Source organism: Falco peregrinus, chromosome 4 (genome assembly GCF_023634155.1).
Source record: "Falco peregrinus isolate bFalPer1 chromosome 4, bFalPer1.pri, whole genome shotgun sequence".
Lineage (NCBI taxonomy): Eukaryota > Metazoa > Chordata > Aves > Falconiformes > Falconidae > Falco > Falco peregrinus.
The window spans coordinates 42,421,891-42,550,229 of record NC_073724.1 but is presented as its reverse complement, the minus strand read 5'-3'; the positions used below and the strand labels follow the sequence as shown (position 1 = coordinate 42,550,229).

Here is a 128,339-nt window from a genome sequence, read left to right as displayed (position 1 = left end):
TCGCAGTCGAGTGACGTACAGGCAAAACTTCTTGGGAGATGTGCGTTTCTTCTGAATCTTCTGCTAAACACAGTGATGTTTTTTCTACTGCAGAGGAGGGAGTATTGTATTTGAGTCTGAGTCACCCAATTTCACCACAGGCCATGTAAGACTTCAGCTTAATAAGTACAGAAGGTTCTGAAACTATTCCTAAATCGCTCTGGTCATCTGGTAGGAAACAGCTGTGTGTTGTGTCTTTTGGTGGCAGAATCTGCAGGTTTGGTTTTATACCGACAGGTGTGAAAACGGGGTTCGATTTAGCCATCCCTGTTAGAAGTCTTTATAAAGCTCCCTCTCCCTTTTCCGCTGCCTGCAGCTTTGCAGTGACGTGTAAGGAAGAATGCATGTTAACAAAGAACAGAAGAGGTCACAAAAATGTATCAAAAGCATATCCTCTCTCCCAAATAGAAGGAGCTGAAATGGTATGCAGGGTCACCCGTGCTGGAGAGACCATCAACCCATCCACGCGTGCATGCATTCAGCTCAGTGCCAGCTCTTTACTTTCCTTTTGGCCACATTAGGGGTTTGGAAGTGAGAACGCTTGCTCACTTGCTTGGCACTGAGGGAAATCCTCTTCCATGGCAGGTCTGCATGTCTGCTGGCAAAACAGTGCCATTGCTGAAAGCAGAGGGAAGGAGAAGCTTTATGGTTTCCTTGCTCTGATTCTTACATCAGCAGTTCTCAAACCAGCCCAGACAGGCAGAACCGGGCTGACTGGCAGATCTGGAGTGCAGGTGGAAGCCTGAGAATGTGCGTTTCAGCACAGATACGTGTATTAGAGCTCCGTTAGGCTGACTAACTTCCCATGTGCTTCACTGTCAGGCAAATCGTGAGACTCTAAACTTACCCCAGACTTCAGCAAATCTTTTTTTTTTTTTTTTTTTGAGGAGGATGAAATCCCGCTCCAGCAAAGCACCTAGAAATGGTGAATGGATGAAATCACCTGAACATCTGAAACAGAACTAACATATTTAGTTCTCAGAACGGTTCTCACTATCATTTGAAATGAGACCTCTTGGTAGAAAGGTTACGGATGATGTAAGTCATACAGTAACCGGGAAAACAAAGCTCCTATATTTGCCAGCTTGAAATCCTCTAATGAAATAATGCATCTGCCAAAGCAGCATCTAAATGTCATTTGTGTGTCATCAGACAGGAAATGTTATTCCTAACTGCAGACTGGTTCCTATACACGATGTTTTCAGCCTTCCCAGACCCATAAAAACAGTTAAAATGGGTGATCTGGTACATTCACCTTATGCATCCCTGTAAACATCAGGATCTGCCTTCTATGTTTTTTTGCTGTCTCTGTTTTTCACACAAAGTTGAAATTGTTCACATAAATGGGTTCTGCTGAGAGCAGCAAACAAACCTCCAATAAACTGTCTTGCTAGCCTTATTTTTTGGGCCAAAAAATGGATCTAGTAAGCACTTGGGTGCTGCGTGACTTTCCAGCAAGTATAGTATTCTGTGGCATGAGTCTGTTTTCAGGCACGTTTGTCCAAGCAATTACTTGTGAATGACAGTTTGACTAACCTAGAATGAAATCCTGGATTGTTTCGGAGTGTGTGGCCTTTGCTGAGCTCTGCCCATACAGGTATCTGGGCTGTCTGTAGCAGCTAATGCTCCAGGGGGACGCGCTGGCTGATGGAGGCTCAGCCAGGATGCCAAGGGCAGGATGTTTTCACAAAGTGATCCACAATCACATCATCGCTTTTGATGCAATCGCATCAAAAGAAACATGGAGCAGATGCACCTAGAGAACAGTAGCGGCAGCACTGGGGAGAAGCTGGACTCCAAAGGCATGAAAAGAGTGTGTGGCTCCTCTCAGGTAGTGGTGGGATATATTAATCTTGTCGGAGGTTTGGGTATCCTCATGGAGGACTCCATGGAAGTTCCTACAAATAATATTCAGTAATGCAGGAGCAGCTAGTAATGGTGATGTTTCGCTTATAGTGACGTGATGCTCTAGCACACTAGCAATATTTAATTCATGGTAGCCACCACACATGTTGGGGTGGGGTGGGCATGTTCATAATGCATGCTACACCTTAAAGATCTGTGGACACTCACACATATGTGTTTGTGCACACAGGCGTGCGCACGTGGCCCAGGCACACCTCCGAACAGCGGCTCTTCAGCTGCAGGCGCAGTTCTTGAAATGAAACTCCAGTCTCAGTCACTCACTCTGGGAACATGGTGTGACTGGTTACAGAAGGGGAGAGGGATGTGTAGGAGACAAATAGACCAAAAGCACTATTAAGAGAAGCAAAGCGATGCGTTGCCTTTGGCCTTCTCCCTAGCAAGCGTGAGGGCCAAGCACTCATACGCTCCAAAGCAAGCAGGGTGCAGCGTCTCTACAGGAATCCTGTTCTGTTGGTGATTCTGGCTCTTGGCTTTCCTGCTGGTTGTGGGCGCCATTCCTTGGGCAGAGGGAAAGTGGAGAGCTGGTTGCACTGCTGGCAGGAGAGCTGGATGGCAAACGGCAGGGAGACCGTGTCCCTCAGATGAAATGGGGCAAGGGGAAGAGTGTGGAGCCCCTTCAGCTGTGGCAGGTGAAGACACTGGAGCAAATAGCAGGGAGTAGAGCACTGGTCAGAGGAGGTCATGATGGAAGAGCAGCAGGAGACACGAAAAAAAAAAATAGTATAAAAGTGCAGGGAAAAGAGAAGAGCTGGGCACAACATTGTACTTTTTTTAGTGGAGGGCTGCTGGGCTTTTACTTTATTTCTGTATGTTCTTGATCTTCTCAGTTTCTTGTCTGAAAACTTTTGCTGCCTACAGAAAGGTTTTAGACAGTAGCTAAGACCCAACAGTCCATCTTCATGAAATGCTTGGGCAGAGGGACAGATCCAAGGAGGGGAAAACCTTTATGTCCAGGTTGTGTGAAAGCAGCTGAAGGTAGGAGGATCAGGGTTTTAAACCAAAAAACTAAATGCAAGTGAATCCGGTGAAATCAATTTGAAGAAGGAAAAAGAAGGAAGAAAGGAGGAAGAGGAGGGTGAAAGACTAGGAAGGAGAGATGGCTTTAGCTGTGCTGGGCTGTGACAGGGTAGGATCTGGCCACTAATAAAGCTCCTCTGGAAGAAGCTTCTTGCTAAAAGCCGGCTGGGACCCCATGGGGACAGCCATGAGCGTTGTCCCTGGTGGTGGTCCCTGAGCTCTCTCCTCAGTTTTGAGGTTAAATACATGCTATAGAGCTAGTCTCAACATGGTGATGTTGGGTCCTTCCCTGTGCAGGACCTAAGAAGGGGATCACTGGATTGGGCTTGTTTTCTTTACCTCTTGGTAAAGATACCTCCAAGTATCTTGGACTTTAATGTTCACATCTCAAAACCAATGTTGCTGGTCTCAGGGCTCACCTGGGGCCACCTCTGAGGAAGGGAGGGGAGGTATAGCCTGTGGCCCAGCACCATGGTGAAAGCTTGGGCTGTGCAGGGCAGAAGCAAATGGAGGATGGAAAAAGAGTAGTTGAAAATATTTACAAAAAGAATTAAAAAATCAGCTTTTGTGCGAAGCACTCTGTCCCTTCCAAAGCTACTTCCATTTTGTTGTCTGTAATACTTCAGTACTGCCATTTCTCCTGACCACACTATTAATTCATGAAATTTACTGTTTGCGTGGGGAGTGGAATAGTCTTGGTGCATGAAAATCTCAGTTCAACTTTGTTCCTTAGTGAAAGTTTCTGGCTTTCAAAGTCATAGAGGAAAGCTCACGTACATGACCTGGATGGGAAGTCAGGTTCAGAAAATAGGAGACAAGTAAAAAGAGCCACAAATATGTTACTTGAAAGCAGACACTAATGATTTCTCATCCAGTCTTTTGAGTTTCTTTGGTCATGACCTATGATTTTTAGAAATGGTGATAACTGTAATGGAGAGGTGTGTGATGGGTGATTGTCTGGGTAACGCTCCTGGAGAAAAGCATCACTCAACATAGTTTTAGAAACTGTAAGAATTGTTAAAAATTTCCCCATTTCATGCAGCCTTCAGTGTTCTGGTGGAGCAGATCAGGCACTTTCAGTGCTACCTGAGGCTTTTGTCATCCTTTTCACACCGAGTCTGTGATCCTGTTCTGGCTTCTCACCCTAAAAGCTGAGACTCTCTAATCTCTTTTATTGAGAAAATGTGGTTCTGCCCGTTAATGGGAACAGCACTGAGTCATCTGTGCAAACAGAATAAATATGCGAAAATACATACATTATAGAAAAATGTTATATATTGGAGAAATTATCTAGCTATTTATGAAGATCAGTATTTTAAAAATCATGTTAAAATTGAAGGTCTGATTTTTTTATGTACTGCAAAGAACTGTGCAAAGTCCCTTTATTCTGACACACACCTCCAGGAATTCACATAGCTAGCTCTGATTTTTATGGGACTCAGGTGTGATGCAGTTGAGGTACAGTCTCCCACCCAGGGTCTGAACTTTGCCACTGCACCTAGCTTGCTGAAAAGCAGCCCCAAGTAGTGAAACATTTGTAGCTGTTCCTGCTGATGTGATGGGTGGCTTGGTGGTGTAAGGAGGGGGTGATGGTCAGGACGCATGCAGACAAGGAGGCACCCAGGGATGAATCACAGATGCAGCAGTGATTGCCTCCTGCCCTGCCCATGTCAGGTCTTTAGCCCAGACACAAAAGCACAGGGACACCCTGTCCCCTAGGCCCCACTTCTCCTGAACAAGTGATGTGTGCTAGACTGGCACAGCTATTAGCACCCCTTCATTAATCTTTGGGTTGCCAAGACTTTAGGGTGTTTGAGGTCCGCTTGTCAGGAAGATGGAAATAGCTGATTTACAGTGAGTCACTGAGCAGCTCGGAGCTGCTCAGATGGCAGTCTCCCAAAACAGGCATCTGAAGTAACTTCACTTTCCTGCACCACATAAAATGCCAGGCAGTTTTCTTCAAGTTGAGCCATATATTGCTTCCCCCCCGCCCCCTGGTTTGGGAGCATGGGCTGCAGCCCCCGCTCAGGCTTTCCTGCCAAAAGCACGAGCCAGCCTTGTCCAGTAGAGGGAATTGACTTTTCCACTTCTTGGCTATCATCCCTCTGAATGATCTAGCGGGTGACTCCAGCCACAGTTAGTTTCATTTATTTTTTTCTCATCAGCTCTTGAAAGTTCCAGTTGGGTCTGCTAATTTCTTCCATAAGCTTAGGAAAACAGAGCTTTTACAGCTGGGCTTTCCCAGAAGCTCTGTGCTAGGGATCCGGCAGGCTGACTGCATGCATTGTTAGCAGCTAGTTAGGGTCCATATGTACAGGGCTGTATGGCATGCTTCACGTCATGTACAGCAGTGCCTAGGGTGAGGCTGCAGGGCACTCGGGTGCTCTTGGCTCCATCCTGATACTTTAAATGAAGGCCTAGGAACAGGTAGCTGGATTGAGGAGGGGAGGGGCGTGAGAAATGAAGGGAACGGGTGGAAAATGGAAAGCAGAGAGGCAAGGGAGCCTGAAAATCAAGCAGAGAGGCTGCAATGGAAGAGAGTGCAGCTAAGGCGCTCTGTAGGCAGCTGGCAGCACACCACCGTGTGGCATGGCAATGCCTGAGGTCCTGCTCGCTCCTGGCAGGGAGAAGGGGTCACCTGAGGAGGTGATGCAAAGTGCTTTTAGCAAAATCAGCATGTAGGGTTGTCTGCCACTGCGTTGCAAGGCCTCTGCTAAGGACCTGATATTAGCATTGCAATGAAAAGAAACACTTGTGGGGGCTGGGCTTCCTCCATGCCCAGCAGGGAAAAGTAATGGGTTTCACCACTGGGACACCTTCACGAAATCAACCTGGGGTCCTGCCAGGCATTGTGAGTGCTTTACAAAACAGATTATTAAACAAATAGCTAATATAGAGCTGGAGAAAAATGGTTTTTTCCTCAACAGACAGAAGAGGAAAGCCAAGAAACAGCAGATGCTGTAATGGATACAGGCTTTCATGAAGCGGTAGGATTGCCCATGGCTTCAGGCTGCTCTTCTTCTCCAAGCCAGTACTGCGCAGATGGACAGGTATTTGTGTTAACAGCGTTTGCTGCTTTCACTTTCCCAAGATTTGAGCCTATTAACTGGTACGTGTGAGTGTTGAGAGACAAGCAAGAACTACTGGTCTCAGAAATTTAATAACAATTGTAAACAGAATAAAGGCAGTATATCACCGAGGTGGCCAGCATTGTTGGATCAAAGAGCAAGAGTGGTTCCTGAGTGAGTAATACTATGTCTCCAGTCCGCAAGGCTCTATATCTGCACCCTACTGCCCTGGACCAGCCATGCCAGGAGATGCCGCAGCTCCCTTCCAGCCCACGTTCCTGGGGGTTTGCCATGGAAACAGGGATGTGGGTGATTACAGCTGCACTGCATGGATTGGGGACGGGCTGGGGTGAGCAGCAGACCCAGAAATGGGGCTGGAGCCAAGAGAAAGGTGGAGAGCTGTGCCACTGCTTGGTGAAGAGCCAAACGCGAACTTTCAGGGCTCGTATAGACAAATTGTCTGAAGGTCCCAGGATTAGTAATCAGTCATTCTGTAATTAGCATTAAATATGATTATTTCCAGGTTTGGTCCTGTGGAAATCTGGCAGTGTATAAAAGAAATATGTAGAGAAGTGAGCTAAAATTTCCATATACAGTAAGCCATAGGCTTTCCATAAGCTTATGGAAAGGAGCGAGAGCTGGACTGGAAAGGTTAGTTATACCCTGCCACAGGTGTGACGGAGGAGCGTACACTGGCAAAGCCAGTTAACAGCGTAATCGCCATGAAAAGTTAATTCCTGCATACCCTCGACCCTGACTCAAGGGTTTGTGGGGGAGAAAAATCTAGAAGCAAGAGTGGCAAAACACCAGAGATGGTGAAAGGAGGGAGAGAAGACTGAGCAAAGTAGGAAGGGGAAGAGGAGCCGGGGGAGCAAAGGGGAAAGCTTCCCGGCTCCGGGGGTAATCAGGCATTTCAGTAGGTTTGAGGGAAATGGCGTGGAGAGGTAAAGCAGTAAGAGGAAGCCCTGTGGGAACGTGGAAACAGGCAGACACGTGCAAGAGACCTACAGCTGAAGGAGGGGACCTGCAAGAGAAGGGGTTAGTGGGCAGAGGAAGCAGCTGGGAGTAGGTAAGAAAAAAGGTTGATTTTTAAAAATTATTATTCTCTGCTTTTTCTTCTAGGCAAACTGTCTTCAAAATGTATCACTGTCCTTAAAATACTTGTCTTGAGTCGTGCTCCAGGTGTGCATTAGGCGATTCTCAGGCCAGGCTGCACCTTCCAGTCCCAGTGGCCCAGGGGGCATCTCCAAATACAACCTTAGACCCTAACCACCCCCTCCAGGGGCACATTGGTACTTTCTGTGCTTTGCAGAAACCCCAAGGTTTTCCCTTGCCACCTCAACCACGGGCACCTCCCCCTGCCCTTCAGGTGGGGTGACCTGTTTGGTGTGGGGTCCGGCCCCAGCAACCTCCCCGGGGGTGCAGGGCAGAGGCAGGCACCCTGGCAGGGCATGGAGAGGTCTTTCTCCATCACGGTGGGCAAGGAGAGCCAAAGAGCAGCAGGGAGAGAGGGTTCAGCAATGGCATGTGAAAATGCGTTTCTCTGAGGAAAACTGAACAGGAAATCTTCCACTGAAAGGATTAACTTATCTGGCTTTTTTTTTCCCCATCTAAATCCCTTTGGAGATTACCACCCTGCACTCCCCTGGTTTGGATGTGCAGCTACCCACAGCAGGTTGCAAAGGGTAGTTTATTACTTGAGTGCTGCAGGAAAACCTAGGTTTTAGAGAGGCTGGGGGTCGTGCTGTGGTGGGCGCCATGGTGTGAGCACAGTGACTTCAGGACGGGGGAAGTGAGCCCTGGAAACCCTGTCCCATGGGTGTCTGTAGGTGACTGGCATTGATGGGGGTGCTTGGGAGAAGCTATAGATTTTGGGAAACTATTTCAAAAGGATGTTGTTACCTCAAGACATGTCTGATGGGCAGATCCTTGGGGGGACCACGCAGGCTGGCAGTCTGCAGTGCTGCCCTCACCTTACCCTCAATGGCTCACCACCTCGGTCCCATATGCGTAGACATAACTGGAGGCAGGGGGACAGAGGGGACAGTGCCAGTCCACCCCAGGCCTGCATGAAAAGTGGTTTGGGCAGTGCTTTTCATCCCTAAAGCTTTCCAGCCACCCTTTAGACAGGGTTTGCAACAGGGGAGCAGATCTCAACAAAGACAGCATGGATGTTTTGTGTCTCAACAGCAGTGATGAGTCCAAGTGCGAACCGTGTGTGATCTGAATATCCTCCAGTTACACCTTGGAAATGCTAATAAAGCTACATCTGAACCGTGTACATGGAGCAGATGCCAGGATCGGGAGACAGAAGCACCTTTTTTACTCCTTGGGAGCACCCACTGGGCTAAGTGACATCTGGCTGGGGTGCTACCAGATCGTTGGGCCAAAGGCTCAACCCCCGCACATCTACTTTTAAGGGTTGTGTGTACAAAGTGGTGTGTGTTAACTTCAGTAAACAGCTTAGCAGAAAAGGCAAAGCAGAGCTGTGCAACACTTGATGTGCCACCTGTGGTTTGGGGGTAATAGCCTAGTGCTGCCCTTAGCTGGTCAAAATGCTCCTTCAAGGCAAACAACGGAGAAACGTCATCTGGAGCTGTGTTGCCAGGATTTGGCCCAGCTAATGAACTGTTGAAGGGTTTGGGAAGATAGAATAATTCTTCTAAGTAATTTTTGCCCCATGTTGCACAGTGTAGAATAAAATAAGGAGATTCAGGAGGGTTAAACCAGCTAAAGGAAGGCAGCAATCTCATGGAGCTGCACATCCTCTTTAAATACCATCTGTTGTCAACTTTCAGTCATGGGCCTGTGCTGTGCCTTAGATTGCATCAGGTTTTTCCCATAATTTCTGAGAGGTCAGCTTTTGTAGATTCACTTCTACATGAAAAGTTCTTGAAAAGTGCAGTAGTCAGCAATTTTACAGCAAAGCTGTAAAAAAATTATTTTTTTCCAACAAGAATTAATGTAATTAAGGGGGAGTGGGATGCGTGCTGGAGCTTAAGAAACACAATTTAAATCCACAGGGACAATGGGTATGTAAGAGGGTGAAGAGGCAGGAACAGGTTCATTGCCTGGATTTTGGAGCCTGTCTTTTTGCTGGCTGGAGAAGCTGGTCACTTTTTTAAATAGAAATCAAAAGGTGAATGCTCACCGGTGTGAGATTTGGGTCATTAGATGTCTCAACGATGTGCAATCAAATCCCTCAATGCACCAGTGACCTTGTCTGACCACTTCTGGGGCAGGTTGTCACGGGGGAAGATCTCAGCTTCCTCCTCTACAAAACCAAACACCCCATGCACATCTCCCAGTGTGAGTGCTCTTGGTGCCTCTTTCCAAATGACTGCAGTTTTGTTGCCATGGCCATCTTCCTCAGATACCTGCCATTTGTCAGTGGGGTTAAGGCAATGCTTAGCAGAGCGGGGTATGAGATGATCAGTCACAGAAGCCCTAACTGATGTACAGAAGCAGTGGGGATGATGTGGCAGGGCTGTTGCAGTGGGAGAGGCTGCTCCCACCTCAGAATAGCCATGGACATAGCCTATGGGAGAGCCTCAGGGATTAGCCTCCAGCATAGCTCACAGGATAGCCTATGGGATAGACTGCAAAATAGCCTAGAAGATAGCCTAGGGGCTGGGCTCCAGGGCAGTTTACAGGATAGACTGTAAGACAGCCTAGAGGACAGCCCACAGGATAGCCCTACAGTGGCAAGGACTCTCTCCTGGAGCATTTCAAGTGCCTGCTCCAAACTGTTAGAGAGGAAAGATTTGAAGCAGAGGCTTGCACCTCCCCGAAGAGTCGCCTTGCTGCTGGCTCTGAGGGCATTAGGAGTACCACTGGCTTTGGTCTGAAAGGCCAGCCTGGCTCTAGCTCCCAGGCTGGCTCCAAGACCTGCTCAGCCCTGCCAGCTCTTACGAATCCACTTCGCACAGCGAACAAGCCCTGCCCGTGTGTTGCAGGGGGCAGCTGAGGCTGCGCATTGAGCCGTAGCCCGCAGGGCCACATTGGCTTCCTCTGCAAGTCAGTTGCATCTCTCTCAAGTTGCAGCAAGGCCCTGGGGGTGGGCAGGGAAGGCAGCACTAACGCTGCTGCTGCAACTCCAGCTGTCCCAGACTGCAGCGCAAAAGAGGCCAGGCAATGTTTTTGCAGCTCCTCCATCAGAAGCCTCAGAAAACACCAAGAACTAACACTCACAGGACGAGCTGTTTCCAGCCACTGCATGCTTGCAGCCCATCAGCCAGCCTCTCCCCCGTGAAGGCAGAGGAGCCGCTGCCTCCAAAGCTCTCTCCCCTCCATGACCAGCATCACCCTTCTCCGCCACTGCTCCAGCTCCTCACAGGCGCAGGCACTGCAGCACAGCACAGACACAAAGCAGATGGCATTTGGCATCCGCTCAGGGAATCGACTGTCGAATGCTCGTCTCCCTCCTGGTTTTTGGCTGTGACTTCCCACGGGAGATGCCTTTGCCAGGACACTTCACATTCCCTTAAATAACAAATTCCTTCACTCCAGGTGTGGCACGGGTGGTGCTGGGTGAGAGTGTGGGCTTTACACTTTCTTCGTGCTTCTGGAGCTTACAGGGTGAAAAAAGCTACTGCTTTTTCTTTCCATCCTTGTAATGATAAGAGGAGGGATGCGGCAATTAAGCTGCTGAGTTTGGGCTGAGACAGCTGGAGCCCTGGCCAGCTCAGAGCACAGCTGGGAGCCTGTCACACGACCCACAGGGTGCAGGTAGCTCACCAAAACGGTCGGCACTAATTAATAACTACGGTCCTATTTCAGCATAAAAACGAATGACATCTCTCACCACCCTGATGAAGGAGGGTTTTTTCCCCCCTCCCTAGCCCCCCCGGGGGATAAGTGCCACTTGGTCTGGTGCATACCAGGAGCTGGTCAGCCCCAGGGTCAGAGCTGCAATGTGGATGCCCAGCAGCTCTCAGCCCTAAAGCCGAGAGGGGTTGTTGCTATGGGAATTGAGAGGGCACTTGCAGACAGCATCTGGAGCCTGTGTCTTTCCCTGTCTGAGGCAGCTGGATTTGGAGGGAAGCAAAACTAAAAGGAGGTGGCAGAGAGAGACAGAGGCACAGCAAAATGCATGCATGTTAGAGGAGGGACCTTCCCAGAATGAGAGTACAGTGGGATACAGAAGAGCGGGGACACCAAACTGGCAGGCAGCGGTGGCTCAGCTTGGTAGGATAAACCTTATTTTCTGCTCTGTTTGACACTGGAAAAAAGTCTAGTGAAAGCCCAACTGTAGCAAGATGGGATCTGCCTCTTCAACTTACCGGCCCAAGTGTATTTATTTGGATATTGATGGAAGAATTCAAAAGGTACTTTTGCTGTTTTTCACAAAGTAGCATCTCCAGACGTAGCAGCAACTGCGGGCTGTTTGCTGCACGACCTATTTCTGTAACGCAAGTTAGATGCATGTTTGCATTCAGCGCAGTTGCACGCTTCAAATCTCTTTTTAAGGGGAAGGGGGGGATCTCGAGCGCCTTCTGCTTTGTACATGGATGTTTGTTTAAAGGGGAAAGGGGAAGCTGGCAGCAGGGGAGGGCTGGGTGCTGCCAGCTTTTGCTGCTGGTGTGGGGATCCTTGGTTTAGCAGCTGTGCAGGCTGCCTCTCCCAGAGTAGCGTCGCAATGTGTTTACAAAGTTTTGCCTGGGGAGAGGTTCTCACCAAGCAGTGGGAGCCAGAAAGCACGGCGTGCCGAGTTATGTGGAGATTTTCTGCCAGGGGTTTAGGCAATGGGCATTTTGCTACTGCCAAGCTGAACGGCAGGCAGGTGCCTGACTGCTGTGCGATGGGGTGTGCCGCTGCATCGCCAGGGGGCTGGGAGGTCCCCACCACCTTTGCTAAGTTGTTCATAAATGATGATAAATGTTAATTAAAAGTTTCAGTTCCATTAGCCTGCCTTGTTTGCTGAACCACGGTTCACAGCACAGGGAAAACTGCAGGAGAAATATATTCTGGCTGAAGGGAGAGCTCGCATGCTGTTGAGCTGACAGCTTTTAAACAGAAACAATGCCGCTGCATTTTTGTAATTTTTTTTTCTTTTTGTCAGCAATTCTTTGGCTACAAACCAAGTGCCTTTTTTGTAATTAAGAATTGCTGCAAGGCTCAAGAGCAAGTAAACTCTGACTTGCAAAATACAAATCTCTCTTGTCTTCTTGCTCTAAATTTTCATTTCACCTAGCCTCACCTTTTGTTTCTCCTTTAAAAAGAAACAGCAAAGAAACCCTTTCCCTTCCCTCCCCTTTGCTGTATGAGTGACTGCAGTAACGAGGTAAAGGGAGAGCTGATACAGTCCCGTCCCACCACGCATGCCTCTGTTGCCTGCTGTCCCCTCTGCCACTGCCCTGGAGACCCACCGTGACCGTCAAAGTCATATCCTCGGGAACAAGACCTTGGAGAATCCAAATCTGCACCAGGAGCAGGCTGCTCCTCTTCATCCATCTCAGGGCTTACATGTGACAAAGGTCCCTCCGCTGCCGCGGGCTCCTCTGTACTGGTGGGAGGGAGCGTGCTGGCTCTGCCGAGCTGAAGGTGCCGCTTCTCTTTTGCCAGGGCTTAATGAGTTAGTTGCCTGATGGCCCCCAGAAGCAAGGCTTGTACAGAGCTCCTCGGCATCTTTGCAGTTCAGTATGAAAATGTTTTGGTATTTTGAAAGGGTGGTGAGTGTTTCCATAGATGTTGGGAAAGCACATTGTCTGTCATCTGTGCTGGTTTAAAAAAGAAAAAAAAAGCGTTTCTCAGAACCAGTCTCTGGAGAGTACTTTTGACACTAAGAACGCAGAAGAGGCACAATCGCAGACCAAGCAAACGCAAACTCAGGCGGATTAAGGGGGGGTTTGTTCTCTAAATGTTATCTGTTTCTTTTTGTCAGATGTGAAATTCCATCTGTGCAATGTTTGGAAGGATTCCATTCCTGCAGTAAAAATGCCATGTAAATGGGGTTCATCCAGGGGTAAGCAGGGCATATCTCAGATTCTCATGCCTCCTCAGTAACAACGTCATTACAAAGAAAAAAAAAAAGCCACCCTCACAACCCTTAATCTTCTAAGGAATGCAGTACTGGAGGCTTCTACAGTGAATTCATTAAATCAATGCTAAGCTACTCATCAACCCAGTAACGAGGTAGGAGCTTCATTATAACAGCACTTGTTTGAAAGGGCTCAGCTCCAACTTGCAACTGGCTTGCTGGACATGCCAGCGCTGTGCAATAGAACCGGGCATCCTCTGGTAGTGCTAGCTGTGATAGCAACTATTCATAGGTAATTTTGGGTTTCCACGGCCTCATCCTGAATTTTTACCGGTGCAGCTGTAGGGCATGCTACTGACTTTGGGAGAAGTTGTTTCACCTCAGCACTGGGGTAAATGAAGGGACAAAGCAGGCTCAGAGAGCTGCATGCCACCTCCCCTGGGAGCCTGCACATTGCAGATGAGCACTTGACAGGAGTGTTGAATTAAGCTAAGTAGGTTTGTGTGTTGGCAGGTCCAGAGGGGCACAGCGAGGGAGGCCATCACTGAAGGAAAATTTGCTGGCTTGGAAACCCTTCACAATAGTCACTGAAATAATGGAGGCACCATCAGCAGGGGTTGAATGAACGTCTAAACCCAAGGCCAGCAGGTCCCAGAGGAAAGGCTGAAGTCCATACCTGCAAGGCTGGTGCCATGAACAACCAAAAGTCCCATAGCCTCCTGTGAGAGGGCAGTGGGAGGCTGGGAGCTGAGGGGAGCCCAGCCCAGTGCAGCTGTACATTGCTCCAACGTGATGCTGGGGAAGCCTCGCCCTCGCCTCCATAAATTACTCAGCTCCTGCCCTTTCTCCTCATCCCCATCCTGCCTGCAGCCTCAAAAGCTTCTGGTCGTTTGTCACAGTTTGATAAACTGACCTTTCGTAGACATGGGCAGGCACAAAACTATCTTCACCAAAGCTGACTGAGCATCTCCCTATGCTGGGACACAAGATGACCCACCCCAGCCCAGCACACACCAACCACGGTACCTCCACAGGCACCTGAGCTCAGGATCACCAAAGGGTGGGTTTTGTGTCCACCAGGGGAAGGCTTTGGGTTGCTGGTAGCTGTGTCCCAACCAAGGGCAGGGGATGGGGGTGTCCCATGGGGTGGCCGCCTGCTGAGCTGGTGGAGGTAGAGCTGAACACAAAGCAGGAGATGGAGGGGATGGCTGTGCTGGGGCGGCAGCAGAGGGAGGATCAAAGGCTCTGCAGTGTTCCAGCCGTGCACCAAACCATGACTCTGCACAAACTAGCTTCAAAGAGGTCACTTGTTCTTGGAGCTGACTGAAAAATGAAATTACAGCATAACACACTTCCTATCCAGTGCCTGTGCAAAGGGGATGCACATGCAGGGGAAACAAGAGCTGCTCTGTTTGTTCATTTTTAAAGGATCCTTTCACCCAGAGACACGCAGCAGTTCATTTCCCACTTGCCTGGACACATGCCTCCCTCTGCACTTCGGCTTAGCACACCTGTGAAACACAGCCGTGTCCCACCCCTGCCACAGCTTGCTCTGCTGCCAGGCAAAGGAGAAAAAGGTGCGATGGGGGAAGCCGTGGCCCCGTTTGATGTAGGAGAAGGGGATCTTGCAGTGCCACTGTGGACAGGGATTTCTCATTGTTCCTGGAGTGCCACTAGATGGGACCAAGCACCCAAAACCCCCAACCTGCCGGCAGGAAGGGAGGTTTGCTCTGCCAAACCTGAGCTGGATCTGGAGTCTTATTTTCCTTCTTAATATTATTAACCCTTTGGCTGCATTTTTAAGAAAAAATCCTACTGAGTCTGTTTCAAATTAAAAATCCACCAGCAAGAAAATATTCCCCAGCTTGTGCCTGATCTTTTTCCATGAAGAAACTACTGGGGAACATTTTCTTTTGACCTTTGAGATTTAAATGGTAGCAAAACCAAACCAGCCAGTGGCCCTATTCCCAGGTGGGTGGCTTCATGGCTCTCATTTCCAAATGTCACAGGGTAGTGGCTTTGAGAGTTCCTCTGAGAAAAATACTTAATTCAAGAGGATTTCTGTTTCCAGTGTCTTAATCAACATCATATTTGTAACATGGATGGAAAGTCAGAGGGGTATAGGACCTCAACTAACTGGAAAAAAAGAAAAGGACCGCCACCTTTGTCAAGAAGTCTATGAAATCATTCAGGGTGGTATTTTCTTCCTCTTCAGAAAGCAACTAAAGAGTTTTGGAGTAATTTTGCTGGTTTTCTGAGTCATTCTGGATGCCAAACAGATAAATGACCTTCGTTATTTTCTCAAAGAAATGTATTGAGTTCAACCTTTCTGACTGCTGTACTGACCTGTGGAGCAGGACACTGAGCCATCCATAGCCACTGTTCCTCTTGGTCCAAGGTCCGCAATGAACAGAACAACATTAAGATTGCATTTTGGTGCTGTGGTTATTGCACTGAAACGTCAGCGCACCGGAATAATTTCTGTCATGTGAACTTCTCTTTTTAATTAGAACAACAGCAACTGTGGTATAAATGCCTAGACTCTAGCAAAACCAACAGATTTTTCCAGAGCGCATCGTGCTATTTTTAACACACCAAACTGGATTCAGTTTACAAAACACAGCAGAAAAATAATGGCATGATGATTGGTTCAAGGCGATTAGATGTTTTTGCATGCCGGTAACTCTTGGCACAGCAGGGCAAGCATGCTCTGCGGTGCTTATGGACCCCATCCCCTGTCTGTTTGGAATGAGGATTTAGGACAACACCCTTTCAGCTGCCAAGTGTCAGAGGGGTGTGCAGAGTGGGTGCTCATGGGCTGTGGGGGCATGGACACCTCTGGGGGCTGCTCTGCCTGGCTGGCGTTCACAGGTTCTTCCCATGCATGCACAAGCTGATGCCAAAACCCATTTTAGCACTGTGAGGTGTAAGTATGTTTTTGTGGGATCAAGGCCATTTTCTTACCGCTGGCAGATCTCTGTGGGTGAGGGAGGGTGCAAGGTCACACAGCCTGAGTCTGGCCGCTGGTCTTAGCTAACCCTGGCTTTCCAATTTTAGCTGGCCCCAGTGAATTCAAGGCAGCTGCTAGATGTTCTTGTAAAGCAGCAAGAAATGAACAGCAGGTTCCTAAAACTCCATCACATTACAGCACATAAACATTTTAAAGAGTCAAAATGGCTTAAAACCATGGTTTTAAAAAAATGAAAGAAAGTGTCATATCAGAGGTCTCTCTCTCTCTCCTACTCCCCCTTCTCTTTCGTCCCCAGTGAGGGCTCCTCAGAGCATTTAGGGGACCAACCCATAGCCCCAGTACAGCTCTGTAATTCCAGCATAGCTCCATAATTCTTCTATGCCCCTCATCCAGAAAGGCTTGTTTGCTGCTGTTTATCATTCTGAAGTCACATGCAGTCTATTACAGTTGTTAGAGTTGCTGCTCACGTTAGCCAAGACAAAGTGTAACAGTCTCCTGCTAGCATTACCTATGAATGTGGACAAGCCAAACACAGCAACTCACGCGACTCATATACAATTCTTCTGGTTTACTACAAACAAGACAAAGCCATCTTGGTTTCAGCACCTTTCTAGCAAACTTATTTCTACAGCTTCAAATCAGCCTTTCACTGACCCCTCACCATACCTGCATTTCCTTACACCATTAACTAAGATTACCCTTCTAACAGTCCTATATTATCAAGCATGTTGTAATGTCAGACATTAACTGTGTGAGTAGTTTTGAAACAAGCAGCCTAGCTTCACTTGCATTTAGTGAGGACATTTGGTGCTAAAGCTTCCTTATTATTCAGTTTACAAAACATTTCAAGCCTAATGCATTAATGTGCTACAGGGTTAATTGTACTTAGCACTCCATTAGCAGCAAACATGTGCCCTTTTTGTGTTAAGAAAAGCCAGAGTATAGACATTTGTGTTATTGCTCAAAGGCTGAAATGTCTACTGCAGGAAACAATAAACTTTCAGCTCAGCCTCTCACAAACAGCCTTGGTTTATAACCTGGTTCCTGGTTATATTCCACCATTAATCATTAGTACTGAAAGACTGAATATTAGCAATATGTCCCTTAGTATAGTCAATAGGTTGCACAAGGCTCTCTTTAATGCAACCTCACTTCTTCTATGAGCCCAAAGGACTCTAAAAAGTAATGAGATCCTTCCTCGCTCATAGTGAAAGAGCCAGCCTCTGCCATGCTGTCTCTCTGAATGGATGTCCAAAACTGCCCTGGGGATCACACATATGAGTGAATCACAGATGTTTTATCTTTCCCAAAAAGAGAAAAATCTCTTTTCCTATAGCTTTCTGTTCAGGGATGTTATAGGGGTGGGAATTGCGACTTACCATATAGTGACGTGTCTCGCGATCTTGATACTTCAGCTCTGTCTGCAGCTCCTGTTTCTTATTTTAGGATAACATATATAATTAGGAAACTATAAGGATTCACCCCACTTAACCATTAACCGTAGCCATCTAAAAGTTAGTGATGAGTGCTCCAAGCTAGTCATGCAGTTTCCCCTGTAGTCAGTGGGGAGGTGGGTGCTATCTCCAGAGGATGATTCATCCCATCTTAAACTGGGTTTTGGAGACATGTGGGCTGATATATACCCTTTGGAAGTTGTCCTCTTTCTCTGCTGGCAAGAGAGGGAGTCTAGCAGAATGACATGCATGAGATGTTGAACTTGGAGATGGTTAAAGTTACTTCAGACAAATCCCACCTGTATATTTCACTTAGGTGTCCTGTTAAAATAAATGTTGTCACATCACTGCCCGAAGGTAAGTGTGGATCAGCAGGACCGCAGAGCTCCAGCTGCTGGAAGTAAAACATCGACCGCACTCCTCATCCTCTAACAGAAGAGATATTTAAAGAGTTTGGGGGAGCTTTCATTTTTGCTTGGACTCTCAGCTGAGGGCTTTCATGTTTTCTTCCCCACACATGCACATGCACACATGCACACATGCACACATGCACACATGCACACATGCATTTATTTCCTGTTCTTCTCTTAGGGAAGCCCCTACTACATCATGCAGTTGGCAAATCTAGCATACTATTTTTAATACAACCTAACATTCGAAGCTCAGATAAATGGGGTGGTTTTCAAAATATCAACTGTTAATTAGTGCAAGAAATAAAAAATAGATAGTTGGGATATAGTTGTGCTTATGCTATGCTTGTACCTGAATTCAAAGTATAAGAAACCTGGAAGATGTTTAGATATGGGATTTTAGGTAAGGCTGCTGTTAGATATTGGGATCTATGATAGTTCGTTTATTGCTGTTTTTTAAGGAAGACTTATTTGCTTACACGTCTAGAAATATAAATTCTTTCCAGTGATTTCTACACAGTGGTATCTGAAAGTCCTGGATCTTGCTTCATACTAATATGGACAACAAAGACCACTGGAGAAACAGGGAAAATCACAATGAAAAAGTTCACATCAGCCTTCTGCCACAGCAATTCAGGAATCCTCCATGAAAGCTGCTCGTACAGAAGCAGCAACAATATTCACAGTCCATGCAAGATACATAACCGAGTTTTACCAGACTCTCTTCTGACACACTCTCTTCCAATCTCATTAGGAGCGATTATCATTTTAGGTTGTTTCCACTCCAGTTTCAGCCCTGACTGGACATTGATCACTGAGTTGAATGAAAGACATCACCAAGTGCTAGAAGTCTTGAACACAGCAGGTTGAGACGAGCAAAAGAAAGCAGGACTGGAAACTGAGGGTACACTGGCTTTGAAAATATTTTTGTATTATTTATTTAGGAATTTTACTAGGGTAAAAAAACCCCACAAATGTGAGTTAAATTCTTGGAAGAAAACCCAATTACCAACAGCAGATCAGAACAGGATAACATTCTGGATAGGGTTTGCAGTTTACAGAGAGGATTAACTGTTCTGAGGATCAAATATAGAACAGAAATTGAATTTGTAAGCTGTGTTTTTTACCCACCCTATCTGAAAGCAAAACATGATGTGACTAGTTGGAAACTGGTAGGTTGCGGAGTATGTGCTCAGTGGTCCCTTAGTAATACCTCCATCACAGTCCTTAATACTGAACTGTTCCTCTGAGTGGGGAAGCCAGTCAGAGTACCAGAGCTCCTAATCCCTACTCTTTCTGAGGGGTTTTGGAATCCTTGTCCTGGGCCAGGGGTAGACACTATGGATTAAGAGACAATGCCTCCTTATTTCAGAGGAAGATGTTTCAAAAAACTGCAGAACTGTCTCCAGGAAAGAAATCAGTCTCACAGAACCGATCTCTGGGCCAGGAACCAGCCATCCCCGTCAACTCATGCTGTCCTGCTTCACAGTCACTGAATGTTTCATCACAATATTATTTCCACTCCAAAAAGCTTCAGTTATTATTCATTCTGCTTTCCCCCGCTTTGTTTCATGTTATTTTCCAAGGCAGACAGAACCATTCCTCACTTAAATCAAATGGCTGCTTCTTGGTCTTGATGAAGACTCACTGAAACAATCAAGCAAAGCATTCAGAGAAGACTAGTTTTCCTGTCCTTTTTTTTTTCTACACATGGTAGAAGTTTGTTAACAGTGACAAAGACAGAAATATGAAATAATGTTAGTTCTCAAACAAGGGAAATTAATTGTTTGAAGATGCTGCATCACTTTTGAGGAATATATTATTTTTCTTCTGGCAAAAATCCAAGGGAAATGCAATTAACAGGATTTATATGTGGCTGATTTTCTTTGTGGCATTTAATTATCAGTCTGCAAGCTGAAGCAGAGGCCTCTGTTTCCCATGCAGTGCATCCCTACTGTAACTCTGCTTACATGTGATTTTGGCTCTGCCTTTGCTTTCAGAAATGACCCTGGCAACTGAGTGTCTTGTGTTGACCAACCTTGCAGGAAACTCTTCTACCATGAGACAATGTTGGAGTCCCTGTGTCCACTTTTTCTTGCAGGAGGTGTGTCAGAAGCTGAATCCCTGGCTTTTTTGGGCTGTGCTGACCTAGGTGATGAACTTTTTTGACACATATTATTGGGAAACCTGTCTGTGCCCTACACACACGTGATCTTAGCCCACTACAACAGCTGTAGAAACTGCTGTGGTCTCCTGTCTTTGGCCTCTATTATGCTCCATAGCAAGGTCTCAGTTCTTTCCTAAGCAGTGGTATCTTCCAGTGCCAGGTATTAATGCAGGGAGTGAAGTGTTGTGGGACACATCGCAGCCACGGCTTGCCACCCAGGTGTAGGAACAGGGACCTAAGCAAGAGGATGACTGTGGGTCAGAGACAGCTGAAACAGGTTTGAAGGGAGATGAAGTCCCTCAGTGCTGTCTGTGGGTCTGGATCAGATCCACAAACAGTACCAGAAAAGTATCATCATGGAGACCACGCTGAACAGCAATGGTTTCAGGAGATCTGCCCAAGCAAGGACATCTTCACAGGGCTGGGTAAGATACGTGCTTCTGCAACTAGTGCCAACAGGGTTGCCTATCCTCAAAGCTGCAGGTCAACCATCTTCCCTGATCATCGGAGAAACCATGTGTCCCAGATGGTTGAACTATGGCTGCAAGCCAAGTGTCACTATATGGCCTTCAAGTTGCTAATGTCCCTGCAATGACAATGGACTTTAGGCAAATCGGATTCCTATACTGTGCTGGAGCCATCAATAGTATGCAGTACTGTCCTCCCATCTCTCCAAAATACATTCCAATTGTATTCCATCGGCAAAACTGACATCAACTTTATTGGGAATGTAAACCTGTGGACAGTAACAGGAACAATTGCATATTGCTGGGTAATGTCTGAAGCTAGCTGCTTTGGTTTGGAACAGAAGGAAGTTGGTCAGAAGAGCTCAGCAGGTCGCAATAGAAGAAAATTGTAGTAGCTTATGTGCTTTGATTAAAAAAATACAAACAGCTGAGGACAACCACCCTAAGTTGAGTATCAAAGTGCGGTGGGTGATTCACAAATCCACTTCTAGCAAACCTAAGTAAAAATGCCAAGTGTGGAAAGCTAAAAAGCATGTATGGAGATAACTCATGATCTAGCATCCACAGTCTTTATTTTGCTTCCCACTCTTGCACTATTACGTGGAGTAAAAAGCATTAAAATTCATCCTCAATGCATTGAAAGATCCTGCTGCTTTCTATGAGTCAGGCTGGCTTTCTTACCTTTAATGGTTTTTAATTTTATGGGTTTTTTATCTTTTCCTCTTTTATCTGTCCTGGTCAATCATAATTGATTTCCAGAATAAGAAACCTCAATACCTGAAATAGCACTCCTGGCACATCACAAGCCTTTACCTTCTGTTCAGCCACAATTAACATAATCTGCTCAGTTACTGTGTGCACCAGTTGTTGTACCCTCCAATGCCTGTCAGCCAATTTTAGCACTTATCACTCAGGTAGGACTCTGTGTTCTGCTAGGAGTGGGTTTTCAGTCCTATCTGTACTCAATCAACTATGTTTTATTGCTTTGATTGCTGCTGTATTTTAATAACCAAGGGCCAATCACTGGATAAAACAGGTTTTTAAGACCCACTTGGGTATTAATCCCACCCATTTCCCCAGTAACAATCACTACCTCAGTAATCAAGTGCCTTGATTGCCTGGTGTAATCTCATCCAGGTCAGAAAACAGCGAAGGTGAGTGTAAGCACACCTATCGGTCACAGCCACCTCTTGAGGTGACCAGTATCATTCTCTTCTCTACCACGAAACCCATGACATTCCACTCAAGAGTAAGAGGGCTTTGCTTCAGCATCAACTGGAGCTTCGGTGCATCTCACTCCAGGCACAAGGGGACTCAACCAGGCTGGTCAGGTCTTGCACATGCTGTCCCAAATCTCCTGATGCTTCAGGCTCGTGGTGACCTGAGCTGTGAGCAGGCATTAGCAACTCCTCACTGGCACAATGTCCTGCAGGCTGTCCCATGGCTTCCCCATCGCCAGCAGCAGAGGTCTGGGTTGGCGTCACATGACACCTCTGGGTGAGGAATTTCCCCTGGTGTCTGAAAGGCATCTCAGAAAAGGCACGTGTGTTACAGCAATGCTATTATGATTTAGGAACTCAAGCACTCAAAGGCCAAAGCTGCTGGAGTGAGGCTGCGGGCTTAATTAACTCCTGGCACCGACACTTTTGGAAGCATCTTTAATTAGATGATAAAATGTTATTTTTTCAAGTGTGGTCCTCATCTCGCTGAACACATGGGGCCTGCTTTGACCCGGCAAGGGTGGCAGCAGCCCCCACTGCCTGCAGCCCCCGCTGCCTGCAGCCCCTGCCTCCTCCTGGCAGCATGAGGCAAGACAGTGAAAACAAACCAGTGGAAGGCCACCCTGGGTGACACGTTCCTCATTTTCTGGGTCACCAGCCTTGAGGCTGATCTGTGGGCACGCACAAAACTCCTCTGTCCACAACAGGCTATACTTGAGAATATGGGATGCTAAGGGTGGTTGTGGGGGTTAGAAAATAGAGTTTCCAGCAAGGTACTTGAAAGGAGAGGAGACTTTTGACTTTGATCTCCCTGTGCCTCAGACCTTATCTGCAAAATACCTCTTTCTTGCTCCTCCTGAGTTCTAGCCATTAGGTCTCCACAAGTCCCTTTGGGCTGCCGAATCCTGAACCCAGAGGCTCTATGGCTATTTCTTGTGGTGTGCGAGGGAGCTGTGCTCCAGCACTGGCCAGGGAAACTGCCCCTCTCCACACCACCACCTCCCCCCATTCACCACAGTAAGCTGTCCCCCACAGCCAACAGCCACCCTGTTGACACCAGCAGCCCCCAGACAAATCAGACCCACTGCTCGCTATTGTTCCTGCCTTTGAGAAGATGAGCTAGACCTGACTGCAGTGAGGTATTTTATTTCCATGGCAGGTTCAAAGCTTCCACCCACAGTCAATCAAAGGCACACAGAGAGGTTTTCTGCCCTCCACTGTGGCTGCAGAAGAGCTTCTCAACCAGGGAGCACCATCACCCACACGTCCTGATGGACATAGGAGTCTTGAGGAAAATCACGGCATGGGATGGCAGCATTGAAGGCTGTATCACAGTGGGATCAAGGGGATATTGCGTTCCCAGATCCACTGCTCAGACAGTCTTCTCTGCATAGGAGAAGGCATGTGTGGAAAGGCAGTGGGTTGAAAAGCTGTTTGGGGGCCTGGGAAGGTAACTGGCAAATTTTGTAATTTTTCAAGCTCCAGGTTGTGACCTAACAATGGGAACCACACAGCCTGACAGCCTGCAGAAAATTTGGCCCAACCTGTGGGGCAAAAAACCCCTCTGTTCAGTTTGAAGCTGACTTAAGTCCAAAAAGTAGTGCCCTTTTATACCATCCAAGGACCTCCCCAAATCTGGGCTGTTTTCTTCCTAAATCCGGGCTCTTACATCCTTAAATCTGCAGTTGTTATCATCCTGCAGCAATAAGGCATTGTAAGAAACCTTTTGCTGTCAGTTCACATACATTATTGCTCTACTTCTGAGCAGTACAATTAGGTCTCCAGAGCTTGCTTTCTTTATCAAAAAATACACAGGTATTAAACAGGAGTAGAGAAATATTCCAGCTCAAAAGTCAAATCAGATAATTGAAATGGCCTTAAAATTAGCCTAGTTCATGCCTGAATAGAGTTCATATCTCACTGGGAACTAACTGTCCTTTTTCTTCTTTGTCTTTATTTTTCTCCCCCTTCTGCTGTTCGGTTTGGAAGGTGATCTTCAGCAAATACTGCAACTCCAAAGATATTATGGACCTCTTCTGCATTGCAACAGGGTTACCAAGGTAGGTCTCTTTTAATTTGTGACATTCGTTTCACTTTTGTTTCTTTACTTCTGGGGGAAATTTAAAGACAAGCCCCAAAAGACTAACTTAGCTGCTATTCAAGCTTTTCTCTCATTCCAGTCTACTGGAAGAAGAAATTGGGGCAATCCAGATAATACCAGCTGGAAAAGTGCATGAAGCTCTGTCAGGCATTGAGCCACCTCAGTGGCAGCTGTGCCTGAGGAACAGAGAGGAATAGGGTAGAACAGAAAAGAGATAGTCCAAAAAATACAAGCAAGTGCAGAAGACCAGCACTGAGTGCAGAAGGGTTGTGTACCAGTTATACATCAGCACTACATTTTTGCCCAGATCGAGTGAAACACAACCATATGTTTAGAACCTGTTTTTTAGGGAAAAATTTGGCCCAATGATTTGCCATTGGCATTGGTGAAAGGCCATTTGGCATTGGTGAAAGGCTTTCTATTTAGATACAGTACGATCTAATCCCAGGTATAGGGTAGTTAAACATAAAATACCCCATTTTATGGAACATAAATATCCCCAAATCCATTGCCCAGGCCAAGTATTTTCTAATTTATGTTGCCTTGCAAAGTCCATGCATCTCTCCTGCTGCAATTTCCTGTAGGGTTTGTTTCTCTTACCTTCAACCCAGAAAGCAGCATCCAACTTAAATCTCTGTGTTGAGAGGGATCCAGGATCAGGTGTAGTTGTGTGCTGAGGTGGGAGAGGCTGGTGAATGGTGGAGGGTGGCATGGTGTAGCACCCAGCCACTTCTGCACCACCTGTCCAGGGCAATGGCATGCAGGGAGGGAAGCTCTGTCTAAAAGGGGCCATCTCCTCTCTGAATAGGAGCTCGGGCAACGCAGGCCAGATGCACAGCAGCATGCAATAAGCTATAGTCTTTACCTGTGTAAAAATAGGTTTACAATAAGAAAAATCATAGGAAAAAATAAGCCAGTCCTTTGATTATGGGTTTATTGCATGACTCTAGCTCTGGGGATTGAATGATAAAAATGTCTATATTGACTCAGAATTTGCATAAGCTGCTGGACAGAATTAATGTCCTTTGCTGTTTAACCTAGCTATTTCTTCCCATTTGACATTAGAGAGGTTAATAACTCTCATTTGCTTATGATGTGAAATACTTCCACTCTATCACTGAGGAAACCTTGTTGAGCAGTTTTAATGACTCATGATTAGGGTGTTCACCGCATATTTGGCTTTTTTTTTTTTTTTTTTTTTTTTTTTCATCAGAAGACTTTCAAAGAACAATGCATTTCAACCAGGATTCTGGAGCCAAAGTAAACCTCCAAGGTTTAGATCTGAGCCTATGAGATCACACTTCTCACAATACTAAAAAAAAAAAGGCCCCATATTCAGCAAGACATTTTGTTTTGTTTGTTCTGGTAAAAGAGTAACTGAGTAAGTTCAAGACAGTCATATTACCAGTAGTTATTTGTGTAGTGGGAGTCAATACATAGCTGCTGAGTCAATGTATCATAAAACATAGCTTTTTAACAGAAATGATGAGTTGATGAGTCAACTGAATTCAGGGAGCAAAGTCTGCTCAGAGATCAAGGATGATCACACTTAATTTTTCCAGAAACATCTCTGGTAACTGAAGTGGGCGAACCATCAAGCTTCACCCTGTCCCGTGCTTTGACCCTTTCTGCACCCAGGTAAAAAGGATCTGAGACAATGTCAGGCCAGGCCAAGAGTGCTGCAGGAGATAAGATGGCTATGTACTGTGTGCACAGAATTTCAGCCAGCATTTCCAGGTCAAATAAACATCTTTGAAACATGCTTTTCAGGAACACAACAATCTCCCTTTTGACAGCAGACAATTGTATGGTATCCATTGACCCGACAATGCCTGCAAACTCAGAGAGGTAAGCTTTGCTGCAACCTGCTCTTTAAAAATAGGGTCAAGCCCAAGGGAAGGGGTGATGGTTGTGTGCAGATGCATTTCGTACGCAGTGGGAGGTGAGCAGCTCCCTGGAGGGAGGGAGATGACAGTAAGAATTGCTTGCTGGCTTATAACACTAATGCCTGCTGGTTTTGAAGATTTTAACTTGTTATTAAGGTAGAAGTAATTGTCTGAGGAAAAAATACTGCTTTTAGGTATTGAATGTAGAACATCTGTTCCCATCCCACCATGTTTGCTGTCAAGGCTCCCGGCTCCTTTGCTCCCTTACTCCTTTATTGCTCTGCTAGGACACAACCATGACATTACTTGCAAAGAGAAGTCAAAGGTTTTGATGAGGGTAGGTCTCTTCCATGCTAGCTTTGGCCCTTCTCACCTCCAAATGCCTTTTTCTTTCTCTCCTTAGTTTCCTGTTGCTTTTCCAACCTGGGACTTTTAGTTTCACTCTGACTGCTTGTACTTACTCCTGCTGGTGTCATTTTCTTAATTGCATATTTCATCATTACTTATCACTGGCATTACTCTCATTGGCACCTGTGATGGAGCCCCAGCAGTTGGGAGGAACCTACTGCACAGGATGATGTGTCAACACAGGCCAAAAGATGATCCCCACCACTGGAGCTCCCTTCTGACCTACAAAATTTCCTCACCATCTCAGTCCACAAGCTATCAAGGCTTGCCAGGCAGGAGGCATTTTTACCATGTTTGTTGCATGACCATACAGCACAAGAAAGATCTCTCTGTCTCTAGCTCAGTAGTAAACTGGAGAGATGTGTGTTCATAAGAAGTACTCATTGCATATTTAAACTCACAGGTTTTAAGAGTGGTTAGAATATATTCAGATACTTATTCCAAATTCTCGGGGAGTTTAGATATGAAATACAAACTGCTTTCTGAGTGTTGCTAACATCAACCCTCTCTGACTCTTCCAGGTCGCCATACAAAGTGATACCTGTTGCCACTGGGCAACTCTCAGGTAAAACAACCCTTTTGAACTGAATTTGCTAAAGCTAAATTTGTGAACATTTGCACATGGAAATTATATGGCTATGATGCAAGGAAGAATGATGATAGTGTCATGATTGTAGCCACAGCAGAATAAGAAGTATTTGATCATAGTGTTCTGGAGGAAAGTTGAAGAAAAATCCCCAAAGTATTTGAGAATGAGGTGGAATGGCTGGGGTCCAGGGGACTTTCCCAGTGCTTAGCTGTGGTCTGACACAGCACCACTGATGTCCTGGGGAAAGCCCTAGATGGAGCAGTGTGATTTTTTCAGGCAATGTAGACAAAGTTTGAAAGACTGTCCTGCAGTGTTTTGTTTAACTTGTTCATCTCTCAGCAAAGCTCCACTGGAAAACTGAGCACAACATTTGAATTCCATGTTAGTTCCAAATGGCTGAGGAGAGAGCATAATTTCCGTTGTGGGCATGGTAGCTCTAAGTGTAATAAATATTTAAATATACCTGACAAGATTAAAGAAGGCTTGGATGGAAGAGCACATCTGGAACATGTTTCCCAGAACACAGCTGTTCTCCACAGAACACTGTTGTACTCCACAGGCAAGACTAAGCGGCACTTCTACCATTTCTCTTTGCCTGCCAGTGTCACAGTCAGGCCAGTAGTTCTCAGACACTGGAGAAGAGCATTTGCCTGGGGCAGGTCCTGTAGAGCATCTGGCTCACGGTCTCTCTCATCTGTGCAACCGTGTTATCGCCTGCTATTCTCTCCAAGGCAGACTGAGCAAGAGCCCTAGACTGTACGCTGTGGAGCTGTAGCGAAAGGCTGGCCACTGAGGCAAGGGCTGCAGGAGGATAGGGAATGTCAGCTGGGGACACAGTTTGGAGCACTAAAATGAGAAGATAGGTGAGACAAGGGGCAAGAGGTTAAGATTATCCTGGGAACAGAAAGAACAGGAGGGAGCCAGAAAGTCTGGGGCAGGAATAGAGGCTCTTGTGACAGGGGCAAGGCAGTTTTGCTGGTCCCACTGGTTTGTCTTCTTGCTAATGCTGATTGCAGGTCCCACCTCTTCTTATTGCTCAGGCTCCTGTATTACACAACAAAACATAGTGTCTCACAGCACTGCCTTTTTTTAGATGGGGAGACACAGGGAACCAAAGCTGCTCTCTGAGGCACCCACGACTGCTGCAGCAGAAACATCTGTAGGAACAGGGCACAGCAAGGCAGCGTAGGAGAATGATGGGGGGTGGGGGGCTGGGGGGGGCATGGAAAGGCTGCAGTGGGGAGCTTGTGCATGCAGAGAGCAAAGGCAAACAGAGCAAAAAGAACAAAGAAGCTAGGAAATGGGGAAGTGCTTTATCACAGTAAGATTTGTTACAAGCCATAAACAGGTCCTAGATCGGTGATTGCCACTGTTGCTGGAAGGAGGTAGTCAAAGCCAACTGCTAAGGGAAAAGAAGCTGCCTCCTAAACTATTTCCTTTTTGTAACAAACTCTGCTGGAACAGCATCACTGTTGTGCTCCAGAAGTACGCTATTTGCATTATCAGGTCAGAAAAGGTGGGGTCTTACCTGCTGCATGTGTCTCGGTGTACCAGCTACATGGGTAATCAATAGCCATTTGCCCCAAGATGGAGGAACAGGGCGAACAGGGCCAGCAAGGATCTGCTGGGCAAAGCCACTGTGTTATACCAGCTGGGAAGCCAATCAAAAGGCTTGCTAGAACATCTACCCTTTTTTTTACCTAACATGAAACTAACTGTATATTTTTATAAGACCATGTATGACTTTTCACACTTTCCCAGGGCCCTCGTTTTTCACCCCAGCTGACAGCACATGGCTTTTCTTTCTTCAGAGTGCAGCTCACGGTGTCAGCAAGGTCTCTCTTCCCTCCTTGAATTTTATGAAACAAGGATTTCCAAAGATCTAAGCTGAAAAGGGCAAGAAAAATTCTGGCTGTTAGTTGCCAAAGCAGAAGAGAGTCTGCTATGGAAAGAGGAGGGAAGTTGAATTGAGTGTGATGGAACTAATGTTCCTTGGTATCTGTTTCTCTTTTGCATGGGTTGTCATTAATCTTAAGCATTCCTGACATTTTGCTGAGAGTAGGAAGAATAAACAGAGTGGGAAATTGTTCCTCTTCATTAAAAGAAAAAAATCCACCTCTGTTCTACTCCTCACTTCTTAAGCAACTCTGCCTGCGTGGTTCTGCTTCCCAAAGCAACTTGTCCAAATACATGCCAAAAAAGGGGTCACCCTAATTTTCACAGCAGTGGGAGGTAATGCACCTCTTTTCAGCAGTCTCCCAGGCAGCTGGAAAAGAATGACGCATGTTTCAGTGGAACAAAGACTGTAAAAGGTGGGACTGGAAAATATGATCCTTTGGGAGGAAAATATAAGCAGTGGCTTTTATCCAGCAGAGGAGATATCCACTGGAGTTCTACTAAGAAGTCATTCTTTATTTCCTGGCCATAGTCATGGGAGAGGGCTGGAATTACAAAAATTATTATTCCAGTGAGCATCCGTTAGATGCAGCAGTGACTACCGTATCACCATGGGGTCAGCTGTCTGCAAGGCAAAGCAAGGGCTGAGCTGGCCAGCTCTGAGCCTGTGTGGCCATTGCATCACGTGCTGTCCCTCCTTCTGTGGCCCCAGAGTAGAAGGTACGTGGCTATCTGAGCAGAGCATCAAACCCCTGGTGCCAAACCCTTCCTTCTTTCTGGGGTGTTTAAACTCCCAAGGCTATCTTCTCCCTCCCAACAGCAGGAAGGCTCTGGTCTGCATCCTTGTGGTAGAACAGGTTCAAAACTCACAAATGGATGGCTGTGTTGTGGGTATAATTAGTAGGGTTCAAGCACTCTGCAATATTGCTGGAGATGCCAATTAAATGAACAAATCCTACTAGCAGCACACACTTGAGAAATAAAACTGAAGTCTGATAGTGCACAGAGTGGAGCTATCGTGGAGCTCAAGTGAGCCTGATCCACCACAGTCCTAAACAGGGCTGGAAACGTGCAGGGACTGTCCTACCGCTTCAGAGTTAGAGCAACAAAGCACACAGGTGGCTGAACGAGCCCTTAAAAATCTCACCAGGGATGTGACCTGAAACAACATAAGATGTGCTGAGCTTAGTCCCAGTTTTCGCCACATCTCTGTCTCCAGTTTGTTCTGGTGGATCCTTCAACACAAGCATCCCCTCATCCCTGTAGAAATGGGCAAGGAAACCCGAAGACAGCAGTGCCCTGTTGGGATGGAGGCCAGCACGTGGAGAGACCTCACCACTTACCACTCCTTGCTCAGCAGCCTCAGCAGTGGGGAACCCTGCCAGCATGCATCGGAGCGTGCATCGGAGCGGCTTGGCCAGCCTAAGGCTATACGCAGCATCTTCACCTCCCACTTCACTTGCTATTCAATTGTTTGCCTTTTCAGCTAACAACCCATCTAGCACTTGCATGGAGGAAAGCCCAGGGTCTCTCCCCATGGATATCGGCTTGTAGCAGGAAAGCTAGCTCAACCAACACCTGTGTAGCTGCCTGCTAGGAGGCTCACATCTGAACAGTGCTAACTGCGCCTTGCCCACCACTGAGCCCACCAATGACTGCACCAGCGAACTGTGGAGACAGCTTTCCCCCCCCCGAGTGATTAAATACACAAGATCTTGTGCAGATTGCTCTTAGTAAAGTGACAGAAGCTTGTCACTGTGTCTAAATCTTCTTATTCTGGGATATCTCTCCTCTCCTTTTGGAGGCATATTCACGCTTGCAGATCAAGCAAGTGTGAAGAGGCAGAGACTGTGAGAGAAAAAGCCCCCTCCCTCCTGCTGCTCCTTACATGCATCCCACATGGATGCATGCATCCGGACAGGGCCAACAGCTTCAGGATTACTCACCTGAGCAGGGGTTTGCATGCAACAGCCCGAATTAACCTGAGCTGTCAAGTGAATTTGGTGTTCGATATGACATGATTCACAGACGTGGGCTTGGGCTGGAAAACACACCCCTTCCTCAGGCTTTTGTCCACCTGGCTGTTTGGTTTTTTTTAATTCCTCTGACTGTCCTGATCCAAACAAACCACAGAGTGCAAAATACAGATAGAGGCCTGAGCCAGAGGCACAAGAACACGTGAGAAGGAGACCGTATGGCAGGAGTTCACCAGCCTGATGCTGGCAGGCAAAGGCAGATGCCCACATCCTCCCAGCCTTGATGGTCACAGCAGAAAAGATAGGGGGAAAACCATCCCACACTCACAACCCCATGCACTCTCTGCCTGCACCCTGCCAACGCTGGCAGGATGGCAAGGGGAGCCAGGGAGGGCGAGAGGGTGTAGGTGGCTCCCTGGCTGTGATTCTGGTGGGTAGGACAGGAGAGGAATAGTCACTGCTGAGCAGGGCGGTGTGAAGCAGAGGGTGCATGCCAGCAGCTTATAAGCCATCTGTGTCAGCGCACAGGTGACCTGAGCTGCCCCAGCATGTACCTAGTCTCTGTCTGGCAGGGAAGGTGTGTACACGCTCGCTGCCAGCCCTCTGATCCGGCCACAGTGGGAGTCACAGGAAAAAGTGCTGCTGCCATATTCCCCTGCACCTGCTTTCTGCCCAGCCCTGCTAGAGACAGGACTGCTGACAGGGACAGCAAAATGGCTCCTTGCTCTGTGATGCCCCAGCCAAGTTCCCTGCTGAACTTGGCAGGGGCCAGCAGGCAAGGAGCTGAAGTCCCTGTGCCCACAGTGAGCACAGGAATGAGCCAAGGGAAGCCTGGGGAGGCCTGAGCTGCTCTGTCCTCTGCCCAGCATTACACTATTGCAGCATCTTCTGGAGGGAGTTTTTCTAATTTTCATTTGTCAGCTTCAAAATATCTTGCATATTGTGCAAAAACCTGTCTTGCTGAACACGTGCATTTGCAAACATTGCACATTCATGGTGCTGGCAGAGGGTGAGCTGAGAAGAGGGTTGCTGCTGGCTTTTGGGGTGCTGCAGGAAGGAGCTGGTGACCCTCAGCAACGTTCACAGATTGCAGCTGCCCATGCTACATGCACTAGGATTTCCTTTTCATAGAGGGAATTGCAGCAAAACAAATGAAGCAACTGAGGGAAAAGGTAGCTGCATGCACCTGGGGTATCAGCCCTGCCCAGAGGTATAAAAAAAAGCAGATAGACGGTAACGGAGTAAAAGAACACCTAGCCCTCCTGTTACACAAATGAGTGGATAAGTGAGACTAAATGATGTTGGAGTGTTATCTCATTTTCTTCAGAATCACGGGTTAGCAGTGGTCTCCCCCTTGGAAAGGAACAGGACGAAGAAATGGATCTTTGTCTCTTTAAGATGAGACGAACTGCCACTCTTAGTCATATATCTTTACTGCACCCTAGGGTTATAAAAACATACATCTTCATTTTGAAAGTCTTTTATTACATCCATAAACATCAGATTGCAGCTGACTGTTCCCTGGATGAGAACGTCCTAGTACTCCAAGTGAGTTTTGACAGGGGGAGGGAATGAAAATAAGATATTTTTTTTAATTCTTTTTTTACTGGAACAGTTTTTATAGGGAACTTGTCAGTCTCTGGCATGCTACAGCCACTGTCAGAGAGCTGAGCAGCACTGAAGTGAGAGGACACGGGTTTCTCTGCTTATTTTCACTGTTGGACTCAGGTACCATCCCAGGTGCTGTGCACGGTAAGCTTTCCTCCTGTCTTAAATAGGACGCAGCATTTGCTTTGTTTCAGCGCTTGGATTTTCGAATGGGATTTGTGAGAAAACTGAAAAATGGGTCTCTGTGAAAAGAACTAATTTCTTCATTTGCTCTGCTAGCCTCTCTGCTGGGAGTTGGATCACAGAAAAAAAAAATGAAGAGGGAAATAGATCTGAGACTTTCAGAGCACAGAGTGCTTGTTCCAGTTTAAAGACACAGGGGTAACAGCCAAATTGTTTCGATCAGCAAAGTGAAAGCACTTGACAAGTATTTCTGACATCTTTAATACCTGAGGAATTGCAAATCTTTTCAACAGGTACAAGAGCTATTATTTAGAATTACTCTGTAAATGCCGGGCTGTATTTCTGTGTGATGTGTTTTGCCTGGGTGATTGCACTCGTGAGACATTGTGCTCCCTCAGGCAAGTGCAAAAAGTAGCTTCAGAAATGCCATTGGGGTATTTCTACATAGCATATAAATGGGTGTTCCATAATGTGCGGCATGTATATAAGAGTATGCAACATTTCTACTTCTGGAGCATGAGTAACCAAGAGTGCAACCACATTGCAAGCACAGTGCAGTTTAAATTAACTGGTGAGACAAAGTGGGAACAATCTCAAAACAGCAGCTCGCAGCTCAGCAAAGGTGATTTATGCTTCCCATCTGTGTGAATACAGTGTGGACTGACTGAAAGATGGGAAAATATTGTTATTATACTTCTTCCTTCCTAAAGTGTACTGTCCCTCAAAATCTAGGTTCTTGTTTTAAGGATGCGTTTGCTTTTCCCTGTGTTAGTTATTGCAATCCTGTGATGGTCTTGGAAGGGGTTGGTGCTTCACCAGGCTGACTTTCCTGAGCTGGCTGAAGCACCCGAGCACTGGAGTTGGCAGCAGGAGGCAGGGAGCTACTGGAGTGAGCGCTCCCAGTGCAGCCACTGCCACAGCGTCTCAGACATTGATGGGATCCTGACGGGATCCCTATGGTGGCTCTGTCCAAGTTATGTTCTCAAGGGAAGGGGGCTGGGAAGCTTATGCACTGCTGTGTCCATCCTGTGAACCAGGAAGGACTCATTCTGCAAGGACAGTCACTTTGAAATCTCACATTTGCCTGAAGTTTATGCATAGCAGTACAATCCTTATGAATTTGCACAAAAAAAAAATTGGTCTCCAGGATAATGTCCCAGTATACATCTGAAAAGAAAACTGGGTTATCTTGTGTTCATAAGCTGTTGCACTGCTCATAGGCACTCCGGCAGTGTGCTGACGGTGTAGAGGCAGTCCTTGTGAGCCAGATGTTTCAAAAGTGGATGGTGATTCTGGGAGTCCTACCCAAGAAATGTGAAAGGGGTCATCTTTTCAGAGAGTGCTGCCTTGAAACAAGTACCTCTCAGAGACCTCACCAGCCCCCCTCTAAAAAAAATTTCTGAGAAACCTTGACTGTAATCTGCAGGCAGAGAAAGGCAGGTGATATGAGAAGTCATTCCTAAACACTATCACTGTTCAAAGGACCAGAACTACTTTTTGGCTAAATGCCTCGGCGACAGAGCTGGAAGTCTGGGGATGCCGCTTTGCAGGGAGGCTGAGGATGTCTTTTTTGCTCTGTCATTTTCTGTTATGTCCCCCTCCTATTTTCTCAGAGAAAGAAGAATTGTTCCAGAATTTATTGGGACAGATTGCTGAGCAGTTCTCAAGGTAAGAAGCTGAACATCATTGTTAATTTAAAATGCTATTTCTTTTATCACCCTAAAGTAATATTTTCACAGGAGGCAGAGGGGCATTTAAGATCTTCAAATCCCACTCTTCCTGACAAATTTACGCCTGGTACACAGCTTATTTCCTGCTGACAGCAATATGGTGGCTTGAACTAAATGTGATTTCAGTGATTATGTTTGATCTAAAAAGGAGATCAAGTTGTAAATATAAATGTTCTTATTGTGCTTCTGCCCTCTTAGGAAGCAAAAGAAATGTTTCTACATTGAGCAGTCAAATCATCCGGTTTGTTTCATTTTTCCCTTTATCACTCAAACATGTCTCTCCCCTGAGAGGATTTATCAACATCTGTATAGCTGCTTATTTTATTCCAGCTGGTTTCAATAAGACAGATCAATCCCACCACAGCTTAGCAAATCACCAGCATAACTCTAAAGGAAGGGGGGCTTCAGAGTGTGCAGACACCAAGATGCTGCTGTTAGGCAAAGCATTATCAATTTAACTTTGCTTCCCTTGGGGGGTACAATAACAAGCCATTGCCAAGAGAGGGGGTGACGAAGTGTTGCAGAGCCACAGTACATTCCCAGGGTCACAACAAAATCATTAGTTGTTATTTTTTCTGAAAATTAAACGCGGGTGTATTTTCTGCCCAAATTTTAACATTTCCACAGGAAAATTTCTTTTCCTTATGGCAACCATGGTTGGACAGATCAATCCTTTGAAAAATATAGACGTTTCTAGCAAAAGTCCTTTGTACCAAATGGCAGGTACAGCACTAAATGTATAACATTAATACATGAGGGTTTTCTTTTCAGGGTTTTTAAAATCAATGAGCTGAAAACGGAAGTAGCTAATCACTTGGCAATGCTGGAGAAAAAGGTTGAATGTGAGTGTCCCTTTATTCCTATTGCAGTGGGAACCGGTGTCTCAGAAATTCCCCACCTTCTTGCCCTCATTGAACCCCTCTCTGTCCCACTCCTCACAGCCCCTCTGCTTTCTCTGATTGCTAGCAATGTGGCCAGCCTTGAGCCTGAGAGGCCACAGTCCGTCCCAGGGTGAGGCACGGGAAAGGTGGGAGCCTGTGGTGGCACCCACCGGCGGGTTGAGGCCGCGGAGGGACGCTCTGTGTTGCAGACACCCAGAGCTCCTCCCGGCCTCCCCGCTGAGGGGTCATCGAGCCCTCCGCTGAGCTTCGGGCCCAGGGCCACATCCTCCTGCTACCATGTCCCCACAGAAGAGGGTCTCCACCACACAGCTCCCTATCGCCCACCTCCAAGCCCCTCAGCCTGCCCTCCCATGCCCCCCGACCCATCCCCTGCCCCTCCTCAGCTCCCCTGCACCCAGCAGTGTCCCCCATGCCTCTGCACAGGCATTCCCCGCAAGACGCTGCCCTGGAGCACGCCCGGGGCCTAGCGCTCGCTGTTGCACTTTGTAGTTAATATCAGGAGGGTAACACAGCTGCCTTCATCCTACTTTAAGTCAGATACTTGCACAGGTCAAACATGTTGCCTTGCAGAGAGGCTTTCTCCTTTCAGAAATGCATTTACTGTATGTTAAGCAGTCAGGTCAGTCCTCGTTGCTGACAGAGGCCCAGCACCAGCACTGGGACCTGACTGTGTTTCTTCTGCTCAACGCCATGTTGCCTGCCTCCCCCTGCTGGGAAAGGGCCGGGGGCCGGGGAAAGGCCTGTCCCCACAGCACATGTGGTGCCACGTGTGCGCTACCCATGGGACACTAACACGGCACCAAAACGTCCATAAACGGGCGGTGTAACGTGTGCCATGAGGCAGCTGGAGGGTACATCTTGTGGTCTCGCGAGGGGGTGATTGCTGGGCTGCGAACACGGGGCTTCACCCCTCTCTGGCCATATTGCCTGGCAGAGTTCTAGGCAGCATCGATTGCCTTGTTCAGTGTGTTAACAGCAATGCAACCATGTTCAGCTACTGTGCAACAGCAAAGTTAAGTTCATCTGGTCAAAAGCTCCTTTTCCATTGGGGGGGGCGGGGGGGCGGAAATTTTTTTCCCCATGCAGCACCTGACTTGTTTTGTTGCTTTTCAGTATATGAGGCAGAACACAGGTCCCAGAAAGGCAGGGAAGGGGAATGAACAGGGCACTGTCACCCAGCCCTGTTTTGACACCAAAGGTCACATCCTTGCTGATACGCAACATTTAAGTCAGGAGCACGCAGAGTCTTCCCCAGCACTACAGCTGCAGAAACCACTTTCTCACTAGAGCTGGCTGGAAAAAAAAAAGTTTCTGGTTCATGGAAGAATTTTTGTTGAAACTTCCCCTGACCAGAAGCTGCCTTGACCCTGCAGCTTCTCAATGAGACTGATGCCATTGTCAGCAGGGAGAGGAAAAATATCCTTATTCAAAGAGCAGCTGCAGGGGACCTTTTCTGTGAGGCCACCCCAGCCACAGGCTCCCAGTGCAGTGGGAGCCCTTTGGTCACACTCATGGAGGGGGCAACCTGCAGCGCACATACTCACAGCACAGATCTCTGCAAGGAGCCCAGGTAGCAATTCCTCCCTGTCTGCTTTTCCCAAGGCTCCGCTGATTTATGCTATGGACCAAAAGAAAAAAAAAAAAAGGAAAGAAAGAAAAAAAGAAAAATTAGCTCAGTCATTCTGCCTTTTCTGTGAAACTTCTGACCAACTCCAGTCCTCAGGGCTAAGTGCCATGGACTAGAGCAAATGAGGCAAGCATTCCTGTGAGTCTTCCTATCCCCTTGGCAGCCCAGGCAAGCAGCTCTCCCAGCCAGCTAGGGGCTTCTTTTGGCCACCGACTCCCCTGATGACCCCTTGGGACCCCTGGCTGCACCCTGCATGCACACTGCCTTTCAGCACCAGCAGCCCTTGGCAGCGGAGGGAGATAATGAAGATTTGCACACCACTGCAGGAGAGGAATAGTTGTGCGCTTGCACTCTCCAGCACTTTATTGCTGCTTTAGGGAAGGCAGCCTACACAGAGGTGCTGTGCCGTGCAGGTGAACTGAATTCACTGGTCCCCAGACAAGGCTTCTTTCAGTAAGTGGGTCTCACCGCTGATGGAAATAGCAGCTGATGTAGCAATCTGCTGCTATTCTGCCTGAGCGCTTACGATCCCATCTCCAGCAGCCTCAGCCTGTGGGAAGGAGCTCCCTGGGTTGCCTGTCTCCAAGTGCACCCATCTGCTCAGAAATGGACTTCCAGAATTTGCAACAGAGCCAAATCTGCAACATTTTGAAATAATCCCACGCTTTCATGTTTAAAAAGCAAAACTGTGAGAGAAAGGGAGTGTCCAACCTTCCTACTCAAGCTGGACTCCCAGAGGTTGCTTTAAGAGCCATGTTTCAGTGCTGGATTCAGCCCAAGGATTTCTTTAGACAGCACAGGGTCTTTGCAGAAGGTATTTCTTGCTGCAGAATAATATAATGGGCTCTTAATCAGTGCACATGACAAGGCCATTTATCATTTGTGAGCCAAATGCGAAAAGAATTGTGCTTTTGTTTTGCCTTTTCTCCCACCTTCTTCGGAGATCCCTTTTCCACCACTTTGACATGCGATCTCCAGGATTTCTTCCCCAGAAGGGACGTGTGTGGGGATAAGTGCTCATGACAGCACTACATCTGCACCTCACATAAAATGTTCTCAGCTTCCTTCCCATTACTGTCTAGAGACTTCATCACAAAGATGTGTTTTCGAGGAGCCAAATCTTGTAACTGATTTTTAAATCCCATCTAAAGCTTGTGACTTCCCCTTGGAAAATGCATCTATGCAGGGCAAGCACTGGGAATGCTTTGTCCCATAGCTTGACTTACTCTGCTCGTGTTTTTACAGCAGCCCACATATCAATAAGGAAGCTGGCAAAAACCCTTTGCAATTTGTAAGCACCTCACATCTACCTTAAGAAAATAATTATGTAAATGCTGTGCTCCCCAGAGAGGTTTTGGAAGAAAACTAAAGAGATGCAATACAGAAAAATGCTCAGGGCTGCCATTTTGCACCAGAACTTCTCTTCTCTCTGCAGTTGCCTGCCCCACTACCACATCCATCTGATAACTCCGCTTGGCTCCCACTGCTTCAAATAGGCACCAGCCACCATTTAGATAGCCTGGCGAATGGGTTACCCATGAACTTCTCCTGGATGAATGCACTGGGGTGGTATATAGCAGCATGAGGCTTGCAGGTCAGCTGCAGCTGGTGAGTGGCAGTTGAATGGAGTACCCCAAAAAAGTGCAGCCAGATACCCAAAATGAAGATATTGAGCAAGCAAGACAGCATCTTGCCTGTATCATCACATTGTGATCACCCAAAGAAATTGCTTGTAGCAATGCTAGACAAAAAAACACTAATCTGGAAACAGGATATTTAAGTGAAGGGTATCCCTGTAATCAAGCATAAATCAAAAGCTTTTCCCTTTCCTCTCCTAATATATGGCATTTTGGACTCAGTTCATATATCTCTCTTTTTTCCCCCTTTCCCAGATCCAACAGCAATTTTTGTTTTTACGAGCATAAAGAAAGCAAAACTGAGGTCTCTGCTTATTTACAGAGTTGTGCCCTCCAAGGCAGTTTTTTGTCACTTACATGCTACTACCCTCCAGATAAGTGTGATTTTGACTATTATTTTCTAAGAAAGTGACCGAATACTGATTGTATGATTGCACATTCCCTTGAGTTTCCTGAACCACAGCTTGTCCATGCAAACAATGAGTTCAGTAAACAAATGAGCTGTGAAATGATTGCATATGAATGACATGTACTTAACAAATGCTGCTGTATTATGTCCTTGAGCATGCTGGTAGTTCAACAAGAGGGAAAGAAAAGGGAGAATTTTCTCATACTTGCACTGCATTAGGTTCTCATAGCTACATGGAATGAAGTGCATTGCTGCATAAACAGGCAATCAAACTTTTTGCCTTGTGGGTCTCATAATTATGTACAGAAGGGAAATAAAGGATTTTTGTGCTGCATGCAGAAATAACCTTTGATTACAAAACTGATTGGCAAAAAGAAGTGACAGATATTCAATACCTAAAAAAAACCCCAAATCAATTGCGAGAGCAAAACTTTCAACATCTCTCTCCCTCTCCTGCATTCTCACTTTGGTTTTTCTGTACTTAACAATGACTCTCAGAGCTCCTTAATGCTCTGCATGAACTTAAAAATTAAAACCTTTTATCTTAATGGGAATTCTAATCCTACTGGGACACGTTTGCCTAGCTACGCTTATCATCCCATCGTGGGAGGGTTTTTTCACTCAGGATTTCCTTTGATTTGTGTTCTACAGCAAAGAAGTGAAGGCACCAGAACAGCTGACTGCTGCTAACAATCGTGGAAAAGCTGAGACGTTATAGCCATTTTGTGAATTAAAATCCTGTAGCTATTATCTAAAATTGGCAACAGAGAATTCCTATGGGTTTTCAAGATATATTGCTTTGGCAGCACCTGCATATGTGAGAACCAGGGCAGAATGTAAGAGCTTGCTGGCTCACTGGATAACCCCACTGTTAAAGCCCTTTGAAATTTTGCACAATTGTGAAACAAGATCCTTCGACTTTTGCCATGGTAACCCTCCTGTTGTTTTCCTTTGTTGACAGTGGAAGGCCTGAAAGTCGTGGAGATTGAGAAATGCAAGAGCGACATTAAAAAGATGAGGGAGGAAATGGCAGCAAGAAGCAGCAGGTAAGTTCTGCTTTGGACCTAACCAAAGAAATAAGCATCTGGTTTCAAACCCTAATGCAACATTTCTGCAGAATTGTGTTACCTTCTGGGCTTAGAAGTAAAGGAGGAAGAAACTAATAACCATTAAGGACAGTGACTTTAATTTAACATTTGAAGATCTACAGCAATTCATCAGTTAAAATAGCTCAGGCCATGGGAATAGAGAAAAAGGTCTTGCAACAGAGAGCTATTTTTCACCATAAAGAATGGGAATTCTTCATCCAGATTTACTGGGAGAGAGGGAATGGGAGAAGAACTTCTGCATAGAAGTTCTGCACAGTGTAGTGTTTTTTAGGAGCAAGTTATCACTCAAATCAGCTCCAATATATTCTGGGAAAATATAAAATAAATATGTAGCAGCTCTTCTAATTATGATCTCATGCTATTAAAAAAACATTCATTTCAAATTCAACAAGAAACTGGGAATTTACTTTCTAATTCAAGGGCTCACTGTGATTGTGAAGCTTGGTTTTGCTGTAATTAAAACACAGGAAAAAAATTGCATTTGGTATGGTATGCAGCCTAGGCTTGAAAGTCTGCCTCCTGTGTCACTGAAATACCCCATTAGTACAAACAAATCATCACTGTGAGATTATGAATACTTCTGGGAAGGTTGCTGAAGGATATACAGCGTTGCTTAAAGTGCGGGTGAAGGGGATTTTTCTCAGCAAATGTAACTATGCTATCTTGACAGCCTCTCTCATTTTCTTCATTTGGGGTCAAATTCTCTGTCCTCTAATCAAAGCAATTACCTATTGAGGGCAGTGGGAGATTTGCTAAAAGAATTAGACTTTATAATAATTTGCTGTTATGAATTTTGCTACCCAGATATATCAGGTAGCTCAGCATTAATACATTCCTGTTAAGTCTAAGGCCAAACTCAGCTGTCATACCAGCATAAATGCAGAGTAACATTTTTAAACTCAGATCTGCTCCAGCTTTCTAGATTTATAACAGTAAAATGGATTGCAGTCTGCCCTGTGACTTGCAGCATTTCTTGTTCAGGTGTGTGAGGAAACCTTATGTGAGGAGCTCAGACTGGCAGCACATGTGTGCTGATTTGTGCTGAGTGTGATGTGAATAACGTGTGCCTATGCATGCGTCCTTACCTTTCCTCAACTGTTTCAGGGAGCTGGGAGAGCTGCATTTATAAGCATAGTGACACACAGGCAGATAGGGAATTAAAACCAAGAAAAGAAATTAATGGCAGCTTCATGCTCACCCAGTTGCTGCCACACAGATGAGGAAGTACGAGACTGTCCCAGCAGCAGCTATGACTCATTCCTGTTCCAGATCTTGTCACCTTACAATCTCTATTTTGTATTATAAACAGCAACCTGTTAACAAGAAAAACAGGAATGGGCAGTGCTATGTCTGCCCAGTGCAGCCGTCTTCAGCTGAGGTGTAGTCTTCACCGCAGGCTTGTTATGAGATATGACAGCTGCCAAAAGCCAGAGTCCAGCATGGAGCAGGATGCTGGCAGGCTGTGGTGAAAGTGGGTGTGGTGCTCAGCAGCAGGTAGTGCTGACACCCAAGCTAGCTTGCTCTGAGCTCGCACTGCATAGCTGCTTTCACTGAAGCAGGAGCCTAACTGTCTCTGCTCAGCATCACTTTGTGCCATATCAACGTGGCAGCTACTTGTCACAGCTCTTCTTGGTTGCCTTGAGCTGGGTCTTCCTCCTCTAAGTTGCACAAAACCTCCTTCTCCTTGCACAAAATTCTGCCCATGATTATCAGTAGCCTAAGGGCTTGGGTCTCAAAGCAGCAGCTAGATGTGTCTGGGTTCAGTGTCTAACTGGGCGTGGCTGCGGGTCACTTCTTTTTGCTGGAAGACCTCATGGGGAGCTGCTGAAGAATGAGCTGTGGCTCTCTATTCCCAAATGACCATGGCTCTGCAGGACCCATGCCACTAGCCCATGGTGACCTCAGCCTAGGGGTCCTTCATCCCAGAACGGCTCAGCAAGCTCTGTCCCATTGGCATGAGATATGTGCATGCTATGGGAGGAACAGAGACATCCCTGGGTAAGTGGAAATATATTTGCTCTTATTTAGACTTGTCATCCCTTGTGCAATGTCATTTGCTAGATAATGCATTACAGTTGCAATTAGGGATTGCATCTAATGTTAATTAATGTACATAAATATATGCGGTGCCTATATTCTTTCAATAATATCACAGTGTACACAGCTGTATTCTTATACGTTTACATATTCTTACATTTGCTCTTGTATTAACAAATGTCAGAGTAAGGATTAACAGCTGGGTTTATAAAGTCATCACACAGTGAACTGTGCATCTCCCCTCTTCAGAAGAGCAAAGCAGCCCCACTTGCACCCCCTTAAATTGTGGGGGTTTTGCTAGTCTGCTTTTTGCACTCACCACTGACAGATGTTAATAATGTTATAGTGTAATTTAGAATCATGTTCATTTGCAGATACAGTTTTACATTTGTAAAGGTCTGATGCATCCTGGCTCTGGTGTGTTCCCCAGTGTGGCAGGATGAAGGCTTCGATGTCTTACTGCAGCTGGGAATTAGAAAGAGTTGGCTGACCCTCAGCTAACCCTGGCAGCCAGCTCCGGTTAGGGCAAGGAATGCCCCAGTCCCACTAATTTTATCCTACTAATACCCCTCACAGTGGAGTTTTGAGGAAACAGCTTTAGAAATTATTATGACAGCTTTTCACCCACTGAGACTCTCCTTAAACAGGGCAGGAAAAGACAGCTGGTTGAAGCCAGCTGACCACCGTGAACTGTAAGATGACATAACTTTTGCAGGATTTAGACAATATCGTCAGAAATGTTAGCAGACATCAATATTAAGAGGAGAAAAGACAAGACAGCTGGACCAATTCCCAATGGAGAAGAGAAGCACTAAAGAGAGATGCAATACAGAATATGCAAAATAATTCGAAAGGGACAAACAAAGTTAACGGAATACTTTGGTTGGTTTCTTGAGAGGGTTTTCTTTGAGCTTTATTTAGCAGGAGATTTGAAAAATGAGAAAGGATAATCCAAATGTTAGGACTACAGGGATAAATACAAAATGCTAGTAGATCAGTCTCACATGGGACTAATTAAAGTCCATGCGACCAGCTACCTGGGAAACATGTGTTGAGTTAAAGTATCATGATTGCCATGGGTGACACCTCACAGCTCTTAGTTTTATTGTGCTCCCCATGGCTGTAAGGCAAGAAACTGCTCTCGTGCTACAGTGCAGCAGCTTAGATGTTCTGCAAAGGCTGTAAGGCTAGAGTGTACCTCCCAGCTTGGCTCTTCCACATGCAGAGGAAGGAGGAGCAGGTAATTGGCAGTGGGTGCTGGTGTTAATAACACGGCAAGTGTTAATTACCTGTAATTTCTGGCAGTGGCTTGCTTCCCCCTGGGAGCCTAGCAGACTGTGTCTGCTGAGCCTGTGCCTCACTGCTGTTGTCCCACCTGAAGGGCAGCAGACAAGACGGTCATGCCATCAAAATGGATGGTCATACCCAAGATTTTACAAGACCTAGAGCTGGGCTGCAGTGTCATGGGCTCAGTGGGTGCCTACACCAGTAAATAAGCACAGGTATGCCAGCGTCCATACTCAGCATCGCCCCTAGCAGGGCTCTGCCATCCTCAGACAGCAAGGTGCTTGCTGAAAGGAAAGTTACTTGGTTTAAGTAGAAGTGGTTGGGTATCCATGGATACATGCTTGAAGACAGATGCTTCTCACTTGAATTCAAATATATGGAGAAGGGGCAACATGGGCATTGCATGAAGGGAGAAAATCCAAAAGAGAATCACACTTTTAAAGCATTTGAGCAACACCACATTAGAAAGGGAGAGGCTGGGGAGTGGGGTAATTCTCTGAGTGATGCCTACTGAGAAACAAGAGTACTTCTGGCATTTTTCAAGACACTGTGTTCCTGTTCCCATAATGTTAAAAGCTGAATATTTCATTTCAGGACTAACTGTTCCTGCAAGTACAGCTTTTTGGATGAAAACAAGAGGCCGACTCCCCGGCGAGATGTACCATCCTACCCAAAGGTACCACACAATGCTTGCTCTTCCCAGAATCCTACTACACCCTTGCCATCTTGACAAGCTCTGGTTTACAATGCATGACTCCATAGCCTTCTTAGCCTAGTTATTCTACAGTCTAGGGCCTGATCCAAAATCCCTGGAAACTAATGGAAAAAGCTGTTGTTGCCAGTGGTGACTTAAAGTTGGATCCTCAGTAGTCTTTTAATACTTGAAAACTCATTAGTGTTTGAAATGTTAATGATCATTTTGCAATCACCAACATTTAACGCTCTTTTGTCTAGTTACATTTGTTTATTCTCCATGCTCATAGCAGACAATCAAAACTAGCCCGTAATGTTGTACTCTGATTGACAATAGTGTTGCTGTCTGTTTTCTCCTAATGGATTATTTTTTAATTTAAAAAGTAATTTATGGGTATGCTTCACCCAGGGAAACAAAGATAAAATGCGACATTGGATTCTCTGCAGAATGATTCATTGTCCCTGTGAAAATGAGTTAGTGTATTTGCTAGAGAAAACAGTAATGCTTGAAGAAAAATGTCTATTGGGCAAGTACAAGTGCAAATCCACATTGATGAATGAGGCTGAAACCATGAAGCACACAGGATCTTTGATCCTAGCATTGGCAGTCTTTACCCACAGGAGTTATTCAAAGCTACCAGGTTATGTCTGCTCAGTGCCCAGCTCACACCTTGACAAGACACCAGCTTACACATGTGCAAGTCATAGTTTAACAGTGAGCATTTGTTTGCACACATCAAAGCTGTCTCAGCCACTCTGAAGTTCACATGGTCCCATGTGATGCAGGTGTATGATATGGACGTGCATCTTTGCGTATTTGTCTTCACAGTCTTCCAGAACAATGAGTTGTAAGTTCTGCTGTTTATTCTGCTCTGCCTAGCAAAAGTGACCTCCAGGCCTCTGAGGCAGACATCATGATACTACATTTCTTTCCATTAACTTCTGAGCTAGAGGCTTGTTCTTCTGACACTAGAAAATGTTTTCACAAAACATATTGGTTCTAAAGCAGATTTTTGCACTTAATCAGTATATATGTCAAAACAAACTTTGATGTACTGCTATGATATTAGGATCTTGAATTAACAACAAGCGCTATGAAAAGTTGTACTGACTGACTGCAGAGTAAACTGGTAGTCTGTATTTCTGTATTATCCCTAGACCAAAGCCCATAAGAGTTTCGGTTTTAAGAGTTTGGGTCCGGCTTGACAAATCTGTGAAATTTGTTATCAGATGCCAGGTTTGTCCAATGTCAGTGAGGTTAGGAAGTGATGAGTACACTGAAAGAAGATATCATTTAAACACTGGTATCAAATAAAAAAATCTGTATTGCTAACACACAGTTTTCTTTCAGAAAGTCATATTAAATGTACGTTATATAAGCAAATGCAAAAATCATTGCTTCTTAAGGAGGAAAATTAATCTTCAGTGTTATTATTCCTTGGATCAAGTATCAACAATTTGATAGCTTAGAACATTCATTCACCTGTTCACTACAGTAAGCCCAGACTAATTAGAAACAGCCATGGTAAATGGACCAATTGAAGCTACAAGGGTTTTGTGTCCCAGAAAGTCTCTGATGAATAGAGTCTTGAAAAGATAAACCAGTACAGTCCAGATCTCCCCTGGTCTTTTAACCCCCCACATTCCTTTTTTAAATTTTGTATATAATTGGTAACTGGATGATGAGCTTGATTTTGTTTTAAGCCTCTGAACATAATGATAAAATAATCACTTGAGTCTTGCAGGCTGACAACCAATTTGAAAATGTGGGTGTTCTTGAAAAAATACTCAAAATGGGAGCATAAATCATCTGAAAGTAAATATATCATACCCACCAGCTAATTTAACACTGTTGGCATAGACACTTCACATCATCCAGATGTAACTGGCTCCACTGATTATCACTGATGTTCTGCAGGCAGCAGAACCAGTGCAGCCGGGGACAGATCTTTATATCTCTGTGCTGGATTTACTCACAGCCCTGTCCATAACACCTCTGCTCTCCTTCCTTTTCTCCCAAACCCTTCACCTCCTGGCTCCACAAGGATCTCCACCCATCAGTGACCTACCAGCTGGTGCTGTGGCAGGCAGCAAGCTGTCTGAGGGCTTTCTGGTGTGGCCATTCTGGTGTGACCATGAGCAGCTGGTGGGGATGGTGAGACGGGTTGGGCAGGCAGAGGAAGAGATCAGTTGCTCTCTCTTTGGGAAATATGGCTAAACCCCTCATGAATGGAACCCCGAGAGTCCCAAGGACATGCCAACAGTAGGTCCCTTGCCAGAGTGGGGGACCATTACTTACTCTGACTGCCTTTTTGTCTACAGTACATGCTGTCCCAGGAGACCATTGAAGCACTTCGGAAGCCAACCTTTGATGTCTGGCTGTGGGAGCCCAACGAAGTAAGGATGCCATGTTAGCTGAGTTTGCACTCTTTCTGAGAGCCAACAAGGCCGGAAGAGCCCTTTAAGATGGTCTGCAGGGTTTTTCCCCTTTTCTGCCCCTTACTGTCTATATTTTTTTAACTTTCATATCACACCAGAATACAGTACTTTTTCCTGACAGATGCCAGGTAGATTATACTGAATATTATATCCTGAGTTGTCTTTATTTTTTCTTTAATCTCTTCCTAGTAATGTCCCATAACAACCAGTGCACTATCATTACTGCCACATGAGTTCTCTTGTGCCGTTTTATCTGAACAAATCAATCCCTATGAAAGCGTATGCTTAAGCACACCATCAATAACTCCACTCAAATCAATAAAGCAGCGTGCTGCTGTGTGAAGCTGGACAGAGGTGCATGCATCGATTCACACCCTTTTAGGCAAGAGGTTTTCTGTAGTGTATTCTGAAGAAGTTGCAAAATTGCGTGCACAGCCTATTAGTGTTTTCTTATTGCTTCATTTTCTTATTTTTCTTATTGCTATTAGTATTATTCATTGTTCATCACTTGTATTGCAGAAGGTTCTGGAAGGCCCACATGTAAACCTCTGTAGAAACATGAAGGAAAAGGATGTTTCTGTAATGGCCAGCTTATAATGTAATGTGAAACTAGATTCAGCAAATATGAGCAAATCTCACCTAGGAAAAGTGTAAGGGAGGGTAGGACTAAACTAGGGTGTTTGTGTTGGATTTTCCCCAAGGGAAGGATTGGGTAGTTCTCGCAGCACCCCTTAGCAGCAATCACCTTAACTACCATCCCAATCAGATCTTGTGCATACAAGAGTCATTGTGGTTCAGCACCTGTAGGTCAACATCACAAGGAAAAGTACCTCATACAACACCCGCAGGAACAGCATATTCCTTTCAGGATATTTCATCTGGCTGGTAGCATAACAGAAGGACTCTCTGGTGGCTTTAAGTCCAGCTCCCATTCACAGAGGCTGGCGGAGCTTCCCTTGTGCAGTCCATGCCAAGCTGAGCTTGGTGCTCTGCAGTTACTGCTCCCTCTCCAGCCCCTTTTCTCTCTACCATGGCCATACAACTGCTCAGGCAAAATGGCTTTCCCCCAGCTTTTGAACGCCTGTCAGGTCTTTACAGCAAGAGAAAATTATGACCTGCCAGGTGGACCATAACGCTGTTGGCTCACTGTTATTCTGACTATTAAGAAAGAATGGGGAGAGACAAAAACCATTATCCACGGATTCTTGTGTGCTGAGGCATAGTATTTTAGCACAGTAACTCATTCAGAGTACTAGGAAACCCTATATGGTGGCATGAATGAGGCTAACAAGAGGGTGTGGAGATTAGACATGCCCTGCAAGGAGGAGTGCTGCTCAGAAATAAGATACCACACAAGCTCTAGTGAGCCAAGCACCATATGGGTTTTATCTCACCCTTGTAGCTCTAGTTTATGTTTACAGAGAATATTTCAATTCTGTCAATGCTTGCTTAGCAATAAGCATTTGCCCACATGCTTAATGTGGGGCAGGCAGGTTATAAACGATATTCTTCTGTAAGCAAATTAACAATGTGCTCTGCATCATCTCAGTAAACAGAGATATGCCACAAACTTGTGTTCTCTTTCTCAAATGCTCCCTCGCTTTCAAGCCTTACAAGAGTCCAACATTCACATTTTTGCTCTTGACCAAGAAAGCTGAAAATGGAAACTGAGATTCTCATGTGTTCAGGGGCAGGAGCTTTGGGACTCAGAGTCACCCTGCCACTCACCCAAAGATCTCTTGGCAACAGCTGGAGGGAGACAGGCATTTCTGAGGATAATTCAGCCCTTTTGGATCAAGTTTATTGTCTCAGAAAGTCTTTTCTGAAAGTATTGTGACCTCAAGGGCCAGGAATAAGACAAAGCGGTCTACAGCAAAACGCTGCTCATGTGAGCACAACTCAGCTCAGACATTGTCCCTCAAGTCTTGCAGGAAAGTCTCTTTCTTCCTGTTCGGCTGACTCAAAACCAGCCCCTTTGTTACTGTACAAACTATGCATATTCTCTGGATAAATATAAAGTTTCATTAGATTAAATAATTTTTCTGGAGAGTTTTTAAGAGCCTAAATAACAGAAACCTAACTAAAAATGTCTCCAAGGCCATAGTTGTGACATTACATTCATCATGTTAAAACTCCTGGATCAGCCTACAGTCTAAAAACTACAGCTGCTAATATAATGCCTACATTTCATCCCCTGCAGATTTTGCCTTCAGAAATGGAAATGCAGATACATAAACTCCTGAACTCCTGGAATTCTGTCCATTTCTGACTGGTGGCAGCTGTTAAGTGCCCAAACACATCACATTATCAATATCTTTCTTTTCCAATATTTTCAAACCTGGAAGATTAACCGGGAGTAGTAGTGCTAAATTACCTGCATCTCTTCCTACTGCAGAGCAGACATTGTGTCAAAAGAGCAGCCTGTCTTTGCATTTCAGCTGTTAGGATTAATAGTTATAGTTTACAGGAGCGGATGGTCACAAACCTGCTGCAGTTTTGTAGAGTTGTTATCTTTTCGTTAAACAAGAAATATGAGCTAAGAGAGTGAAGTAAAGAAAGAAGATATTGACACATATCTAGAATAAATATTTCTCTAAGGTTCTTTTATTTTCTGCTGTCATTTTCTATACATCTAGGGCCTGATCCGTTTCTGTACAGCTAGGGCCTTTGGAGTCAGTGGTCAAACTCCCACTGATTTCACTGAGCATTAGAACATATCCCAGCTGAATTAGAAAAATGGCAATACTTTTTTGTGAGAAGGAATTGCTATGATATGCATGAATCACAATTACTAAAGAGAGCTGGTGTGATTCAAAGCCCTGCACAAAACCTATGAGGTCAACAGCGGTCTGTCTGCTTCAAAAAGCTTTCAGAACCTCTGTCTCCCCTCTTGCACTGCCTTTAATCATGCAATCTTTGAACATCTTTCATCTTAACAAGAGGGCTCTGCAATTATTCAATGCTTGCAAGGAGGAAATTCACTTTGCAATGTATCATAAAGTAAATTGATATTTACCAAACCAATAAACTATCTCTTCCGGGCTGCAGATGCTGAGCTGTTTGGAACATATGTACCATGATCTTGGATTGGTAAAAGACTTCAATATCAATCCTATCACGCTAAAAAGGTGGTTGGTAAGTATTTCAAATTATTGATATTAGCAGTTTTTCAAATTCAAAAATCAATAAATAAGACATTTAGTCAACTCGACTCACATGAGTAATCCCACTGAAGGCAGTCAATCTATACAAATTCTTAAAATTTAAGTATTTCAGCAAATGTTTACATTCTTGTGGTCAATGACTTTTTTTAAAACTGTTTTGCGTTTGTCTGCTGAGCTTTCTGTTACTGAAAGCAGCTCATTTCTGACGAATGCTCTTGGTACCTACTGGAAATGGAGACAAGACAGTGTCTTCAGATATGACCAAGAAAAAATCAGTATGTGCAATAATCAGAGGTACTAAGTCACAGGGACTAAAAGAGCAAGTCAGGAAAGAAAAGGACTTGCTGACAAACTAAACAGCATTTTTTGCTTCAGTCTTTAATGCTAAGAATGTTGCAGAGATGCAAGACTTCAGATAAAGATGAGATTATACCAAAATTAAGATGTCTAAAGAAGAAACATTGGAATATTTAAAAATCAGTAAGTTTTCAGGTCCAAAGGAGACCGTAAGAAAGCACTTGCTAAAAACTGAAGAATATATTTGCTTTCTCAGAAAAATCTATCACGTCCCTAGCGAACTGTAGAACAGTAAGTATTTTACCCATTGTTCAAAAAGGATCTAGGGGTAGCCTGAAGAATTACAGTTAGTAAAACTCACAACTCTACCTGAAAAAATGATTGAAACAATAATTAAAAACATCATGACGTGAAGTTCATTATACAGACGCTTCATACAATTCCTACAGTGAAGACTTAAATCTCATTAATTTCTTCTAATTACCTGAAGCATATGCACAGAATAGAGGGAACTGTTCTACATGATGGATGTAGACTCCCAAGAAAGGCCTGAACAAATTCCACAAATTCAGAAGGTGGCTAAAAAACACAAAGCAAAGCACTGGATTCATTGTATCATGAAGTACAGCAAGAGCAGAAAGCACCTGGGCACCAGTGTGCACAGGGGCAGTGACTGTCATTGCTTGGTGCACTGCTGTAGGGTGAATCTAACAAGTCATTGGACTGATCAGAGAATGGAATAAGGCATAAAATGGACCAATGTTATCATGTCACCATAGAAGGCATAAGGCTTACCTGAGATTTAGGTCTAGCACTGGTTAAACCTTTTTAGAAAAACAGTATGACTACATTAAAGGAGACACAAAAAGTAATCAAGACCTAGGAAATCTCTCCCCAAAGGCAGATGAAAAGCTCAGTAATGTTGACCTTAGAAAGCAGCTGAACAGGAGGGGTGGGATGAAACCCAATATAAACAAGGCTAGCACAGAGTAGATAAAACACAAAATTTCCTCCTCCTGTCTCACAGCCTGAAAACATGGGAAACAAGGTGATATGTCAACACACATCAACATGCCACCCACACACATTACTGCAGGCAGCTTCCTGTTAGCATGTATCTCCAAGTAATTATTTACCACCAGCATTTCAGACCACCTAGATCTGAACAAGGGGAGTTTATTATGCATTTTCTACAAAGGTAAGACAGGGTAAGATTTCTTTTCCTAAACTCTAGCTTCACAGAAAAACAGATGATTTAAAAAGAGCCCCAAGGACTCTGCTTCAAACTATGATACTTCCCCAGGCATGCTGTGGGCACCAGTTTGAACTTAAGCGGGTAAGAAAAAGCCACCTCATACGTATGCTTGCTTTCTTGCTCCCATATCCATTGGCTACAGAAATGTTCCAGAAAGGGGAGGAAAGGGTGACTAATACAACCCAGTCACTCCAGCCCTTTAGTGTTCTGAGGCAGGAGTTCCCTGGGATACGCTGGGCTCCAATGCTGGATGTATATGTTACATCCATGCAGTGTTGTACAGTGCCTGGGCATGGCCACGGTTTCCATGTAGAGGCTGTGAGATACTGCCCACCACCTGGAAGCCCTGCTGTCAACCATATAGTTCCATTAGTTATTCATTTTACAATAATGTAATACATTCCTGAAGTCTTGCTGCAGAATAATCTGAACAGCTTTTGCAATGAAGCCCCCAAATATTGAATAAGCATTGAAAATCCACAGTTGTCTTGACCTCGTCCAGAGCTTTGAGGCTTCCTAGAAATCAGGTCCCAGGCTGAAGGGTTTGATCCTGGTGGGGCTTGAGGTTTCTTTAAGTAAATCCACTATTTAGCTGGAGAAGGGGACACAAATTCTGTCCATGTCATTAATTCAGACTCAGTAATGTGTGTAAGGGCTCTCTAGGGTCCAGGCTACAAAGGATTCAGCAGAAGGGGTCCAGCAGTGCTGCTGATGCTTTGCTGTTTTGTGCAGGACAGGATACCCAAGGCTATCCAGTGCATTGGAAGAGTGACTGTGGCATGTGTTAACCCAGCTGTGCCAGCTTCACTCAGCTAGCCTGGCTGACAGGAGCAAGGACACATGGAAAGACAAGCTCTAGCTTGTATTTGTAATGAGGGCACACAGTCAGGATCTGTAGAAAGTTAAAACACACAAAAATCAGTTCCACGTGCCTATATGGCTAAATCTCTTCAATGCTGCCTAGAATAGGAAATCCACACAGGTATGCTAGTGTGTGTGCATTCACATCTTTACTTTGCCAGGAAACACATCCCAAAGTGCCACCTCTGAACATTTGCAAATGAAATAACAACTACAGTTCAGCCTGGAAGTTTTCAAAGCTGCAATTTGCATTCGGTGAGACAGGGGAATGAGGATGTACTTTGAGTTCTTTACACATCCCAAAGTCACCATTTAACCACATCACAGTCTGAAATACAAATTTAGGATTAGAGCACAGAGTCCTATCTCAAGATCGAGATGCACTTGCAGCTGTGCTGGGATGTTTACCCATCACTAGCTGGTATGAGAGAGAAATTGCTGTAAGCTTTACCTGCTGACAAATTCTTGAAATGCAGTGTTCTTCACCATTCCCCAGGTGGACAGGGAGTGTCAGAGGGCCTTGTGCTACCACTCTGTCCTAGCAGAAAATTATATTGGGCTCCATAGGACTCCTGTAGAGGTATACAGTGCTTCCAGGGAGGCTGGGAAGTGTACGTAATCATTTTTTTATGAGGAAAGAACTCTCTTGTCTCTGACTGTTTCATTCCCTCTCTCTGCAGCTGTGTATTCACGACAATTACAGAAACAACCCCTTTCATAATTTCCGGCACTGCTTCTGCGTGACCCAGATGATGTACAGCATGATCTCACTCTGCAGACTCCAGGTATGCCCCCACCTCAACAGTATCACTCAATTTCATTCATGGGGCACATGTTCGTCCACTAAGCACCATGACACCTGTGCCACTTTCCTTGCAACACAGGCCACCAGCTGGCTAGCAAGTGGTGAGCTTTGCAGTAGCTGCACTTGTTCAGTCCTTGGGGAGAGGAGGAGAGGTGTTGCATTTCCACCACTGGCTGCCCACTCAGCCATCCCATCCTAGACCCAAAAGCACCTACACAGCTTCCTGGGGTTGCTGGGAAGCTACCTTCACCTCCTGGGTATCTCAGATTTGTACATTGAAGCTCTTGTGACATTGATAGCATGAAACATCTATGAATCAGATCCAAAAGCCTACTGAATTATGGTCTGTGGATATAGTCTTCATCCGTGACACAAAATGTTCCCACAAGAGGTTTTCTCCAAATGTGTGCTTGCATCTGGGTCAGCTACTGCAAATAATACCTTGCATGTACTGTACGCAAGATTCACGTTTGACCTGTACTTTCTCCAAAACTAGAGACATAATTTGTTTTCATTGACTGGATGGATAACCTGTGTTTATATATTAATTTAATTTCTGTACAAACCAGATTTTATTCAGTTAAAAAAACCCCTTTTTACTCCATAGTTAAACATCTTGGTTACTGGCCTAAGTCTATTTTCTTGCCAGCAGGAGTATGAAGAAAAACTTGCTTGAATGGGAGTTCATCCTATTCAGAAGCTGTGAGAATGTAACACTTAATTTTTCTTACTCTTCATAACTTTAGTTAATGGAGAATGCAATGGCAACTAAGCTATCTTCCAGCCCTCCCTTAACTAATCAGGATGCTCAAATGACTTGTAAGAGACTGTACTAATATCTCAGTGCTTTTATATGATCTCTGCAGTGATACCAAGTTTCAAGCAAATTGCCTCCACCGAGCTGCTGTTATTTAATGCAACAAAAGCAAATCTGAGTCATTTTTACTGGAAGGGAAGACAGAATTCTCTTTCTTGACTGAAGTAAATTGATCTGTGGAAAAATACTTCATTTTTCTCAGATTTGCATTTCTCTAAAAAGTAAATGTGGATGTATTTTTTACTTCATTTATGGGGACAGGGGAAGTAGAAATTGTAATACTATGTTTATGTTTTGTATTTTACAGGAGAAATTTTCCCAAATTGACATCTTGATTCTCATGACTGCAGCAGTATGCCATGACTTGGACCATCCGGGCTATAACAATACGTAAGTCTCTCTTGATTCTATTCCCTTAAAATTTATTGGGAAGGTAATACCAGTTGGTATTTTTGGTAGATCAGGTTTTCCTTCTCACAGCTTGAGCTGGTCATGACCTTCCTCAAGGCCCTGATGTTCACTCGCACATGGGCCAAGGCAGAGTTTCATGCAGAAAACTCAGGTCTGGGTTGGGATTGCCAGCTGTCCTTGGCTCTGTAAGGAAAATGCTTTTCCAGATTTCTATTCCAACAGTTCCCCTCACTCCTGAGAAAACAAGGTAAAATGGTTTACAGCTGAGAGAGAGGGCATAAATTATTATAGCTTTATTGACTGAAATGGAGTAATTACACTAAAATGCGAAGGGTGATTTAACTTAAACATTATTTCATAATTATAAATAATGAAGTGCATATTATTCTATTTATTATCATGTAACAAAATTAGAATTGCTTACTGATGGACACTTGTGTGCATGTATGTGTGTGTGAAAAAGAGAGAGAGAATCTACTTTACTTGCAGACATTCATTAAATAACAGTAGAACCTAATTCTGACTTAGATTAGTGAGAATCTCTCCATTGACATTAGTGGGGGTTGACTGAAGGTCAGACAGTTCCTTCTGTGTTTGGTCTATGTCATTTTAAGCTACAGAAATGGTAAAATTAAAAAGAAAAACCTACAGGGGAATAGTGCCTGACATGATACTGAAGTAGTATCTATCTTCTCTAAAAATCTGATTTAGTATTAACAATCAAAAAACAAGCTGCAGCTAGCTGAATAAGTATTAAAAAAATGTAAATAAAAGTAAGGAGCACGGTTTAGAGCAGCTGGTGTGTGTCTGTAGGGGTTTTCATTGTTTTTCTTCACATCAGCTATCAGATAAATGCACGAACCGAGCTTGCGGTACGCTACAATGACATTTCCCCACTGGAGAACCACCACTGTGCTGTGGCTTTCCAGATCATTTCCCAGCCAGAATACAACATTTTCTCCAACGTCGACCAGGACCAATTCAAGCAGATAAGACAGGTATGAATGCTGTTCCCATCTGTGTCGTACAAATTGTTCCTGAAGATGTAAGCATGCACAGACTTCCCTGCCGTACAATGCAAGTGAATCATTCTCCCTAGAGGGTGGGCCTGAAAAAGCCCCTCGCACTGGAAGGATGCAAGAGGGATTCTTGGAAAATTTCCACAGCAGCACTCCCTGGCATGTCTTGCTGTGAAATAATGAGTATTTCCTGATGATTAAAGCCTATGACATTTTGGGGGTATTATTGAAGGAGCCAATTTGCTTTAACTGGGAAATGATTAAGCTCTCATGACAGAAGTTTATACTTTAAAAAGAACATTGTATTAATTTTAAGAGGAACTTCAAAATGGAAAAAGATTTACAACAGCAGAGCACTTGTTGGAAGAGGCTTTGGTGGTCTGGGAGTCATCCCAGTTATCTCAGAGACAGTGAGCAATGCTACAATTCCCATTAGAGCACTAAGGGCCACAATTAGGTCTTAGTTCTCATGTTACACCTTCCGCACACACCAAATGAAAAAGCAGACCAGTGTAAGGCTCAGATACTGGTCTGGCTGGAGTTACTGATTCTGCCAGTGTATGGGAAGCAGGCATAAGTCCAAAATTGATAGATCTGTATGAAACCCCACAACTTTAAATTAACCACGTTTTCCCATCACAAACTCTGCCTAGCAGGAAGATACAGAGCTCCTAACACATTGGCTGCATCTGGGTATTTCAAAGCACTTATTCCAAGGAGGACAAGCACAGAAGATATCTGTATCTACTGATCTCTGTCTCTTCCTAGGGCCACTAAGAGTCAGCAGCAAAACCCATAGTGCTTTCCAAGGAGCCAAAATTGGATCTTGGCAAACAGAGTGTGGCTTTTAATATCCTGTTGTACCGGGTTTTTTTTTTCATAATTAGTCAATCAGAAAGGAAAAACCTCAATGCCTCTGGAATATCACACCAGTGTTACAGATCAATCCGACCATGATCTTCATATACTGTGAACTCTTTATAATCCTCCTCCAGTCTGCTTGGTAGTTTCAAGTTAGAAACTTCCCCTTTCAGTATTAACAGTGTAATGCATCTGAGGCTTTCTGTGTGTAAGAAAGACCCTACTTTGCTATGCAATAGTAGACTTTGTAAAGATTGTCAAATTAATATGTGACCATGTTTTCTTTGCTAGGGGATAATTACATTAATCCTGGCTACAGATATGGCAAGACATGCAGAAATACTGGACTCTTTCAAGGAAAAAATGGAAAATTTTGATTACTCAAATGAAGAACACATGACCTGTGTAAGGAAGTTTTGTGGATTATTATTTTTATGTGCATAGTGTGAAAGCTTGTAGATTAACATCTGTTTGTTTTGAAACCAAGATTCAATATGCATTATCAAAAAAAGAATCCTTCCTACATCCTCTGCCCTGCCAAAAAGAATTACGATTTGTAAATGCTCTCTATAAAATAGATTAGTCCAGCTTTAGAAATTTAGAAATAGAGTCCCATCAGGAAAAAAACTATATTTACTCTGTCAGGTTGAAATTGTTATTGCCCACTACTGTGGAGCAAATTATCCACAAGAGTACAGACTCTAGTTTCCTCTACTTACCAACCCAGTCATCTTTGATGTCCAGGGAAGTCTTTCCTCAGCTGTCTCTGAATGCTCCACAAACAACTTAATGGCTATTTGTGGCTGAACTTCTTCGTGCAGTAAATAAGCGTACATCCCGCAGCGACACATCCCAGTGCTGCAGACAGGGAAACCAAGGCAGAGAAGGAATAAGTGACTGAAAGAGTGGAAAAGAATCCAGGTCATTTAAGACCTCCAATTTAATCCTAAAATTGTCCTTTCTGTTTGAAAACATTGCCAACCACTCCATTGTAAAGACACAGGTTCTGGATAGCAGAAAAGATGCTGGTATTAAGACTGCAGTATTAAAGTATTATCATCTTTCAGCTGAAGATGGTACTGATAAAATGCTGTGACATCTCCAACGAAGTCCGCCCAATGGAAGTGGCAGAGCCCTGGGTAGATTGCTTACTAGAGGAATATTTTATGCAGGTAAGAATGAGGGAGAGATGCAATTGCACAAATTACTGATCTTCCTGAATTCCAACTCAGCTACAGGTGTCCCGCTATCTGACAGTGCAGTCTAGCCCTAGGATGGAAAGGCTTCTTTTACAGAAAGTCAGAGAAGGATGTCAGGAAGAGAAGCTGTTCAGAAAGCAAGTGAATGCAGCTGGCTACAATTTGCAGATCAAAGACCTAGAAATCCTAATGCTAGCAGACCAGAGCTTGTTCTTTGTAAAGCGGCTGCCTTGCGAGTTTGTTTGACGTATAAATGATTTTTTGAGCCAAAAGGGCAAGAGCAGTGGCAAGAGAAAATAGTTAAGCGAGTTATATAAAATATCACATGGGAATTCATTTAGATAATTTTCACTGCATGTGAATAGTCCCCTAAAGAGAAAACAGAAGACTTGCTGAGGTGTGTCAAGTCAGACTTTAAGCTCCACACACAATTTCTCCTCACTGGATTCCCAGATGAACACAGATTCTGACTGCTTAAAAAAGGATCCCTGGAAGAGCAGCCCTGTGTTGCCTCCAGCAGACAGGGTCCTGAGCAGTGTGTACACTGCAGCAGTAGGATTTCAACCAACATGTAGCTGCAGTGCTCTGAGGAGAAGATGCCAGAGCCTTCTGGTGTGTTTTGTCTATACTTTGATAAGCTGCGCATCAAGGAGGGCATCTCGCAAGAGACAGACATCTCAGATGATGTGTCAGAAAGGCTTCTAGCTCGCTACATCTCCAGCTTCTTACTCAAAATCACACTATCTGTGTGTCTAACTGTTTTGGCCATCCAGCAAAGGCACTATGTCCTGAAACACCCAATAATCAAGAGATAAAGTCTGCTACAGGATACCTTTTTTGCATGCATAGTCTGTGACCTCCTTGCACATGAACCCACACAGAAACAGTGAGTGGTCAAGTACATAGCTTGGTAAACTCTTACTAGTCAACAGAACTATTCTCCATTGACCTGGTTAGCCAGAATTAGTTTTAATCATTAGTAAAGAAGAAGTAGTTGTTTCTGGTTGAATACCCAAAAATCATCACCCTCTGGAGAATGGTAAGGAAATCAAATACCTATTCCTTCTTTTCCAAAGGGTTAAGAGACATTACCACCTTTCTGAATGCTCTGAAATATTTTACGTCACAAGTCCCATGAGTTTGCAAAGGTAATCAGATAGCCTCATTGCCCCATAAGCCTGGAGGTGAACACTTTCATGCCAGTGTTGTACAGAAGTAACTGATCAGAGTTTTCGTTATTCAGATGCTTGCTCTCAACAAAGCAGGATACATTGCCCCAAGGGAAGCATATTGTTATTCTGTGCTATCTTCAGACACTACTGAGATCTGTATCTGAAGGCTACTGCTCTTTAGCTAGTGATCTGCTTGGTACATTACTTTCCTCACAAGCTTCTAGCCAAGATTAATATTGGTTAACTCTGGATTTGTTCCAGAGTGACAGAGAAAAATCTGAGGGGCTTCCAGTGGCACCGTTCATGGACCGTGATAAAGTGACCAAGCCAACAGCACAGATTGGCTTCCTGAAGTTTATTCTCATCCCCATGTTCGAAACAGTAACAAAGGTAAGTCACCCAAGGCCAGAAGCCGAAGTAGGGGTGTGTAGAGCTTCAACATTTGCTCCAACAGGTGTTTAGTTAGCCAGGGAAATGAGGATGTACAGTTCACACCCTGTCTTTCACCCCATTTCTAGCATGTACAAGATAATGTATACAAAAGGATATATCAGTCTTTTTTCTCTTGTTTTCACTTAGCTATTCCCAGAGGTGGAGGAGGTGATGCTCCAACCCCTTTGGGAATCCAGGGATCACTACGAGGAATTAAAACAGATAGATGATGCTATGAAAGAGGTAAGTGCTAAAAATATCTCTTTGATAAAGTAAACATTATGGTTGAATAAGTCAAACATTATAATTTAATAGCAGGTTAATTCTGAAATAGTAGGAATGCTTATGGCATAATCATTTTCACAAGAAACTTTCATTATACCTGGCTGGAGAGAAGTGTGTGCCACAAGCACTGAGTGTGCACAAGGCCATGCCCTTGCAGAGTCCACCAGGCACCACACAAGTACAACTGCAGGAAGGGAGCTGCTTGCAAGAGAGGGACCTCAAGACAAAACCCAGAGATAAGCTCCTAAGGGGAGTGCGTTAGCAAAGCATCTTCCTGGAGGAAGCTGCCTTTCCCCAGAAAGGAGTTAGCCCAGGCTAGATTGCGGCAAAATGTCCTGGGGTTGGACAGTTCAAGGCACTGCACCACCAATGCACAAGTTTATTTTCTGGGAAGAAACTTCCACTCATGTGTCTATCATCAATGATGTGTTTGAAATTTTATGAGGAATTACTCTCTCATACACAGCACCCAGTAAGATTAAACACACAACCAATGAAGCCATTTTAAGGCCCAGGCTGAGTGAGGACCTCCATTTACAAAGTGTCTGTCATTGCAAGGCTCTCTTGTGTCTCACAAGTCAGGCTTAGGGGAGGTGGGATATAAATGTGACCACATTTGTTGTCTCCAGCCGTTGTCTGCATTGCCTCAGGAAACTGGCAGGATGGACACCAAGGCCAGGCCCTGGGAGCAGGTGCCCTGTGTCTGCAGGGCGGCAGCCAGCATGCTGGCCCGGCTCCCGCAGCACCCTGCAGCCTGCGACACTGAGCCTGCATGCCTGCCTTGCATGCCTCTTTGAGCACTTCTTTTCCCTGCCAAGGACAGTGACAAAACCTGTCCAAATGGCATTACAGTTTAAGGGTTTTCTGACATGAACAAATAAATCGTGTAGACAGGATACTATCAGTCACTCTGTCATTAAAATAAACCGGGATGTGCCCTGAAGCACTAGTTGTGCTGATATTGTTTGATATGTGGGAAATGAAGGTTCAGTCACTTGATCATCCTTGGCTGGATGAGCGAAATGGTAGCTTTCTGGGGTAGCTTCCACCTCCTCCCAAGTGCTTTGGAGGAAAAGCCCATCAGCAGCAGAAATACTAAGGTTGGTTAATCAAAGAGCACATGCTCTGAGGGCACGAAGTTATAGAAGAAAAAAAAGTCTTTTTGGCATTCTTCAGTTTAGAGAGGAGCATTTCTTGAAGAAGGGAAGAAAAATTCAAATATGACTGCCAGACTTTCTGAGTCCTATTAATCTTTGAAATTGAGCTGAGGTTTTACTTCTGGTTTAAAGAAGCTGTCAAAACAGAAGTTTTATACAAACTGATGGAGATTTAATTATGGTGTATTGGCACAAGAGGTCTTAGGAAAATGGGAGCTGCCTGCATTCAGAAATATCCTGAAACAAGAGGAGTTAGTCAATAATCCAAGAGCCTAGCATGGCAAACGATGAGAAAGACTGAGTTCTGTTTACTTAGGACATACATTCAGGGCTGTTTGGATGAAACAGGGCCTGGGATATACCAAGCTGCTGCCTATTATTTCCCAACACATGTTGCACATGCCTTGTGGAGAGATGAGTGTTCAATTCACAGCAGCAGTGGAAAGGGGCACTGTGTGAGTCAGGGGTGTTAATCCTGCTTTGCTTTTCATTTTAGTTGCAGAAAAAGAAAAGTGAAAGTTTGACCACGAGCAGTACTGAAAAGTGAGACGAAAAAGTCTTTGAACAAAACGTAAGCCCTAAGGTTATTCTGTTTTTGAGAAATGCTGTATTTGCCAAACAGATGTGGTGGCTACATCAAAATCCAACTGGGACCATGTACATGGAAATGTGGCAGGTACGGATGCCCTGCCTGCCTCTCTGCCTGCCTGGGCACCTTGTCTGCAGCCTAAAGCCTGCTCACACAGATGCTGCCACCGTTGGGCACCATGGGCTCCCCATGCTCTGGCATGCCCACCACAGCCCCTCTAGCAGGGCTTCCCCTGCAGACATTGCACTGGTTGCAGCATGGCTCAAATCTTCAAATTTGCCTTTTGGTGACCACACTGACTGCAGTCTGTAGAGGCAAAGTGGAGTTTTGCTAAGGAGCCTTTTCTGGAAAATGATCCACTGGCATCCAAAAACAAAATAAAAGAGTTGTTTTAGTCAAGATACTATATATATGTGTGTGTACAGCAGTATGCTAATTACAGCATAGTTTAACAGATGCTTATATCCTGACAAGGGCCCTGGCATATATTTTTGTTTGCTTAGTAGGCCCTAATGACACATTTCGCTGTGTTATTCTCTGAATTTTATAGTGTTCACAGTACCTTCAGAGGTCCACATAGTGGATGCAATTTTATTTTTTTTCTACACTAGAAGAAATCATAAGAAACTTTAGTGAGTTTGCAGGTTTGCTTTGTGGCCTGGTACAGCTAGATGTCACAGGATCCTTCAGCACAAGCAAAGAAGGGAGCACAAAGCTGAAACCACTGTACAAACATTTTTTATCCTTGTGGAGGCAAAAAGCAACAACAAGAAAAATCTTCAAAGATGTACAGATTTTTTTTTTTTACTTTTAAACTGATCTGCTAAATAATATATTCTTCTACAGAATAAGGTGTTGCACTTGTTTTCTTTTGCGTCTGTGTTCGCGTGAGAACTGTCTCTGTTCCTAAAGACAAATGTTTGCATAATGAATACAAGGTAAGGGGCTGTAAAGGAGTGGGGAGGGTTTGTTCTCCTGAAGAGGAGAGGCTTTAGAAACATTTTTTTGTGTGTTATACTTGCATCATAAGAGCAACACCAAAAGAGCTTCACTTCCAGTGATGACTTTGTAAAGTCTGGGAGCCAAGCTCTGCCCAGAGTTGCAGTCATGCAAACGAGCAGCAGACAATGCTGTGACTGACTCCTGCGCACTGTCTCACCAAAGAGGAGGCCAGAAGAAATCCCCCTTCATTGTGCCCATGAGAGGCAAGTCACAGCCAGGCTGCTCACCTGCTCCTGGTTTCTCCCACGGGGGAAGGGTTGCACTCCCTGGGGGTTTCAGCAGACAGGATCAGTTCCTACCACGGCATGGCTGCTGAGACCAGTGGTACGCATGCACCATGGCCTGCTGGCACCCCCCACACTGGCAGCCGTAGGCATACAGCCAGCAAAGTGTAATGCGTGCTGCTTTGGTTCTCCTTGGCTCAGTTCCTAAGGCTGCCCCATCAACTTTGCTAGGTGTGTTAGCAATAAGGGTAACACTAGTGCTATGCCTCTGTAAAATCCAAAGCCACATGTGCTGTCTTAGCTTGTTTTTCAGAAAGAGATGAGCAGGTGGGGGCCAGTCTTGCCCCTCATGACCCAGGACACACCTTAGGAAGCTTAGCCTCTCTGGCCAGTGTCTAGCACCAAGCTCACCTCTGAACAACAAACTCTGCCTCCTGCTATGGAAATTCGGATTTATTCTCCTGTTGTTTCTGTACATTAATTCCAAGCTTAGCTCTTGTCTCTCCCCCAGTGCCATTTCCCATGTTTGGTCACTTTCTTTTGCACAAAACTGTATTACTTCAGCTACTGTCCACTCTCTCAGGGAGATCAATATCACCTGAAACATCTATCCCTCTCACTATTCCTGATTGTGCATTTCCAGAGACCCAAGGCAGATTCACAGCTAATTCTCTCTGCTTGTGCCTCTTTCTGCTCAAGCTGCCTCCTCCTTTAAACAGCTTGGGGTTGGGGGTGGGATTAGGCTTTCTGCTCCAACTGGAAAAGGCTTTGATCCCTGGGTTTGAACAGTCCTGGGGGACCCCAAGGGAGATGGGAAGATCCAAGCACAGGGTCAGATCTGAGCTACACAGACATCTTCATGAATGGGTGAGCTAAACCCTAGTTTTGATTAACCTCAAACTTTCGATGCCTGAAATTTGGATCTGACTTACGTGGTTTGGGCCTTTTTTCTGTACTAAATCTTACAATTCAAAGTACATTGTGACCCGGATAGTTCTGCTGTGGAATTCTTCACTTCTTTTTCCCAAGTAAATCAAATTTACCATCTCCATTCAAGCGGATTTCTGTCACAAATCAGCTCCCAAAGCAGATGAGCTGTGCAGGAGCTATGAACAATTGCTTAGGATATGCCAAGTCCTGCACTGAGCTTGTTACATGAGATGAGAAAACCTGCTGTAGGAACCTGACTGCACCCTCCTTCCACTAAAACTGTTTAAGAGTTAGATCCTGATATGAAGTTTTCTTTCAGTTAGAAGGATTTTCTCTAATCATAAACCCTCATCTAACAAGTATTAATGCATGTGCTTAACTTCCACAAGCCTAGTCATGGACCCTGGTGTACAGTAGCTAATTGCATAGTACAGGCTCCTTAGCTTTCTCTAATTGAAGTTCATGGGAGTTGTTTGAGAATTCATGGTCCTTAGTGCTTGGTTTGGCTTGTTTTGGCTCCATCATTTTTAAGAGCAAGAAAACTGTTTACTGGAGAGAGATGATCAGAAGACATTGGTGAAATCCCACTGATTTTACTGGAGCTGCATCAGAAACATGGAGAAGGGAATGCAACTTGTCCTCAGGGCTGCACCAGTGGTTGTCATGATGCTATAATGTGCTCTGGGGCTTATTGAAAGAACAGGCAACATCCAGACTGCTATTCACAGACAGCTGAAAAAAAGACCACATTCAATCACCACCAGCTATTGGTATAAACAGGAATACCACAGAATTTTTTAATCTCATTTGCCTTTGTAATATTCTATTTCTAAGAGACAATCCTCTGAACATATGTTTAACCAAGGGGAATGCAAGGCATTCTCTCATAATTCTAGTTTCTTATATTTTTTCCATAATATTTGCTGATGTGATTCATATGCAAATTAACAGATTTGACAGTCTTGGCAATCAGCCCATTAAAATGTCACACATTTCCAAGGTGACATTTTAAAACTACACTTAGCATGAAAATGAAGTTTGTTGAGGCAGCCAGACAGATGTCTCAAGTGTGATTTAATCTTTTCTCTCCCTAATCCAAGGAATAGGAGTGAATATTGTATCTCAGTGTTGTTTATGGTAGGTGCCTTACAAAGAACTGTCTGTGATCTGTTTCATGCAACTTTTCAGCATCACAACAGTGCCACATGCATCCCAGCCTTACATTGCTAATCCTTTACTTGTGACCAAAGATGAACATGAAACAGGCTGTAACTATTCCATGCCATTTAGCTTGTAAAACTAATGATGAGCCCTGGGATTTTACTTCTTTAAAAAAAAACCAAACAACTATGAGATCCCACAGCCCCATACTCACTTCATTTTTTAGGATGGCTTTCATAACCAGATCAAACTAAGGCTATAGTACAACTGCATGTCTTGAGAAGGAAACAGCTTTTTAAAAATGTGAATACCCCCACAGCAGCCAATTTGCAATGAAAATTTAGGGTGTGTTAAATACATAGGTTATGTAATGCCAAAGAAGTATCTGTGCATGGAAATTGTTAATCTCAGTACTGCCTCTGAGCAGCAATAATAACAGCATCTGTTCCATGTGAGAGAGAAGCAGAGTGCTGGTGTGGAATATGAACCCATCAGGAGAAGTACTGTCAAGCAGTATTCAATTTTCCTGTTTAAGCAGTGGGTTTTTACTGCAAACTGCCCCTTCTCTCTGGAAACAAGTGAAGAACAAGTCTCACCTTTGTGCCTGGTTTGTTGTGTTAAGAGCGTACACACATTGTATTCTCCTTGTCATATTGTTCTGTTCTGTTGTGAACGTTTCTGTGAGAAAGCAGACATGGTGGGGCAAATCACCTACCCTACTAATGCAAAATCTCCCCATATTTACCTCTTTCCCACACCATCATCTCCTTGATTTCCCTGTGGCAAGGCAGGGTACAAAACACAGCAACATCCTGTTAGAGACAAGGAGTACTCAAGCCCCAGCCTGCAGGAAGGATATATGTGAACGGACAGCCTGATGTGGGGTCATCCAGCTGCTGCTTTGACTCCCAGTATAAAAAAAAAAAAACAAACTACTTTCCAAGAGGTTGCTCTGGAATCAGGCACATCCCAGCTCCAGGCTGTGGCCCAGAGGACACCATGCAGGCCCTGCCCTCCCGAACCACCCTTCTGTATGCACAACCCTCTGCCATGCAGCACCCTTGCGACCAAGGTTGTTCAGTGCCAGCAAAGTGAAGCAAAGACTTATGAAGTATATTTAAAACAGCTTGGATTCTGCTTTTCTAGGCAACAGTCCAGTGGGCGAGCTCTCCTTTCTCTCAGCTCTGCAGGGGAGTGCCTAGGCAGACGTAAAGTTTGTACTATGAAAAACTGGTGCATTGGAGGCCTGTGTGTGGGTCCTATGATAGCACAAGAAACCAGTAAGTCTTAATAATAAACCTATATCTGCCACTGGCTTCAAATACCCTCTATTTGTCATCAGGCCATGACAGCAAGTCATGAGGCCAGGGCTTCCCTCTCCTTTCAAACAGAGGGACCCACCTCTGTAAAGCACCTTGTGGTATTCGGATGTAAAATGCTCCTCACTGCAAGAACCAACAGTTACCATTTCCAGAAAATACGACTTCATGGAAAATTCTGGCCAAAATACTTATTAGATGTCCTCATAAATGAAGAAGCTCTAACCAACAAGTCAAACATCTCTTTCTTCATGATCATGTTGGAGTAGATCTGGCTCTTTGCTAGTAAGAAGTCATACTTTTTACTATCTCACACACACAAAAAAACCTTTCTGACTATTTTGGCACATAATCAGGAATTACAGGTGTACTCAGGCACATGCACATACACAAAATGGCTATCTGTAGACATTTTTGTATTACAGCTCTTGGCTTTTTTGCAAGACAAACTTAGAACCAGGAGGGTTTGGAAAGTGTAAACCACTCTTGTCAGAGCCAACATGTGCTATAATGTCTCTGAGGAAAAATCTCTGTTTTCCAAACTGTGTGGAAGCACATTTACTGCCTGGCTGACAGACCCGGCAGATCCTCTGCCCTAAAGGAAGCTCCAAGGTGACAGGGACTTGGAGCAGCTCTATGTGTTTCTAGATGAAAAGAGCTTGCTGTCAGCCTGCTGATGGTGTTCTGGGCTCAGGACAGCCGGGATGTGCTCCAGGTTGAAAAACACAACAAGAAAATCAACACAAAAACATACAAATCCTCCTCAAATCTGTGTGCCCAAGCCATGCCTTCTAGCATGCCCAGTTAATAGCTTCTCTGGTTAACCCCTGGAAGCCAGCTTGTCCTGCAGTACTTGTGCTACTGGAGAGCTGCCAGGCTTTGCAGCCACCCCACAGCACACATGGATGCTCTAAAGCACTTGTAACTAACAGGCTCATGTATGAACAACTAAGCTATAAACCATTAGATACGCATGCATCTCAGTGGAAAGGCAGATCCAGAACTGCCCCTGGCCTGGCCTAAAGCAGGAGAGTATGGCAAGCCAGAGGGATAGGCAGCCAGCCCACCACATGGTATGGAGACATAACATCCCAGTGTAATTTTTCAGCCTCAGATATTATGGGATTTTTCTCAGGCTTTCCCAGACAGGTTTAATGTTTGGGTATGCATGGCTTGCTCCTGACATGGTGTCTCCAGCTGTTCGTGTGCTGCCTGACTGCCCCTGCTCCCCACATCCAAGAAGTGAAAATGTGCCCCCAACAAAGGACTGTTGGCAGTAGAATTGTTGGGCTCTGAGACTGTAGCTTTTGTGCCCAGCCATGACCACCTCCGTGGCCAGCATCGCCAGGGCTTCAACATAAATGCAAATGACCAGCAAAGTGATGGCCACACAAACAGGACATGGGCTCTGAGGCCCTCTTGCTCCTTCTAGCTTCGTATCAGGGAAGCTGGTTGAGGTTGTTCTTTTTCTTTTTGCGGGGGGGGGGGGGGGGGGCGCGGGGCAGGGGCTGACTGGGTTTTTTTCTAGCACTTTTCCATCCTGCAGCACTTGGTCTGCTTTTCAAATCAACATGCTGGAAACATAGCAGCCATGTTTGCTTACCACGGCACTGAGTGCCTGGCGACCAGCCGAGCTTTCTGTCACACAAAAGCCGCCTTGTCAGGCCTTCACATCTGGGGCCATGTAAAATGGCATTGGAGGCTGAAATCCCCTCTTGTAGTTTAAATGTAAACGTTGCCTACAAGTGGGCCCGTGGCTCCAGAGGGCATGTGGTGATGCGCTGTGCAGGGTGGAGCGGCAGCCACCCAGAGAGCGCAGGGACGGTGGCAGCGCAGCCCTCGCCATGGGCACCGAGCCCCTGGCAGACCGCAGGGAGCAGGCTGCTGGCCCTGGCCGAGGCCCTGAGCCACCATCAGCGCCAGGGCACCCCCACAGTCCCCAAAGGAGGAAGCGGTGGGGAAAGCGCGGGCAGCCTGCCTCCAGGCCGCCATGGGATTTTTTCGGCTGCTGACCCCGGCCTTCCCTCTCAGCCACGTCTGCCCCCCGCTGCCCCACCGTTTTGTGAATGAAGGGAAGGAGGGTGGCAGTGGGGAGAAGCCCTCTGCCAGCCTCCTCGTGGCTTTGGGAAAGATGTTACAGGTAGGACAGAACAGAAGAGAACAGAACAGAATAGACTATTTCAGTTGGAAGGGACCTACAACAATCATCTAGTCCAACTGCCTGACCACTTCAGGGCTGACCAAAAGTTAAAGCATGTTGTTCACCAAATGCCCCTTAAACACTGACAGGTTTGGGGCACTGACCACCTCTCCAGGAAGGTGCAAAGATTTTCCATTTTGATAAGCAAATTTCCCACCCTCAAAAATTTTTCCTGTACTAACTTGAAAGCTTGAAATCTCATTTAACTACAAAAGCTTCAGGTAAATGAAATGAACACTGACAGCAATGCTTATGTGTTCCTTCATTTCTGAGCTATTATTTCCCTTCCAAAAAGCTTTATTAATCGCAGGTGAAGTTATTCTTGAAACAAGCAAGCCCATAACGTCCCTATTAGAAATGTTTTCCACTATGTTTCCCTGCCCAGCTTTGAAACAACCTGCCCAATTTGACTTCAGCCCACAGGCAACACCATAACAGCTTGCAGCCATGGCCAGGAGCCCTCTTCCGCCTGCCTCGGGCCCCGGCGGCAGAGACACTGCAGGTCAGGCCAGGGGAGCTGCGCCTTGTGCACAAGAGGAGGCCGGTGCACCCCAGAAAGCAACGAAGAGCCTGGGGCAGGCACTGGTGTCCTCAAACCATGCTCGCACTGGGAGTATGGCGCCTCCTTCCTCAGCAGCAGCTGTTCTACCACAACTTCCCAGTGCTGTCCAGGGCATCTGGACTTGCATGGTGCCTCCAGGGCTGGCCAGCAGGGTTTGGCTGCAAGGAGATGGCTGCTTATCTTGGGGAAGAGCTGAAGAAATATGTTCCTAAAGGTTATAGGATAACAAGTCTAAAACACTGCGTGCTTCAGAAAGTTCACCGGGGTGATGTGCCATAAATGACAATTTCATTTATTCCAGGCTGTATTTTTTTCCCTCATTCAAGACTTTGATCCTCCTCATCATGCTGGCTACTATGTGTGTTGCCAAGGGCAGAGCTCCTGCTGCAGTGACTCATCCCAGCTCCTTTGCTTGCAGAGGACATGCCACTCACTTTAGGAAAGGTGAGCCAAGGCTGCATCATCCAGAGCTGGTGGAAGCTGGCCATGCTTTGCTAGAGAATGGTGGCAAGTTTCACCTCCATCTGGAAGGCAGCCTGTGTCCAGGGAGAACCTGGTTTGTAGGACTTCAGTAGATAAAAAGTACAGGAATCTCCCCTTTATTTCTAGTGTTTCATTTTATCCTGCCAGCTGTTTAATTTATTCAGCCCATATGGTGATTTATTCATTAACCTGTGCCTCATGTTGCCATTTCCACCCATGCAGAAAGCATCAACTGCTGCCAATCGCTACACAGTGCTAAGCACCTTCATGAGAGACTGGGCTATGTCAGGTCATCCAAATTCATCCACTGGCAAGTGCACTTAAAAAGCAGTGAAAATGCATTCCTATGCCTACACCTTATTTTATCTATGTATTTATTTAACTATTTTGACTAAGGAGAAAATTGTGAATAAGCTAGTGGCACCCACAGTTTTGAACTGCACTGAATTATAAACATTCACATAGCTTCCTTTAGGTGTTCTACAGAATCAAGTTTTAACATGTGTCTTTTGCAGGAAAATACATAAAATTAAATTCAAAAGGTTGCAAGCTGATTAATATTCAAAGTTTGTACCAGTTAGTACGGTAAAGCTTGCTCTTTCAAACATGAACTATGCAGAGTAAGTCAGGATGCTTACTTTTTTAAAAACTGAGATTAAATGCATTATTTCCAGTGTAATAACCTCATAGTACCTCTGAATTTATCTCTAGGACAAAGGTCTTTTCTCATCCCAGTTGTTAAAATTTAACTAGGAAGACAATAATCATCCTGAAAGACACATTGCACATGGAGGGGGGTTTGGTCGCGTGACTTACAAGAGGAACTCAAAGTTTGCAGAGAAAGAATAGTGTTTGCAGACTGTAAAAGAGAGTAACAGCCCCTGGGATACTCTTTCAGAAAAGAGGTGAATCCTGTGCTGCACTTCACAGGAAGATTTGTTCCCCATACGGTGGGGTCAAAATCAAAGCCCATTTGCCACATAGGGTTTGCCTAATTTTTTTAAATTTCTTTTTTGAGACCTGTCTTGTTTAGAACTCAGTAAAAAGTTAGTTTCACCACCGTAACTTATATCAGCATTCACCCCCTGAATGTGCATTTACACAGTGCAGTCTTCCCAAAGCTGTGGGCAGCTGCCTCCAACTAGTTGCCTGGAAAATCAGCTTCTCTGTAAACAAGCCAGATAATCAAGGGCAGATAAAAGTGCCTGGATTAGTCCTCTGTGCGTATGCACATGCTGCCTTTACTCTACTATCGCAACTGTTGCTGTATTTTTACCACCCAGTGACTGGCAGCATAGCCACAGGTGCTCTGTGCTGTGGTGCTCCCCATTCCTCCCTTGCCCAGAGGAGGAAGTACCACAGTGGGCATCAGAGGGTGATCTGCACCCAAACCCTTTCACCATTTCCCTCAGCGCACAGCAGGAGCCTTTTGGTCTGCAACAAGGGGAGTTCATGTTCCAATCTGCACTCCCAGCAAAGGCAGCCCTCTTAAAGCACCACAGCTGCATAGCTCACTTTTTTTGGGGTGGTAGACATGGCAAGGACCAAGGCACGATACCACTAGGGATGTCAACATGGCTGTGACCTTGCTGTCAACACTAACACATAGGGAAGCTCGCAGCTGCCAGGACAAGTTAGCCACTGCAGTAGGGCTGCAGCTATAGCAAAAAGGAAGAGCAAACCTGCAGCCCTCAAATCCCCATCTCACACCCCTAGCTTCACCCCCCACCTTCCTAGAGGGGGAAGGGATCCCAGGTTTGAGGCTGCAGATGTCTGCTCTGCCAGTGCTGCTAAAACCAGAGGGTATCAGGCTTAGGAAGGGCAGTGGAGTCTCTGCTGAGGACCTCCTGTTGCGTGGGGTCCACACAACACGCACCTCCCACAGCAGCGGAGGAAAGAACTGGCATTGCAAAGCCAGAGGGAGACAGGACATTGGTACCCCTTACCTGGGTTTTGCATGTAAAGAATAAAACTCAGGATTGTGCCGGCCCCAACTAAGGAACAAAGTGCCAGGCAACCAATGCAGAAAATAAGAAGCACTGGTCACCTGAACACAAGAGTTAAATGCCTTTGTGCTGTTGGTGTATTTTTAAAGTTGCAATACAGCATTTGACAAAGTAGGTTTGGCTGTTAGATTTGCATGCAAATTTGCATACTGGCCTCATTAGACAAAATTCCAATTAAACATTCATGCATGCAAGAATGGCAGATGGGCCAGCCTAACAGGTGTACCATTTTACGCTACGTGACAGCTGTAGAGTTTACATCAGACATGATTATGCCCTCTTCTGCTCAATTAGGGGTTAATTAGCCTGCATCAACTCCATCCATCTCCCACACTGTCCAAATATGACACCTTTTATCTTCTCCAGTTTCTCATTTTTTCAGAATTACATTATCTACTCTACTCCATTAAGAACCCCTTTTTAGCCCATCTAAATGTATTCTCATGTACGTAAAAGCAGCATAATAACAAGGAAACATATAGAAACCTGACATTTCTTTTTATGTTGGTACTTACTGTTCAAAATGTCCTAGAAGAATATTAATTATGTCCGCCTTTCCACAGGTGAAAGGCACTGATCATTTGAAAGGACTCTCCATCTTCAGAAGCATGCTGCACCAAGCAGGCCGTTCCATTATCCTTTCACAAAACACATTGAAATCCCTTGTATGACACCCACTTCAGTCTCCTCACTTCCAACTGCACAAGCATTGTGTTAAAGAACTGCCAAAGGAGGATCAGAGAAGAAAATCATGCAGAACTTTTACATTTTCTGATCCTTAAGGATTTAGCAGGATGGGGAGGATAATAGCCACTATTCTCAGTGGTTACATGACGCTGGCAATAAACAACTTTTGTAACTATCAGATGTCTGTAAAAGCCCCTGATCACTACACACGCCTCTGCCAGGAATATGATTCTGTAAATAATGTGCATCAGCCACCCACAAGGTCCAGCTCTGAGTGGTCCCACAGGCGCAGCCACCAGAAAGACAAGGAAGCTGCATGGCCACTAAAACCAGAACAGTTAAAGATGGAGCCAATGCTTACCCTCCTAACGTTGAGACTACCAAGATTTTTTTTCTAGTATTTTCTTCTTCAGTTGGCAATTTTACAGTAATCACAGATCTTAGTGAGGGTTTCCAGTGTGAATCATCCCAAACAGGTTTGGCTCAGTTGCAACCCTGACCTCAAATCTTAGACTATGTCTATCAAAACTAAACACTGTTTCTTTGTTCTAGCTGTAATAAGGACACTTCTACAGTGGTTATCCACATGAGTATGTCAAACAGTAACATTTCACTGGAAGCCTCTCAGTTTAAAATTCATCCAGCTTTCCCCGGGGACAACCATGTTCCACCAGGAAACATCTATAAGCATAAAATGAAAATGGGAGAAGTTGGAGTAGATGCCACTAATTCTCTGTTCACTTCTAATGTCACATGCTACTTTCTGCTGGAAGACTTCATACCACGGTAGCCCCGAATTGCTGGGCAGTCTGCAAATGTTAAGAGAAGCATAGTTTCTACCTCAGTGAGTTGACTGTATAATCTGAAATGGGACATAAATTAACTTACATGGTGTAATACACATCCTAGGATGAGCAAGCAGATGATCGAAGCACTCTGATGATGCTGAATGTTCTGCAGGGACAGCAAACTCCTCCCACCCTCATTCCTCATGTAGCTCCTACTCATTAACCTCTGTGTGAACACAGTGCTGATGCCATCTTTGGTCGCCAAGAGATCTGTGAGAGAAGTCAGGAAATTCATAGGGGTGCAAAACACTAATTACATTTCTCCAAAATGAAGTTGCCAGTGCAAACTCATCTGCATTTTTTCAGCTGAAGTTTCTTTCTTAACTTGTGACAGCGATGGTTACAGCATGTTTCTTCTGCTGTCGTTCAGGAAAGATTTGCTGAGTGCACCAGTCCAACACATGTCTGTGTATGCAGGGGCTGATGCAGCTCCTCTGCACCTGGACAGAAGCCTGCGAGATAACTCTGTACAGAGGTGATCTGTTTGCTTCTCAGAGGAGCTTGGCTGAAAGGTCAGATCTGGAAAGACTTTCCCTTCTTCCCCTAGATGTTGCTGAGCCTTGTGTTACTCCTGCATGTTCAGCTTATCTGTTGATTTTAAATTAGGATCATTTAGATATGCTTTCCTTCTGAATTACATCGTTTTATTGTAAGTTGATGGGCTGAATTGGGAACACTGTGCTCAGCTCAGCCAAGTGCAGAGAGCCCATTAAATTCACGGGGACAAAGCAAAGCACACTGGGGCAAAAACCAGGCTGCCTTTACCCTTCCCAGGAAAGACTTTTCCTGTAAAAGGGGGTGTACTTGACTAACCAGAGGCATGTGAGCTGGAAATCAGTGACTACTGCTGCCAGAGGAGCAGAGCAGAAATGTCATCACAGGGCCAAGCTCACGCGCTTTACTGACTTACGCGTTTACTTACTTTACTTACTCCTGGGTGAGTAAGGGCTCGTTGAAGTACCACTGGCTGCAGGGGGGGGACAGCTGTGTCTCTCCCAAGAGGAGCTGGCTTTCCTCCTGCCAGGGCTAAAAAAAAAAAAAAAGCAGTCGGTGCTCACAAAGACTAAATTCCCTTTGGTTTGAGGCCCTGAGGGACCTCATTCAGCCACACCAGACTGGGCTGAGTCTACATGATATGTAGCAGGCAGATAAGAGCTTTCTCTGTCCCGACAGGAGCCCTGGGTGTGGGTAGTGGCTGAGCAGCTTTAGATGGCACACTGCTGAGAACCGAATGGACCAGCTCAGGAGCAGCACTGCCAGTAAAGCCTGAGTGCAGACTGGCTTTTCTAGCATCTGCTTCTGCCAAAGTCCTCCACGGCTTAGAGGTGGCCAGGGTGGGATCAGCTCCCAGCCTCAGTGACACTATCTGCCTGCCTCCCCTCCCACAGCTCAGGAGCAGGAAGAGGGCAAAAGGAAGCTAGAAACACAGTCACAACACTTGCTTCTCTCTGTGTCCTCATGACAGCCAGCCACAGCCAGCACCCTCAACTTGTCAGCATGTCTTGGTGTATTTACCTTTGCCAGGCTTACTCCTGCAGGTCTGCTGTTATGAAGTGGAGCTGACCAGCAAGGGCAGTAGATAGCCTTCTCACCACCACCTGGCTCCCCAGGGCAGCAGAAAGGACTGAATATCTTAGCAAAATATCTTCCCAGTCCTAACATCTCCCACTCAGGAATAAAGTGGCAGCCGCACTTGCAGTGCTGCTCATTGCTTACCAGGAAGCATAATTTCCTGACCCTTTCTCCATCTCTTGCAAGTTTGATATGATCTATATTAAAAAAATACAGAAGTTGTTTTACTAGAAAATACATAAAATTTACTAGAAAATACCAACAGGCTTTGCACATTTTAATTGTCCTCAGGCAAGTAAAATCAGCTGGGTTCTTGAAGATAATTACAGAAAGAGCAAAGATGCACACAAGGTATGCAGGCCTGAGTGCCTGCGAAAGAAAGAGGTGGCATCTCACCTAGTTATGAAGGATGAGTGTGGGAATGGGGAGGTGACTGTACCTCCTGGAAAGCCCTACCAGGGGAGCAACTTCTCCATTTCTCATTAACTGAACTGTTTGGTGCAGGTGCATACCTTGCTCAACAAGACTTATTATGTCAGTGACATCTGCAGGGGGAGCCTGATGACACCTGTTGCTCCTGTCAGTGTGACACAAGCTGTCAGAGCAGAGTGGAGCTGGAGCACCAGGCGCTGTGCCAAAGCACAAGCGACATGCATGAAGGGGAATCCAGCAGAGGAGACACATCAGGCCAAAGGGAGAGCTGAAATCAGGGCTCTGATGGCTCACGCAGCCCTGCCTCCCTCAGCTGGCACACAAGCCTCCTTCCCACACCCAGTAGGTGAGGAGAGCAGGTCTCACTGTGCCGTGCATTCCTAGAAGGGGATGTAGCAAGAAGCCCAGCCAAAGACCGAGTCCCCCAACCTCACCCTCTCTGCACCAGCATGGGGAAAGACAGGTGCCAGGGCAGGGTGGCACAAGGCACACAAGGGGCGAGGCAGGGCATTGCCTGCACGGTGCCAGTAAAGCCCCACATGAAGTCACAGGGCAGTAAGTGAACTGGGAACCTCCTAAGAATTACAGTAATTGTTATTAATTCATGCATAGACTTCCCCTATGCTATCTAGATAACACTGTTGGACTTCCCAGCAAGCACTAAAAAAAAAAAAAAAAAAAAAAAAAGGCAGCAAAGCAGATAGAGTGAAAAAACTTCTTGCTTTTTGATTTATTCAACCCATTTTCAGTGCCTTCCCAAACACACCCTTTGCTTACTAACAGGAAGCAAAATGGCAGCAGCAGCAGCTTTCCCATGGTGGTACCTGGCACAGCCCAATGGAGCTGTTTTAGACAACTGTTGCCTAAGCTGCTGCATCTGACCAGCGAGCACTCTGAGTTTTAAGCCGTTAACCTCTTACGCAGTGGAATCTCCAAGGCTGCACAGGTAGAAGAGTCAGGAGGATTCTTCCCTTTTTATTTTACCGTAGATCATGCCTGTGCTAGGTTACAAAACCAAAACCAGCTGAAACTTCCTCCTGGCTGTACCACGAAGAGTAGAGAAGGGACGGAGCCTTGTCTCATATGACTGGTTTTGACATAGTCATATGACAATTATCATATTTTGAAAACTTACATACCTGGCTTTACGCTTAACAGAGGCATCACTGGGGTCTTTTGTACTAATTTGGCTGTGGGGTTTTTGTTTGATTTTGGAGATTTTTTTGTGTGTTTTAAAGAAGTCAGTGGCAAGAGTGGGAAAACACTGAAAACTCAGTCATGACATAATGACAAAAGTTCCTATGCCTTTGTATTAAAACAGGCAGGTAGTAACTACTCTTCTCTGAAGAAACTTACCTTAAGAAATTTCAGGAAAACAGAGAAGTACTGGTTGATTCTTTTATTGTTCTTACTAGAAGTTCTGCCTTGTTTGCAAAAATAATTTCTTGGTAAAGTATTCCAGAAACACAGTATATGCAAACGTTAAGACAGTGACTAATTATTACAATTATTATTTCCTTGAAGATAAGCCTTCACTTTCTAAGGCTGGTTTATTTGCTGAATACTGTTGGTCTTAGATATGATGATGAATTACTATTTCAGGTAAATCTAAATGTACATAGATAATAATATGAATTCTTCTGCAGACTATGAAATAAGGGGAAAAAAATCAGATCAATGTTGCTTTTAACTTAAAATAACTGCTGTGTCTCATCCTACCTTTCTTAAGCTTTGGAACATTAGAAAGCAAAGGTAGCACTGCAATGAGAAATACTGCAATTATAAAGGGGAAAACGTCAACAGAGAAATCCAAGATACCCAGCATTGCAGAAACTAAGTAGAATTTATATTCAGTGCTGCCATCTTGACAACATGCTGATGAGAAAATATAGTAACACAGTTCTTATTTAAAAGCACAAAACCCTGGTGGGTTGAAACACAGCAGTAAAGGCAGTTAATCAAAGCCACACGCCTGAACACTTGCACAAATGGAATGCTGAAATGGATGTTTTAGTTGGTGTTTTTCACATTGAATATTGTGTTTCATAATTGCCTTCCCCTGGTAGTCACTTCAGAAAGGATTAACAGCAGCGACAACAGCTACTTGCTTACACTGTACTCTCTTTTCCTTAGCACCAGGCATAGAAAACTCCAAAGTGCCATCACGTCCTGTCCCCTGGCCATCACACAGGGTTTAGGTTGTCCCCTTCTCTTCCCATGGTGGTCGAGCGAGGTGAGGGCCACAAGTACTGTTGTTCTCTTCCCACGTACAAATGAAGTTTAAGCCAAAGGATGACAGCAAGATACAATGCAGGTGATTGTCTCCTTACCTCATGTTAGAAGGCAGTTTGGGTCTCCTACAAATGGTTGGGTTTTTTTGTTTGTTGTGGGTTTTTATATATATAATTTTTTATTTATGTATATATATGACTAGGTCTGACAGTCCAAAATCAAAATTTCCTCTCCGGATGAGACTATTAAATTATTCTTTGTACCCCTATGGACAACATGCAAAAATACTATATCATGCGTGTAAATGTAAATCTGACAAAAAGCTTTTTTTGTAAATCTATGTACAAAGCTTTTCCATCAAGAGCCTGAGCCTTGCTATTAATAGAAGCAGGGGGGCTCCACAGCTGTGTTAGCCATATTTGCTTCTACCTGTATTTGCTTTGTGCTGGTTCCATTCAGCGAGACCTGAATAGGCCGGAGAGTTGGGTGGAGAAGAACCTAATGAAGTTCAACAAAGGCAAGTGTAAGGTCTTACACGAGGGAGGAACAACCCCACGCATCAGCACAGGCCGGGGAAGGACCTGCTGGAAAGCAGCTCTGCAGAGATGGGCCTGGGAGCCCTGGTGGCCATGGCAAGTTGCCCATGAGCCAACAGTGTGTTCTTGGGGCCAAGGCCAGTGGGGCCCGGGGGTGCATTAGGAGAAGTGTGGCCAGTAGGTCAAGGGAGGTGATCCTCCCCTCTACTCTGTGCTGGTGAGGCCCCATCCAGAGTGCTGTGTCCAGTGCTGGGCTCCCCAGTTCAAGAGAAGCAGAGAACTGCTGGGGAGGATCCAGCGGAGGGCTGCAAAGGTGATTAAGGGACTGAAGCACCTCCCTTATGTGGAAAGGCTGAGAGAGCTGGGCCTGTTTAGCCTGGAGAAAACTGTGAGAGGATCTTATCAATGCCTACAAATATCTTAAGGGCAAGTGTCAGGAGGATGGGGCCAGGCTCTTTTCAGTGGTGCCCAGCGATGGACAAGGAGCAACGAGCACAAACTGAAACGCAAGACGTTCCATCTGAATATGAGGAAGAACTTCTTTACCTCGAGAGTGACAGAGCTCTGGAACAGGCTGTCTAGAGAGGTTGTGGAGTCTCCTTCTCTGGAGACACTGAAAACCAGCCTGGACGTGACTCTGCAACCTGATCTAGGAGAACCTGTTTAGCGGGGGTTGGACTAGATGATCTCCAGAGGACCTTTCCAACCCTGACCATTCTGTGATTCTCTGGAGTTAATACATCTACCTAGCTATAACGTACTGTTTGAATTAAAAGTTGAATTACACAACCAACCGTACTTAACTTCCACATCCAATGAATATCAGTCCCACTGACTCTTAATAAACTTACCAAAAGACTTAAGTCTGTAAGCACTGATTAGAAAATGGGGGGTAGCCACTCCCAGGTGTTCAGGTTATGCACACAGGAACATCCATCTTATGCATATGCAAACACATCCATTACCTCTATTAACAGAAAAGGGTGGGGGCAAAAATATAGTATTAAAAGAAATACATTGCTGATGTGCTTGAACACAAAGCATCAGGTCACACAACTCCTTCTTCACTACTGACAGCTGTGGTCCAGCTCCCTAAGGCACCCGTAGCCAGAGTAGCTCAATTTGGAGGTGAGCTCTGATAGATCTTAGCTGCTAATCCCTCTGGGACACAGTGGCCTTGCATCATAGGCTTGCCAAACGCCATGAGCTAAATGAGACTTGCACCACACCACCACTGGTGATTGCACACTTGTCTGCATGCTGGCCATGGCATCCCCAGCGCATGCCACAAGTCACAACACTGCTGCTTGGGGACCTTGGCACCGAAACGGGGCTTGTGTTCAAAGGTGCCCAGGAGAACTGCCATTGCCACAGCCCCTGCTGGGGTGGTTGACTCAGCCTAAAACAAAGGGTGCAGAGCAAAAAGCCTGAGCATTCTTGTTTTGAGTGGCAGGGGTGGAGACAGTGCAACTGTGGGCTGCTGCCAGGCTGTGTCCTGGGCTCTGCTCCTCTGCTCAAAGCAGACAGGTGCCAGGTCAGTCGGCACTGACCCATGAGAGCTTACTACGCACACATGCATACAGATGTGCCCTCAACTGTGGCGTTCACGTCCAGGTCCCTACCTTATGCAGGGAAGTTTCACCTCCTTGCTGCTCCTTTGCCTTCCAGAGTCACGTTAGTTCCCAGGAGGTGTTTTTCCCCACAGAATTTCTACTCTGTCCTTGACCGGACTGAGGGAAGGCGATGCAGAAGGTCACCAAGTAAAAAAGTGCTGATGTGGGGTATCAAACAATGACCCACTTCAGAAGTGGAAGAGCCTTTACTTCTAGTTCTTGCACGACTTTCCGGAACCTTGCTGACAGGTACACAGTAACTTGTGCAAACACATTAGAAATCGAGATTTGTCAGCCTCTACAGCCATTCAGTTCTCTAGCCCTTTTTCTTTTCAGCCATCCACTTCGTCTACAAGTATTGACAAACCACGTCCAGCCTGTTTTTTCTCATTTGTGAACCACCACATTCGGCTGAGTTATCCTGGCCTCATTCACCACACATCACCAGGACTGATGGCAGCAGGGACATCCAGTAAGTTAAGCCTGTAGGGCTTTTCCTTTTCAGATCAAAGAACTTCATACAAAATATTTCAGCAAAAAGCAAAGCAAGCTGGAGCAAACTTTGGAGTGTATCGAAATTGGCAACAACTTCTGAGGGTAAAGCAACTGTATTGTACGGGGTTTTGGGGTAGGGTTTTTTTTGATAAAGAAAGGAACATTTTTGTTTACAGACACTTAAGGAGTAAATTTGCTTCTGAAGTTTTTTTAAAAATATAAGGACTGTTCTAAAAGATGCTGCTGAGCTGTATTTGATGACAATTCCTTCCTGCTGCAACAGACAAAAGGTCACTCTGTTCAACGTGTTGCTGAAAGGGTTTTAGTGAAATCCCAACAACAGGAGTAGGAAACATCTTTCAGTTTAAAATGCTAAGGAAAAGAAACTCATTACTGCTTCAACTTTTTCCTTACCTGCATTTTTAAAGGCTCCTTGGATTGTCAGTGCTCAGGAAAGAAGCAGGGAAGTTGCACAATCACTACAAAAGAAATCTAGCACACTGTAGGGTGAACTTTCATGGCCTACAAATACCCCTCGCAATGGTCTGAGGGTTCCCAGTTCTGCTGTAGAACTACACTTTAGTTGACCTATCCCCTTTTTGTTAGGCACATTTGCTTCAGTTCAAGTTCATAAAATAAACACAAGCAAGTGACGTAAGGTTTAACCACTAGAAATAGTAGAAATACCAGCGAGAGGAGTGCCATCTCACACGGTTGCACTGGTACTCACTCCTTTTATAAGTGATTTGAGGGTATCTAACCATTTTCCATTCAAGGTGTAGGCAACACCACAGCAGAGTTAGACCTTCCAGCAAACTTCCTTTCTCTGATCACTTTTCAGACCCCTTCAAAGCAGTCCACAGGCACACACAGGCTCACAACTTAAGCTCAGGAACTGCTGCATGCAGAAAAGGAAACATGAAAAGGAAGGAAAAACTTGCAGGAAAAAGCAAAAATGCCTGAATCGTCTGTCAGATTTTACATCTCACATCACTCCCACACACCTTGATCTGTCATGAGTTAAAGTGTTGGAAGAAATTTTGGTTTCTTCCAGGACAGCAGGCAGGGTGAGGATCACAAGAGCATCCCACCCACAGCCAGTGAAGATCACTGCTGAGGTCCATCCTGTGCTGAGAAAGCAGCTGGGGAAGAGCATTCCTCAGGGATAGGAACTGCTGACATGGCAGTCTCTTATCCTTTAGACGCGTAACAATACAGACATTCATGCTGAAACTCCATGTAGGACATGTGACCAATGCACTGAGAGCAGTTACCTGTGTTGTCCTCAGAAGATTTTCCTCCCCTGTAATTGGTTTTATGCACAAGGACTCATAACGTTCAACATCAGAGCTGCTAAAAAGAAGGTAGGGCCAGGCAGAAACCTCTGTGGTGACCAGGAAGGTCACAGACAAGAGGTGACCTGTCCTGTCAGCCCCTCCAGAAATGCCTCACGTGCCACAGGCTTCAGCATCCCTGCATCCCTCCCATGCTAAGGTAAGAGCACCAGAGCAATTCTTGGGACCAGCCCTCATGAGGTCAGATCCAGCTAAAATAAAACACAAAAAAGACCTGCCTTTAGCACACACCACCACCTCAAAAACAGTATTACGTGACACGCAGAAGTGATCCAATAGACTCCTGTTCAAGAATGTTGCAGTTTGCTTTGTAGCAGCAGGCTTCATGCTGGGCAAAGAGAAGAATCATTTCTTCACCAACAATTAGCACAAAAACTAGTTGGAGCTTTTTCCTCCTGTACTGCTTAGTTCACAAGCAGCGTGAGCGCTGGCCTGTTTCTCATAAGATTGTACTGAATGACTGAACTCCTCACCCAAACAATCACAAAGCTATACCCTGTGGCTAGAGTGTCCTTAATTGCTTCCCCAACTGCTTTCCCTAGAGCCCCCTCTTAAATTAAATGAAGTACAACACTTTCATAGCCACCATCATACAGCAGGTATCTCAGTCTCCAAGTCACCATTCCTACCCAATAATATCAAGCATTTCAGCTAGTGATTTCTCATCCTTTCTCGAGGACCAAGACAAACACGCATCACCAGTGTCATACCAATGCATTTACTGTTCCAGATACAGTCAAAAGACTTTCACCTTACACCTGCAACTGTCCTTCAGAAGAGTGATTATAGGGCTTCTTAATCCTAGCTTCTCGTCAGCATGGGATGTGAGGAAACTACCAGGAAATCCGCGTACCTGTTGCTGAGCTCCATTACTGACATTCAACATCTTCCACTAGAGAAGGGGAGCCTACGGTCAGCAAACCAAGCAGCTGGGCCTTGCCTGCATTTGAGCTCTGTTTAGGCCTTCTACCACATTCCCAACCTAAATACAGGAAAGCATTTGTTCCATTTATGTGACATTACGTATGTACACATACACAATGATGCACTGCAGAAATAATTACTTTTAATACAGCACAGCTAAGGACAGACACCACCTTCCCAGAGCAGGGAGGGCACTGCACGTATGAGAACATGATCCTCATCAGTCGACAGTACAAATAAGAAACTACCCAAGCCAGATTGTCAGAAACAGCAAGGACTCCATGCAACACAAGAGCCTTCAGGCACTCAGGGTGCTCAGCCAGCAGCCCTGTTCCAGGGGCGTGCCTCCACGCTAGGCCAGTTCTTTGCATGAGAGCCAGTGAGCCACTCCACCAGGCCGGCCTGGTGGTTCAGGCACTCTCCTGAAAGACAGAAAGACGTATCAGCTCAAAAGTGTTTCCTCCAGATTATGTAGTCAGGTCTCTCTATCTCAGCAGGCTCTCTAATAAAAAGGTTATTGCCCTCGAGAGGGTAAAACTCCTTGCTGAAGCCCAAATATAGCCACCACCTTCTCCTTTGTTCAAGGCCCAGTGTAATCCAGGAGCACTCAACTGATTTGGTGATACCCAAACAAGATGCTTCAGATCCCCGGTATGTGGCTATTGGACAGAGGGGGCTGAATTGCTACACAAGATCATCATCTTTTTGGATGTGACACTGCGTTATTACATCATGCAACTGTACACCTAGTAGAAACTACTTCACATTTTATTCATGCCAAGGCAGCTCCGTCCAGAATGGAGACATTAACCAGAACAGACAATACCATTCTTGAGAATTCACAAGTTTTGCCCAAAGAGACCTTTGCCAACCAAGGCAGAAGGTTCTTAAAAGGAATCACTGAAATAAGCTGGACCCAGGAGGTGAAAGACTGGCTCTGTACTAATGCACTCAACACTGTCCTTAAGGAGGCACTTCCAAACAGGACTATGAAAATCCACGTGACATCCTACAGCTCAAGAAAGATTCGTGGCCTCTGGGACACACAAGGACAAGACTGCAATTTTGAACAGATGTAAGCAGCAAGTTCTGCTTCACTGCTGGACACCTCATATTCTCAAAACAAGCTACAGCTCAACAATGTCTTACACATTAGCATAACTAAAACTTGAGTGCAAAATTTTGGAGTATCCAGATACTCCAGAGAGGACAGCTATATAAAGAGACCTAGAGAATTATTCATGGTTCACAGGTTAATTCTGTAATGGATTGTACAGATTTCTACACCTGGTTTTACAAAGTACATTATATCCCATATAGACACAATGCAATCTGGTAGACGAATGCTTATCTTCTGCCCCACGATGAAGCAACAAGTGATCCCATAAGGCTCTTACTGGTAACTTTTGAAAAAAGATGTACTTCTTGGCTAAGCGCAACATGAAAGAGTTCTTGCTGAAGAAAGCAATTTTTCCTTATAGACCTCTCAATTTTTACAGAAACACTAGGATCATATTGCAATAAAAGGATCTTCCAGTAACACAAAGTTGACTGACACATTTTACTTTTACTTTCCAATGTATAAAATCTATTTTTGCGTTTCCTCTTACAGAAATATGCCAAAGCAAGAAGCAATGGATTGAAAGCTAGGCACAATTCCTACCATATGAACTGAAGGTAAAGGGTTAAAACAAGGATGGCGAAATCTCAGCTAAAATGTTTTATATACAGCAAGGATTTTGCTACATTCCCTCTCCCATAGCCAGAACACTAAGCTAGTTATATTAACTAACAGACCTTTAAAACAAAAACAAAAGAAAAAAACCCAACACATCAACTTTAATCAGTGCACTTCCACCTGAAGAACAAAGCCTGAACATGGTAGGCAAAAAGGAAATTCCGTCTCCAGGAAAACACCATCTCCAATTTTCATATATCATGCATTAGAGATTCCTAGGACTGAACCGCTAATACTTGTATGCAGCTAGAAGCTTAGACATATTGTAAATGCATTATCTGCTGCAAGCAGGATATTGTCATGTCAGGCTACTTGAAAACCTGAATCTGAATAGACGTTTAAACCAGCCTTTTTCCATAATCCATTTTGCACTTAAAACCAGTCCACAGTTGGATCAGTTCTTTTCAGCAAGGCAAAAGTTACAAGCTAGCAAATGTCATAGTGATGATTCTTCAGTCTTCATCTTTTTTGTTTGTCCATTCGAGCCGCGTTGCAGATCCTGCCTTTTCTTTTTCTGCTGCTGTAACCTTTCCTCCTTCCTCTGTAAGTAGGCAGCCATGTTATCAAATGAAGCCTTGTAGAGACTGCTGTAGTGGCTCTCTGCACCAACAAAACCTGCAATTGGGCAAAGCGAGAACACAAGACAAGTGTTAATTCCCTTGGGGGTCCCATCAGTTACTTCCTGTACTATAATTACAGACAGTGGAATTTCAACTAATTTCCTGTGGTCCTATTCACTTTATTAAATATCAGCATTTACACTGTGATTAGTGCTGGTTAGCATCTGTTTAGCCTTCACACAGCCATGCACAGTCTCCATTTTTAGGCTAAAAACATTCACAGACACAAGCACCTGACACTGAAGCAAAGAGAGCACGCAGCTCTCCTTACATGTTGGACACTTGCAGACTTCAAGGCTTCTGTTTTTAAAATGACTGCTGTCACGACTTCTTGTTAGACATCTTATTGGAGTTGTTCCCCAAGACCTGCAAAGGGTATGCCTAATTGTGACTGGTCTCCTAGAGTATTAACCTAAAAGAAGCTCAAAAGAAGTAGACTTCAAATAGCAATGTACTCATTTCTAAGTATTCACTCCAATGGTTTTAACTTTCTGTGAATTCTGCATAATGTTCATCACACCATCTCCAAGACTCCAAGCTTATACAACTACTATCCCAAAAAACCTGATCAGGTTGTTTCTGTAGAACAACACTAGCTGGCTAGGTCCACGTTTCTAAAAATTGTTAAGAGTGATACCTGACAAAGCCAGTTACCTCTAGTTCTTTTTATATTCCTACTTTTCCTGCTATCAAAAATTCTTGATCTTAAAGGGCCGATTTGCTAGGGTTTGGTCCTGAAGTTAGTGTGCTACTCCACAGTAGTGTACATACAGCATCCTCTCGTTTCTTCCAGCAATTTTCCCTTGCTGGCACTGAGCAAAGCATACACGTTTACTTTCAAAGATCTTGCACTCACATAGTAAACAATTTATTGGCCTCTGGCCCTGGGAGAAATTGCATGCTGTCAGTTTGAATACCCATGATAGTCTCTGCTTTATTGGTCTGCACTAAATCTTGATCTATCTTTCTCTGGGATCAGTTACAAGCAGAATGTCAAACTGTTCAACGTGTATTTCAAGATTGACCTACATGTCTTAAAACCTACAGAATCATCAATCAGGTTAAACAAGTTTATAAAGGGACAGTAGGAAGAAATTAAGACTGGGTTTAAACAATGTAATGATCACCTTTTTTGAAAGGAGTAACTACCTTTTCAAGCACTAATTATGCACTGGAATAAGTGCTCATCAAGTGAGCCTCTCCTTACTAATTAACAATAATAGACCCTGTCATCTGAGCAGTTCTCCCTTCCCAGCTGCAGATGCAGCTGGCTACCACATATCACAGTAATTTGTTACAGTGGCTAATTAAGCTCAGAACCTCTTCCCTTGCCTACTCTTTTTACTTCTCTATTGTTCATTTTCACTCACACCTCGTACTTCTAATTATCTGCCTGGCCGTAACTATCAAGTCAGCAACATCTACATGCAAACACTCTCCCTTCCAAAGGAGTACCTGACTTCCTCTTTGATTTCAAAGACTGTACCAGCTTAATGACAATTTAATGAACAACTTAATCACAGCTACACTCTAAGCCATCCAATACTAGACACTAAGACGACTTTACATTAGACTGCAGATTCCTGCAACATTTCCATCTTTATGTATGGCCACCAAGAACAGACTAAAAGACCAATGGGGACTGTAACAACTTTTTTAAGGAAGGTTCCCAGTTTCCCAGCAAAGTACAGGAGAGAAATTTCAATTAATCAACTCTCAATACACAATGAGATATCCACTGGCATGTGCTGCAATCTTTCTCTGTCCTGCAGCCACCATAATTTCAGCTTCTAAGTAAAGTTGGGTGGTTTTTACATAAAAAAATCCTACAAGCATTGGGTGCTTCTGAACTAGTAAACCATGTACTACTTTTCTTTCAGAGACTAGAGGTGGGGCAGGAATCAAGAACAAAATGAACCAGCCCTGACAGCAAACAATTTCATCTGTGATACCATCCAGGGTCACACCCTCCAGCCACAGCAAACTCCACACAATCTACCTTGCCACGGTGGACCTGAATGGCCCATCTTTACAGCAAAGCTGCTCCTCCCATGGCTATTCCATTCTTACTGTCTCCACTATACTTCTGATAAGAGTATCACTGCCAGTTAAAGAGACTAAACAAACAAACAACAGTATTCAATATCACAGCAGTAAGACAGACTCTGGCAGCTCAATCATAGGGTGTTTAGATACATCCCTGTGATAAGGTGTCTAGTAAAACAGTTAGAATGGTATAATTCAGATCTAAATGCCTACATCATTTTGTGGTAACAGTATCCTGAACACACTTAATGTACTACACTAACTGCCATACCAGATGGAGTGACGAAACTGAGAAAACTGAAAGATGAAGTAACTTCAACAGCCAGCTGAACAGACCTGAACTCTAATTCTGCTCCTAGATTCATGCTTTAGTTATAAAAACTGCATTTCCTGGGCCTTTAGACCAAATTTCTCTACCTTCAAACACTGTCCAGTTGTCTTGAAGATATTTTGACATCTTCTGTAGTCCTTTGTCATCAGTTACAGCCTGGGAAGAGAAGGAATATTGTTTATTATTTCCAAAATATCATCTAATCTCATGCTTCATGGCACACAAAATTGCAACAGCTCTCAAATGAGTACAGTGAAAGGAGAGTAAGTGTAAGCCCCCCACAACCTCTTTTAGGCTCCTTTTTTCCAGGACTGCTATAGAACCCTGGCCTGAGATCACGTGTTCTGCTGGGGAAGCTTTGCAACTTGAAGGAAAAGAAAACAGATTCCCACTTACTAATCTGTGAGGAAAACGAGTATCACAAGAAACACATAAGGGCCACAGAACATACTTGGAAATTTCATTTAAAAACACTTCACAGCTGTACCATAGTTAGCTGGGGACGTAAAAGGATAACAAGTGAGTTTCCAGTTGTTTAACAGGCTATTATAGAGAACTTGATAGCACATTACTCAAATTTGACTCCTGTTGTTCGTGGGGAAAAAAAAAAATCCCCTTAATGCTCCCAGAATGCCTCGTCCCCCAAAGGATCCTTCAGAGGCAGGCACAGTGAAGGCTGTGTGGAAAGCCTATCTGAGCAAACCAGAAAGGGATTTTGCTGTTTTGTGGGTTTTTTTTAAATAATCAAGTGTAGCACAGACAATGGTTTGAAGTACTGAGTGCAACAGCTGACAACCACTTTGCTTGATCCTGCTATGGCAGATGTCAGCTTTACGAGAGAAGAGACTGGTATTCATCATAAGCTCTCAGTAGCTTTGTGTTATACACAGGTGAGAAGCAGAATGAGATGTGTACCCATGCCTTCTATGCCATCTCAAGACACAAACAGAGAAATGTGCCATTTAGCTTTCATGGAACATAGTTTACTCATTTTTGCTATGGCCTCAAAGCAACACAAAACATTCAGGATGCTAGTGTAACAAAAGTATCTACCTTCCACTGATCATCACATGGTCTGTACAACTGAAGAGGAGCTTCATTGTCTTCCTGCAAAATCCAGAGATCTCCTGTTTCCTCAAATGCAATGTCCCAACCTTTATGTTTCAAAGAGATTTGCTGTCTGTAAACTAGCTGTTGGGCAATGGCATCAAGCTGAAAGATGTAGACTGTGGGAATACTTTTGAGAGGAAAAACTTAATTACCATTATTACCAAATCCACCTACAGCCATCACTTGCACAGCAAACTACAAACACCCACGCTAATTCCAAACAGAGCCAAAGCAAAGTCATTAGGAATTGCAAAAAATACTCTAGCGTTTCTAGTGCAGTTTGCTTACATGATCTGAGACAGAAGCTGTAAATACGTAACACATCAAACAGCTTTTCAAGTGTTATATGAAAGAAAAAGCAGTCAACGCTGCCCTTTCTTTAAAAGAAAAGGTAGCAAATGGAATTTCATAAGAATTACTAAAGATTTATATAAGGAGTGTTGCATCATAGCACACTGGCCTACAAGGCTTCACTTGATGGAATACGTAGCCAAGCACCAGTCAAAATAAAACAGGAAGGGAATTACATACCAGGGAGGGGAGGAGGGAATAAGAGGGACAGGAAATCTTGACACGGCTGAAGAACGGGACTCTGGCACTGCACTCATCTCCACCTCTCCCATCAGGACTCACTCCTCTAGCAGCCACAGCCTCTACGTGCAGAGCTTCCTAACCTCCCTCAGACAGGTCCCCAGTGTGCCAGGCAGGACACCATGGCTCCCTCCCGAGTGGCCTACCAGGTCCACGTGACAGCACTGTTCAGAAATGCTAGGCTGTGGAGTTAGAAATAAAAGCCTGACGCAGAGCGCAGCATGGCCCCTGGGCTAAGTGACACAGGCACAGCCCTCAGCTGACATGGCTTCTCCCTCCAGGGCCACTCTGGATGCCCATGCAGAATGCATGACGGGGATCCTTGCTCTGGCCAAGAGCAAGTCCACTGAGGGGACAGATTACAGATTTCACTGTACAGGTAGCTCTGGCAATCTCTCCTTTTCCTGTTGGCAAGCTTTTGTCGGGAAGAACAGCTTCCTTAGCAGGCTTAAGGTGCTGTGGAAAGAGAGGGGAAGAGTGCTTGTCCATCCCTGTAAGACACTTCCTTGCCAGCTGGATTTGTAAAGCTTCTCAGTGCTTAGGCCCTTCAGCTCCTGAGCACTCTCTCCTTACACAAACACACCTATCTGAACCTCCAAAATCAATGTAGCCTCTCCACAGTTTTAAACTGAAGCAACGCTGGGGTTTTAAACAGAATGGCCAAACCCATCTACAGGAGCAGAATATGGTAACAGAAGTTTGGCCGTTCCATCACCACAGCACCCTGAACAAAACTGGACCTAAAACACATGGGCGTCACGCACAGCAATTTTGGGAGACATCCCGAGCACCAAGGAGGGCTCTCACACATCCTCGTCGTGTGTTTCCTCCTGTGATGGAAAGGCATCCTAAAGTCTGCAAAATTTAACTAAGCCAGGTAACCCTTGCACGCAGACCAAGCACAATAAGGACTCAGAGGCTCCCTGTGAGGCTGCAGGCATGCCTGGGACACTTGGAGATCCACAGTACCAAGTACTGCAGGCTAGGGGAAAGTTAGGACAGCCAGCAGGGAAAGCTGCTCTTGCCTTTGCAGGAGCCATGATGATTTTAGCCTTTTTTCCCCATTTACTCTTACCAGTCACATAGAATGGCAACATAACCACCTTGACAGCAGTAGGTTATTCTTGACACAGGGTATTTCTATTAAAAAAAGAAAAAGAAACATCCTTGTAAGTCAAGACCATTTATGGGCAGAAAATCCACATTCCATTTCACATCTCAGCCTTTAAAATACAGAAGATGTCTTAATTTACAGCAAGTTAAGCAACATAATTACCTTTAAACTGCGCCACTGTTTGCTGTTTTATGAAGTTTTCCGCACTTCTCCCTTCACAGCCATCCAGAGATCAAATGCAAAGGTTTTAGTGAACTACTCTTAATAGACAAACTAACAGATGAAGGAAAAGTACACCACCTTCAAACATTCTCTCCTGCGACGCTAATGGCAAAAACATCGACATTAAGCCCGCTCAGCCAGGATATCACACTAGCAGCTCAGAGATTATAAACACAAGCCATTAGCTGCTGTTGCTGTTATGTTTGTTAAAAAAAAAGAAGATAGTGAGGCACAGCTAATATCCTTGCTGTGATGCCTCTGTTTTCAACCTGCGTCTGGGTGAAGCCATACTGCTTAACAGAAAACATGCCTTGAAGAACAAGGCAAGACGGCCAGAGGCCATTTTCCTCATTAAGAAAAAAAACAAACAAAATCCTCGAACAAACTAAAAAAAAAAATTATAATCTCACACCCAACAGCAACAAAAAAAACCCTACACAACATTCCCAATTTAGAAGACACATAGTTTTACCTGGGAGAGAATCGGAGAAATACCTTTGCTACACAAAACATACTACTTGAAATATATAAAAACTGATTTGAGGCTCCCTGAGTGGGAAGCGAGAGCTTGGGAGGAGCAGAGAAACTGCAATAAGATGCCCTAGGGTGCTTTTCCAAAAGTATCTGTTATGTAATGTGAAAGATGGAACTGCAAAGGCAAAAGGCTGGTTCTCAAGTATATTTTGTAAGTAGTTATAACACCAGCATTTCTGATTAATAAAAGCCTTCCTACTGGAGTTATCTCCTTTATGCCAGGGAAAATACATCTTCTTGACACCCTGCTGGCAGAATTCAGGTGCATCCTCAAGTCCTCTTTCCTTTTATCTACCTTCCAGCCTTCACCTCTTTCCCTGACATGACACTGGTCACTAGACAAACCATCTGGATCACCAGGTTCAGCTGAATTTGGGAGTAACCATGGGATTTTACCCTCTGAGCTACCAGCTGATGTATAGGCATTGTCAGGGTGCTTGTTTCTGAATTTTGCAATCAACATAGAAAAGCAAAACAAGCTGTACAGCTTCCAAACATTCAAGTCAGCAAGTTTAATACCAGAATTAACTATTTTGTCAGTGGTACATGACGCAACTACTAAAAGATAAACCAACAGTGGGAAAGATATTTAATAGTATAAATATATCTGAAAGCCAGGGTTACATAGTGCATCTCAAGCACATGAGAAAAAAAATTAAATCCGTTGTGTGATACAATCTCACGGAAGGAAGCAAGAACAACAGCATGCGCACACCTTTCACTCACGTATTCAGATGCCTGTATGCAAATATGAACAGAAGAGGAGCACTTTACAAAAAACGTTATCAAAACGATGATGTGTTTCAGAGCTGTTGGGAACAGATGGGACTAATCTCTTGCTACTGTGCAGAAATACTAAGTTGTTAGTCCATATTTAGCATTGGGACCCAGGATCCCTGTTTCACACTGACATAAAAAATGCTTGCAGTTCCAAATACTGGGCAGGATGAGTGGGCTGAATCAGAAAGGTCCTCTGTAGCCAATACATCTAAATGTAGTTATTGCAGTATGGAGCCATTTATACCACAGCTTTAGAGTAGAACTGACAGCTCCTGTTGCAAACCACCAGTGGGTTCTTTAGACATTTAAAGGAACAAGCCAAGATATATAGAAATATATATATAGAAACCCCAAACCTGTGATATTTACTTCTAATAACAAAGCGCTGCTTTTATGCCTGTCTCATGACAAACATGCAGGGCAAGTGCAGCAATGGGAAGTGCCCACCTACACAGGAGTGCTTTGTCAGAGAGACAAAGGGTTCTGTGAACTTGAAGTATGCAGCAGCTCTCCCCCACCCTCACTGTGGGAGGGAGGAGAAGGCTATTTTGATTTGAACCAAGTGTTATCCACAGCCGGACAGACCAAGAAAATGTATCTTCTTTGCAAGCTCTTTCCTTTACACGTGTAGGTAAATTAACAATCAGCAAAGTGATTACAAGACCTGGAGTAGTATCTTGTTCAAGGACAAGCCTATAAAATCAGTTAATTTAAAGACAAGCTACAGGAGCAGTCTGTGATAAACAGATGTTCAGTTGATACTCTCTGAACTTATTCAGCATTTATATGACACTGTTATCAGCCTGCCAACACCTTAAAATTAACTTTTGATGTCATCTGTGAGAAGAGGTGACCCTATGAAAAATTAATGTACTGGAGCACTGGGGTACAGTTGTGCAATTCTTGTTCTGGACTTTAAACAAGCTTCTGCTGTCAAGAGGATCAGATGAGGCGGAAGCTTTGAAGCAGGAAAAATATTTATATAGCACTATGAAATTAGAGAATTACTCCCATTCTAGTGAAAAAATGAACTGAGGATCTGCAACCCATCAGCTGAAACCAATGCTATACTGCTCAAAAACATTGCTACATTCCCAAAACACATATATTCATTATCTGCCAAGCAAAATAAGCCCATGTTTATGTGCTCACATGACCCATCATTACAGATAATTCCATTATCGTTATCCATTTTTCCATGCTTCAAGCTGTGTTTCAAGCTTCAGTGCATTCACAGTGGTTATCAATGATAAAAATGTAATGCAGAAGACAAGAAAACACACTTATCGATATCTGATCTTTGGTTGCTGGAGTCATCTGCAGACAGCTGCTAGTTACAACCGACGAAGTGCTGACTCAAGACATTGTTCCCTTAAATTCAGACTGTAAATGTTACAGTAGGTTTTGAAGGTGATCTTTGATACACCTGGATACATAGCATGACTAAATACTACCACCAAACAACACCTCTGGCATTTCTAGCACTATGGTGCCAGCAAAACACAAATCTCCTCCTTTGGTCCTGCTGGCCATTGAGACTGTAACTGTTCTGAAAGAAGCACGTACTGACAGCTGTGTAGCATACAGCACAAAAGTGGCAATGCACTGTATTAAGGTTTAAATCTGTCATTTATCTGTCTGTAATCACTGAGACACTGCCTGATCACCATTCCAAGTGTGTACAAACTCCAGAAGTCAACTGAGTCTTTGGCATCCCTCAAGCATTGTGCAAATTTAGTGTCACCGGAGACAGATTTTTAAAACCCCTGTAAGAGTGGGCAGTGAGCAGAATTTCACAGATTCAAGGAACAGGCCAGCCTGAGGCTTCCAAGACCACCATTAGGAGACACATACGGCAGTGGACAGAAGAACTGCAAAACACTGCAGGAATAGTTTATTAACTGTTGTGTTACATTTATTAACCCACAGTTTGTGGATTTTCCCTGTCATTGCTTGCTTACACCGAGGTAAAGAAGCTAAACTGACACTCCTCAGTGAATGGGCACCCCAACTTTCTGCTGAGAGACTCCATCAGCACAGAGTATCCTATGGAAGGGACTTTATCAGGTGTGTGAGGAGGCAAGGCAAGTATTACTGAACTATGTCCAAAAGCCTTCAAATACATTCTAAGAGAGTTGGAGATTATTTTTAAAATCAATTCCTGCTTGCAGCCACAAGGTTTTTTTCCTCTAACATTTGTTAGTTTATCCAATGCTATGTTCAAAGTTTATTATAGCTTCATTTTTTTAAAAAATAATAATAGTTTGTAAGCAATGAGGTTAGAATACAGTGTGAGACCAAGCCCCGTTAATTTATAGGCAAGCTATCTTTCTAAATGCTAAGCCAGTCTAAGCAAAAAGTAGCATTTTTAAAATTAATAATAGGATTCCTCACTTCACAGCTAGTTGCTTACTAGTCCTCAATGATCCAGTAAAGCTAGAAGGCAAACTATTTTAAAATAAAACCATTCTTCCCTCCAAAGGAAATGCCTTACAACATTGCTGTGGATGTGGATTTGATGGTTATCAAACCACACTGTTTCAACATTAGCTACTTTTGAACACAAAGAGAAAACACCTTAGCTATGAAACTCCCCAAGCCACTTATTTCCAGAAGACTATATGCAGTAATTTTACAGGTTTGCCTCAGTCTTAATTATCCTTTCTTTACTCAAATCCTGCTGCACCCAGACTCTAAGAGGATGCCCGCTAGATGGGCTTGTTGCCTAACTTGCTACACCCCTTTTTTGCTTGTGAAAAAAAGAAACAGCAGTTAACAACTTCAAAGATTTCAAGTACTAGACTCAGTCTGAAATGAGCCAGGGACCTTGTGAATGTGTACCAGAGGTCTCTGGCTCAGGTGTACTTTCAAGTATACTTTCGAGTTCAGGAGCAGGTTAATGTATGGATACTACTCTGAATTCCAAACCCAAGATTTCCAGTATCTAAGCTTTGAATGCTATGATCCAAGTGGCTGCCATCCTGGGCTTACCTACAATGTTGCAAGTTATTACTCAACACAAAGAACAACTTACTGATGTCTTTCACACAGAAAAAAACTCAAGTTGTTGGGTCTGTACCTAGCAGCTTGGTCCTTCCATCAGTTATGCTCCCAGTTCAGTAACTGGGAATCCCACTAACAAAACAGGCCAGACGTATATGGACGTCAAAGAATCTCTGACGGATGCCCGTGAATGGCTCCCGACTGCTGGGAGAGGCCAAGCACAACACACTGACTAACCAAAACCACAACAAAACACAAGGGAAGGGGACTTTCCAATTTAATTTCAGTCTGGATACAAATTCTGCAGTGGATTTGCCTCAAGAGCCATGCACAGCTGCTGGCTTCCCAGTCACCTAACAACTGGGAGGCAGCTGTGGGCTTCAGAGAAAGCAGTTTAAAGATTCACATGAAAAACACACCCAGCAGGATGGGTGGTTAAATGAACAACTCTTAAATGACTCAACAGATTAGCAGCCAGCTTAATATGACATACAAAGTAGGGACAAGAACAAGTGCTGTAACACTGCTATAAGGTCATATGTCAATTCATGTGACAAGAAAGAACAAAACCAGAGATCAAGTACAACCAGAACCACTGCTCACATCAGATTAGCATCCCGTTATCACAGCAGCACCCCAAACACACACATACGACAGCACTCATGTACAGGCTGCAAGCTAGGGAGAGCTGCTGAGGTATTCAGTTTTCATGTAGGACTTGGACATTTTAATTCTGGATACCGCCCAGCTTCAGACAACCCAAGCCCAGTGTTTTGACTCTGTGGGGTAGTACCATTGCAGGTGACTGCCTACAAATGTTACAACACTGCTCTTTGCTCAGATAAATTGCAACTGTAACACTTGAAATTCTAGGTATTTTATAAAAACAGGCGATTTTTTAGTTTTTTTCCAGTGTTACAAGGTATTTTCTGGCACCAAGACTCTCTGGCACCTGTGGTTTTGGTAACATTTTCACGTGAAGGCTTTCTCCAGTGTGCAGAACTTACATTTGGGAAGAATTACAAACAGTTTCTTTTGGTTACTGCTTGGCACATTTATAAACGCACACAAGAACCTTCTACCTTTCCTGAAATCCCAGGCTATTGTAACAGCAACTCACAGGCCTCACATAACTTCTGAACCCACCGACAGAAGGGAAGCACTCCCAACAAAATGCAAACACCACGTTTGGGAGTCACAAGGATCAGGAAGATAGCAAAAGCATTGACACACACACAGGAGTACCTGGTCGGGTTTGGTTGTCTCAGGCCCACAGATGCTACTTAGATGACAGCAGTACACTTCTTCTCCACTTTTGTACTCCCAAAGCCTCAAAGTCAAGTCCTGGACAGAGGGAAGCGGACACAAGTCTATTACTAACAGCACCTCAGGCAAAGAGAAGCCATTTGTGGCCTTCAGCTAAATCCTATTTCCCTGGAGAGCTTCCCACAGAAGCTGCTAAACAGTCATTTAGTTAAGACCTCAAACTGCAGATAAAACATTTTAATTAACACAATTTTTCCTCTCCATTCTAAATTATTCAATCACACTAACTTTAGTTCTCCTTCTGAAGTGGAAATTGGGTAGCTGGAGGAGGACATTTCAAGCCTAATTTCAAATAGCACAGTAATACATGTGCTCAGCATTTTAATGGCTATTCTTTCAAGTTGCCCTTCTCCACTCCTACTCTTGTTATCACCCAAATTCTTGCTTGCTTTAGTAACCTCCCAGAAAGAAGCTAAACACTTCTCTGGAAAAGCAGAGTAATCCAAGAGCTAAGAATGAAGTACAGCCACATGCAGCACTAACACTAGAGTTACTAAGTATTAAAGGAACAAGAGACAAGAGCCTTAGGGAAGGCAAGAGCAGCAGCCGAAACCAAACACTAAGGATTACTATGATCTTCACATCTTCACAGAAAACAATTGTTTCCTATGTAGTTTTGGTAGTCTGGGAAACAAAGAATATTGTTTCCCTTATTATAGACCAACTCCATCTACTCCCTTTGTACATGTCTGGCATGACAGCAGGATGCCATCAATTTCAGAAAAGGGCTGGGGGGAGGGAATGGACGGAACACTCACTTCTTCAGTCCTCATCCAAGCATTGCGAGGCACTGCACTGCAATCTCTACATAACATGCACTGGACATACTATGAGGACATACAGACAAGGACATAATCCAGAACAAGTCGCCCAGGGGAAAGCAAGTGGGAGGGTGTAGAAGGAACAATTTTCTCACATTAAAAGCTCTAAAAATATCTGTGTAAGGCCATTCATTCTCAAAACACTCATTATCATGGCAGGCTAGCATAATACTCATTTGCTTCAAAGTTGTTTAACAGTCCAACGATTAAAGTTTGTCTGTGCTCCAAAGCAAGAATTAATGATGAAGAAATACTGAGGACTTTGTGATTTCTCCATCCCAAAGATCTTAATAAGCAGCTAGCCATGCTATAAACAGAGTAAATGGCTCTTAAGATTATCTAGGAATAGAATGGGTGAATACTGAAGAGAAAACTGAGAAAGGTGGGGGGGGAGGGAGAGAGAGGGCATGCTGTAAACCGTGAGAGATGATGCTAAGTATTCCAAGGAACCTGAGGGAAACACAAGCAAACAATGGCTTTAAAATCTGTATTTTTGAGAAATACTTTTCTGAAGAAATTGCAATACGTACCCCAGAAGCTGATAACAGTAGGTCAGGACAGTTGGGTATTACAAGTATTTTGTTCACAAACCTAAAGGGAAAGTAGTGAGAAGTTGAACTCTCTTGCATGACACTGGTCTTTAAACACACACAGTAAGAGAAAACACCAATTTTAAAGGTAACTCTAAAATAAACAGATTCTCGACATCAAGCTAATTGGGAGGGAGAAAAAAAATATGTCTACAGTACTTCATATATGCTACACAAACTACCTTCTACTTAATGGGAAAAAAATATTTCCCCATCTGCACTCAAGGAATTCTATCGACTTTCTCCCGACTGCGAGCTTTGCCATTTAGACCAAGAAAATACCAATGGAGATAGATTTACTTGGGTAGCACATTGCCCTTTCTCAAGTCATGACACACATTTAAAACATAAATCAACAGATGCTTTTGAAACACAGCAACAACAATGAATCAGCTTTCAGAGTACCACATCTCTCCCATCACAGCTGGAGACCATTCAAAAGCAATCTTTACAGATTTTTAAAACAAGAATGTGACAATTTACCACCAGCGTCTACATTCAGCCAGAAACCTTATTTTTCAGAAATATGTAATACTGCTGTGTCTACCGTGACTTGCCTTTGCTGAGTAACAAGGACCTGAACTTCTGGAATTCGTTAATTAACTTAATGCTCAGCAACTTAAAACACAGTGACCTGAGCAGAACATTACCTGAGTGGGACAGTCTTGCTTTAAAATGGGCATAATATTAAGGCCATTAAAAAAATAAAGAGGAAAAATAAATAGAAAGAAGAGATTTGGCCACTGTAATACAAACTTCCATGACAAAGCGGTAATGGCAGATCCAGCAAGAGTCACCACGCACCTCACTGAAAGAAGATCCAGGAGTGTGAAACAAGACAACAATTACAGCTGCTTTATGTAAACCTTTGCTCATTCATTCCTAATTTAAATATTGCATTTTTAAATATATTTCAATTAATTTACACTAAGTGCCTTTCCACTCTGCAGCCCCTAATGAACTCTTTGTGCAGACAAAACAGCCCCCGTTTAGAAGAGTCTTTCTGACGATCAAATTCTATTCATTAGAAAGTACAACTGTGTACACAGTAGGTGGAAACATCAGACACGGCTCTGTAAATATGCTATAGAAACTGGCCTGATCAAAGACTACTTAGATCTTTAACTTCAGTAGTCTCTTGCTTTTATACTATGCCAATTCTCCACAGATTAGACTATCAAATGATGTTTATTAAAATCAGACTGACACTCCAAATTAATCCATGTCCTAAACGCTCCATTGAAACACCTTGGTAGGCAAGTGTAGATAGGTTTGCTACCCATATCTCAAGTTCCCCAGTCAGAGAGTCTTTAACTCCTGTTTCTGATACAGTGAGTCGACTGCACCGCGTTGCATCATCTTATGGAAGAACATGCCTGGAAGAGTGTCATTAACCCCAAGTAACTCAGAGACAGACAGACAAGCAGAATTACGTGCATTCTCCACCCTACGCAGGGTCACATCTTCGCTGCTATCTTGTCACTGGGGACTTCAAAATGTAGCAGCAGCCACACAAAAAAAAACCCCCAAACTTGCACAACCCCCCTACCCTACTCAAAAACCCTAACAACCAGCAACAACAAAAAAAACCTCCAAAAGTCCACAAAACCATGTGGAGATAGAAGGCAAAGTGAACAGACTTTGAAAATACCACAACTGATAGACATTTCCCTCTACATTTTGCTGCTTAAAAAGTCTTTTAAAAGTCTATTTGCCATCTGAATCTTCTTCGAGGTAAAATGACTGCTGAGAAGTAAAGGGAAAATACAGTCCCCTCCTGTAGGCTGAAAAGGAAGTCCAGATCAACTGGCTAGAAAAAAACCTTACTCCTATAGCAAAACAAGTACCTGTCTCCTAGCAAGTCAGAGCACATCTGAACCACATCCACACAGCTAGCAGGCTGATTTGCTGCCCTCTACTCTTCAGATCCCTGGGAATAGAAGGACCTTCACTTCAGGATGGAAGAGAAAGGAAAGGAAGGGAAAGGAAGGAACATCCTTCCTGTTTTTATGCAGAGCGAACCCTGAATTTTACTAGGCTTAGTAACACAGCAGCAGCACATTATCTTTCTACAGGGATATCCCCTACAATCCACCTTCTGCAGATCCTTCTACCTACCTAACTGTTCTTCCCCACAGCAATAGAACCAATCTCAAGAAAAACACCAAGTCCCTTTTCTCAGCTACCAGAAAGGCCAGGTAACTACATTAAGAAGCGTGATTCCTTGAATCTATTTTATGCAGCCATTCTGCAGCCTCTAGTTCACTGCAGTCTAATGTCCAGGCAGAAAGAGTGTATCTTACTGATACAGCCAGGTTTCTTTTGTATTACCACAGAACCTCCAAGTCTGAGCTCTGCCTTGAGACGGCATTAGATTAACATCTGTCCATGCTAATCACTAAGACCTCCCTTCCTAAGACTAAGGGGGGCTCCATCTTGAACTAACAATCTCCAGACTCTGCAGTCTCATGTGGCCAGGAGGTCCAGGGAGGCAATTCTGCCCCTCTACTCTGGTGAGACCCCACCTGCAGTACTATGTCCAGCTTCGAGGTCCTCAGTACAGGAAAGGCATGGACTTGTTGGAGCAGGTCCAGAGTTGGGCCACAAAAATGATCAGAGGGCTGGAGCACCTCTGCTATAAGGACAGGCTGAGACAGCTGAGGTCATTCAGCCTGGAGAAGACTCTGGGGAGACCTTACTGCAGCCCTTCAATACTTAAAGGGGGCTTATTAGAAAGATGGGGACAGACTTCTAAATAGGGTCTGTTGCAATAGGACAAGGGGTAATGGTTTTAAACTAAAAGAGGGTAGATTCAGACTAGAAAGAAGAAAGAATTTTTTTTTATAGTGAGGGTGGTGAAACAGTGGAGCAGGTTGCCCAGAGAGGTGGTAGATGCCCCATCCCTGGCAACATTCAAGGTCAAGTTGGACAGGGCTCTGAGCAACCTAAACTAGTTTAAGATGTCCCTGCTCATTGCAAGAGGGTTGGACTATATGACTTTTAAAAGTCATTTCCAACTCAACACATTCTATGATTCTAATACAGACTTAGCCGTTAATCTACTATGACTAGAAGAGACAATCATTTCATCCACTGAGACACAGGGAAGAGCTGCACACAATAACTTTTGCACACAACGAACTTACTCTGTGTGTCCCAAACAGTAAGATACAATATTATAAGGAGCCTTTGCCAAGCTGACTCTGATCTTCTCATCTCTGTCTGCAGTTAGGATATACCGGTCATCAGGACTCAGTGCCTGTTGGTAAAGGGAGAGTTTAAGTGCCCGGCGGTTCAATGCTTGTTTTAATACAATTCTTTCTAACCAGGAGAAAAAAAGATAAGCAGTAAACTGTCTGCTGCTCCTGATTCTCAATGACAGGCGCAGCTATTAAGCCATGCTTTTCCACCAAAAACAGAAGCATACATCTTTATGACAGTAACTTTGGCTAAGACAAGTGACACTGACTACCAGGTCCAGTGAAATCCACTGAGCTCCAACACTACAGGCAAACGTCCCACTGAGTGTTAAAAAGAGAAACTTATCACATTGAAGAACCCAACCGACATGACAGACTAGGTGAATTCTCATATACATTCTATCACTAAGTCTTCTGTGACTGTAACATGAAGCCTTCTTAAACACACACACTTTCCCAATAGGTAACCCTTTGGTAAGCTTGTTTCCTTACCAAACTCTGCAGGAAGAAATCCCGACCACATATTGCATTTATATAAAAAACAGAAATCCCAAACCTAGGACAAGAGCAACAATGAAAGACCCAAACACAAGCAGGAACGCAGGTTTGTACACTAACTACAAGGAGGCACGTACTTACAACATCCAACAGCAGAGACAAGTGACCTAGCTCAAGTTTTCCATCTGCTTGGGGTTCAGTTATTGAGTAAGAATAGACATCACCAGACTTGTCTGCAACCAGAATCTTATCTTCTGCAGCTGTAATAACCAGGGAAGTGCATCTCCTGTTCACAGACCTGAAAGAAAAACAGCACAATTTGAACAGCTCTGGATGGCAGCTTCAGCAAATCTGGATTCAGACCCGGTTAAACAGGCCAACAGACTGGACAAAAAGCTCTCAGACGCAGTATTCTTGAAATGGCAGTAATGAGAATAATGTTAAGGGAAGGTACGGGGCTGAAATAGCACTTTTGAGACCTATTAAAAGACTAAACTATGTAATAGCAAACACCTGGGGGGGGGTGACAGAAAAAAAAGAGACCATTAAAGCTGCATGCCTGCATTTTGCTTAGGTGCTTTCTCAACTGAGCATTTTACCTAGGCAGCCTGCCAGTACTCTATAAAGAAAGCGAGCAGACTTTTTTGAACTCTCCATAATAAAAATACAAGTTAAACATGCAGAAAAGAGAAGACAAGGTAGGAGTTCTCCTAGTAAAAGCCCTTTGCAACAACACATCTGACAACTGTGTGGAAACTACTCCTCCATTTACCACTTCTTACTGTAAAAGGAAGCCCTTACTTGTGAACCTCAAGGACTCTTCCTCCTCACAGCCAGAGTCAGAGCACCACAGTCTTAGGGTACCTTGTCCAGGCAAAGCCCTGAACTTGAATTCCGACTGTCCCTCATCATCTGCCAGTATCTTATAGTTCCAGTTGCTATTGCAGCAGGTAACAGTTTTCTTGCGCCTTTTCAGATAAATGTAAGGACCATATATGTGAGAAAACAAGTTTTAGGAAAGGTTTAACCACTTATTCTGGAAAATGCTTCTGCAACTTAACAGCTATTGTTACTGCTGTTATTCTTTTCTTTCCAAACCCCTCTATGTCCTGTGTGTTAACAAATGACTAGGGTCACCGGGGATCATAAGGAATGGACATTTCTATTCACCCGCTCTCAAATTTGGTGATCATCTGGAGGCAAAAGAACAATACACTGTATTTAGGGTAGGAATCAGAAAATCTAATATTTTTTAGTGGCTGTTTAAAGGAACACCGTAACAATGGAAAAATGTATAGAACAGAATGCCTACTAACACACTGCAGGCTCAGGCAGCAGAGTTTCAAAATAGGTTACCTTGCCAAGAAGAAAAAGTCTTGGTCCAAGTTCATTGTACTGCCTTTGATCTTACAACACAAAAAGTCAATAGTTCCCCTTGTCTGAAATGAGCTGACTACAAGAGACAGCACCACATGAAAACTTATATATAGCTTGCCACAGAACACCAGCGCAAGTTACATAGCTCAACTCTAGCATTCTTTTTTTCATGCAGAGGCCCTTTTGCCTGCATTCCCAGTTTCCTAATAGCAGGTAGTGACATTCCCAAAAAATCCAGCTGTGGTCCTAGCTGATCTTTTAGCAGAAAAATGAAATATCAAACAATTACTCCATGGCATATTATGGGCAAGACATACAGGGATGACAGAATGCAGAATGAACAGAATTCACCATTTCTGGTTTTGTTGGTGATTACTTACTCACGATAACATTGGTTAAAGGTCCATCATGTACCCTACACACACAGCCAGGCAGACAGAGACTCTATTTTGTTTTGCAACCAGGGCCTCAGCATTCGTCAGAGACCACCAGAAGCAGAGATGTCATATGCTGAGGTACTTTCTCAGGAAGTCCTTCATGGTACTCTTTTTTTTTTTTTTTTTTTCTCCTCCTCTTTCTCCACAAACAGTAGTCACAAGCAGCAGCAGAAAACCTGTAACTGGAGGACCTCTGGTGGACAGCTACAGACTGTTTTCTCAAGAGGACCGTACAGCAGAACAGAAACAGTTGGCACCACCTCTAAAGATCTGCTTTTAAGAGAATTCACAAATTCCTCAAAACATCTTCTCCAAATCAAGAGAAGCAGACATTGCACTCGCTGAACTACTCAGTATTACTCTTGCAAGCCCAACCTTACCATTCACTAGGAGTAGGTAAAGTTTCAGTTCTTAAGGACACAAATACTATCTTCTGGAATAAGAAAACAGATTATCCTTTCCTCAGCCAATGATATAAATAGGAAGCTTAGTGACAACAAATGGCAACATCCCAAGCACTACTATTTTATAGTTCTAAATGAATCAGCCATATCTCCATAACAAAGTGACACACAACATCCTGCTTCCTTACCTGATGCTAACACATTCCCAGGAAGGCTTCGTATGGAACAGAATCAGACGTTTGCTGTCATCTGTCAAGGCAAAATAATCTCCTGATGGGGAGAAGGCAAAAGCCAGGATGTCATCACTTCCTTTACCTGTAAGTTTTCCATCCTGCCTAATAGAGAGAAGGAAAACAACAGTTCACAACCTGAGAGTTCCTGAAATCCTTAAGAAAGATGGCTGTTCTCACACCACCAAGGGGGAGCATGAAGAACAAAGTACAACAATTTGTGTATTTGTGCTTAAAATGCTGAGCCAACTTGAACATTAATGCAAAGAGAAAAGCTAAGAAAAAGGAAACTGATATAAGGTCTAAGCCTGAATTTAAAAAAAAAAAAAAAACTACAACAAAAAACGCTAGGGTTTGTGCTAGCAGATCCTGATATAAATTTAGGACAAAACAGAAAAATTAGCTACAGGTAAAGCAATGTCCAGTGGTAGAATATAAACTAAGAAAAATACTTTTTCAAGTTTTGAAATCTCATGACTTGGAGAACAGACCTGAAGGAGGAGTTATGTAACTGGTTTATATCTTTTTTTCTGTCTTAGATGACCTAATAAACAATGCAGCATTCTCTGTAGATGTCTTGACCAAGAAGAGTGATACAGAATCACTGACTGTACTACTGGTGTTTCTCTAAGAACTTGTACAGTCTCCCCTCTGGGACGAAACAGAAAGAAAAAAATACATACATACATATCCACTAGGGTTAGCAAAACCAAACTCGCCATCACCTGATCAAGAAATCATCCCATGTCTTTCTTTTATTACCGTCATTACCACATAACCTTCAGAGGAGATGCTCCCTCTAGGAAAACAGCAGATTTTCTCACCCTTTATTTCCTAAGGTTGTCTTCTCTACATTGCTGCAATCGTACACGAAGAGACCATCATCACTGTGAATAAAAACCAACAAACTAAAAACACTAGAACGACCATGAGCTTAACTACAAAGAGCTCAACTCCTTTGTAACATGCTATTTCGTGGTCACTTGCAGCACCGCCAATAGCTTGAGGCCCCCCCTGCCAAACGGGCTCCCAAAGCGCCACAGGAGCATCGCAAGTTTACACCTGCCAAACCAAATCGTCACCTGCTGGCAACGTAACCGTGACTTCTGCACATTTTACTCGTCAGACCCGCTGTGCTTGTCACTAGCACTTACCCCGCTGTTCACATAGCAGCGGCGCGCACCTGGTGGCGCGCGATCGTGCCAGAACACCGGCAGGACTAGAAAGCTGAGGAACGCCATTTCGGTAACGGCGGGTGCTGAAGGGGCGCCTGAAGGCTGCGCTCGGCCGCCACGGCGCTCCCGACAGGCGGGCACAGGCCGGGGCTGCTGCCGCTCCCGCCGCCCCGCCCCCCCCCCCCCCCCCCGGCTGCCGGCCAGCAGCGGGGCAGCCTCTGCCGCTCGGATGGCCCCGGCCCCGCTCGCCCCGGCCCCGCTCGCCCCGGCCCCGCTCGCCCCGGCCCCGCTCGCCCCGGCCCCGCTCGCCCCGGCCCCGCTCGCCCCGGCCCCGCTCGCCCCGGCCCCGCTCGCCCCGGCCCCGCTCGCCCCGGCCCCGCTCGCCCCGGCCCCGCCGGCGAGACAGGCCCCACCCTACAGCCGCGCCGCCTAGCACTGACCCGGGCTCCTTGTACCGCGCCGCCAGGAGCCGCCCGCCGCCGCCGGCGACCATGAGCGCCCCGCGGAGCGCCAGGGCCGGCCCAGGCCCGGGCCCGGGGCCGCGCCCCCCGCCGCCGCCGCCGCCGCCCTCCATGCGTCAACGGCGCCACGTGCCGCCGCGGCGGGCGCAGGGCACGGGCGTCACGGCACGAGGCAATGACGTGTGGCCGTGCTGCGCCTGCGCAGCCGGGGGCGGCTCCGCGAGGCAGCGCCTGTCCCGCTGCGTGACACGGCGGGTGCACGGGAACACCCCCGGCCCCCGGGGGGCCCGCATGCCCCGCTGCGCTGGCCGCTCTCTCAGCGGGGCCGCTGAGGGCAGCGGGCGGGGCTCAGCGCAGCCCTCCGCCCCTGAGCGCGCAGCGGGGAGCCGGAGGGGCCGGGCGGCGGTGCCGATCCCCAGCCGGGGCGCAGCAGCAGCCTTCCTGTGCGCCTCGGGGTTTGGGTGATCCCGCCCGCCCGGGCCCTTGGCGGGGTTTGATGGGGCCGCGCTTCAGGCGGCAGCTGCGCTGTGTCCCGGTGGCGCGGCCTCAACAGAGAGCACGGCAGGATGAAGCCATTTCCAATAGCCGCGTTTCGCGTAATTGCTCCGTGTACAACTGCAGATAACGGACAATGTAAACGGCCGCTTTTAACTTGAAAGCAGCGATTCTATTTTAAAATACTTGGAGTTTTCTGCCTTAAGCGTTGGAAGTAACTGACAATGTCCTGGTCATGCCGCTCACGAGCCGGAAGGCTGCGTGTCTCCTCCATACCGCCCTGAGAATGCCCGAGCTCATCTGATCTCGGAAGCTAAGCAGGATCGGGCCCGGTTAGTACCTGGATGGGAGACGGCTAGGGAGCGCCGGGTGCGTAGCCTTGGTTTAGTGGTGGACTTGGCAGTCCTGGGCTAACGGTTGGACTTGATGATCTCAAAGGTGTTTTTCAACCTAAATGATTCTACCGTTCTATACTCGACACTCCCACCGGGCCTCGCCAACGGCGTCCCCGCTGCGGCCACCGGCAGGGGCAAAGCCCCACGGCTCAGGCCCCGCCCACCGGGAGGGCCCGGAGCCGCCCCGGCGTTCGCGCACCGTCCGGGCTCACGTCAAGATGGCGGCTCCCTCGCTGCTGGGCTGCGGCCGGGTGGCGACCCGCAAGGTAAGGGGGAAGGTGGACGCCGGACGTGGGGAAAGGGGCAGGGGGTTGTTCCTCGGGCCCCCCTACCCCTGCGCGGTTGCTCGGCTCCCTCTCGGTGGCACGCACCCGGCCGGTGACCTTCCCCTTCCCGGGCCCGTGGCGCAGGTGCCGGTCGAGGGGCGGTGCGCATGCGCGGGCGGAACGGCGGCCCCGCCCACCGAGCGCCCCCCACCGAGGGGCCGGTGGCACCGGCGCGTGTGTGTCCTGGGCCCCGCCGGGGCCGGGGGGAGACGCGGTTCACCGGGCCGTTGCGGCGGGCGCGCGTCCCGCGTGGGCCGGCGATCGCTTGTGTCCCGCATCGTTCCTTCTTACACGGTGCCTTGCAGGTGTTGCGGCTGGAGGCCCGGGGGCTGCGAGGGGCGGCCCCCAGCGCGGCGCTCTGCACCAGGCCGGCGGGCTCCGGGACGCCGCCAACGCGTAAGATGCTCCTTTCGTCCTCAGCGGTGGGGGGGGGGGGTAAATAAAAGCAAACGGGCATGTAGCTCCTCTTAGGAGAGCCTCCTTTCTTGGTGCTAACCACCTTCCCCTGCTGCCTGCCTGCCTGCCTGGGGAGCCTTCTGTGCCCTGAGTGTGGTACCCAGACCATAATAATCAGCGGGTTGGAGCCGGGAGTCCTGAACTGAAGTTCAGGTCCCTCTGTCATTAAATTGGCAAGAAAAGTTTAGAAATGCTCGTGGCCACAACTGCTACTTAAGCCAAGAAAGTAAAAGGTCACTCCCATGTAAACCAAGGATTTCTGTTCCAATGTACTGCATAGTAAGAAAACTAAAAGTAAAGGGCTGGTAGGAATGGGGCTGTGTGGGATATATTTACATTCGTAGGCCATGCTGCGAGCTTGATACTTCTTTCCTGTTCACCTTCACTTTAATGATAGCTGCTGTGATGTTTGACTAGACTTGAGAGCTATCATTACATTTGTCTTAATCTAAAGAAGCTTTGCAAATAGCCTGAAATGTGATGGAAATGAGTGTAGCAAGTTACTCTCTTAAACGAGGTGCAAAATCTGGTTTTGGACTTCGAATGTTCCCCTTTCTCTTTTGAAATGTTTGGGTTGTGAGGTCCAAAAGCATCTCATTCCACAGAAAGAAAGACTTGCAAGATCCAAATATCTACTCCAGGCAATAGTGTCGAGAAACTGCAGAAAACTGCCATGGCCCTGTTGTGTTAAATTTAGTTATAGTGCTTCTTGCCCCATAAGTTTGCAAGCAAGGCAATGCATGGACCTGGGTTTGGATGCTGCAGTGCATTCAACATTCAGAAGTATTTGAACCCCTTCTGTTCCTTACCAAAGTCAAAACATGAATACAAACTTCAGAGAGGGATATCTTGTTCAAAATGCTGTTTGTAAATAGGGGCTCACTGAATTCAGTGAGTACATTTCCCACCCCCAATCAGAGAACCATGTGCTTAAACAGCAAAGCTCCGTGGGACCATACGTAGAATGATCAGACAGCTGTTGAAAAGATCACTGGAAGAATAATTGAATGTGGGCTTCTGGCTTCTAATGTTAGCTTCCTAAATGCAAAGGCATATAAAAGTTTTGTTGTTACATTAACAAAGCCTTACAATATTTTTGGGGCGTTATTTTAAGTGTATTTGAGATGTACTTTAGCATCAATTTCTAGATTCATTGTCCTGCAGCTCTGGTTTCAGAAGGTGTCAGGAGACCTTTTAGACCATCTCTTTCAGCCAGCTGCTTCCCCTGTAAATGGTTATGGTTAGTTAATGTATATAGGATGCAGCTGTCCTTTTCAGATTTTAGCTGGAACGGGGTGTGCAAAATTTCTTCGATAAAAGTCATGTTTACATACGAAGTCAGTGATGGGGAATAGACCTATAACTTCTGCGTGCCACCTTTCTGAGTGTGAACATGTTTTAAACATGTTCCAGTAATGATGCTGATGTTACCAGCATCAGTAAGAATGCATCTGGGAATAATATTCTTGTTACTGATTTGGATGTATTGTTCTTTTGGCAAAGTGATGCAAATACAGATCAGGTGGTACAAAGTTTGAGGTACCCTGATTAAAGTGTGTGTACCAGTTGTATTAGACTTTATGATTAAAAGCTGAAACATATCTTTTTCACATATCCAAATATTACTGTTTAAAGTATTTATCCAATAACACCTACTGTTAATGGTCAAGTTGAATGTAACGTGCCTTCCTGGTTCCTCAGGATGTCTTAACATTAATACTACTACAACTTTTGCTCAGCTTTCACTTGTCTGTCATCCCTTGGGGCATTCTTGTGTTAGTTTGGCCTTCCTGTACGCTGCTTTGAAGAACTCTTCGATCCTGAGCGGTTTCCTCATGTATTAGTTTCTACAGGTTACTCTTTGGCTGTGTCAGTCTGTGCAGGGAGTCAGGCTTATTTCAAAGGTGGCTGCCCATCCTCCTACTTCCCCCTGCCTTCCCTACCTGCCCTGCCCCTTCTGTCTAGCAGAGACAAATAATGTGCCTGAAATTATTCAAAAGTATTACCTGTGTAGTAAACTGTTATTTTTTTCATTTGTACTGAAGAACTCTGTATTTCTTTGTTAAATATTTTGCTTTTAATTTCATGTGTCTGTCTCTTCTATGATGTTTTCACTTGGAAATTGCTAAAGACTTGCTTCTGTTCAGAACTCATTATACTAACTCTTTAGATTGTGCAAGGTATTACTGTAAAATACTAGTAAGGGGGAAAACTGTATCTAGTTTATGGTTTTGTAAAGTAGATCTGGGTTTCCAAATTGCAGATAAATCTATGCAATAGAGTGGAACTCTGTTGAATTATACAACTGGTTGGAAGCAGTGCAACTCATAATGGAGTTGGCTTTGCTATAGCAACTTTCAGTGATGCTGTATCTTCCTAATGTGCTTCCAGTCTTCTTTGTCCTCCTGTTTTCAGTAACCACAGCAGTATTTGCTGTTGATCAACCTCTCAAGGATATCATTAGCACAAGCATCCAAGGGGGTTTTGGCACTCTCTGAAAGGGCCTGAACGCTGCTGCTTTCTCTTCAACTGTTGGCTCCTTGTCTGGAGAATTTAGCTTAATGAAAGTATCCATGAGGGAGAGGAAATAAAGGCAGGGTAATATGAAGGTCTCCTAAAGCCTCTAAGACTTTACAAAGAGGTCTCAAACGAAAAAGGAAGTAGAGACAGTAAAGACTGGAGGAGGTGAGGTCTTGGGGAAGTAACATTAAACTGTATTAGATACAATTTAGTTGGTAGGTCACATGGACGCATGAATAAGTAATACTTTCATGTATGGCCTCAGGTATCTGTTATTCTGCTACTTTGTCTTTTGGGAGTCATCCCTCTCTATTGCTTTAAAGATAACTACTGCAAGAGGCTAGCTATTGCTATGTCTGTTCACTGTGTCTTCTGCTTCTCTGGCTTGTTCATAGACAAGTGTTACCTCTGTAACAGCATATTTGAAGAGCTTAGCTAACAAGCTGTCTTAATGTTCATCTGAGATAGGAAGGTGGCTGTCAACCACTTTTAGTGATGCAGAATTGAATCACGGAGAAAAATAGCTCTTGCAAGGACTCTGGAAAAACAAGGAGCAAAAGGCATTGTCTCATGACTTTCAGCATTGTGGCAGCAAAAATTGTTAAGTGCTAAGTAGAACTCTAGTTTCTTTAACTTAAAATGTCTTAAAACTTTCTGCTTTATAATGCCTGTATTTAGTATAATAACTTCTTTCAATTTGCTTTTTGTGCCAGATTATCTCAGAAAGTTAAAATTGACTAAGATTACTAATTAATAGCGGTGTCAAATATAATGATGATAATCCTCTTTATGCCATTTCCTAGATGTAGTGGCACCACAGGGAAGCACCAAACTGCTAGCCACCAAGGCACCAGCTGAATTTCCTAAAATGTTATCTTCTAGCACTCTCCTTTTGTCTGCAAATAAAGGTGAGAGCATATCTAGTACTAACCTCGAGGAAGCTTCAAAACCTTCTGCTGAAGACATGAGGGTGTTCATGTCAAGAAAAACCGTGGTTGCATTTCCTCAGCGAGTTGTTTCTTCCCTTGAGGAGGAAAATGTCACTACACCAGCAACAGAAAGAGACTTGAGGAAAGAGTTAGTTGAGGAAGAAACTTCATCTTCATCCAGCTCAGATTCAGATTCTAGCTCAGATTCTGGGGAAGAAAATGATGATGATTCAGAAGCTGCCATTAAAACCAAAGTTGAGTTTCCTAGACGGGATTCCATCTTTTCTGAGAACATCGCAGTAAAGGCATCAATGCTAGCAAGAGAGAACTTGTCCCAAAAATCCCACCAAGAATATGTAGCTAAGAAGAAGACATGCAGAACAGAAACTGATGTGTCTCCTGTCAAGCAGGTCACGTTTTCTAAAAGATCAGTCAGCCATGAAAAGCCAAAATCCAAAGCAAGAGACCCCAAAGTAAAATCAACTCCAAAAGAAGCAGATCGGCAGAAGCTGGTCTTAGAACCACGCATGACTGAAAGACAAGACCTGACGGATGTCACTCATAAATCTGATTATTTGGAGGAAAAGTCCATTGGAACCCAGGTAGCAGCTATTCAGCTGAAAGCTTCATCAGTGACTCAGAAAGACAAAAAGCAAAAACTGGTATCCAGAAGAGAAGAAAAACAGGTGAAGGAGGCACAGGAGTCAGAAGCAGAGGTAGTAGCTGCTCCTAAACCAGAAAAGACTTCTGAAAGCACAATATTGGTGATGGGCACTACAGCCAAGGAGGAGACCATTCAGGAAGCAGGAGTCCAGGCTGGAGAAAGAAACACAATAGAGGGTACAACTTTAAATTGTTTGAACTGTATTGATTCATCTGGGCTAGGGCTGAACTTTTTTTAAAGTGTTTCCAAATCTACTCTGTTCATGATTCTCTGATCTTTATACTGAAGCTAACTGTGTAGCAGTGACTTTCTGGAGGATAAATTCTTGTTCATTGCTAATTGTTGTAAGTGCTCAGTAATACTCAGTTTCCAGTTATCCTGTGAAAGGAAGTGGTCTTCATTTCACTGTATTTATATTTTCATAAACCAGTTAATTATAGAATGAAAATGAGATTGTTTCCTCTATGATGAAAATCATGGAGTTTATATGACAAAAATTGCTTTCCCTCTTGTCTTTTCTCAGAAGGATTTTGTAGCTGCCTTTCTCCTGACCCAAATTTGGTGCCATCTGATTTTTGCTCTAAATCCTGCTGTCTTTTTTTTTTTTTTTTTTTAAGTCTTGCAGTGTTTCAGATTTCAGTAGACTTTCAGAAATCATAGTATAATGTCAGAAACAGGTATTGATTCTGAGATTGGTGGGTTGTAAGCAAGTCATGTTGAAGTAGTAGAGCTGACCTTATAACTCAGTTTTTGTAGTGAATTGGAGAGGAGATAGTGATACATTTTTAGGAGAGAGCATCATGCATCATATAATCATCTCCCTAGCTATACTTCCATGTTTAACTTACCCTTTTTATTTACTACCAGTTCTGTTAACTTACCTACTGATCTCATTCCATGTATTTCGATAGCAAATGCCCCTCCATCCTGGTCGGTGGTGGCTTACCATTCTTGCCTTTCAACTTAGGCAGCATACCATTTTTAAGACCCCGTGCTTCTGGCTGCTTCTTTGAATGAAAGAGTTTGCCTACTTGGAAGTAAAAGCAACATAGTTGTAAAGCTGCTTGGGTATCATCCTTCAAGTGATATCCTGGCAGAAAAGGCCCTGGGGGTCCAGGTGGACAGCAAGCTGACCAGCAGTGTGCCCTTGCAGCAAAGACCACCAATGGTAACCTGGGCTGCGTTAGGAGGAGCATTGCCAGGAGGCTGAGAAAGGTGATCGTTCCCTGGTGAGATACAGCGGGAGTGCTGTGTTCGGTTTCAGGCTCCCCAATACAAGAGGGATGTGGAGCTACTGGAGATTGTCCAGCTGAGTGCCACTAAGATGGTGGTGAGACTGGAGTATCTCTCCTGTGAGGAAAGGCTGAGAGCACTAGGACTGTTTGGCCCAGAGAAGAGAAGGCTCAGGGAGATCTCATCAATGTGTATAAATAGTTGATGGGAAGGTGCAAAGACAGAGGTAAGACTTTTCAGTGGTACCCAGTGACAGGATAAGAGGCATTGGGTATGAACTGTAACGCAGGGTTTTGCCTGAACATCAAGAAACACCTTTTTGGGTTTTTTTTCTTTTTTTTTACTGTGAGTGCTGGCAGAGGTTGCCCAGAGAGGTGGTGGAGTCCCCATCCTTGGAGACATTCAGAAGGTGTCTGGATGCGGTCCTGGGCAGCCTGCTCTAGCTGACCTTGCTTGAGTGTTTGAGGTTGGACCAGATGACATCCAGAGGTGTCTTCCAGCCTCAGCCATTCTGTGACTGTGAAGTGTCTAAGCAGGTTAAGCGACAAATAATAGATTTTGTACATGGGTTCCCAGGATACAGTGCTGAGTAAAAGACCAACCTTCTGTTTTAAGGGGTTAATTGGCTCATAATTTCATCAAAGAGCTGGAAGCTAAGCTTGCCTTCTTTCCTGACTAAAACTCAATGGTGAAATACAGCACTGTTTGCAAGTGACATCTTCAGTTACTTGTTCCTCCTTGCAGTCAGCAGTGGATTTCTTAAAAAAAAAATAATTGGCAAGGGCTATTCCTATTTATCTACAGAGATGCTTTTCTCCTTATTCATCCATAGTGGAGTTCTAGATGCTAGAGGGGTGGGTTTTTTCCACATTGAAGCTGATATGAAGACCCAAAAAATCAGTTCAGTTAACTTTTTTAAGTATGAGAGGGAGGACTTAACTGTTAAAATGTTCTAATGATTCAAGGTGAAGATTATGACACATCAAAGATCTGTGAAGCAACCTCCTCCACTCTGATGCTGTAAATCCAGAATTAAGGTTAAGCCCATGTGACAAACTTCCTGCAGATCTGTATTGATGGGGCAACAGTACCACTGTGCCTCAGACCCATTGTTGTCATCACACAGCAAAAACCTCCTAGGTAGGATGTGGTTTTGCTGTTGAGCTCCTCTGTGGAGATGGTAAGGCTGCAGCAGCAGGAAAGTTTCTGTTGGGTAGGTGCTAGAGGACTCTGATGCAGTGGCTGCAGGAGAGGTGGGGGTTAGTACAGGCAAGTTCACACCCTTTACTGCTGGTGTAATGTCTTTGGGTGCAGAGGGTACCAAAGAGTCAAATGTAGCTACACCGTGTTTAACAGCATCGCTGGTATATCCAGATGTATCTTATTCTCTTTTCCTTTGGAGGCCTTTGAGAACAGCTACTGCTTTTCAGTGTTTAACGTTCACAGTTAACGATACCTTCTGTATTCTGTACTTCTGCTCCTGTGTTCTTTTGTTCATCTGCAAACTCTGCAGCAGGCACGCTGAAGATGTAAAAGCAACTTTTCCCATTACAAACCTGGACGTTAAGGTGATGTCATCTGCTTTGTAGAGCAGGTATGCTAAGCAGTCAGCAAAACCTGCTGACTTTAACTGCTAAGCAGCAAAATAGTAGCATGTTAACTCAGAAATATACCTCTTATTCGTTTAGGAAGAACACCCTGTGAAATACTTGCTCTTTAAGAGAGAAAGCATAGATGAAGTCTTAAGTGTGAGGATGATGAACTCGGGGATAAATTTTTCCTTTGAGAAGCCAAGTACAGTGTATTTGGGCAGGAAAAACGAGGCTCCCATCTGCTTTTCTTCCTGAGCATCTGTCTCTTAATTTGGAACAACTGTCTGTTGCAGGTTGAATGTACGCTTGCCTACGCTTGCCTGTTCTTGGGGCTATTTGCAGCAAAGACCGCATCATCTGGTTTTTGTATCTGTCGTGTTGTCTGCTATGAGCTGTCTCATTTGGCACTGAGCAGTAGGCACAGGGATATTTTCATAGGTTGCATGTGTTGTTTTGCTGGAACCATGGCTTACAACATTGCATTTGATAAGCAAGTCTTGCTGAATGTTACAGATACATGTTCTTAAACTGATAGTGTTACATTGCAATAATGGTGTCATAATTAAGGGGAAATTCTGGTGTTCAGTTGCCCGAGTCCTTGTATGTTTGTTGTAGATGATTGTATGGCAAAGAGCTTAATACGGTCTGACCTAAACCACTACATACAAATTTATATGATGAAGGTTTTTATTAGACTATGCTTATGTCTTTCCTATTGTTAAAACTCTGGGTATATGAGAATAAATTAACATTGGGAGTAAAGTTTTATTTCTTGCAATTTCCTTGGTTGTAAAATCAGCCTGTAACAGGAACCTTTTATGTAAATGTTACTGTCTAAATTTGCATAATATTCTAAAAGTGTAAGAATTAATGTTGGCTTTAATGTGAAGTAAGGAGTTCTGAATAACTTCGTTAGGTTATTCTTTTAGGAAGAAGAGCTGATACAAAGTTTAGAAGATTATATTTAGAAGAAAGGAAATTTATATCAAAGGCTCTTGATATATCACTGTTCAGTATAACCACATTTGAAATTAAACCATGGAGATATCAATAATTCCATCACTTCTCCCCATGGAAAATAATTCAATCTGTAAAGTAGTTCTAATAGCTGTATCTCATGGTCTGACATGATCATAAATCATTTGTACTGCTTCTTTGCCTCTCCTGGCTTGCTAAGAATGTCACCTACTGTTCTGGCTGGTGTGAAAACCAAGGCAACTGTGAAAAAGCCAGGAAATGCAGACATATGTCTTCAAAACATAAATGACATGTTCTGCCCTATCCACCCCCAGTATTAGGTGGTAGCTTGGATTTTAAAACCTGTGCTGTATTAGATGACTCGTACTGATTCCCCTTCCCCTACTGCATACTAATGTGCTGCTTTAGGATCAGACAAGGTACCAGCAGAACTTAGTAAACTTACCCTTTTGTGATAGTTGCTGACTTTTTTTACTTTTTTTTTTAATGTTGGCTGGATGAGGGATCTAACAGTATATGAAGGCTGGCTCAGTAATTAAGAATAATGCCCTTTGATGTGGTATCCTTATAGTCACCAGTTACTGTTTTGTTTTCACAGAGACCACAGCAGCTGCTCAGCCTGCTCCAGAAGAATTCGATAATTCTACCTACAAGAACCTTCAGCATCATGAATATAACATTTATACCTTTGCTGATTCTGTTGCAGTTCTCTCAAAATTCAGGCAGCCTCAGCCATCTTCTGGAAGACCATCACCAAGACACTGAAAGAACCACATTTAAAACAAATGCCCAGACAGAACAAGTTGTTCTGTTTAGCGTTGTTGCTTCATCTGTAGTATAAATCAGATAATAAATGCATAATAAGTTATGCTTGTGCTTTTGAACGTTTCTTTTTAGCTCTTGGAGCCCCTCGCTTCTTGACTTATATGAATGAGCTGCAAATGAATCATCACAGAATAAAAACAGGTTTTCTGCCTTTCACTATATATTATTTGGTGATAGTGTAAAAAAAGTCCCGACTTTGCTCAGTGTCTCCAAACTTTGGAAACTGGCCATTCTTTCAGTACTGTTGTCAAAGAACGCAATAGCCCTTGTGCATGTGCCTGTTTAGCATGTGCCATGATTTTAATTATCACTGTAATTGCTGTGCAGGCTGTTCTCCTTGCAAACAAACATGTTCCCAGCTCTGAAGAGGTTATGTTTACTCTGGATTTGAAGTTAAAATCATTGGCTGGAAACAGCCTAAGACATATTTGTCTCCTGTGGCAAGAGTGTATGTTTTGTGTTAGTAGAGGAATGTAAGTTCATGTAATGTGACTGAAACATCTCAAAACCTCTGCTGTTGTAAAGGGAGAATGTACAACTTTATTTAATCTTCTGTTGGGGGTTCTAGCATCCAGGTTCTGCACTAACTGAAAGAATTTAAAATGCACTGAGTGGGCAGTTCCTAATGAACTACTACTTTGATTAAACTCCAAGTGAGAAAACTTATTTCTATGGGTAGAATCACTTGAATGTTATTCTTAAATGTGATTAAAATAGCATTATGGTGAAATCTGCTTGTACTAATTCAGTGAGACTATGTTTCAGTTAACTTCTGCTGTGGAAAAAAAAAGGGAAGATTGCTGTCCAGCTTTGCTCTTGTGCTACAGAGAATGTGAGAAATGAGGCACTTCTCAATATATGTTATCAGCAGTCACAGTTGGTCTCGGTAAATTTTGTGTTTCCATCCTATTAGTAACAGTCTTCTGCCCTCTGGGAAAACTGCCTTGATGACCACCAGCTGTTGTGGGTTTAGTTCCATTTTGGCTTCTTGTTCATTTGAGGGGTTTTTTGAGTTAATTGGTCTTTGAGCAGTTGTACTTGCAATAGCTCCAGCATTTTCCATCACCTGTCTGTATTCTTTCAAGCAACAGAATATGCAAGATCAAAGGGAAAACAGAGTCTGCTTTAGGAGTCTATCTGGATATTGGATGCAAATCCCTGGGTGCAATTAGTAGAACAGATATTTTATACTCTGACTTGGCAAAAATGTCGTAAGAAGGATCAAGAGGGCTACATCAATCTGCTGTGTAGAATTTGAAGTCAGAAACCCCTGGCAAGCAATTTTATTGTCCTGTAAAAACTAAGAAGTGACTAACTATGAAATTTAAAAATCAGCAAATGTCTAAGTCCATGTGCTTAGGAATAAAGTGCAGAAAGTCACTTTGAGACGCCAGTGGTGCCACGTACACTGGACTTGTAAAAGGGAAAGAATAAAAACATGAAAGAGTAAGGAAAAGGGTCTTCTTTATTAAGGGCCCGCCGGAGGGCCCCAGTAAAGCTGCTGTGTTTTCTTATGAACTGAGGCTCCATGTAGTAACCTGAACCCTGTAGCTTAGATCTGCATTGGTGCTGAACTATGTTCCTAACTATTTGTTTTGTGATTACAGAAGGCTGTAAATTGTCAGTATCTAAACAGTAAAAGCTAAAGATAACTATTGATATGCATATGTATTTACTAAATCTACCCACAGTAGCTGTGACTGTTAGCTCTTCGGAGCCAGACTCCTTTGTCTAAGGAGGCTTGTCGTTATAAATACTGACAGCTTAGGAGGAATGGGTTGAAACAAAAGTGTGTCTTGCTTTCAGTCAATTCCTACACGTTTCTAGCTGAGGAAGTTCTAATCTGTGTTTGGGCTAGGCATTTTGCTACCCTTGTTTCACAATTACAGCAAAAATTAATGGTGAATGCCCTTCCTATCTCTGTAATCCTGGCTCAGTGGCTTCTGATGATCTTTCCTGCACCTCTAAAATCAAGTTGGAAGTCAAATAAATTTGTAACTCTTTTGGTATATATGGTGTGTATTGTATATTTGTTCTGTTTAGTGAACCAGTCTGCTCGGGGAGGGGCAGATAGTGTGAGGAAGGGCACCAAGACTTTTTCCTACTGCTGAGTTTTGCTGGGCTTCAATGAAAAAGGCTTCATGTTTTTGTACTTGGTTATTATCAGATATTATTGTGTTTGAGTCATATGCTAGCATTTAAATTTCAAGCAGGATGTGATACAATATGCTCAAATTCTGTGACGTTATAACTTTGGTTTGCTGTGCTAGGCACTTGTCAGATACAGTCAGGGACCTTGTTTTAAAGAATGTATAATCCAGGATATTAACATAACTCCTGGAAAACGTCAAATGTGAAAGAAATTAAGCCTCATCTTAGTTTTTGTGCAAACCAGCTCTTCAGAACCAGCATAAACTTCAGAAGTGGGGTTTTTGATGTGTTATGGTGAGTCCACACAAAAATTTGGAAAGTGGAATCCACCAACTTCTCATTAAAAAGATGAAGCAACTGCTTTCTTTGTCAAAGGGAGTGGCTTTCAAACTGTAGGTCTTAATTTTTTTTTAGTGTAGCAAACTGCTAATAAGATTGCTTTTCATAATTTTGTTCCGCTTAGATCCCTCACAAGTAACTTAGAAGCTGAGAACATCGTGGGCAGCAGTTGAAAACCCACTAATTCAAGGTCCAGAAGTAGTAATGCAAGCAGAGTTTGTGGTGATCACTGTAGTTATTACAAGGTCAGCATGTTTCTGGTCCTCCTGGTGCTTCCTTTGGCATCCAGTTGTAAGCGCTGCAATCTATAAGACTGTCTTCATGATTTATTTTAAATTTGGGAAATGAGACTTTTAACTGGATGCACTTACAGATCTTCCACAGTATGTCCCCAACTTTAAACTCTCAAAACACATTCAGTGCATCTCACTGTTTTCCTGTAAACTTATAAGCCGTAAAAACCTGCCCACCACAAGTACACCATCATCTAAGCTACTTGTGCAGTTATGTTGAGTCTGCTCTTAATGTGTGTTGAAAGAATGGTGAGAAGTTTTAAGGCTACGTCAGCATAACGTGCAGTTCTTCCTTCAGCTACTCGGCAATGAGAACGTGACTGAGAACAGTCACCAGACTGTCCAAGTCTGCTGAAGATCCATAGAAGAGCAGGGCTTCTCAGCTTGATGCTGATCAGAATTCCACAGCTTACAAAGTGCTTTGGTGAGATTTTGAGATCTTGTGGCATTTGGGAGGAAGAGTAGGACAAGCTGGTGAGAGCAGCCACTTGTCTGTTCCAAACAGTTTTAGTACCTGGTGCATCCAATCAGTGACTACTGTGCAGTGAGTGAGTGAGTGAGTAGAAAGTGTGCTCACAGCATTTTAACTCAGAATCATGCAAACTGAGGTTGGAAGGGAAGTTTTGAGGTGATCAGTCCTCTGCTTTCTAGCAGATGCAATTGTCTCAGGTTGTCCTGGACCTTGTCCAGCTGAGATTTGAATGTCTTCAAGGATGGAGATGCTACAGTCTCCCTGGTCACCTTCTCCAGCATTTGAACACCCTCGTGATTTAAAAAAAAACAAACAGCAACAAACAAAAACCACAGCAAGCAAAACCTTTACCTGTTACCTAATGGGAATTTTTGGTTTTCTGACACTTATCCTTACTACATGCTTCTGACAAGCCTGGCTTTGTCTTGTCTATACCCATCAAGGAAGTAGTTGAAGGTAGTAATAAGGTGCCCCTTACTCTCTCCTTCAGACCGGGTAACTTCTGTTCCTTCAGGCACATCTCGTGCAACGTGCTCCAGGCCCATTTGCATCTTTGTGTGGTCACAGTCCACCCTTAGCGTGTCCTACTCTATCCTGTAGTTGCGCAGGTTGCCTAAGTGGTCTCTGACCATCTTCCTCCCCACAGCTTATGCTTCATAACATGCTAAAGGGGAGGTTATGTTAATTTTCCTAACTTTTTGTGTGGATTCTCCTGTAGTGATTGGGAAGGGACCTGGGAGACTCCTGTTCGTCATGATGTTATGCAGGGACAGTAGTGTGGGGCAGGTTCAGGTCCTCGCTGTCCTGCTGTAAAAACAAAAAATAATAATCTTGGAATTGTTCTCGACCCAAATATTTGCTATCTGCCTGTGATTTACAACCTTCCTACGCTTTACAGAGTTAGACAAAAGGAGCTAATACAATAAGGGTAATATAAGCACTTTAGTACAGGTCCTTTGAGCATTCAAGTGATTGAGTTTACGACCATGGTGTTCTTGTATTGTGGCTTTGTTTGTTTATGTGTTTCAATTTTATCCTTTGAGAGAAACTCCTCTAAACTCTGGATGATTTTAATTAAACTCTGAGGACTCTAAACAAAACATCCCGTCAAGTTTCCAGATCATCCTTCTCCTCTCATGTGGTTCTGTTTCGGAGTTACAAATACTTATTTATCTTTTCTATGATTCTATGGTTTTGGTGCTTATATATTATCCTTAAGTGTTCATCTCAGGATGATACCACTCCTAATCCAATCTGCACATATTTTTCAGCTCCCTTTTTTTTCTTTGCCTACACACATTCAATTACATTTGGAAATTGACACTCACCTCTGAGAGTCTTAAGATACGTGGCAGCTCTGGGATAGAAAAGGCTGTGTTAATGCATAATTAGGGACATAAGTTTAAGCATGTGTGTTTATGATAATAAAACATCCCACAGACTTTGAATCAGCGTATGGAGTCAGTGGGTCAGCTCTCAAAATTTATTTTGGTCTCCCCTGCACTCTCAACAAACTTTTAACTGGAAAACAATTAACAGGAACATGGTTCTGTAAATCGTAGTATCACAGAATACAGCCTATATGCATGTTAACTTTTAATACAAAACCTATGCCATGTGTCTTAGTTAAAATTAATGCCTAAAATTCTTAGCAGTAGTCATCTTTATTTCTCCAGTCTGACATGTGGTTCAAATGGCAGTACCCCTTTCCAAATCTGAGTGTTTTATCAAGTCTGGATAGATAGTTCCTAGAGCAGTGAATATCCAGTTATGTAAAAAATGACCTAATTAAGATTATTTATGCTTCCTTTTTTTGTTGCTTGAGGTTTTGATTTGTTTTCTGTTTCTGTCTTACCTCTCTCCATGGTTATGAGGTGCTCTTGGTATTTTGTTTGGCACTTCGCACAGTGGAGATACGCTTGCTTTCTAAAATCTGTGACAGAATCTGTCTAGCACCGGAGAGGGAATATGCAAGCCACAACACACCTTGTACTAGGCAGGTGCTTATGTCTTGTATCAAAGAAGGGGGCAATAGTTACCTTTCCCTGGAGGCTTGGAAAGGGACTTGAAAGAACCACCTCTTCATGCTTTCATTTCTCATTTTCATGCACTCCTTTTAAAAAAAGCACTCCTATGCTTAATTTAGTTTAAATTCATGCCAAGCTAGGCCATTCTAAACTGTACTGATGTTTCCCAAACTTTCCTGGGGTACCCCCAAAAGCGCCCTATATTCTAGTGTTTGAGGACTGGGGGAAATGTAAGGGGAGCTGGAAAGAAATTCAGGATACAGAAAACAGAAGGATAATGTCATAACTGAGAGCAAGGATGGTCCTTATGACTCAGGTGTTGGACTGGCTACGGATCAGTTGTGAGACCCCTGCCTGCCTGCATAACCTTTGGCAAGTCACATTAATTTCTTTGGTTCTCATCCTCACTTTATAGATGAGAAGTTAGTGGTCCCAACTTTCTCTTTGTACATCATGTCTATTTAGCAAGCAACTCAGAATAAAAACTAGGAAAAAATGGGAAAAAAATCTTCTTACATCTGTGTCAAGCATGCACATCATTTAGAAACTCTGAGCTAGCTGAGGTTCTCCCAGGAGGCGCAACGCTTATTAACAGCATGACAAAAATACACTTCAGATAGTCTGCACAGAAATGCCAGCGATTCTGAAATTGCATTCAGGCAGTGGCAAGGCCGTTTAGATACAAAAAAAGCTTTACAACTGTTCCAAATACTTACTAGTGGAAGACTGTTAACAGGCGGGAAAAAATGGGGAGGTGTCCAAAACCAGCAATCTACCCTGGTGAGAAATCCAGCTGCTGGGAAGCGGAATGGTGCTGGAATTCATACCAGGTTGTTGTCTCTGGACACCAGTCAATGGACTCCATCTTTTATATCACCCTCCCATTAGCCATAAGGATTCAGTGTTTTTCAACTCCTTTTCTCTTGATGGCTGGATATGGAGAAGGAGCTTTTTCTTTCAAGTCCTTGCTGAAGAACCCTTTCAAACCTGTTGCCCGGGGCGGGGGTGAACATCACTATTCTACCCCACTTCTGCCTCCTGGAGGTCGCCGTTGGGCAGCGAAAAATCGACCAGCCTACCCTTCCTCCAGCTGCTCAGCTCCTGCTGTTCAGTTGTTTAGTACTGGGCCCTGAGCTGCTTATCTTCAGTCTTCCTCCCCTCTAAATAACTTCAGGATTTACCTCCAGAACCAATGACCGCTTTCTTCTGTGCAGTCTTAGGAAACCAGCATGTTTGAAAATCTCAAGAAAGATACCTCGTTCCCCCCTTCACCTACACAAATTTGAGATTACGATAAAAAAAGAGAACTAAAGAAAGAAATAATTGGGAGTTCTTTTCCTTAATGTTAGTCGTACTTTTATGATTGTGTTTTTTGAGATTTTCCAAATAGCCTGGAGGAATGGGGAAGCTATTTTTTTGGACGTTAAGATTTCAGGTAACAACTACAAGATTCCAGCTGCTCGGGCCTCAGGCTTCATGATACTCACCAATTTATGTGTGCTAACGTTAAGAGATTTGGCAGCACTTCAAGCAAGCGAGTGAAAACGTGTTTATTCTAAGCTTCGCTCTTGCCCTTTGACTCAATAGCGGCTGTACGACTGGCCTGGCTGCTCAGCTCCGCTCTGCCAGAGCATGGGAAAAGTAGGAGCAGCAGCAAAGAGACAGCTGGCTAGCTGCTGACTTAGAAAGACATCATTGCGTCACGTCATACTTGGTAAGTTATCTTTGCAATCAGAAGGGCCAGGGTTTTCCCTTTTTTTTTTAGGCGGGAGGTAGGTGCTCCACAAGTTGACCACAGGGATTCATTCGGCCGTGTCGAGTAAAGCGTCCCCATTCATCAGCGGCAAGGTGGCTTTTCAGCCCTGAAATGTAATGCTTTTCTGACCCTTAAAAAAAAGATCTCTGCTGGACACCTTTCGAGTCCCCTTTAAATGAACTGCTTGTAACCTTATTAGGATTTTCTTTTTCATTTTTAATATGTGGATCGCTTGAATGGAAATATTAAAGCCAGCACAAGCAATAAAGATGGATTGCCAGTAAAATAAACAGTTTGGCCTCTGACTGCACAGAGGAAGCAGATCAAGTCAAGAAAACATTTCCCAAAAATCACTTATTTAACTGTAAGACTATTCTATTAGCTGCTTCTTATTTAAAACCTACGCTATTTGTAGATTACTAATCCACACATTTAACTCTGTGTGGAAGTGCAAGTTAATTGACATTCTGCTTCCAAAGTGATACTGATATGAAGGGCATTAAACTGATACAGGAAACACAGAGTAAAAGTGAATGGGAAGCAACAGAGATGTGTTTCTGAGAATCCAAAAAGAGTTTGCAAATGATAGATAATGAACAAACGTGAAATAATATTTACATGCATGCTAGTAAAATCCTGGATCTGGACGAATCTCATGGAAAAAATAAGATAGACTTCTGTCATACCAGACTTTCGCCTTGTCTCTTTAAAACTCTTATGGTGAAACTCATAGGGAGGTATGTCTTGCCCAGTTCGCATTTACTGTTGTAAAAGTATACATATGTAGAAGACTCATTGGTAAGGAATCACATATGGGACTCTATCCTTGAAGTCACTAAGCCGGTGAGTGTATTTTACACCTATTTATGTTGAGCGGGCTCAGCAGCTTGCATGAGGAATGTAATGTCCTGAAGGGCTGACTTCATAATTTGCGGCTGTGTATATATTTCCTTCATGAAACCACATTTATGTTTCTTTATTGTTGTTATTATTTTAAAGGTTTTTAACTACTCACAACTCCCGTTTCTTTTTCCATAAGCCTTGCTACCCTGTCTCCAGTATTCTGACTTTTTAGATTTAAAATCTTGGCTATGCTGTTGAGAGTCAGGTTGCCGGCTGGAGACATCTGGATGGGTTTGAGATCTGTGCGTATCATAACCAAATCTCTTAACTATGTTTTCAGTCCATGTTTTCATTCTTCCTCTGTATTTCTCATTGTTTTGTATACTCTCTATTTGTATGAGTGTATGCAGCCTCCTACGATTATATTAAAATGGTTTCCTTATGCATGGTATTAATTTTTATAGCTTTACATTCACTTTCTTTCTTTCTTTCTTTGCATCATCCCATTTCATGTCTAAATAGGTAGAATAAGTTAGGTAATATGTACACAGGGACTGCTCCACCATGGACTGGAGCTCTAAGTATCTATGTTAACACATACTGTAGCCAAAGAAGTTTACGGCATGCAGAGGGAAAAGGTTATTGTCAGTGTAACTGAATAAGTATTAGGGTTAATATATAATGTATAGGTCTATGTAATGGATAGTTTTTATTCATCATAAAATGTTCAAATGACTTGCAGATGTATGACTGCTGCAGCTGTTGCAGACCTTGTAATGGCATTAGGCTCTGACTCAGAAAGCAGCTCATTTGCCAAGAGATTCTGGCAGTGGCCACAGCTGTGATATTCCCATTGAAAAAAGTATTGTCAGCAGTGGAGGTGGTGATACAGAACTGAACTGGAGTATGAGAAAGGGGCAAGACTGTGTCTAGGTATGACAGGAAAATTGGGGTTCTGAAAGCTTTCATTTTTTGCATGTTTAACTGTATCAGTAGTGTCCTACTGCTACATGGTCTATTAGGGGAGCAGCTGGAATTTATAGTCACCACAGATTCTGGCTATGTTGTACTTATACACACATATAAGTACAACTTACACGTAAGTACTTATATACTATGCAGTTTATGTTGTACTAATTGGGGGAAAAACACAAAACACCAAACCTTTGCTAATGTAAAACTTTGCTCCTGAGTATTAAAAAGAAAAAGCAAGCTACGGGCCCTACAAGCAGATAGAGTTGAATCTCACTGTGCAAACGCACTCTGTGCACAAACTGTGCAGCATGGGAACTCGGCTGCTTGCTGCCTGTGGAGACTGTGCAATCAGGGAATATGCTTACTGAGCAGCCAAAGGAATGCCATCATCCTATGGATGCATGCAGTACTCTGAAACAGTACTGAGGAAGAAAAAAACAAATCCCCTGCATGTTTTGTGATTGTTTTCCTAGGTCTGATTAAAGTAAAGAAAATAATGAAGATTGACATCCAAAATAGGCACACATTTTACACATGGGATGTCATACCGAGATAAACATGCCGGGTTTGATATAGCTTTTTAATTCCTGTGTGACTGGAAAAGCAGAAGCATCATCATTTCTGGAAGAGAATTGGAAAAGGCAGTGCAAAACAAAAGCGCAATTTTGACAGGATTCGGTGATAATACTCAGAAAGTAGGATTAAGGGAAGCAGACCCTAGAGACAGCTGAACAGTAAATCTCTGAAACAGTGAGGGAGCATAACGAGCCACCTCACAACGAAGAGTGTATTTTGTTGCTGCCTTTTCTGATGCTTTAAACTACTTATGGAGTGTATAGGTTAGTTATGAAATGAACTGCAATGCTGACTCTTGCTTTATATGAACAGCTACAAAGCCATAAGCAGTATTGTTTCTGGCACTTTTTGAAGGGCCTCTGCTGATTCCAGTGTGTTCTTTCTGACCCCGTTCAATGCCATATTTATGAAAGTAAAGCTACCTAAACATACAGATTATTAGAAAAGAAATGCAATCTGCATGAACTTCACTTACTAGATTTAAAAAAAAGTAAGTTCCAACCCTTACTGATGTGACTTATGCTTTAAGTGGAGTAAAAGGGAATGTGTTGCTAATGGCTCTCTTCTCCGGGGCTCAGAATTCCTTGGATAAGAGAAAAAAAGCCAGCCAGCATGATTGTGTTGGCTGTTGGTTGGTGCTGTGAGCTGGGACCTAGGTCTGCCCTCTGCCTGGTAAGTGTGCTGCTCACTAGACCAGGGTTACTTGTTTAGTCTGGAGAAGACTTGGTCAGCAGACCAAGGTGTGCTGGAGACTTTACCAAGGTCCCATCAGTGGGAAGCAGTGTGTGACAGCAGTGGGCTGTTGAGGACACCAAGCAAGTCACCCAGCGTCAGGGGCTGCACTTCAGCTCCTTCCTAAGAGCATGATGTGATGTATGGGGCTTTCTGATTGATGCAGGATGCAATTCAGCTTGATAAACGGGGCATGAGAGCAATCAAGGCATGTTACAGGGAAAATTTTAGTTCCAATCTGGTTCTGGATCAAATGTGCTTAAATAATCCTAGAGAGCATCATTCCATCATTGTCTGTGCTGGTCAACAAATACTGTATGCAATGCAGTAGAATCTCAGTAATGGATGGGTGCAGCTCCCATCCCAGGAGACCCTATAGCAATGGTATGAGGCATGGGGTCTGCAGATCTGTGGGAATTCATACACCCCTTCTATGGGAGGAAGCTTAAGTCTCTCCCTGGGAATCTGCACTTGCTCTGGGAAATAAACAGAATGCTGCAAACTGAGAAGAGCTGAAAAGTCGCTGTCTTGCAGCTTCCAGGTTAGATGGTCCACCAAGGAGGTGGGTCTGTATCCTCAGGCATTGCAAAGCTTTGGGAACATTCCTCTCAGGATGTGCCAGTGTGGCACAATGCATCTCTATGATGCAGATCCCCAACCCAGGTCTGAGTGGGCCAGTCATTCTTGGAGGAAGGAGCAGACCTTGGCAGGGATACAAGCTCAGATCTCAGAAGCAGTATTGCTTTGCTAGCATAGCGTTCAGCCTCAAGCTAATTTGCCTAGACTCTCAGCCCACCAACTAACCTGGACACAGCATGAGGTTGGTATCACTTCTGCTGCTTCCAGATCCAAAGCTATTTCATGCAGAGCCAGTATAGGGATCTCTGTACCTTATTGCTCTGCGAGATGTTGACAGACCCTTTCTTTCCTAGAATGTTTTCTCATCAATAAATCTTAGAAAAAATATCCAGAAAGCCTCCTGTATCTCCACTTTCTTGTGAGGAAAGGCTGACTTAGGTAGTCTAACTCCAGGACAGGCTCACTGGCAGGCAAACGGGCATTACAGAATTGCAATCTGTAAATGGGTTCAAAGAAGGGACTAGAGGAATTAATGAAGAAGTCTGCCAGTGGCCATTGAATATGATGGTCTGATTCCAACTGCTGATTCAGAAATGTGCTACATTGTTGACCCCAGGAGGTCCTAAGATACACCAGAGGAAGGCTGACCCAGTAGTTTTCATGTTTCTTGCATTCTTTCACTAAGCAGTTACTACTAGTCACTGTTGGACTCAAGGTAGTTTGACCCACATGTACATGTGGAAGGAACGGATTGCTCTGCATTTAAGAACTGGTTGCCAGCTAGGTCCATCCAGGCTGTCGCGCATGCATGTGTTAGCTTCATACTCAGATGATAACAGCCCTTCATGGTGAGGAAGAGCCTGAAAGCGTTAATGGGAATGCAAACATCAACCATCAGCTGATACAGAGCCTGGTCCAGATGTCTGAGTGCTCCAAAGAGGAAGGGCTTCAGCTAGATGTGGTGGTAGGAATGTATGTCACATCTGGAATGATAGTGTGGATGTTGGCCTGGAGGATACGCTTCTAAGTACTGCAGTGTAGACCATCAGAGACAGGCTTGTCTACTTTCAGCCCAGGGGTGGGTGTGCATGGTAGTTTCCACAAATCCCAACTTGGCGGAGACGAGAAGGGGAATGTTTGTGGAACGCTTCTGCCCTTGGCATTTCCTATTTGCTTTTAGCTCAGTGCAGACGTCTGTGTGGAGCTCAGCTTTTCTCTTGCTTTGTGCTCGGAGCTCAGGTGCCTGGCTAGACAGTTGCATTAGGCAGCAAAGCACCTAATCCTTGCTGAAGGCCACCTAATCCTCTCAGCTTAATGGCCTCCTACTCCTTCAGATAGTCCCTTCTTTATTTTTGCTCTATTTACTCAGCAATTGAATTCTTTCCTCTTCCATCTGCAAAACAGTGTCGGGAGCAGGCTGACTGGCCAGCCATTCTCATTCCCTGTTACCAACGCCTTTGGTTCTTCTAGGCTCCAAAATGCAGAAACCTATAAAAGCAGCTGGAAGTAAATGAGTAATGGAGAGGAAAGAAAAGTCTCTATGGACTGAAGAAAGTGCTCTGTAGACCAGTGTTTGAGAACCTCTCATTAATGCTTTCAGGTTATTCTTTCTGCATTTCACTTTGCCGAATCCAAATCCTGCTCAAGCCGGTGGGAATTGTTCCACTGAGTTCTGCGAGAGTTGGATCTAGCCTTGGTCTGGAAGGTAAAACTAGTCTCACTGGTTTTCTTTTATTTCATTTGTTTCACTTTCTCCTTCTCAACTCCCAGAATAACATGAATGCATTCCTAGTCCTCCATGGTGAGATTCATACAAAATTTTTATGTTTTTCGTAAAATAAAAATCAAGATATGTATTAGCAATTCCACTTCTGGTTTGTCCTTCTGACTTTGCTTTTCTGCCCCTCTGCCCTGTTTTTTGCCCTCTCTCCACGATGAGGTAAATAAAAATGTCTTTTTAATATAGCACATTTTTGAAGAAACTTTGCAGTCAAACAAAAAGATACCCTCAACTTTTGGCATCATTAAAAGCAGACAGTTTGCCTTCAGAAGGTAATCTGCTTATAGTATCTCAAGTGGAAAAAAGATGCCTTGGATTGTGAAAGATGTTTGTTCCATCACCATGGAACTCCTTGCACAGTTCCCAGGGCAAGGCATTGCACGTGGGGAGGTGACAGGATTTCTTCATCACAGCTCAATCTTCAGCTCTTAAGGGGAAGCTGTACTTTTATGATAAGCTCTTTTTTGTAAAACAGCAGTTTGTTCAAATTACCATCTCTGATAGCAGAAAGGGAGCAATGTAGAGTATGGTACTACACAACATACAGGAGGGAACATTATCTTAGAGAGCTTTGGGGTTTTATCCTGCAGATTGCCCCAAATTCTTTCCAAGTAATGTGTTAAGATACTGGTAATGCAGTGACTCAACCATATAAACAGATGGAGTGAGTAGTATGCAGCCAGTGATTCAGCTAATGTACAGCTCTGGAAATTCAAATTTGATTTAACAAGAGGAGAAACGTTGAATAAGGCATTTATAATTTTTCCTTTTTTGAAGGAGGCTTTAAGGACGTTGGTTTTTCTACTGAACAGCGAGTGTGGAAAAACATAGGATGATAACAGCTCATCAAAAGGATGATCAAAAAGGCATCTTGATCCCCGCACAGAACCTCCTTGCAGCAGTACTGTACTGCAGTGCCAGCTCTTGGTCCAAGCCCAAGTCCTGCTGTGGGACATGAGCTCTTAATTTCTCCAGAGGGAGTGTTCCCAGATCTCCATGATCTAGTTTGAGCAAAGCTTGACATTTATTTAGACTGAGTTAACTCATTAATTTCAGCTTTAAAATCTTAAAAGCCATATCCATTATAAATTGTCACACATTTTTCCCAGGCTCCTCCTATACCACGTAATGTTGTGGCTGCAGATGTGGATGTGCTGTGCCTGCAAACAGGGAGCATAGAGGTTGCTTTTTGGAATGCTCTCCAAACAGCCAGAGGACAACTAAGTCATTGACGTGTCTTATTACATACTTTTTTCCCTTGGAGTGACGAAAGAAGAAACTGGTTTGCTGCAGAGGCCTCCCAGTGTTAAGAGATCAGCACTTAAAAACTCACCTGATTTTAATGAGAATCCGGGGAAAACCCTGCTCTGTTTAGATTATTCCAGTCTTATCACTGCAATTACACTCTTTATTCAGTAAGTTATGAGTGCAGATTACTGCCACCTGCGTGGAAGCCCATCCCTTCACCTCTATGTAAATATTTCCTTTGAAAGCTTACATATGAAAAAGTTGCAAAGCACACAATCAAGAGCTATGAAGTCTCCTTTTTCTGAAGAGGTTAAATGCATATGAATGTTATATTATGCACACAGTTGTAATATTTAGAACTTGGAAATTGCTAAAGGGTGTCAGAGTAAGCCTAATTCGTCTAGCAA

General features: G+C 44.3%; 3 protein-coding genes and 1 long non-coding RNA gene across 8 annotated transcripts; 2 read left to right on the top strand and 2 right to left on the bottom strand.

Annotated features, from left to right (window-relative positions):
- The first annotated feature begins 8,258 nt into the window (after positions 1 to 8,258).
- PDE9A (phosphodiesterase 9A) lies at positions 8,259 to 61,521 on the top strand. 4 transcript variants are annotated; one of them, XM_005229470.3, is made up of 18 exons: positions 8,259 to 11,377; positions 23,708 to 23,778; positions 25,590 to 25,667; positions 26,635 to 26,678; positions 33,979 to 34,033; positions 34,867 to 34,937; positions 39,632 to 39,716; positions 43,698 to 43,779; positions 46,119 to 46,193; positions 49,284 to 49,370; positions 52,493 to 52,597; positions 53,742 to 53,824; positions 54,687 to 54,843; positions 56,017 to 56,130; positions 56,793 to 56,897; positions 58,358 to 58,486; positions 58,676 to 58,771; positions 60,467 to 61,521. In XM_005229470.3, exons 1-18 carry the CDS (start codon positions 11,309 to 11,311, stop codon positions 60,515 to 60,517), a joined length of 1,557 nt encoding a protein of 518 aa, XP_005229527.1. In that variant the 5' UTR covers positions 8,259 to 11,308; the 3' UTR covers positions 60,518 to 61,521. The 4 variants fall into 4 exon arrangements, with proteins under 4 accessions (XP_005229527.1, XP_027641686.1, XP_055658813.1 ...); XM_027785885.2 differs by lacking the exons at positions 8,259 to 11,377; positions 23,708 to 23,778; positions 25,590 to 25,667; positions 26,635 to 26,678 and adding an exon at positions 31,598 to 32,326 and having other exon boundaries at positions 60,467 to 61,513; XM_055802838.1 differs by lacking the exons at positions 8,259 to 11,377; positions 23,708 to 23,778; positions 25,590 to 25,667; positions 26,635 to 26,678; positions 34,867 to 34,937 and adding an exon at positions 31,598 to 32,326 and having other exon boundaries at positions 60,467 to 61,513.
- On the bottom strand, positions 53,840 to 72,997 carry LOC114011993 (uncharacterized). The gene is made up of 3 exons (XR_003554169.2): positions 72,022 to 72,997; positions 56,445 to 56,583; positions 53,840 to 54,079 (listed from the first exon to the last, which is right to left on the bottom strand). It is a non-coding gene; the product is annotated as an uncharacterized LOC114011993 (long non-coding RNA).
- Positions 72,998 to 82,687: 9,690 nt separating this feature from the next.
- Positions 82,688 to 103,905, bottom strand: WDR4 (WD repeat domain 4). Its single transcript, XM_055801372.1, has 11 exons — positions 103,728 to 103,905; positions 102,937 to 102,999; positions 102,071 to 102,217; positions 99,806 to 99,962; positions 99,113 to 99,225; positions 95,907 to 95,967; positions 94,475 to 94,573; positions 88,652 to 88,716; positions 86,929 to 87,112; positions 85,962 to 86,031; positions 82,688 to 83,493 (listed from the first exon to the last, which is right to left on the bottom strand). Exons 1-11 carry the CDS (start codon positions 103,859 to 103,861, stop codon positions 83,315 to 83,317), a joined length of 1,272 nt encoding a protein of 423 aa, XP_055657347.1. The 5' UTR covers positions 103,862 to 103,905; the 3' UTR covers positions 82,688 to 83,314.
- A 102-nt stretch (positions 103,906 to 104,007) lies between these two features.
- Positions 104,008 to 114,204, top strand: NDUFV3 (NADH:ubiquinone oxidoreductase subunit V3). 2 transcript variants are annotated; one of them, XM_055801370.1, is made up of 4 exons: positions 104,008 to 104,904; positions 105,270 to 105,360; positions 108,744 to 109,709; positions 113,935 to 114,204. In XM_055801370.1, exons 1-4 carry the CDS (start codon positions 104,698 to 104,700, stop codon positions 114,099 to 114,101), a joined length of 1,431 nt encoding a protein of 476 aa, XP_055657345.1. In that variant the 5' UTR covers positions 104,008 to 104,697; the 3' UTR covers positions 114,102 to 114,204. The 2 variants fall into 2 exon arrangements, with proteins under 2 accessions (XP_055657345.1, XP_055657346.1); XM_055801371.1 differs by lacking the exon at positions 108,744 to 109,709 and having other exon boundaries at positions 104,022 to 104,904.
- The last annotated feature ends 14,135 nt before the right edge of the window (positions 114,205 to 128,339 follow it).

Bases quoted from the DNA above. Each gene is read 5' to 3' on its own strand.
- NDUFV3 (XM_055801370.1), top strand. From the start codon at position 104,698: ATGATTCTACCGTTCTATACTCGACACTCCCACCGGGCCTCGCCAACG. The intron at 104,905-105,269 runs GTAAGGGGGAAG...GGTGCCTTGCAG, and splicing joins GCCGGGTGGCGACCCGCAAG to GTGTTGCGGCTGGAGGCCCG. The intron at 105,361-108,743 runs GTAAGATGCTCC...GCCATTTCCTAG, and splicing joins CTCCGGGACGCCGCCAACGC to ATGTAGTGGCACCACAGGGA.
- WDR4 (XM_055801372.1), bottom strand. From the start codon at position 103,861: ATGGAGGGCGGCGGCGGCGGCGGCGGGGGGCGCGGCCCCGGGCCCGGG. The intron at 88,717-94,474 runs GTACTCCTGTGT...TTTTTTTAATAG, and splicing joins AGACAACCAAACCCGACCAG to AAATACCCTGTGTCAAGAAT. The intron at 83,494-85,961 runs GTAGAGAAATTT...GCCCAATTGCAG, and splicing joins CAACTGGACAGTGTTTGAAG to GTTTTGTTGGTGCAGAGAGC.
- PDE9A (XM_005229470.3), top strand. From the start codon at position 11,309: ATGGGATCTGCCTCTTCAACTTACCGGCCCAAGTGTATTTATTTGGAT. The intron at 49,371-52,492 runs GTAAGTATTTCA...CTCTCTCTGCAG, and splicing joins TCACGCTAAAAAGGTGGTTG to CTGTGTATTCACGACAATTA. The intron at 58,487-58,675 runs GTAAGTCACCCA...GTTTTCACTTAG, and splicing joins TGTTCGAAACAGTAACAAAG to CTATTCCCAGAGGTGGAGGA.